The sequence below is a fragment of the Buteo buteo genome, chromosome 14, assembly GCF_964188355.1.
Source record: "Buteo buteo chromosome 14, bButBut1.hap1.1, whole genome shotgun sequence".
Classification (NCBI taxonomy): domain Eukaryota; kingdom Metazoa; phylum Chordata; class Aves; order Accipitriformes; family Accipitridae; genus Buteo; species Buteo buteo.
The window spans coordinates 10,318,557-10,462,735 of record NC_134184.1 but is presented as its reverse complement, the minus strand read 5'-3'; the positions used below and the strand labels follow the sequence as shown (position 1 = coordinate 10,462,735).

General features: G+C 37.3%; 1 protein-coding gene across 1 annotated transcript; it reads left to right on the top strand.

The window, feature by feature from the left end:
• Positions 1-69,820: 69,820 nt before the first annotated feature.
• On the top strand, positions 69,821-73,128 carry SLITRK5 (SLIT and NTRK like family member 5). The gene has a single exon (XM_075045823.1). It carries the CDS (start codon positions 70,168-70,170, stop codon positions 73,126-73,128), a length of 2,961 nt encoding a protein of 986 aa, XP_074901924.1. The 5' UTR covers positions 69,821-70,167.
• Positions 73,129-144,179: the final 71,051 nt, after the last annotated feature.

Genomic DNA, 144,179 nt, shown 5'->3' with positions numbered 1-144,179 from the left:
TCAATTATTGATTTTAATGGTGCACCTGCTCCAAGTTATTGCAATGCCATTAATGACTCATTAATGTGCTTAGATTTCCTGCTGATACCAGCTGAATGAATGAAGAATATTTCCTGTAACATTACAAAATAATCAGGAAGACAGAAAAAAATGCATGTACTTTTCTCTCCATTTTAACGAATGTAGTGCTTGTTAAATGCATTGTATTAGCAGAACTAGAAAGTACTCTATCAAATGTGCAGCTGTAGGTGCATCATCTTTTATTATTTTATTAATTTTAATAGTAGTAAGAATCTGCTTAAAAGGAATGATGTTGGATAGCACTCTCAAAGAAGGGCCGTTTAGTCAGAATTGCTTGATTAGGGACATTTGGAAGAGCAGAGAGGCTTAATGAGAAAAAAAAAAAAAAAAAAGACTTTCCTGAGTTGTATATCTTGAAGGATTTGAAAGACAAAAATTTCTTAGCAGTTAAAGACAATAACACTGCAGGAAATGCTAGAAAAAAACTAACCTAAGGGAACACTAAGAACTGGATTACCTTTTGCAGTGTGCCATGCCAAATCCTGGTATCCTAGTTCCCCAGTCGTCCAGATTGAAGCGACTTCCTCTAATGAATTATGTTTACCATGTCCCCTGCATCTTTTGTAGATACATAAATATGCACTTTCAACTGAGAAGAGGAAAGCACATCCAGGTCTAGCTGTACAAGGTAACTCTCAGGTAAAGAGTGCAATAACTACTATGAGGTACTAGGAAAAAAATACTTCCCCTCCACCTGCCCTTGCTTCCAAAAAAGTAGGTGAAGTTAAAATTACACTAGGACATGGAGGTAAAAACAAGATCATGAATCTGTTGCATGCTTGGAAGCCAGTGAGAACCTGAAGATTTGAAAGCCGAGAGAGGGGAACAGAAGAATTTGGGTATTGACTTGACAGAATCATTTTATTTGGGAAGACTTGAACCCAACATTTTTTAAGTATGGGAGGAATAGCTGTCTTCCATCATAGATAGTTCAGCATTAAATCAAACTACTCGCAAATCCCTAATGACACTTGTCATTTTTCTAGTGTGGCCAGTTAGTTATTATGACAAAGAATGTCAATCTACCCAGGAAAAGCAATTTCTTTATTGCAGGAATCAATGATCAAAACTTTTTGGCCTATTGTATATAGGAACTTAGGTTAGATTAACAAAATGGTTTGACATGTAAGGCTATCAAACCATCTTCCAGAAAATTATTTCAGGAGTTGCTTTTCTTTGTTGAACCAAATAGTATGTACTAACTGGCTGCTTTTCTGTACGCCACTACAAATGTGATTGTTCATTTCCTGAAGTAGATTTAAAATACAATTTATTTGGATTTTCAGAATACAGTGGCAAGTTTTAAATCTGGAATGCATTCTTTACAATGAATTCTACAGGCTAGGTTTTTTGTAGAATTTTTTATCATATACACCATATGGAACACAACCGTCAGCAATCTTTCCCCTAATACTTTAGCACACTTACTAAAAAGTCATGCCGAAAATAGTGAGGCCATTTTTAGGATACAAGAGATTCATTTAGATATTTTATCTAAAATCTAACAGTGCGAGAATCACATTGTAATATATTACCAATGGAGATCTTATTGATTTGCTGATTTTTTAAATATATTTTTCTATGATTTAAATTTTGACAGTTCTTTTTCTCTTATCTTTCTCATGAAGTACTGAGTTTGCCAGGAGGACTCTGCAATGATGAATTATCTTACAAAGATACTTTTCAACTAAGTTGGTCATTCACACAAGTAAAAATTCTTATGCAGCAATTTCACAGAATTCCTTTTCCTGCTATAGTTTGTTCTTCAAAACAATGTAACTTCTAGTAATTTTTATTGCAATGCAGTACAGGTAGCCATATCTGAGGGCATTTAAGTTATGAACATCATGAAGACATTTTACTCAAAGAAAGGAGAATGTCAGGAAGCTGCCTTTGACCATCCTTAGACTAAATTAAGTTTCCATTTAGTGTCCAGAAAGAAAATGTCCTTAATCCACTAATTCAGCATGAACATCTCTATTAACTAATCCTCTCAAACTGTAGCAAATGCCATTGCTGTACGACTTCATAACATAATGCATTCCAAGCTCAGGAAAATACTTGATTTGGAAAAAGCTTTAGCCTCTGTATCTACCATTCACTGAAGTGTCTTGCAATGCTTTTAGGGATACTAAAATGTGCTTGTTTTTTTGGGTTGGTTTCTCTGGTTCGTTGGGGTTTTTGGGGGGAGTTGGTGGTGGGTTTTTTGAGGTGCCACTCTCCCTCCCTGTGACTTGATACCATTTTGCTTGGTTTATCTGAATCCTATGTCATTGTTTTTCATGAGACTTGAATCCTGGCAAATTCTAAATCTTAAACAATCAGAACTTGTTTATATATACTCAAAACATTTGGAAGTCAGTGCCCTTTCAATTATTTGCACAACTCTGTAAATGGCAGTATTTAATATATTACTTTTCACAATACAAATGTTGTATTGATTCACAATTTTTTTTCTTACGGTCAGTAAAGGTAATATTCTCAAAAAAAGTTTAGGTAATATGTGATATGAGTGACAGTATTTATATAAACTGATTAATTTTTAGATATATATCTAGAACTGAATGTTTTCATAATCTACATTTCACTTGGGAAGATTGACTGAAATCCTGTAGAAGTAACTTCTCTTTTTCAGGAGATGAATGTAATTCAGAAATGAACAAGATATTTAATGAAAAATAATGTGCTATTTTTGGGCCTTCCAGTGTTTGTTTATATCATGAATGCATTACATAGAAAAACTTATCCTAAAATGATTACTGGGATGGGATTCATCAGTTGGAATATAGCTGACTATAGGAAAATATAAAGTAGACCTCTAGATCTGAATTTTCAGCATAAACTTGCTTATAGTCAATAGAGAGCAATGGAGAGCAGCAAACATTTCCCCTCTCATAAAATAGATGTCTAAAATAGATAGCGTAAATTATTCCCTAAAAATTATTATTTCTCTCCCTTGAGGATAAAAAGAACCCTGGAGTGGTTACCTGATAAATATCTAAAGCTAAATGAGTTGAATCCTACTGTAGAACTTTAAAGACAGATACTTCAATATACCCATATGAATAAATTTTATATTTATAAATGTGGATCTTTATTTATAAGAATATCATTATTGAAAGCAATAACATTAATCATATAACCAATTCTGCAATGAAAGAGGCCTTTAAGACTGGACTTAATTATCTTAGTAAAACTACCTGATAATCAATAATATTTGATACACTTGCTCACATTGAGTGGAATCTTGACATCTCACTGAAGTAAATGGGATTACTAAATAGAGTAGCACTGGTCTTAACTAAGAAATTCTGGACTCTTTAGAAATTCTTAAACTTGAATGAGATTTATGTGTGCTTTAGGATTTGCATCCTCTAGAATCTGTAAATTTCTATCCATATACCTACAGTTGAGTTACTTGATGCTCAGTTCTTTACTTTGCTGAACCTAAAATGTTAGCATCCATATTTTATTGATCTTTGACGTTATTACATATTTCAATGTCTTGTTTTGTATTTTTTTATGTACTATGTAGTGATCTATTTTCCTTTCACAGAAACATATCTTTCTGATCCAGGAAGCTGCTCTTTTACAACAGACTGATTATAGATGAGGTAACTTGTAAGAAAAAAAAAAAAAGTTCAAAGTAGAATTGATGGCAGCCTGTAAATCTGTTCTTTTCTTCATTAGAGTGTGAAACACTGAAATGAGATATTTGGAACCATTTTTTTTTTAATGCTTTCACAAGACACATGACGAGTTTGTCTTTGTGGAGGGTTAACCTCAGCTAGGGAGCAAACTTCCACCCAGACGCTCTTTTAGTCTCCTTGCTCAGCAGTACAGGGGGAGAAAGTAAGATGAAAAAGCTTGTGGGTTGAGATAAAGACACAGAGAATGCTTACCATCATGGGCAAAAGAGAATTAACTCAGGGAAAATTTATGTAATTTATTTCCAGTTAAAATAGATTTGGGTTGTGAGAAAGAAAGACAAAAAAATTAAAACACTTTCCCCCTCACCCCGCCCACCCTTTCCAGGCTCAAATTCCATCCTTCATTCCCAGCAATTCAACCTCCCTCCCACCCTGCTGAGCGGTGCAGGGGGACAGGGAGTAGTGGCTTGTGGTCAGCCCATAACAGTTCCTCGCTGCTACTCCTTCCACCTTACACTTTTCTCATACTGCAGTGTAGGTCCTCTCCATGCACTGCAGTCCTTCAGGAAATAGCCATCTGCTCCAGCGTCGGGTCCTACATGGGCTGTATTCTGGATATCTGCTCTGGTGTGGTCATCTCCAGGGGAAATACCTGCTCCACTGGGGGAGCTGCCATGTGGATAGCTGCTCTGGGACCTGGAACACCTCCTCCCTTTCCTTCTTCTCTGACCTTGGTGTCTGCATAGTTCTTTCTCTCACATTTTTCTCACTACTCTCTCACACAGCTGCTGCACAGCATTTTTTTACCCTTTCTTAAATATGTTGTCACAGAGGCAAGCCATCTGCTGTTTCTCCCTTTCCCTGCACTCTCCAGCCCCTCCTTCTCTGGCCTTTCTTAAATACGTTCTCCCCGAGGTGCCACCATCTTGGCTGAGGGGCTCAGCTATGCCCTGGGTCCGTTGGAACCATCTGGAAACAGCTGTGTCCAGCACAGGGCAGACCTGGCCTCTCCTCACAGAGGCCACCCCTGCAGCTCCCTCCACTGCCAACACCTCAACACCTACACCCAATACATAAACATGGACATAAACATGCAGGAATATGACTAATTAATTGTGATCTAATATAACATGTTTCATAATGGAAGGTGGTTACTTGGAATATAAATTAGTTGACCAACTGGAGTTGTAAAAGTAGATTTTACTTTCGTTATTTTGTTGTATTAGCAGTTTTATTAAAAATATATGTTTGACAATTTAATTCTGGTTAGCGAAGTATGATTTTTAGTTTAATCTTTTTCAGAAGTTTCCTGAATAATAAAAAGGATAAAGACCATCCCAATTCCTTCCCAATAAAAAACATTAATCAGAGAATTAAATCTAAATGATTTTCCACTGTCAAGAACTGACAGTTTTAATGGTGCTGTCAAGGCAGTATCTCCATCTACAAAAGGCATAAATCTGGGGGAAAAGGTAGCTACAAGTATATACCAAGAAGTATTTGTGTTTGTTGTTTCTTTTTCATGAGGGATGTTGGACAATAAGAAACAGGTATCATCTATATTAACAAACTAAATTCCACCAGGGAGCACTTCCAGTAGAAGATTCCATTATATAGATAATACTGCTAACCTGTTCAAATGGTCCAGTGATGGTTTTGACCAAGGGCAGCTAGAATTTTCCCCCAAATTTCTTGGTCATGGATTCAAAGTTGGGGCAATCCTGGTTATACATACAAATTGGGGGATGAGAGGCTGGAGAGCAGCCCCACGGAAAGAGAACTGGGGGATTGGGTTGATGGCAATTTGACTATGAGTCAACAGTGTGCCCTGGCAGCCAAAAGGGCCAGCTGTGTCCTGGGATGCACCAAGCACAGCCTAGCTAGCCGGTCGAGGGAGGTGATTGTCCCACTCCACACTGCACTGGTGCGGCCCCACCTTGAGTACTGTGTGCAGTTTTGGGTGCCCCAATATAAGAAGGACGTCAAACTATTAGTGTGTCCAGAGGAGGATGACCAAGGTGGTGAAAGTTCTTGAGGGAAAGACTTAGGAGGAGAGGCTGAGGTCACTTGGTTTGTTCATCTTGGAGAAGAAAAGGCTGAGGGGTCACCTCACTGCAGTCTACAACTTCTTCAAGTGGAGAGGGGTGCTGATCTCCTCCCTCTGATCAGCAGCGATAGAACATGAGGAAATGGAATGAAGCTGTGCCAGAAGTTTAGACTGGATATTAGTAAACTGTTCTTCACTAAAAGGGTTGTCGGTCACTGGAACAGGCTCCCCAGGGAAGTGGTCATGACACCAAGCTCATCAGAGTTCAAGGAGGTTCTGGATGATGCTCTTAAGTCATATGGTATAGTTTTAGGTAGTCCTGCAAGGAGCAGGGAGTTAGACTCAATGATCCTTATGGGTCTCTTCCAACTTGAGGTATTCTGTGATTCTATGAAACTTATAAGCTATGAAACTTATAAGCTAAGGACTGTTCTAAACAGACAGTCTTCATACTCACACCTTGTTCTGGAGACAGTTTAGTAGTTTGTGTGCAGACCAGTCCATGGTCTCAGAGCCAAATATCTGTCCTGAACAAATTTAATTTATTATCAGAGTCTCAGCCTTTCACTCAGTTTGTGTATTCTTGGTCATTCTGTATGTATCGTCTTGGTCATTCGGGCCAAGACAATTCTATCCATACACTGAACACATAACTGTAATAATTAAAATCTTCTCAGCTAACTTTAGTCAGCCAAAAGCCAGTTGTATAGGATGGGATTCATGTGCCTAAAGATAAATGTCTAGTGGAATTTGAGATGCCCTACCATATCCTGTATGGCCTCCTGCTGCCACTCCAGAATGATGTACGTCTCCTAACTGTCCTGTGTCTCATCCATCCCATGAGGATGTCTCAGATACTGTAGAACCTCTAAGAAGGGAGTAGATTTAGGCAAATAAATTACAGATCTACAGTATCTGAATAGCTTTGTAGACTCCAAAGACCCAACTAGACTCAATTCATTGTCCACAGGCAGGAAGCTTGTTCCATGTGAAATGTCCCGGCTAATCAAAGCTTTTGCAAAGTATTGAAATAAATGCCACAGTACATCCAAGAGACCTCTTTACACAGTAGGTGTGTAAAGTTGGACAACCGAATGATGCCCTGTTGACTGGAAATCCAGTGACTAAATAAGTACTGAAATGCCAAATATGCATACAGACACCTAAAATTAGGAGTGAGTTGAATTATACACATATTCTAAGCCAACTGTTTGGGTTACCTCTATAATCAATGGAGAGATTCTGGCACCTAAGAGAGCAATTCATTGCACTTCTCTTAGGGATGCACCTCTCTCAGTGATTGTCTGGAAGAGCTTCTGTCTCCTAAACAGAATGTGGAAGAAGTCTATTTTAGACTAGTGAGCTAACATAAACTGAGAGATTAAATCCCATTCCAAGTGCCTAAGGAAGTGTGGATTTTTCAAAATTTGGGGTTTATTTGTCTAAACACAGGTGCCCATTTTTATTTGCCATGCCCTAGGTTATATGACAGATATTGCACATGTCCTATGGTAGATCTGAACTTCTCTGAACTGGCAGGTGGTAATCAAGATAGCCTAAGTTATCCTAGATTGTATTAGATGTCAATATTTAGGCAACTGAATTGATTCCCTACGGTTCATTTAAATTTGTTTAAATACTCAAGGTTATTTTTTAAAGCTGACACTAGTTCATTTTTATGATTAGGGTCCAATGTCTGTTCTAATGTTTTCATCTACTTGAGCACGAGTAATGATTATTAGGAACTGCCAATGCAGGGAATAAGCAAATCTCAATAGGAGAAAAAATATGTGAATACTTACCCCAAATTGCATTGCTGTAATTCTTTCAAAATCACATCACCTTATAAAGGTATAAAAACCATAGTCTCTAAACTTGAGAATGTTAGGTATGATACTTGTCCTTCAGAAAACTAGATAAGATTATTTTTAAAAGTCACAACAGTATGTCAAGTATCTTTTTTTTTTTTTGTATTTTTATAGTAATTTGGGATTTTGTCTTGAGTTAATAGTCCAATATTTTATTCACATCAGTACTAATTACTGTAGTGTGACTTGCAAGAAAGATTTCAGAAGATTCATCATTAGTAAATCACCAAAATTACTGTGAGTTGTTTAGGTACAACTAGATGCTGAATATTTGAACTGATATAGGGTACCATAGGTAAGTCACACAGATCTTCATTTTATTTTTGAATAAAGGTTAAGGACTTGAGAAAGAAAGGAAGTTGCATAACTGTGTTGCTGTCTTCCAGCTAAGTTCATTGAGGGTTTTTTTTGTGAAATCCCAATAAAGGAACTTACACAAGAACATGATGATTAAGTTGTGGAGGTGGCATTCATATTTCCAAGGAATACTCTATACTGAGATTCTCTAGTACCTGTGGACCAGATTTTGCCACTTTTGCAGTCAATAGCAAATAGCTATCCAGATAGTCCTCATGAAACTAGTAAGATGTGGTGTAGATATAGCTGTATAGTCCTGACCTCTTTTAACAAGTTTTAGTTCATGACAGTTAACACAAAAACCATTTTTCCTTTAGCATTTAACTAGTTGTTCTGATTGGTATTCTTAGAGCCTATTTGATCATCTTTGAACTTTCAGTTTATCAGTATGTATTTTTATAATGTATTGGAACATTTATTGTCCCTTAAAAAAGTCATTTTTGTTAGCATAGTAAGGAGGGAATTATGTACAAAAAGCTGATTAGTAGTCTTGGTAATTACCTTTTATCTTCCTTCCATAAAACAAAATTATTTTCATTTAAATTTTATTTAATCCAATTTATTAATTAGTAATGGAAAATTCTGTTGTGATTAGTTACAACATTTCTTACTCCCCTTTTCCTTGTTCCATCCCTCCCTCCCCCTTTCCTCCTTCCTTTCTTTCTTTCCTTCCTTCCTACCTTCCTTAAGGAGCTGTCCTTAAAAGTTCTAGTGATATGAAGAACAGAGCTACAGCGCCTTTACCAGTTTTCCTTTTTACTGGAAATAAAAGAAAGTGGGACCTTCTCTTTTTTTGTTTCCCCTTTTTTTTTTTTTTTTTTTTAGTTAAAGAAAATAATCATCCCAGAATGCCCCTTCATCTATCATGGGGGCATATATAATACCACAAACAGCTGATAGAGGATGTCAAGGCAACAGGAATAAAAGCAACAGAAAATTCAATTGAAATTGCTTCTGCTTCTTGACACAGAACCCACAGGACAGAACATTCTTTCTACAAATAGCTTGGTGAAGTTAGCTTTCAGTTTTACTTAAAAAGCCTTAACAACTTTTTTTATAAAAGCTTTAATACTATTCTTTTTATAGCAGTAAAATAGGTACTGTGTTATATTATCTGCACTATGCATACATTTCACTATACAAATTCAAAATATGTGTGTTTTTTTCCACATATATACACACACAAATAAACACTGAACATGTAAATGCCTCCATTATGACTGTTTTGTATACTGTCCTCTGTAAACAGTTCAGAAGTAGTTTATTTTCAACTCTCCTTCCATTCATTATAGTCATAATGCTCCTTTCTACATACAATTTTAGAATGTTTTGAAGTGTGTAGTACCTCTATCTATCTGTCTATCTATCTATCTATCTAGAAATATATGCAAGATAAGTGAGAGTATAAAGAACTGATTAATGTGGTCAGAGAAGCATTATCAAAAGATATATTAATATGAAGTAGTACAGATGGCAAAACAATTTAATATATTTGATGGTTACTTACTGCATATATTTGTGTTACTAATCTTGCCCTTGTAGGGGCTACTTACCCAAGTGTCCTTGAATATTCAACCCTGAAAACTATATCCAAACTTTCATAATTAGAACACTTCTGTTTTTATAGCTTTCTGCCTGCCAACCCTAATGGTCAAGTTCAGATTCTGTTTTATTTATGTAAATATACATAAGTATTTAAACTTCTGAAAATGTAGAGCTGGTATGCAGACAAAGCACTGTATTGCATATTATTTGAGCATCAGAACAGAAAAAAAATAAATTGGTTTTGGTTGCCTGTGCTGACACTGTAGAGTCCAGAGACTTGTAATAAGTCCATCATCATTTAAACTGTACTACTGCTTCGGCTATCTTTGAATAGGGCACTCTTATTTACCAGCATATACTTCCTTATAAGTCTATCTTATTCATGAATTGCTGATGTCAGTGGAAGTGTCACGAGAACAGTTGACACAAAGATTGAACATGGAATTTACATTGTTTTACTGCTGTAATCTGTTTTGATTCCCAGATCATCTACACACAGACATTGTATTACAATGTCTGAGTAGAAAATCTACTCAATCTCTTTGATTTGTTCATGGTCATGTGCTTTTGAACTGGGAAGTTCTTATCCTCTGTGAGGTCTATCATAAGCTTTTTTTATTTCCAAGGTGCATTTTCATTTATCTCAGACTGCATAGGTAAGAAGGATATATGATTTCACCCACAAAATATTTTCTAGAATTGATGTGAAAATGTGGCTATTAATGAGAAGTTCCTGAAAAAAAGTGGAAACCATTTGAAACTATTAATGTGGACAAACAACATTACGTATGGCTTTACTATATTTATCATTGGCTCAATGATACTTACACTATGGAGAGTGACACAAACTGACACAGACTACAACGTAGTCTTTTACAAAGAAAGAACTTAATAAATCTTTACTCATATTTATTGTCTGCTTGTGTGATCGTCACGAAAACATCCTAATTAATGAAAATGAATTTTGTCTTTTTGATAATACTGTTCATAGTGAAATCTATAGGCCAGTAAATAAGATTTTGCCATTATTAGTAGATGATTTTGTGTTTACCTGGCAGTGCAAGTGTATTGGGTTTATGTGGCTAGGTTTTGGTAGCGGGGGGGCTGCAGGGGTGGTTTCTGTGAGAAGAGATCAGGAGCTGCCCCCACATCAGACAGAGACAGTTCCAGCCAGCTCCAAGGCAGACCCACTTCTGGCCAAATCTGAGCTAATCAGTGATGCTGGTGGTGCCTCTGAGATAACATATTAAAGAAAGGGTAAAAAACCACTGTGCAGCAGCTATGAGACAGGAGTGAGAACATGTGAGAGAAACAGCCTGCAGCGACTAAGGTCAGTGAGAAAGGAGGAGGAGGAGATGCCCCAGGCACCGGAGCAGAGATTCCCCTGCAGCCCGTGGGGAAGACCATGGTGAGGCAGGCTGTCCCCCTGCAGCCCAGGGAGGTCCACGGGAGAGCAGATCTCCGCCTGCAGCCCGGGTATAACACAACTGGAGATGAGAGGATCCAAGGGGCAGCTACTTGGTAGACAAAGTGTTTAAGGGCAGTTACTGGATGGATCCATGGTGTATGTGTCTGTGTATACATTGGTGTGTGCAGGGGGTCTGGATATCAGAAACTGGAGTGTAGCTGTGGGCTTTGGGGGTTCACACACCCAGATGCCAGTATCTGGGAAGAGTGAAGATCAAGGGCCAGTTACTGAGGCATCCTTAGACAGTGTCTAAGGCCAGTTACTAGAGGGATCCATATTGTATGTATGTATATATTACCCACTAACAGACTTACATCTTGATCAGCCAGAGAAGGGGATAGGATCAAGCCATTTACATCATCTGTATTTGCCTGAGTGTTTCTGGCTGTATGTCCAGCTGTGTGGACAGCTATGTGTACATGTATGTATGTATTGTGTATGTGTGTTTGTGTATGTGCCTACTGGCAACACATGCTAAACCTTGCTAATGGCTGGACCTAGGAACAGAGAGCTGCAACAGCCTCTATTCTATTGGGCTACCAAATTTGGAAGCTCCTAATGTGAACCTAGATGGCAAAACAGCCTTCCCAGTCTTTCCATCATATTCGAAAAACCTTCGGTAGGTATGAAGTTACAAAGAACAAATATCTGAATCTCATGAATGGAAGAATGAATGTGATTGGAGCAGATAACTCCTGAGAGGGGCATCTGTGAAAATTTTTTAGCATTATGACACTGACCAAGTCTTCAACAGTGATTTAGGATCCCACTCTTTTGTTAAACTTTCAGATGTTGGCACAGATGTGTACATCTCTGACAGGCTTTGCAACACACTAGTGGTTGCACAGCCATTGGTTAATCAACCAAGTTCTTAGGATGTTGTGGACCAGATCTTGGACCTGATTTTTGACAACCGTATAGAAGAAATTAATTTTGACAAAATCCTATGGTGAAAGAGAGAGTGTATAGTTCACATGCTTGGCCATATAGTATTCTTGTCATTTTCCCAGGCTGTTTAGAAATCTTAGGAATTCTAATTTTGGATTTACCCTGGAGCCTGAAATTTGACTTCAGTCAACTTGTGTACGCAGGCATAATTCTCTGTCTGCCATACAATTCAATATCATTCAAGGTCTTTGATTCACATTCTTTTCCCCTTGTAGATGCTATTTTGTAATTCAGCAAGTTTTTCTGACACTTCTGAAATCCTGACAGTTTGCTAGGACTTCTGAGGTATAAATAGTTTGCTGTAGGTGCTGCAGAGCTCAAGATGACCGAACATTTGCAAAATCCTGACTGTCGTATCAAAATCCTTGCCAGCCTTGTAGCAAATTGTGTATAACATTACAGCCCAACATATCAACTCAGAATGTAAGAATATTATTTGGAAAAGTTTTCTTGCTCTTGTCATCAGCCCTTGGCTTACATATGCTGTATTCCTCTGAGTTCAGCAGGACATATGAGAAGAGGTTGAGATAACTGAGCTTCATCAATCTTAGGAAGAGAATAATAAGTAGAGATCTTTCAGCTGTCTTCAGGTACCTGAATGGGAGGAGGAAAGAGAGGGGAGGGGAAAGGAGGGCAGGACAGAGCAAGGCAGGGCAGGGAAGGGAACGGAAGGGACAAACTTTTCTCAGAGATGCACAATGATGGATGAGAGATGAGTTGGAACACTGAAAATTGTCATTAGGTATAGGGAGATGTTTTTTCACTATAAGAGTGATCAAAGTGTCGTGGTTTGTCCAGAGAGTTTGTGGAATCTCAATCCTTAACTATTCAAAACTCACCTGGCATAGTCCAGAGCAACCTGCTCTAAATTGGCTCTGCTTTGACTGAGGATTTAGACCAGATGATGTCCAAGGATGACTTCCAACCTACATTGTTTTATGATTCAGGATGTGTTACTGCATGCATAGCAGCCCACAAGTGGTCTTTCTTAAGACACCTGCATTATTTGGCCTTTTTAATTAGTCACTCATTTCAGGTACATGCAGTGATAGTAAGTTTTTTTCAGCTTACCATTGGCATTGTGATCACTCTTAAAGAATTTGGAAATAAAAACCCAACTTTTTAATTTTGGCATGGGGTTATATTATAGTTAGTGATGCCTCTAAGATTACTATGATTGTGTACCAACTCTTAAAATTTCTTAAGGCTTCAGGTTTGTCCAGCTGTGTTCTTTAGTTTTATTTTTGCTCTCCCCCTCAATGCATCAAAACAAGATAGTCTGTAGTTGCTCTGCTACACTGTAGTCATTTGCTAGAACTGATACTAGCTCATACAATTTTGTAGCTAATTTTTCTGGTGAAAATACCATAGCAGAAGGACTATGGCAAAAATTTCCACAGATTTTCTCTCCTCCTAGAACAGGAAAATAATTTTTCTTATACATGACATTTCAGAAGGGATAAGATATTTGTAAAACTTACTAATAATAACATATAAAAGTTAGCTTTTTCAGTCATCAGGTGAAAGACCAGAACTGTGTAGAACCATCAGATATAGAACAGTGTGAATAAGCTCTTTTTGGCTGTTTTTCAAACTGGCAATTGCTTAAAATCTGGAAGCATGTTCTACATTTTAGTCATAAGTGTGAACTGTTGTAAAATTGTACCTAATGGACAAGAATACCCCAGCTCACAGTCAGTTTGTTTCTACAAGCCTTCAGAATTCACTCTGTTTCAGTTTCAGAGATTTCGGTATAAGCACATATTGAGACTGTAATATTTTTATAATTCATATCAAAACTACTTCAAAGCTCTTCTTTCTGCAATTCATCCTCTACATTAGGTTACATAAAGATGCACCCTTCCTGGAAAAGCCCAGATGAAAAGTCCCAATCCCATGGTGACCACATGGCTCTTTGGAGAACCCCCCATTTATATCCATCTTCTGCAGAAATTCAGTCCAAGCAGATTAATGTATTGCTATTGTTGAAATAATACATACATTTTAACTACCCAATGATCACATAAAAAAATGGTTCATTCTTCATTTTTTATCATTAATTTTCTTTATCAGTATATCATTACATTTATTTATGCATTCTGAAGTCAATGAATTCATCCAGTAGTTTATATTCCCTCCTATTTCATTTTTATTTAAAGGCTCCTATTCCTCCTTTGTCTCTCTGATATTAAAGATACTCACACAAGGACAGAGAAGTTGCTGAAATCAATAAGAGTAAATAGAGTACACTACTATTGTGATATCATTGATGCTAACTGCATGGAAGGAAGTACTTTGTGTCAAATAGTTGGTCCAATTCACAGGTTTACCTGTTCTCCAGGAATCTTCACCTGGCTGGATCCTGCTAACCTGTAAGAGTTCACTTTACCAACCTACAAACTCAGAGTTCTTTCTGAATTACACAGAAAATAACATGCAGGTACTATGTACATAACAGAATCCAAAAAAGCAGATTAAATGCATATTATTTTAATAGATTATATCCATTCTATGCACTCTTTGTTGTTCTTGAAATCTGTAACATAGTACACAGTAATTATCATTATTATCAACGGAAAATATTTTTTCCTTATTAATCCCTCTGCATAATGAGCTATAAAAATTATAGAGATACATATTTTCAAGTGTAATGTAGCTGTAACTGTGCAACTTGTGAAGCGTGTTATTTTTTTTCTCTCTTTGGAGTTCCAGGTGCTTATTTTTAAGTTGAATTTGGCCCAGGGTAGCCTTTCTTGGGGGGCTTTTGGGGGATACACATTCTAGCTCCTTGTCTGCAGTCACACCAAACATGACTGTGCCAACTACATACGTCTTTCCTGACTTAAGCTATACAGCAACAGATACAATGAACAGACTTACTCATTCCTAGATGCAAACACTGAGCTGTGAGCTCTGAGCTGTTATGCATTTCTAGAACAGACCCATATATTGAGACAGAGCAGTGAAGGGGAATTATGTCATAGGAAGCTATGCAGGCTTGTGAGCGTTTTCTGGGAGGCTCAGGATATAAGTGACCTCGAACAGAGATGAAGTCAAATTGATTTCTTGCCTGCAGGGGACACATAGTTTCTTAAATTCTGAATGGTTTTTATTGACCAAAAGGAGTGAAAGGCTCTGTAAGTATATAATTTCTTTGTATGATATTTGCACACAGTGGGCACACCCACCACACTTTTTCTCAAAAAGGCCATTTTAGTAATCCCAATTTTTTTGAGGAACTAGCTTATTCTTTGAAAACACCAAATTCTGCATATAAACTGCATCTAAATTTTTTTAAAGCCATACACATATTCTCAGTGAATGTACTTATAAATATTTTTAAATGCCAGGTGTTTTGTCAGTTAAAGGATGAAATAAATCAAATTTTCCTAAATGCCATACACAATAGTATCAAATAATAATGGTCCGTTAAAGAAACAGGATTATAAATTTTCCATGTCTGCACATAATTCTTTATATAATTTGTTTTCTGGCTTTAGTAAAAACAGAATAAAAACAAATAAAATAAAATTTACAATTTGATGAAAATTATTAAAAGTACAGGGCTTTTAATTTAAAAATTCTTAGAATGTTCACATTTTTTCTCCTTATCATGAAACCCTGTCGTGGTTTAACCCCAGCCAGCAACCAAGCACCACGCAGCCGCTCACTCACTCCCCCCCCCCACCCAGTGGGATGGGGGAGAAAATCAGGAAAAGAAGTAAAACTCCTGGGTTGAGATAAGAACGGTTTAATAGAACAGAAAAGAAGAAACTAATAATGATAATGATAACACTAACAAAATGACAGTAGTAGTAATAAAAGGATTGAAATGTACAAATGATGCGCAGGGCAATTGCTCACCACCCGCCGACCGACACCCAGCCCGTCCCCGAGCGGCCAAAATCCCTGCCCCCCCCTTCCTAGTTCCTAAACTAGATGGGACGTCACATGGTATGGAATACACTGTTGGCCAGTTTGGGTCAGGTGCCCTGGCTGGGCATGAGAAGCTGAAAAATCCTTGACTATAGTCTAAACACTACTGAGCAACAACTGAAAACATCAGTGTTATCAGCATTCTTCACATACTGAACTCAAAACATAGCACTGTACCAGCTACTAGGAAGACAGTTAATTCTATCCCAGCTGAAACCAGGACAAACCCCTACTTCCAACTACTGGAAAATTAACAGAAGAATATATTTTTCCTCCAAATTTTGTCACATGTTTTTGTATACTAATCTACTTTCCAAATACAAACACAATTCGTCCACCACTTATTTATTTCGTTGTCTGGAAGTGTGATTCTCCACTGACTTTGAATAGGTCAGGATCAAGAGCTGAACCTGTTTTAGGACATCTCATAGCTCATTTACATTCATTCTTCAGATTCTTATGATTTCTATTAATTTTTTTTAAACTTTCAGATTTTCTTTAATGTTTTCCTAATCCGTATAGTTTCCAGATGCTTTCTTTTGTTGGGGAGAGGCAGTAGAGTTACAAGTTAATAACACATTTTTAGTCATTTCTCAAAATCTGTACAGTTCCTATTTGAAAAGCCTGTTATTGAATGACTCAGGTCAGGTTTTAACACAGTTTAGGAGAGTTTGTCATGGGAAGACTGTGCAAGGTAGCTGCTAGAGCTGGTAGACCACACCATTCAGAGACATGTAATCTAGTTTCTTTGCTTGGTAGGATAGGTATAGCAGGTATATAGCAGTCACTGCTGTGTTTGCAGGACAGTGATTGCTATCCACACGTTATACTGTATTAGGCTTGCATGGCAAGGTTTCAGTAGTGGGGTGACTACAAGAAGCTGCTAGAAGCTCCCCCCATGTCTGACAAAGCCAATGACAGCCGGCTGCAAGACAGACCTGCTGCTGGCCACGGCTGAGCCCATCAGTGACAGTGGTAGTGCCTCTGGGAGAACAGATTTAGGGGGGGGGGGGGGGAACACAAATGGCAACAGCAGCCAGAGAGAGGAGTGAGAACATGTGAGAGAAACAGCCCTGCAGACCCCCAGGTCAGTGAAGAAGGAGGGGCAGGAGGTGCTCCAGGTGCCAGAGCAGAGATTCCCCTGCAGCCTGTGGGGAAGACCATGGTGAGGCAGGCTGTGCCCCTGCAGCCCAGGGAGGTCCATGGGGGAGCAGATCTCCACCTGCAGCCTGAGGAGGACCCCACGCCGGAGCAGGGGGATGCCCGAAGGAGGCTGTGACCCCATGGGAAGCCTGCGCTGGAGCAGGCTCCTGGCAGGAGCTGCAGATCTGTGAAGAGCCCACGCTGGAGAAGGTTTTCTGGCAGGACTTGTAACCCCGCAGGGGACCCACACTGGAGCAGCATGATCCTGAAGGACTGCACGCCATAGAAGGGACCCACACTGGAGCAGTTTGTGAAGAACTGCAGCCCATGGGAAGGATTGATGTTGGAGAAGATTGTGAAGAACTGTCTCCCGTGGGTGGGATCCCATGCTGGAGCAGGGGAAGAGTGTGAAGAGGAAAAAGCATCAGAGACAATGTGTGATGAACTGACCATAACCCCCATTCCCTGTCCCCCTGTGCTGCTGCAGGAGGTAGAGAACTTGGAAGTAAAATTGAGCCCATGAAGAAGGGAGGGGTGGGGGGAAGGTGTTTTAAGATTTGGGTTTTTTCCTCATTACCCAAATCTGATTTGATTGGTAATAAATTAAATTAATTTACCCCAAGTAGAGTCTGTTTTGCCTGTGATGGTAATTGATGAGTGATCTCTCCCTGTCCTTATCTCAACCCACGAGCCTTTCATTATATTTTCTCTCCCCTGTTCAGCTGAGGAGGGAGAGTGATAATGGGCACCTGACATCTAGCCAAGGTCAACCCACCACATATACCCATCCTACAAATTGGATTTCCAGTCCCATCTGTCCAGGTGAAACCAGTTCAAAGCCAATGACCCAGTGGAACAAGACATTCCAACAAGTCCAACCAATCCATGGCCAAAGCTCAGCCCCTACATGGTAGAAGTCCCTCTCCTTGGGTTTCAACTTCTGCACTGAATACTGTGTCTTGTGTCACCCTCTCCCCCATGGGAGTTATTGTTTTAACTATTTATTGCTTACTATCAGCATAAACCACCAATGGCTTTGCTATTCTCATAGTCCTGGGCCAATCTCTTTGACTTTCTCCATCCCGGGGTGAACTAGTGGTTACATCTTACATCTCCAATTTCTGTCACTATCTAGGTTGCTGCCCAAGTGTGTTATGAAAAAAATGTTGTCTTTGTTATCCAGGTCATACTGAATTAGTCTAGTCAGTTTAAGCTGGGCAGATGTATTCAGGACTCATTTGTCTGGATGGTGTTGCTGGGTGGGATACATTCAGTTACAACAACTGAAACGTCATAAGAAAGTAATACAAATGTTCCAAAAAACATTCAAAAAGTTCAGAATGCTATATGGCAATATGCATGTCTTACGGAAAACATTCAGCACTTGACAGGTTTTTTTAATAGAAACACAACAAAAATTTGGGAAACACTCTCTGGTGAAATGAGAGAGAGGTTTTCTATTGATCTGGAAAAGTTCACAATTTCATCTTAGTCATTTGCACTGAACATCTACATTATGTTTAAGATTTTGGAATTTCATCATTCCCTTTTGACTTTTTTCTGTGTTTGTACAGAGAATAATTTATCCATGATATTCAGATCTTGATTCACTAGAGACTTTGTCTGTGCTAGTTTCTGATTTTGTAGACAGCAATAGAATAAGAAAGTGCATGTTTCAATATAAAAGCAATGAGCCTGAGTTTTTGCCATTGTTTTATATGTGGATAAGAAGTTATGAAATATAAATTAACAAATTCAGAGGATCACAGCCAAACAACTCTCTGCCTCTGAGGTTCAGTGCACAGAAGGTACTCATGCAAACAAATCCTCACTTTGTGAAGAAAGCAAGTTTTGTAAGGTACTTACTGTCAAGATAGGTCAATCAAGCCACATTTAGCTCTAATTAGCAATCCCACAGGCTATTAAAATTGTTTACCTTCTGTTGAGATATGCACAAAAAGGCACATAATTTTTTTTCCCACTTGTGAAAACTTCAAAGAAAAGTATTTCCTATCTGAACGTTAAAACCAATTATAAATGAGGACAAGCACAGCAGTGATATCAACAGAATTTAGGAAAATATTTGTATTGCTAATTGCAGCATTATAGCTAGCTGAGGGACTATATAACACTATTCCTGTTAGGCTCTAAATAAAGGGTCACAAATATATGTTGGGGGTTTTTTTAATAGTAAATTTCACAAGGACAAAGGAATGGACTGACAAATCTCTGCATCTCTTACGAGTTCTACAGCTATATCAATTCTTATCTCGATATCTGAGTAAAGAGGTAGAATGGTAATAAGTTTTTGTTCTTATTTAAGTACATAAATTAGTGGCCTTGTTTTCAAAAGGAAGAGAGTCTAGCACAGATCAAGCACTTGATCTTGTTCATTTTCTAAAAAGCTAACATATAATAGAAAATTCAAATAAGAAATGAAGGGCCCAGAGAAATCCATAGTTTTCTCATCTCAGTTTTCAAAATTGCTTATAATTACATTGTCTATAGAGGGGAAAGCAAGCTCTATGAAAAGCAATGAGCATGGGTTTTAGAACTTACAAGCCTACAAGCCACTTTGCATTAGAATTGAATTTAGGGAAAAAAAAAAAAAGAGCATTAAATTCTTCACTGGGTCAGGAAGAAATTATTGTACTAACACTTGATTTCAATGAATATAATTTCTTGTTCTGATTGAACTTGTCTAGCTAAGGACAAAAAGGATCCAACAAGGATGTTGTCCAAAACAAGATTTTGCCCTAAAATGGGGCAGCATGCCACAAATATTTGTTTTGGTTTATCTGACTTGCTAAATGTTCTTAGATGCTAGTGGCAAGAAAGAAGTTTTTAGGTAACAATTTTAAACATATCCATCAAACTACTTAAATAGTATTCAAATAGTAGAACACTTAAATAGTACTCCTCTGGATGCATTTAAGATACTTGAATGTGTCCAGAGGACAACAAAGCTGGTGACAGGGCTGGAAGGAATGTGCTGTGGGGAGCGGCTGAGGACACTGGATTTGTCTAGTTTGGAGAACAGGAGGCTGAGGGCGACCTCATTGCTCTCCACAGCTTCCTGAGGAGGGGATCTGGAGAGGGAGGTGCTGAGCTTTTCTCCCTGGTATCTAGTGATAGGATGCATGGGAAAAATGGCTCTGTCGTGGTTTAACCCCAGTCAGTAACTAAGCACCACGCAGCCGCTTGCTCACTCCCCGCCCACCCTAGGGGGATGGGGGAGAGAATCAAAAAAAAGCAAATGTCATGGGTTGGGATAAAGACAGTTTAACAGGACAGAAAGGAGGAAAATGATAATAATAATTATAATAATAATAATGTCAATAATAATAATAATAATAAAAGAATAAGAATATATAAAACAAGTGATGCACAATGCAATTGCTCACCACTCACTGACCGATGCCCAGTTATTCCCCAAGCAGTGATCTGTACCCCCCAGCCAACTCCCCCCAGTTTATACACTGGGTGTGACATCACATGGTATGGAATACCCCGTTGGCCAGTTTGGGTCAGCTGCCCTGGCTGTGTTCCCTCCCAACTTCCTGTGCCCCTCCAGCCTTCTTGCTGGCTGCGCATCAGAAGCTGAAAAATCCTTGACTTAGTCTGAACACTACTTAGCAACAACTGAAAATATCAGTGTTATCAACATTATTCTCATGCTAAATCCAAAACATAACACTATACCAGCTACTAGGAAGACAATTAACTCTATCCCAGCTGAAACCAGGACAGGTTCATCATCAGGGGAGACAGGTGCATTAGGGGAGGTTCAGACTGGACATTAGGAAACATTTCTTTACAGAGAGGGTGGTCAAACACTGGAACAGGCTTCCTAGAGGGGTGGTTGATGCCCCAAGCATGCCAGTGTTTAAGAGGCATTTGGACAATGCCCTCAACAACATGCTTGACTTTAACTTTTGGTCAGCCCTGAAGTGGTCAGGCAGTTGGACTAAGTGATCACTATAGGGCCCTTCCAACTTAAATATTCTATTCTATTCTATTCTATTCTATTCTATTCTAATTTAACATTTTCTTCAGGTAAGTTTACAGTCACTTATTCCATATTAATGATATCAGATTAGATTCACCAGAAGCTTTATTATTTTTTATAATTATTTTAATCCAAATAAATGAAATGAAAACTGCTAGCAATCCATTATAGCTGAGATGAAAAATTGTAATTTTAATGAAGCTTGTTATTTGTCTTTCAATATTCAAATAATGTAAAGGCATATGGGTGGTTTTTCATTACATATTGCTCTTGAAGAATCAAAAATATTAATTGCACCTCTAGTTACCATACAAGTTATTTATTTAAAGTTTTTTAATTATTATTATTTGAAAAATAAATATGCATAAACAAATTCACCAGTATTTAGATCACCCCAATATGCATGTAGAATACAATATTGAAGTCACTGTATTTCTTTTCATCCTTTCCATAACAATATATTTGCTGGTTTGGCATTTCCTAACAGATTTTTTAAACTTCATCTAACATGATGTATGACTGATTATTTCTTTTTAATTAAAATAATACAGTCCAAAGGAGTCTAATCCCTTATACCCCTGACATAAATGAGATTACTCATATTCATTTGCCACATAGTGGATTAACCTGCCTCTCTGAATGCATGCTCACCAGAAAACAGCAATCATGTTAATGCATTTCATCCAGCCTCTCTAAAGCTGCACAGGAGAAAAGATGGGTTTTATAATGAGACCATGAGATTAACAGATACGAGCCGTAGCAGACCAAGGAGGGAGGAAAAAAAAAAAATCTGAATCAAGTAGTTCTAAATCAAATGGCCTGACAGCTGATTACATGGAGGAAGCTCTAGGTCAGGACTTTCTGGTTATCACAGCTCTGGCAATATGGTACAAGAAACAAAACAGCCTAGCCAGAACAGTTTAGGCTTTTGAAGGTGAATCCTTAATACATTAATTCTACACAGAAGCTCACAGGAAGTTAATGAAACTCAAAGGTGTCCACTGCTGGCATGAAAGTGCAAATCATGCTGTTCAGACTGCTGACTGAAGTGGAATGCAATGTTATTATTTTGGTCTATATGTATTTCACTGTAGGTTTTGTGTTGGTGAAAACTAAAGAGTTCAAAGTAAATCTGACTTGAAAGCAATATCTTTTCAAAGTTACCATCAAAACCACTGTGTTTTGCTCACTGTCCTCTCAAGACAGATTTTTGGAGTATGGACAGTAAGAACATTAAAGAAATTTCTCCTTCTCTCAAGAAATAATATCTCTAGAAAGGCTTTGCACTGTGTTTTATTTAATAAATGCTCTGGAATTCTTTGTGTTAAATGTTGTGTGTTTCATGAAACTAAATTGAATTACACAGAATGTCTTCCTCCCTTGTATCAAAGCCCTATTTTCAAAAATGCTGTAAAATGCTTGCTGGACACTGGTCAAAGCCTTTGTAATACAAGTAGGGAAGTTATCATCACTCTCATTTTGTGATTCAGAGGGAAATAAAGAAAATGTGACTATTGTCATAGCCAAATTATGTTCAAACTTCACAAATGTTGAATTCTTCCTTAATTCTGAGATCTGCAAGTTAAAATGGGTCTAAATAAAATTCCATATCATTAACACAAGTAGGGGGGAGGGAACGGAAGATTTTTTTTTTTGAGCAGAATGAAAGACTCAGGCCTGTTTGCAGAAATAAGGACAAGAAAAGATAAAGGAAAAGCCCCAGAGTTCTCACCCTACTTTTTTGCAAAACTAGTTTTCTCCCATTTACCCACCTTCTCCTTATTTCAATAGAGACTGTCATGCTGAGATTAATTCTGGTACTAATATATATACTTTGCAATATACTCTCTTAGTAAGGTAAATTATGAATTTAAATCTTGTAATTGAATTAGAAAATGTTAATATATACAATATAATTAGAACTACTGCCTATGCTCTGTAGTCTACTTCTGAATTTTAAACATATGACTTATTTGCTTACTATAGAACAAGCTGTTAAGGTAACTTTATATCTTTCAGAAAGAACTCTCAAAATATAATTTTAAAATATAATAAAAGGCAATTCCAGCTGAATTTAACAGGATCTGAAGCTTCAGGTGAACTATTTTACAACTAAGTTGAGAAGCTGCTTAATCTAACAAGAATTCCTTGCTGATTGAGAGAGTAAGGAAATGAGGGCTGCTGGGTCGAAAAGACAAATGCTGGGGCAATTGCAAGATTTCCATGAAAACTCAGTCTTACGAGTAAAGGGTAGGGAGGAGTTATGGGTGTCATCATAATAATGAAAAAACAAACAGTGTCTTAGAAGTAGTCTTTATTTTGTCACATTGGTCTTTAATTTTATTTTTTTTTAAAAGAAGAGTTTCATATAATTTTAAGCATTACCTGTTTCACTAAATGGAGCACAATTAAATAGATTTGATTACCAGTTCAAGATATAGTTTCATATATATCGTATATATATATATCTCATAATTCAGCCCTGTGAATAAATTATTACTGCTCAATGTTTCCAGTTATTTAATACATTTTATGAATATTTGGATTTTTTTCTTTTTTTATTTATTACCATGATACAGCTTTTTCCTACTACAGTGAAAAATATTATGTATGAATTCTTCTAAAGAGAAGATACTGTTCTTATGGAATATGACCATGATTTACTTTCCCTGAGTAAAAAAAGTAGGCTTCCTTCCACTCACAAGATTCCTTCATTCTTCAGCTGAAGAATGCTGATGCATTTATAATCCTTAATTACAGTGTTATGATAGGTACACCCATGGATTGTATCCACAGATAAGAAAATCTGTTTCTCCTGGTAAAACAGCTTGATCTGGTCACTTAATATAATGGAGTTTTGAAACCCTGGAGGAGAAAAATTCTGGTGGGGCTACTAAGCAAAAGTAAAAATTATGAATTTGTTTAAACAGCTCAACTGAATCAGCTAATGTTACTTCAAGGAGAAGGCAGACCAAGGAATGCCATATTTGCCCTTGATGCTACAAACACTTTTGTAATCTATGTTCTCTGGCCAGATTTCACAAAATATTGTCATGGAAATTAGGAAGAAGAGGATTATATTCAAAGAACAGTTATTCAGCATCTGTTTTATTTGCCTAAAATTAGACTGAAGCCAAGGACCATAAGTTGTAGATCTGTACTGCTGTCCATGCTCTATCAATGATGGATTCACTTCCTGTGTTGTAGAAGGAAACAAGATCATCACTTCGACATGTTCCCATTTATTGTTTGAACATTTGGATTTTTTCAACATGAAGTGACTGATCAGCCTTGGTGATTAATAACTGAGCAGCTCCAAAGCTTGTTATCCAAATCTAGCATACATGTATATTTGGGGGGGTGGAGGGGGAGGGAGTGTTCAAGCTTTTAATACTACTACACTTTCTAGTTTTGTTGTCACAGGGGATATTTAATTTTTTCTGCCCACAGGAGTTTGTCTTCATAGTATTTTTCATATATTAATGCAGGAAGGGTAAGAACTTTTATAACAGAACATCCTTTTAGATTACCCTCCATATAGACACAAAAGATCCCATCAAGTTTTCTACTATTAATCTGCTTATCCAAAATGAATAAAATTTCTTGAACTGTCTTCCTAATGCTATGCATAATAAATATTGCTACAGCATATGTTGAATGTTTGAGGAAATAAATAATTTATTTGAACATCATTTATGTACTTAAAAATAGTTCCAGTAATCTCCTTAGTCAAATGTTTGTCAAAAGTAGGAAATTGTACTGTTTGACAAGATAGATGGAAAGTTTAACTATAAAAGCTATTCTGTCTGTCTACTGTAATAAATCATTATTCCTGCATTTAAACTAATCTTTAATTACTGAGTAGTCTTTGGAAACAAAGAGCTCTTAATCATTTTAAAGACAATCACATAAAAATGAATTTGCAGAAGAATTTTTTTAATTGTTCCATTTAAGTCTGAATGATCTTGCCTTAAGAAGATGTTCAGCTTAAGAATGCAGGGGTTATACTGTCACTGGCTGCAATATGCAATAAACAGAAGTTAGCTTTAAAATCTGACTATCTTTCTTCCAGTGGTACATTAATATTCAATATATATTGAAACATATCTTAATTAGCTTTTTTACATCTTTGCAGTTCTCACACCTCAAGACTTGTGGTTTGTAACTAATATTTCCTTAGTTGCTACCATCAAGGGTTTTTTTCCTACCATAGGAGATTATTCTTAAGCATCAGTTTCTTTATGGGCAATGGTTTTTAAGGTTCTTTCCCCTACCTTCCCCAAAATGTCAGGTTTTGCAAGTGAATGAACTTCTGAGTTTTGACTTTTGCACAGAATTACAAATCTTCAGTGTCCTCTGAATGTAATTACTGGATGGGTTGCTAGCATAAGATAATACTCCCCTTTTACTAACATGAATTGTAGATAATAAGAAAATTCCTCCTCAGAGACTCCCTTTCAAAATTACTTTCAGTTCATTCATTACACAGGATCTTTCTTCAGGAGATGTGTATGACAGCTGATCCAAAAAATCTCCCAATTCCTTCTTATTTCATTTCAATAGTATTAGATTCAGAAAGGGACAATAATTATTTCAGCTGACTCTGATTAGATTTCAAATCTTAATTATAGCCTATGGTACACGTCACTATCTCTCAGACAAACAAGGCATATGTATACTGCTATTGTGAAAACCCATTACCAATATATTTTTTCCTATTTACTGATATATTACTGTGACCACCTTTCTGAATTTTTAAGTTATAATTTATCTGATGTTTATAATGTAAAGCATGCATGCCATCTGGATGTTTTCATGTCATTCTTGAAGCTGAATCAATGTCATTTGCTTAGAACAGTTGCTTCAGCATACTGACAATACTTCACAGATCACTTGAAATGTGAATGGTAGGAGTGTAGGAAATGACAGCTTTGCATCATGTTGCTCAGCTGCTCTAGACTTTCAAGTACATCCTGTCTGATTTGTCGTTCAGATTTTTTTTTTTTTTTAAGTAGAAATAAAATGTTTTCTGAATTTACTGGGAATATATGTTGCACAAGTACTGTTTGGAAAGAAAAGATAAATAAGGTGACATGCTGTTACAATTTTGGGGCAGGAGGTTAGGCAAAACTCCTGCTGATCGTAATGAAAGTTTGCCTAAGTGAGAACTTCTGAATTTAGCTCTAATAATTTACTTGTTTTCCCATTGCAGTTCTTTGCAAAATTACTTATATGCTGAGCATAACATGTAAAAATATATATTAGAAATGAATAGCTGCCACTTGTCAAAATATCTTTAACAGTACTTACAGACACTGAAAACATAGTGATATGCAAAATCAAATTATTGATTAATATTTACATATGTGTAGAAGAGAAAGAGAAGAAATAATTTGCCTCTTTTTGTCTCTTTCCTCTTCAATTCTCAGGTAGAATCCACAAATCAGTACAGTATTCAAGAACTCAAGGTATTTTACTAGAGCCACCACTTAGTAGCAAGTGCAATACTTTGTAAATAGTCACTTAGTCTCACTTCTAACTAAAAGTCCAATAAGCTAATCAGCTCGTCTGCATCTGTGAATGTCATATTACTGGTTTGACTTAGTGAAGAGTAGAGGGTATTTGAAAAATTAATCATCTGGAGTATTGTATTTGTCCATTAATAACACTATCACATTTTGATGAGGTTACAGACTTTTTGTACTAACAGAAATTGCTGATACATGAGGCCATTCAAAAGAGATAATTCTTGAGTTTCATTTAGGGAAGTGGTACTCAACCATTAACAGCTGAAGAGCATGGGGCTGCTTAGGCCGGTTTCTCTGGGCGTTCTTTCACACTTTTAAGATCCCATGCCCAGTCTATTCCTTTGTGCTTTTCTCTTCTCTTCACCTATTAATTCATAATATTTTTCTCAGCAAATACCACTCTTTCAGATGGTTAACACCAGAGACACTGCACATACTACAAGGGATTTTTCCAGAGGTCTTATATGCCACTAGCAGAGCTGTATCAATCCACGTCTTCTTTTCATGTTCCCCTTTTTTTTTGTTCTTCTTGACACTTATCCAGCCCCTAAAACTCTGTTATAAACACAAAACTTTCCTGAGTGAAGTTACCTTGAGCCTATTAAGCAGCTACCTATTGGTGAGGACACACCTGGAGTACTGTGTTCAGGTCTGGGCTCCTCAGTACAAAAGAGACATCGACCTGCTGGAGATAGTTCAACAAAGGGCCACAAAGATGATGAAGGGAATGGAGCATGTCTCCTGTGAAGAAGGTCTGAGGGACCTGAGACTGTTCAGCCTAGAGAAGAGAAGGCTCAGGGAAATCTCATCAACGTATATAAATACCTGAAGGGTGAGTGCAAAGAAGATCAGAGAATGGCTTGGGTTGGAAGGGACATTTAATAATCACCTAGTCCAACCCCCCTGCAATGAGCAGGGACTTCTGCAACTAGATCAGGTTGCTCAGAGCCCCGTCCAACCTGACCTTGAATGTTTCTAGGGATGGGGCATCGACAACCTCTGTGGGCAACTTTTTCCAGCGTTTCACCACCCTCATCGTAAAAAAATTCTTCTTTATATCTAGTCTGAATCTACCCTCTTTTAGTTTAAAACCATTGTCCTTTGTCTTATTGCTACAGGCCCCATTAAAAAGTCTGTCCCCATCTTTCTTATAAACCCCCTTTAAATATTGAAAAGCCACAATAAGGTGTCCCTAGAGCCTTCTCTTCTGCAGGTTAAACAACTCTCAGCCTGTCTTCATAGGAGAGGTGTTCTATCCCTCTGATCATTTTTGTGGCCCTGCTCTGGACCTGCTCTAACAGGTCCATGTCTTTCTTGTACTGAAGATGCCAGAGCAGGATGCATAATCTACTCATGAGAATGGAGTAGAGGGGCAGGATCACCTCCCTTGACCTGCTGGCCATGCTTCTTTTGATGCAGCCCAGGATGTGATTGGCTTTCTGGGCTGCAAGCACGCATTGCCGGCTCATGTACAATTTTTCATCCACCAGTACCCTCAAGTCCTTCTCCTCAGGGCTGCTCTCAATCCCTTCATCCCCCAGTCTGTATTGACACTGGGGGTTGTCCCAGCCAAGGTGAAGGACCTTGAACTCCTCTTTTTGAAGCTCATGAGTTTCGCATGGGCCCACTTCTTCAGCGTATCCAGGTCCCTCTGGATGGCATCCCATCCCATCAGGTGTGTCAACCACACCACTCAGCTTGGTGTCACCTGCAAATTTACTGAGGGTGCACTTGATCCCACTGCCTACATCACTGATGAAGATATTAAACAGTAGCAGTCCCAAAGATGGAGCCAGGCTCTTTTCAGTGCTGCCCAGTGACAGAACCAGAGGCAATGGGCACAAACTGAAACACAGGAGGTTCCCTCTGAACAGCAGGAAACACTTTTTCACTGTGAGGGTGACTGAGCATTGGTGTGGGTTGTGCAGAGGTGTTGTGGTCTCCCTCCTTGGAGATATCCCAAAGCCATATAGACATGGCCGAGGGCAACTGGCTGTAGGTGGCCTTGCCTGGGCGGTTGGACCAGATGACCTCCAGAGGTCCCTTCCAACCTCAACTGTTCTGTAATTGTGTGATTCTTTGATTCATGGTAGTCCACTCTCCCCTCTGAAATATTGTTAATTTTAATTGTTCATGTACACATTCCTACTAGCCTCTGGTCCTTTCTCAAACTCTCCAGTTAATTTTCAGACCTAGCAGAAATTCAGTCTTCCAACATAATTATTATCTGTCACAGCTATAGGCGTACTCAAATCTTCAGAGCACAAGTTTTGCCTTTAGGTGATGCCCAGCTCTGATTCAATCTGTTTTGAGCGTAGTGATGCTTCTGCATTTCTTCCATTCCCTACTTTTTTAACAAGGAAAAGGAGCTGTATTATATCACATCTGAACTGGTTGTTGAATTCTCCTAAAGGAATGTTTTCTTTAGGCTGCATCCCCATGCAGACCACATGAAGACCTGCACAAAAATGGGATATGTTAGATCAGAAGACTTCTCAACAGAAGTCAAGATGCAGCTGGGCAGGCAAGCCTGTTTTGTAAGTGCAAGTTTGCACACAGGAGCAATTATATAAGATGAGCTCCTTTTGGAATAATGGTCTAGAGACGCAGTTTTGTGTGACAGCTGGATCACAAAACTTCACATCCGAAGGCTGACCAAGGAGAAGAACTTAAATAAGGTCTTGGTATATCTATTCTCTTACCAAATTTCTTCCGTTCTTTTCCACAGCTCATCAGGTACTCAGGAGGATCCTACAGAAACTAACATATGACTCTGTCTCATAAATTCCCTCCAAGGCAAGCATTTAAATGCACTCTGTTCAAAAAAGTTTCTAACAAGTCCTCAGCACAGTTACAATAGTTGCTAGAGCTGGCATGGAGAAATGACTTTTCCTCCAGACTGTGTCTGCCTTTTTTTTTTTCTTTTCATTTCCTGTTACACAACAGGAATGAGCAGGACATCGAGAAGATGGATGCAGCCAGAACTAACTAGCTATTAGCAGCCAGCTCTGTCTTGAAATTGCAAGGAAATGTAATTGCAATGTACTGTCAGAGCTATTCCCAGCCCTGGTTTTAGGTGTGAATCTGAGGATGTAGGAGGGAACTGTTGCCAAATGTATTAAGGTTTCTACCTCGCTATTGCCAATTATATTCTGTCTGTCTAGAAAGAGCATACATAAACAGTGTTCACACACACACACTGTACTATATAAATATACTACATATTTTCACATTATATACACAGGAGCTAAATTCTAAAAGCTAAGGCTTGTAGGCCTTGTATAAGATTAAAAGAGGTTTAAATGCTGTGCAGGTTAAAAAGGGAAGGTCCCTGTATCTCTAACATTTTGGAATCCAGTGAGTACTACTATAAGCTTACCTTTATTACTACTTTAATTGCTTGAAGAGTTTAAAACAATGGTGTATTCTGCTCCCCTTTCTGCTTTATTATCAAAAGAGTAACTACAGGTTTTTGAGACACCAAAGAAAAGTCAGCTGTTTACAAGTTTCATCACTTGATAGAGAGTGTGAAAATTGAAAACAATTATTTTAATTTCCTTTTGAATCACAGCCAAGCAATTTCTTGGTTCTTGATCTCCTTTGGGGCCCTTCTGGTGACCCCCAGACCTCAAGTATAATTGCTTCTTTCTCTCTTTTTATATAGTTTAAAGTGTCTGGAATAGCGTGCAGTGTAACAGCTCAGCAGAATGAGTCTTAGAGGACAAAACTGAGTATCTACATTGTAAGCCCTGAGTTGTAGCATAAGAGCATGTGGGAATGTTTGAGGGTACAAAGCCTGCCAGAGCAGTGGAGAGAACTGCAGAGGGTAGAGGAAACTAAAGATGGTGTAATCATATTAATAACTACCCTTTCAGTGCAGCCCTTGAACTAAACTATTCTTGTAACCATATTAAAACAAACTTGGGCTTTCAAAGAGATGCTTGGAAAAGTCTCAAACAGAGGCAGGGAGTGAGAAAAGAAACATTACAGATGATTAAGGTTCTAGCATTTAAGCTTTCTTTGATTCTCTAGAAGATAGTGTAAATATACCACAAATTCTTTTCTTTATGTTTTTTAAAGTTTTTAAGATGAGTATAAGATTCCTTTGAAACTGAAATGCTATTCCAAACAAAAATAACCACAGATGGTAGATTCATTTACTCTTACTTTAATTATACATTCTGAAAGCACAGCAGTGACACATATGTGTTTCCTTTATGATCAGTGGAAAGGAAAATTCATGTCACAACTTCCTGAGTAAGCTTAGAAACCTCTCAGTGGAAATGCATATCTTTTTCTGCTGAGTAAAAATGAAGCATGGACTTTGGAGTTCTTTCTAAAACCCAAAGTAAGATGTGAACAATCTCATTCTTGCAGGGTAGTACGACTGACCAAGAACGTATGATATCTTAGTGTCTTTGCAGTAGTAAAGGCATACCTACCTGACCTCCCATCAGGTGCTTTGTGTAGGTGGGTGTCAGCCATAACAGCCACATCCTTTATTTAAAGCTATTACTAACATGGCATGTATTAATTGATACCAAATGAATTCAAGAAATTCAAATAATAACACAGAAGAGAAGTTTCTGGCTGCCAATGCATTTGTGGCTAATATTCCCCTAATAAAGAAAATTATTAAATTCAAAGAAAATTATGCATGTTCTTTCCAAAAATATCATGCTATTCAATTCATATTACAAGCTTCATCAAAAACAAGTCTTGATTATAAAGCTTAATTTAAATCTCATTAGATACACAGAGAGGCTATCTATGACTTTAAAACTACACAATATATCATAACAATTGCTTATACTGCTATCTATTGTACTTGAAACATCATGTATAAATATTGCCATAACTTGCATGGCTTTAACATTTAAATGTCTGAATATGGTATTTTTAAATGTTATATTTTGAAAATTAAAAAAAATCTAACAATTCTGTTAATTAACAATCAAATTACTGCAAAATACAGTTATTTTACCTTTTAAAAATATTTATTAGAACATCTGGGCTTCCTCATGTAATTTTTTTTAGGATTTTAAGGTGTATGAATAAAAGGGAAAACAAATTTGATAAGACAGAACCCAATATTCCTCATAATTAAACATCTTTTTGAGTTCAAGCCTACCCTAATTTTCAGAGGTAATATTCCTACATAATTGTATTTTACGCACTCTTTCATAGATAAATGCACAGAAAAGAGGGGGTATTTGAAAAATAAGCAGATGCTAATCTCTCAGTGACATTAAGAGAGAGTAGGTTAGTTACCTTTAAAAATCTGGTTCATAGTGCTGTACATTCAGGTTGCCTTTTTACAAACATCAGACTTTGTTAAAAGGTATGTGTCTAAGCTTTTTTAAACTAACTGACATGAGAAATTTCAACTTATGATGACTTTAAGTTAGAAAAAGTATCGCTGGCAAACTGGTTAAGTTACTATTAAGGCATTAATAAACCTCTGTTGAAAATCACCAGCGTATAGACAGCATTTACAGTGAGTAGTGCAGATGCAAAGTGGAGCTATGCCAGTTTAGGCCTGTTAAGATATTGGCTCATGTTGCCATCTGTATGTCTGTGGCTCTCCTGTTTGAAAAGAGTATGATGGGCCCTCACTGCTTCTTTAAGCACTGAGCTATGGTGTGTCGAACAGTTTTGAGAGACTTCTGTTTCAAGACATAGTACCACCTTAAACTGACATTACTGAAAGCTTAGCTGTTATGAAAGGGAAATTGTAAATTGTGGCTATTCAGGCTGTTGTTTCCTACCCAGCAAGGTTTTCAATAAAATGTAGTGCATGGTCTTAACCACTCTACAACCCTGAGGAATCAGTGACATTTGTACAGGCACGGGAGTCATGGACAGAAACTATAAATACCATCCAATAGCAAAGGTGAGTTTGACTGAACTTTGTAAATTAGATATTATTGCCTTTCTTAAGTTCAGTAGGTGAAGGGAAGAAAGAACAATAATATTTTTATTTAATTTTATCTACCCTGTCCCTTGCACTGAGTAATGTCATTGAATTAATCTTTCTTAAAGGAAGCCTGATGACAGGAAATTGCATCCTTTTTAGGAAACATGAATCCCTTCCAAACTTTAGATCTTTGCTCTTCCTTAGAACCATTCTCTTTCCTTGTTTGTTTGTTTGCTTGCACTGCCCAGAACATCAGTGGGTTTAAAATCCATTTTTTTCTTATAACTTTGCTAAATTTTCATATGGCTAGGTATTTTGTGGGTCTGGATTATATCATAACAAAATATACAAAAACACCATGAGAGAAGCATTTTAAACACAACTGTATAGTCATACACAGCTATGTTAAAATGCCTTTTTTGTGGGGTTTTTTTTTGCAAGTTCTGAAGGTCAAAGAGGTCCAAGAGATGTGCTGTTTTTCCAATCTCCACTTTTGCACAGTTCAATAGATAGGATTCATTAATCAACAGCAGGTTCTTCTTTCCGGTTTCTTTTAATTCCCAACATTATAATCCAGTATCATTGCACATTTTATGCTGCATAAATTACTGAATATATCTAAATTACTAAATTATATTTACAATAAACTAAATCATATTACAAAATTATATTTACAATCATGAAATTATGTTTACAAACTCACTACATCACTAAATTATAATTACAATATGTACCAAAATGAATATCCATAGCCAGATTCATAATAAATAATATTATTCCAGGATTTACACTAATATTCTCTTATTCTCTTTCTTTTAATCTTTTCTTCTAGCAATTGCTTGAAGCAGAAGCTTTATATTGCTGATTTTAAATTTTGTAACAAGTTACAATATTTTACAATGTAAGTCCTATAATATATCTACTGATTTGTTCCCTGTGCTACAGTATGTTCTGGTCTTTCTTTTCTGGTCTTTCTGCTTCAGTCTTTGTGCTAGTTCTTGCACTACTATCTATAGGCACCGTGCTGATATAACATTTATTTAGGATTTTTTTATGGACTTCTCTCATTGGAATTCTACAGAAAATATAATATAAAATTCTCTGGTAAGGTCTGGTTAGGCAGCTGCTGATAGCACAGCTGCAATGTAGCCAAAAGATTGAGGAAAAACTGTTCAAAGCCAGCTTGGAAACTAAGTCTTCATGCAGACTAATTTCTGTAAAAATCGTCTGAGATTTGCATAATGGAAGAAGAGGGCCTCTGAGCTCTTCCATGAGGGCAGCCCAATAGCCTGGCTAGTGAGGGATTTGTAAAGGGATCTTACATGGAAATTTTCTTTCCTCAAACCACTATTACAGCATTCTTCAGTGGTAAGAAGAGGTATAAGGTGTAGATCAATGAACAATGTCTTGAGACTCTGGTAGATAGTCTTACTACTCAGCGCTGCAAATCTGATTTTACGTGACTAATTCCACCGAAACTGCAAGATGCTTTCATGGCGACAAAAGCATGTTCATGTACATTCAGTAGCAGGTACAACAAAACAGAACAGCAATTTGTTTGGAGACATATATTTCATTCTCTGTTTCATTACTAAAACAAGGTTTTTTATATTGCAACTAACAAGTTAAGGAAATGGCATTTCTGATGTGACTAGGGAGGGGGAGGACAGCCGAGACTCCCTTACTTCATATGACTTCATCTGTCAGGCTGTCTCCCCCTTTCTGGGAAAACTTTGAAATAGCAGCAGGCCAACAAACCAGGATTTTTTTTTTTACTTGGGAGAGGAATTCCCTCTCCATTTCTTTCTTGTCCCCAGCTTTCAGACACAGGAACCATCTCTTACATGAACTGTGTTTCATTTGCCTTACAACAGACATCTGCGCTTGTGGGATAGTCCTTCCTGTCCAGAAAGGCAAGGGTCTCCTACAAATCAGGTCTCATATGTGCAGTTTCCATGTAGTTGTCTCAGATACCCTAGAGTCTTTCAAATATTTAAGTAACTGAACTGCACTCATAAAATCAAGGCATGAGTTAGCAGCTGAGTTGCTGCTCTGAGAGCATGAGTAGCATCAGTGCTGCAGCAGGAATGCTGGATGTAAGAGTTAATATGAAGGCTATAGTTTTCTTCCTTCACCTCTTTTCCCCCCATCAATCTCACACGTATTTCTTCATTCTAGAATTTCTAAATATACACAATGTTAATAACAGATATATTTAATTTTAATGCTAAACATGTCAAAATACTACAAAATACTGCAAAACCAGTAAGCTTAAAAATGTGGATATGTCTTGGTTTCACAGACGGCATTGAAATATGGAATCTTTTCTAAAATCTGACAGGAAGTAAAAGGTAGACACAGGTGACTATGAAGCAATCAGTATTTGGCATGTGCTAATTCTGAAAAGAGAGCGTAAAGAGCTCAGATTAGGCACTAGGCCAAAATGTAGGATGTAATTAAAAAATAGAGAAATTAGTTGGCATCCTATCTGGCATGTGAAAATGTCTGATAGGCTCCATTAAAACAAAAGGATTTGTGAGAATACTTATTTATAATTACACTAAGATTTTATTTTATTTCAGATGAGGCCTACTATGTTGCCTAAAGACAGCTGAATGGTTTTGGATTTATTATATGTGACCATATAAAATAAAATACATCCAGTACGAAGAACTACAATCAGAACTGGTCAAACTGTGCATTTCCAAAATAAATTAATTAAATCTAACCATATTTGCAACATTTTTGTTTCACTTGCTTTGAATATTCCAGCAAAGGAACTTCCCTAGCAATACAGCCTGAAAAAAAATGGACTGTAAATGTTGATCTTAGGTAAATAAGACTGATTGGAAGAGTTTGTAGAACTGCATACAAACCCAGTAAATAGGATTTTTAGACCACAATTCAGCTGCTGCCTATTGGTTAGCTGACTTAGGAAATCAAGGAACATAAGCTGCACTACTCAGTTTATGCAATGTGTTGCAGTTTTTAATTATCCTCAATTAACTGTTCAGGAGTAATTTCAGGCTATTCTATGAATTTGATCTGTTTCCTCAGATTAAATGTCTACACGTAAAGCTCTTTGACTGTTGTGAAAGACTTGATTAACAGAGTATTAGGAATTATTCTCCCAGTTCAGACTTCCGTGTCCTTTGATGTACCTTTTCTAGGTTATATAACTGTTGATGGTATTGAACAACTGCATGTTAACTCGGACTGGAATTCTTTATGTACTATAAAGCTCAACGAAAATTAAGGGGAGATATGGGTGGTCAAGGAGTGGAAAATCTAGGATGTCCTCTAGTCTTTTACTGCATCATTTCATTGATTCATTTCAGCAGGACCTATAAATCCTGTGGGTTACTTTCTTAAACTGGGAAAAAAGAGGGAAAAATAAAATCACAAGTTCCTGTAATAAATAATAATTTATTTTATCCTACATCTTAACAGTTTCACTACAGGATGGACTATCCAAGAAGACAAATGGAGAAGGTAACAGTAGCCTCTTTCCCAGCACCCTTCAATGGAAATACAGTCTTTACATGTTTTTTATCCCAAAGACTTTACAAGGCTCTTCACTGCAGAAGGGTAGGTTTGTCTAAGTAAAATTGCATACTGGAGTTTTTCTGAGAAAAAATGCATCCTGCTGCTTTCAGGATCATGTCATTCAATTCACATAACCCTCAGCATCTCTATGCAAATAAAGAATTGAGCCAGCAGTGTTCCCAGGTGGCCAAGAAGGCCAACAGCATCCTGGCCTGTATCAGAAATGGTGTGGCCAGCAGGAGCAGGGACGTGATTGTTCCCCTGTACTGGGCACTGGTGAGGCGGCACCTCGAGTCCTGTGTTCAGTTTTGGGCCCCTCACTCCAGGAAAGACATGGAGGTGCTGGAGCGTGTTCAGAGAAGGGCAACCAAATTGGTGAGGGGCCTGGAGCACAAGTCTTGTGAGGAGCGGCTGAGGGAACTGGGGTTGTTTAGCCTGCAGAAAAGGAGGCTGAGGGGAGACCTGATCGCTCTACAACTACCTGAAAGGAGGTTGTAGTGAGGTGGGTGTTCGTCTCTTCTGTCAGGTAGCTGGAGATAGGACGAGAGGAAGTGGCCTCAAGTTGAGGCAAGGGAGATTTAGGTTAGATATTAGGAAAAATTTTTTTACTGAGAGGGTTGTCAGACATTGGAATGGGCTGCCCAAGGAAGTGGTTGAGTCACCATCCCTGGAGGTATTCAAAAAGCGAGTGGACGGGGTACTTCAGGTCATGGTTTAGTGGGCATGGTTGATGGTTGGACTCGATGATCTTGAAGGTCTTTTCCAACCTAAATGATTCTATGATTCTATGACTCTAATTAGATTTTATAACTTATTTTAGACTGCTGTATTGTATAGCAGTAAAAAATTACTGATTCTGCAAATTTATATAACATAAAACATCTCACATCTTTACATTGAAGAGTCCCACATGTCAATAAAATTAATGTGAATCATGCAAACTGCTATACACAAGTATTTTATACATTTTAATGTCTTCCAGGTATTAAATGTGTAATTTAAAACCTTTACTATTTCAGTGAGTTACAGCATAGAAAATGAATGTCTGTATAAAGAAAAGCTGCCTATACTGTATTCATTACTTTTTCCAGTTTGGGTCTTAGTCATGACCAACAAATTAATGGTATAATTTTCATATTGATTTATTTTTCAAATACTATTTCTAAAGAAGATAATTGAGAAGAAAAAGGATATAATCATGTATAACCTTGATCTTATGTGCTTTATGTTTTAACTATTGAAATTAAAAATAAATTATTTTAAGGTACTGTGTGCATCATTTTAGTCTTACCATTCAGAAAAAACAAATGGCAACAGTGAGGGGCTGTTATCTTACTTAGCAAAGATTATTTTTAATATGATCCTAAAATTTCTTGACTCTACCATTAATCAAGAATCTTGACCCTACTGATCTACATAGATTAATTAGAATTCTAAAATATTTCAATTTCTATCTCAAGGATTTGATTTTCCTTATTCTCAGGAATTATCTCTTTTTACAACAGCAATCTTTTTAATAGTTTTCTCATATGCACTGGTATTTTTTTACAGTTATTCTTCAGAATAAGGTTATATGAAAACATGTTATCTTTGGCACTACACCAATTTGTTGATGTATTCTTTTTTATTACAAAATGCTATCAAGAAAAGTATTTTTATTCATGGAGATGTTTAGTTTTGGGCCACAATTGCTGGATCAACTTTGCTGGTTTGCGGGTATTTTTGCAAAAATCAGCTGGGTTTCACTTATGCTACATGATCTATTTTTCCCATACGTAGTCATTATTATTATTATTATATAAAACACATTACATCCTTAATTACTTTATTCTCCATGTCAAAGACATCCAATTGTGAATGAATTTTGCTCACACTATACACTTCAGGCTCAGTCCCTCCTGTTAAATTCCAGGAAAAAATAGTCCTTGTTATGTTATTAATGTAGCTGAAAAATCAGTGTGTCAGAATTTTTCATCTCACAATGTCTAAGGAAAGAATGAATATCACTGGACTACTCTCACCCTTTCAGTTCTCTCCCCAGCCCACTGTGGGGCAATGAGTGAGCAGCCTTATCTGTCTGTTGGGGTTAACCCACAACACCCTTCCCATGCTTAAGATATTTTGGCAACTGTCTCTAGGGGTGTTCTTCCATCTGTAAAGATTTGGCCTCAGATAATTCACATACTTTTAGTGGAATAACTGTGTGGTTAAGCTAAATTGTTTGGATGACTTACTTCATGATGGACATAGCAATTTCTGTTCAAAGTACTTCCACTAGTATCACTTATGCCAATTCTCTGATTGAAATTATATATGAATACAAATGAGAGTAAATATTCCTACAATACGTTCCACACAGATATGCCTTTTAAGAGTGTCAAGTTTTTGTTTAGTTTTTATTTAAACAGTCCTTCGAAAGTGGAAAAGCTTTGGCATTGTGTCCTGGTTTCAGCTGGGGTAGAGTTAATTCTCTTCCTAGTAGCTGGTACAGTGCTATGTTTTGAGTTCAGTATGAGAATGCTGATAACACACTGATGTCTTCAGTTGTTGCTAAGTAGTGTTTAGTCTAAAGTCAAGGATTTTTCAGCTTCTGATGCCCAGCCAGCGAGAAGGCTGGAGGGGCACAAGAAGTTGGGATGGGACACAGCCAGGACAGCTGACCCAAACTGGCCAAAGGGGTATTCCATACCATGGGACGTCACATCTAGTATATAAACTGGGGGGAGTGGGGCTGGGGGATCACCGCTTGGGGATTAACTGGGCGTCAATCAGCGGGTGGTGAGCAATTGCACTGTGCATCATTTGTATATTCCAATCCTTTTATCATTACTGCTGTCACTTTATTACTGTTATCATTATCATTATTAGTTTCTTCTTTTATGTTCTATTAAACTGTTCTTATCTCAACCCAGGAGTTTTATTTCTTTTCCCGATTTTCTCCCCCATCCCACTGGGTGGGGGAAGAGTGAGTGAGTGGCTTTGTGGTGCTTAACTGCTGGCTGGGGTTAAACCACGACACATTGGCACTAGCACAAGTTCCATTCAGTAGATGTTAAAAGTGCTGAATTTGTTGTAGGAGGCTCTTTAGTAAAACAGCTTAAGAATGATAAAACCACTACCTCCACACCAAATGTTTAGGGAATTAGATCAGAATGGCATTATACAAGGATTTCAGAAATCAGTGAAAGGACAGCCCAGATAGATACTTCATGGTGTTCCTGAAATAAACAAACTGCAATATCATGTCAAGGTAAGATGCAGCAGTGCAGATCATATTAGCAAACCATACACAAAACATTCTCTCTATATACATTAAAATAAATCTGAGGACATATTTTAAATATAGGTCCAAACACTGATAAATAGAGCAGGCATTTTACCTTCCTACACAAAACACTTTCAAAACAATAGAACCAAGTAAAGTACTACTAAAGCAGAAGAACAGAATAAACACTGTTCTATATTTGACTTTTGTTATTTAATTATTTATAAAATGCTTTCTATTAATTTCTATTATGTTATTTTATACACGTTGCTAACCACAGTGGTAGTTTATATTGTCTTAGTCTGAATAGGTTATTCAGTGTACTGGTTCATTTTACAAACTGTAATCCCTGAAAGAATGGAATTCCATTCATTAAGGCTGAGATCATGTTTTTCTCTCACAAACCAAACTAATTTTATAAATCAGTAGGCCAAAAGACATAATCATAAGATGCTATTTTAGCAGGGTCTTGTATTAGGTTGAAAGTTGTTCTTTTTCAAATAATAGTCACTTGGAAAGATAGACCTGTGGAGACCTAGGGACATAGAAGTTTTGTGGGTGTTTTTTTTCTTCTTTTAAAGACATCATTTCTGTTTCAAAATAAAAAGATATCATCAAACCAGATAGATACTCTTTACAAAAGAATAAATGAATAAAGTAGTTAAACAAAGATTACAACCATAAATATAAGAGATTTCCTTAAGGTTTTCATGTTGACAAACAATGGAGAATATTTATTTATACTGTTATGATAGAGAAAAAGGTTTTACATTTTAAAGTGACATCACGTTGAACCTCATTGTAAATATTACATAGAACAAGAAGAAATAGCATATGCAAATTTTTCTCCCTTTTTGGGAACTCACTGAAGAACAGAGAATCTAGAGTAACTTTATATCATCCTTCAACTGGATTTTATAAGGAGTGAAAGTATATGGCTAAGCAAGATGAACTAAAACTATTGCCAACAAAAAGACAAAAAGACTAAGAAATAAGGGTCAATTCCAATTCTACAATATGAAGAATCCAAAGAACATGGAATTATTATGAAGCAGTGTCCTCGATCACAACCCTGACAATCTTCAGCAAAAAATAAAGAAATCGGGAATTTATTATTTGGATAGGAATTATCTCACTAAAATTTAGGTCTGTTCAGTGTATATGTAGGCTTTTTGATATGGTCCACCTCAGTTCCCCTTGTGCTTAATATAAAGAAGAACAGTTTCTCTCCATTGGGAAACAGGATATGATCACCTTATCTGATGTATTATAGCATGAGATGAACTACAATTAAGAACTGTCTGTTCTTCTCTATCAGCAATAATTGAATTAACACACCTAGCTCAGTTGGGAAGTTTGGAGAAATATTGCAGGAACTGAGACAGGAAAGGCAATTTCCTCCTGCCTAAACAACCCCTAAAATAAAGGACATTTTTGTCAAAGTGCAGAAAGGGGACTGCTGGAAATAAAGACTGATTTCATTAGAGTTTATTAGAGTTCTTCCACAGGTATTTCCAGAGCAGGTACAACTGGGTCTTGAAGAAGTGGTGTGTTACAGGCTAAAAAACATACTTGACCCATGTCTCCTTTGCATTTCATACATAGCTTTTTTAATGTCTAGCATTGGGTTTGCACGGCAAGGTTTTGGTAGCAGGGGGGCTGCAGGTGTGGCTTCTGTGAGAAGACACTAGAAGATTCCCCCATGTCCAACAGAGCCAGTGCCAGCCGGCTTCAAGATGGACTAGCTGTTGGCCAAGGCCAAGCCAACCAGGGATGGTGGTAGTGCCTCTATGATAACATATTTAACAAGGGGAAAACAACTACTGTGCCACAGCAGCTGGAAGAGAGGAGTGAGAATATGTGAGAGAAACAGCCCTGCAGACCCCCAGGTCAGTGCAGAAGGAGGGGGAGGAGGTGCTCCAGGCGCCGGAGCAGAGATTCCCCTGCAGCCTGTGGGGAAGACCATGGTGAGGCAGGCTGTCCCCCTGCAGCCCAGGGAGGTCCACGGGGGAGCAGATCTCCACCTGCAGCCCGGGGAGGACCCCACGCTGGAGCAGGGGAATGCCCGAAGGAGGCTCCTGGCAGGAGCTGTGGCCCCGTCAGAGAGGAGCCCACACTGGAGCAGGTTTTCTGGCAGGACATGTGACCCCACAGGGGACCCACACTGGAGCAGTCTGTGCCTGAAGGACTGCAGCCTGTGGAAGGGACCCACACTGGAGCAGTTCTTCATGCAGCCCATGGGAAGGACTCGCACTGGAGAAGTTCATGGAGGACTGTCTCCCATGGGAGGGACCCCACGCTGGAGCAGGGGAAGAGCGTGAGGAGGAAGGAGCGACAGAGAGAACATGTGATGAAATGACTGCAATCCCCATTCCCCGTCCTCCTGTGCTGCTCAGGGGGAAGAAGTAGAGAAGGCCAGGAGTGAAGGTATGCCTGGGAAGAAGGGAGAGGTGGGGGGAATGTGTTTTAAGATTTGTTTTTACTTCTCATTACCCGACTCTGATGGGATTGGTAATAAATTCAATTTTCCCCAAGTCGAGTTTGTTTTGCCTGTGATGGTAATTGGTGAATGATCGCTCCCTGTCCTTATCTTGACCCACAAGATTTTCATTATATTTTATCTCCCGCTGAGGAGGCGGTAAAGCATCTTTGGTGGGCACCTGGCATCCAGCCAAGGTCAACCTACTACACTTATATACAATACTCAGTCACTCAAAACTAGTACCAGCTGATTTTCAAAGGAACTCCAAAAACATTTCTTATCAATGACTTCAGGCTGATTGAAAAGTCAAGTTAAGTCAACAGAAGTTCCTTTATAGATATAAATAAACTTTCAGTTACTCCCTTGATGATTGTGTCAAGAGCAGCATTTACAAAAAGGCTGATAAGACCTGATATTTAGAAGTTGGCCTTGCTTTGAGTGGGGAGTCAGAAGAGATGACCTCCAAGGGTCCCTTCTGATTTAACCTACTTTATGAGCTTATGATTCTATGATTTGAACAATATCAGTAACTCAATCAAATCTTCCCAAATGCCATATGAAAACTAAAATTACAACCAGAGAAATAATCCCTAATAAAATATTTCTTAAGAGAAAAGAGCTTTGATCAAAACAAAATTAACCTCTTAAATCAGCATAAATGTCACAATGGAAAAATACCATTTATTGATTTTAGTGTTTAGTCACATCACAACGGGTGACCTGAAAATTAGATAGATAAGTGGATAAGTAAATGTCCTCATATACATTTTTCAAGATCATAACATGGTCCCATAGCACAATAACAAATAAGCTTATAAAAATTCTAAATTAAACAGCAAATTGTTGTCCTTGTGTTCTTACAAAGGAGAAGCTGTAAATCAGTCTTAATATTTATCTTCAGAAAGAGAAAGGGCTATAAAAGTGGCCTTGTGACTGGTTAAGAAAAAGATGAATCAAAATAGCACACAATATTTCATGCAGCTCTGAAAAGACAAGACTTTGTCAATATAGAAAGACGCTGAAATGCTAGGTGAGTATAAGTGGTCTCAATTTTATATTCTTTTTTTCTCTCAAAATTATTTAATAGCATTGGATGGAACATCCTACTACTGACAGAAAAAAGGGAAGACAAAATATACATATATTAACCATATCCAGTGGAGATGATCAAGCATTGTACCCTTTAAAAGCAAATGACAATCTTTTGTTTGGCTGTGTGCCAGGGTTCTTAGTTTTTACTTGATTCAACTTTGTAAAAAAAATTATAGACACATACTATAGACACACGTATGTTGCCCAGAGAGGTAGTGGAATCTCCATCCTTGGAGATATTCAAAAACCATCTGGACATGGCCCTGGGCTGTCTGCTTTAGGTGACCCTGCTTGAGCAGAGGAGGTAGACAAGATGACCTCCAGACGTTCCTTTCAACCTCCGCCATGCTGTGATTCTGTGATATTTGGTGGTCATATGTGTGGGGGTATATAGAGATATTAATATATGCATACATATTTATTCATCTGGTAAGGGGACACTTGCTAAAACATAGTGTATCAATTACTGGAAGTCACCAAGACAACATCTTCCAGTTTCTGAAGGAATATATTGCAACAAAGATGAAACTTTCTGAGTATATGTTTTCATGTATATTTTCTAATTTAGGTCCTTGTTGATCATGTTTCTCTGAACATATTTATTATGCCTGTACTTGGGTAAACTGTATGCAGATTTTGGTGACAACTCTTTATGACTCCCTGCTCTCAGAAGAAGATAATTTTAAAACTGTTTTACAACTAATTTTGAACAGTGTAGCTGATTTTTACTTTCTTTGGCTGACATTTAATTTTCTTAAGAGAGTTTAAGACATAAGCATCCAGTCTGCTTCCCCACATTTTTTTTCTATGGAATTGTGGGTTAAGAAGCTAACAATTGTCATACAGTATCAACACAGAAGAGTCCACCTAGTTTAGCTTCATGTCCTTGACAGGAGTTACAATCAGCTGTTACAAAAATAGTGCAAGAAGTAGTAAGCTTTGCTGTTAAAAAAATTGATATAATATACTAGGTCTGCCTGGGAAGGTGTTAATTTTCTGCACAGCGGCCCACATGGTGCTGTTTTAGACTAATGATCAAAACAGTGTTGATAACACACCTATGTTTTAGCTATTGCTGAACAGTGCTTGCACAGCATTAAGGACTTCTTTGTTTCTCACTCTCCCTGCACCCGCAGGAAGTTGGCTAGGAGTGGGCAAGAGGCTGGTATGGGACACAGCCGGGACAGCTGACCCAAATCAAGTAAAGGGGTGCTCAATACCTTATAACTTAATGCTTAGCAACAAAATGGGGGAAGGAGAGAAGGTCTGGATTGGGAGTAGCTTTTCTAAGGTAAGCATTGCTTAGAGACTGGCTGGGCATAGGTCTGCTAGTGGGAGGTAGTGAATGATTGCCTCTGCATCACTTATTTTGCTTTGTTTTGTTTCTCTTCACTTATAAAACTTTCTTTATTTTGACCCATGAGTCTTTCTTGTTTTGTCATTCCAGTTGTCTCCCTCATCCTACTGATCACCTCCATTCCAAAACTCTTGGCTATTTTAAGAGTTCAACTCTGAATTTCTGCATTATCCATATAACATTTAACTCTTGAATCTCGATAAATGTATTGCTCAAGGGCTACTATGTCATAACAAGTTCCCTGTACTAATCAGGCATTATTAAAAAGTGTTTTCTTCATTAACTTTTATGCTTTTCAGTGTAATTGAGTGAGAGTTTATTATTGTGCTAGTAAACAGGGTACAAGGATGGGTTTGGTTGGTTGGTTGGTTGACGAGAAGCTCAACATGACCCTGCAATGTACATTTGCAGCCCAGAAAGTCAACCATATCGTGGGCTGCAGCAAAAGAAGGGTGACCATTGGGTCAAGGAAGGTGATTTTCCCCCTCTACTCTGCTCTTATAAGACTCCACCTGGAGTACTGTATCCAGCTCTGCGGTCCCCAACAGAAGAAGGACATGGACCTGTTGGAGCAAGTCCAGAGGGCCATGAAGATGATCAGGGGGCTGGAGCACCTCTCCTATGAAGCCAGGCTGAGAGAGTTGGGGTTGTTCAGCCTGGAGAAAAGGAGGCTCTGGGCAGACCTTATAGCAGCCTTCCAGTACCTAAAGGGGGCCTGCAAGAAAGCCAGAGAGGGACTTTTTACAAGGGCATGTAGGGATAGGACAAGGGGTAATGGTTTTAAACTGAAAAAGGGTGGATTTAGATTAGAGGTAAGGAAGAAATTCTCCACTGTGAGGGTGAGGCACTGGCACAGGTTTCCCAGAGAGGTTGCAGCTGCCCCCTCCCTGGCAGTGTTCAAGGCCAGGTTGGATGGGCCTTTGAGCAACCTGGTCTAGTGGAAGGTGTCCCTGCCCATGGCAGGGGGATTGGAACTAGATGATCTTTAAGGTCCCTTCCAACCCAAACCATTCTACAAATCTGTGATTCACAAAGAAACAGCAACAACACTTCAAGATATATTTTTCTTTTCCTGAGCATTTCACCTTTTATTGCATAAACAGTGGCCAAAGGGGAATACGGAATCGAAAGAATGACAAATATCTGCCCTTTCATATTCCCCTTGGAAGACTAGTCTTTTGACAACTTGCAAGTCCTGAGATGTTGAAAGGTGACTTCATTTGAGTACTTTTCTACCCCAAATGGGTGTGTCAAATTTCATAAGATAAAGAACACCCCATGGTTTAGAAAGTGAATGTCTCAAGGCTGCTTAGAAACCTGTGGCAACATGATGGCAGTACAATAATGATGTGCTATTTGGTATAAAGATTTTCTTGGGCTCCACAGGGTAGAGTAATGAACACATCTGTTGACATGGCTTTTCTCTCCTTTCAGGAATGGGAAGAAATTATACTTACTATGATATCTTTTGAAATATAATACTAAATTTCTTTTTTGAGTGTCTTTGGCTACTGATTTTCACAGCCTTTTTCAACAGTGTTTTTTTTGATATTTCTTTAAACATCATGGAGGTCATCTCACTGATTTATACCTATGTTACAATGCTTAGACTGATTAGATAATAGTGAATGATTAAAATACTGTGATTTGGATCTGGCTTCAAAAAAGAAGGGAGAGGAAAAGCCACAGTAAAAGTGTAAAAAACAACCAAACAAAACAAAATTACTGTGTAAAACTAACAAGTAATGGCCACACAGAGGGAAATTAATTTTCTCTGAGTGGCATCCTGATGCACAGTTTAATATAGCAAGGCAGCACTACTCAGAAAATGGCAACATATTCAAATCCAAGAGATTGACTTCCTGAGGAAATCCTGTGTATAAGGTGCCACGACTCATTTGTACAAATACTTCTGTATCTGTGATAATGGTATCACAGATACATCCAAAATCACTGGCCTGTGGCATCAGCTTATTACTGCAGAAGAAGAAGAAACTTGAATAAATATTTTTTTAAGAGCATCAAAAGTACCAAGAACATGCATTTACAGGTCTTTTCCTTTTACATGAATACAGCCCATTAATTTTTTTCCTGGAAATTAGGGCAGAAATTGGAGAGATTTTAAAGGTAAAATCAGTGTACTCAGAGAAACTGGACATCTAGAAAGCCTCCCGCTGAGCAGCAGTCAGTTACTGTGCTACACCCAGGAGAGCAGCTTGACAGCCTGATACACCCAGCCCTGATTGCAGAGGGATTTTCACTGTAACTCCTCAGGGGTCTTCCACATTTCTATGCTACATGGTCAGCCTCAAGAAGGTAATAGAGTTAGAAGTGACAAGGAACACACAAGTAAGATAGATCAGGGTCAGGAATAACAAAAAAAAAGAGAAGTCATGATTCTTAAAATGTCATCCCCCTCTTTCCTCCTCTCCTTCTTCTTAACAATGATTCCTTGTATGAACTGGCAAAGACTTACAGCTATTTCCAAGTAACACAAAGGAAAAAAAAAAGCAAAGAAAGTTGGGCCAAGGTTCCTTGGCTAAGCTTGTAAGCCCCCTCTGCACTGACACCTAAAATTTTCATACATAAAATTAGTAGCCTGCAAACAACCAGATTTACTCATGGGGGGGGGGGGGGGGGGAACAAACAAACAAACCAACTTAGTTAAAAGAAAATTTTGAAGCTGCTTTGGATGTAAAATACAGGCCATAAAAACTAACCTGATTTTAATTCTTGACTGGTGTCAAATCTACGATTGGATCTCTCTAGCTTCATTGTAGGGTTTTTTCCCTGTCCTTTCATATTTGACCTATTCTTTAAGATGACATTCTGGGATATAGTTCAAAAAATGCTAGTGTTTACTATATACAGCTTTATATTATTCTAATATGTACTGTGCACTTCTCAGAAGAAATAAAAAAGTACGGTTTCTGTTCCCAATTGTTTTGCATCTCCTTGCTATAAATATGCAAAATTTTCAAGAAGACAATGAAAGAAGGGGATTAGAAAAAGAATTAAGAAAATGTGGCATAACACAAACATTTTAGCTCAGGTTATTGCTGTATTTCTGAGAAATGCAGTTGCAGAGGAATTCCACAAATGAAAATGAAATCTTTATACTACATTACATCACAATATGTTTGTTTCTCTGTACATTCAATATGAACAAAAAAATGAGGAACATTCCGAGTTTTTGCATGAGAAATTGAGTTGTAGATAGCATCCTTACTGAAGTAAAAAGAGGAGGATATGTCTATACTTCTGACTATAGGAAAAATGGGAGGATACAATCCCATCACTCCTATTTAGTTTAAATATTGCTGCTGTTTCTTCTTCATAAATGCTACAAACCCAATTTTATATGTCTCAGAGAAACTGAAGACCAGAGTTTACTGTTTTCTCTTCATTCTGGAAGCTTAAAAAAAAACCCCAACCCTGAAGATAATAAGCATTTTATTTCAAAACTTGTTATCGTATAATTTCCTAACTTAAAAAAAAAATGCAGCATGTCATTGGAATACAAACCAATAAAAGAGTAATAAAAACATAGAAATAGAAATTACAGGCATAGGGGACTGAGACTTTTTTTTTTTCTGATAAAGCTTCAGAAATCCCAGTACTAGCAAACAGACTATGGTTGCCACAGAAGTTGTCAGTATTCTGGAAAAACTGCAGCTGTACTTTCAGTCCCACAGACAGCTAACTTCTGACAGCTGTGAATGGTTCTTTGTAAATGTAGACTTCTCTCTTTGACTCAAAGCTGAGCTTCTGGAAAAGCTCCAAAACAGCCACTCTTGTGTGGCTGAAAAATGCTCTAAATGCACGGTAGGAGATAGCATGGCAGACTAGGCATATCTAAACGTGCGTAAAATCTGCCAGTGCTCTATCTTTCCTCCCCCATATAGGAATTCCAAGTTGTGTGTTTTGCATTTCCTGTATACTTAAAACTGTGGAATGTCAGTAGGTAAAAGGAATACCATAGAAATGCAGGGTCAAAACCACATTGAAACAGAGTGTTATTGAGTTAATGTAAATGGTAACTTAGGTTTCAAGTACCCAAGCACCCTGTCAGAAAAATAACTGCAAAATGTTTAAAGATGTTAGAAACAAAAGTTACTTTTAACAGCATGATCAATTCAGCTGAAATAGAATTTGATTCAACGGTATCTTTTCAATCATTATATACTCAATAACAATTAAAACTGGTGAGATTTCAACTTTTTCTTGGCAAGGAATATATGTAAAAAACTGTCCTTTATCCTGAATTTTCCTTTTTTAACCCCATGACCTTTCAGTTTAGGAAGCTGATTGATCATATGCTCTGATTTATTTTTTCCTATCTTGGGAATGACACACTTACAGCATTCTTAGCAATTACTATGATGATGCCACCTCAATCATCATTTAGGCAAGCTGCGCACCCAGATTCTCCAAGGTATTTAGACACTGAACATCCACTGATTTCAAATATGTTTTCAAAAAGCTGTTAAGACACATAACTGTGGTCCTCAGTGGTCCTTATCTCCTTTTCAAATGCCTCCACTTTATCTAGATTCATTGTCACAAAATGGCGTGTGATACTCCACTCGCAGTTACTACTGATATATTAAATTCTTTATTGTACACAACTTACAGAATTATCAAAATACCCAAACTCTCTACACATGCACCCTTGTGTGATGCATGTGTGAAAACCTCATCTAAAAGGGCAGATTCTGTTTTACTGTTATGGGGTCAGGAGAGTGTAGAAAAATTATGCCTATATTCACATACCCTGCATGTAGGAAAAGAGCAAATGCAGCCGCTGTGTCTTGGGGAACTGTTTGATCACTTTTCCTTTGTAGTTGTGTGGTATTTTAAAGAAGGCAGATGAGTAAGGAATGATACATTACTACTGAGTAGCAAGGCACACCCACAAAAAAAGACAGTTATACTCGTAGATATACTATAGGAGAGTTATACATAGGAGAGATATATTCATACGCTGTCCTATACATACACACAGACACACACATATATACGCATATAGGAGACTTACACCTTTAGGACTTTCATATGCACTCTGCCATCTGCAGAGCCACTCCATGTTTCTCTTGAACTGATGCTGCAAGCATTTTCCTCCTTTATCATCCACCTATATCAGTTTTCAGTGGAGAAGAACCTTATTCAGGGGTCAGATTGACCTTATAAATGTTTGAGAAAAGCAGATTCAATACTGCCTTTGAAATACGATGTGACCATAGGCTATATGAAACAAAGGCAAGTGTATGTATTTGCCTTTGGTTTGTTACTTTCTCATATCTGCAATATAGAAAATATTGAAATAGAATAGGAGAGTATACCCCAGAAAAAAATGCATTTAAGAGTTAAAATCATCCTGCTTTAAGTACAATTCGTTAAGACTCTTTCAGTATTTTTCAGCATGTATTAGGTATTCCAGAATGTATTCAGAATTTTTCAGTATGTATTAACTAGCTGATTTCAAAGAACTATATTATCCTCATCACAAAATTCACAGAGGAGCAGCAAATTCCATGCTGTGCAACTGAATTTTGAAGTCTTATTCAGTTAAAAGTTTTGGCAATTATAGTCTGGTGCATTTATGTATCCTGGCATTTTAATGGAGAGCATCTTGCAAAACAAGTGATCAGCTGGAAACATATAATACCACACAGTAGCTTCATCCCTATCTCAAAGTTCATCTCACATTAGTCTTTAGAGTCTCTGGAACTGGTTCCTATTTGCATGAGAATATTCCAGAGTCTGGTAATTATGATCATTTATTCTCCACAGAAAAAGTAAGATAGGCATGTGGGGTGGAAGAAAAGAAAATACTATCTGTGCATTCTATTCGGATGGAACTGAAGAGGATTTTTCCCTTGATTGCGAAGTTATCTTTTCCGGATATTTGTAAACTCTGTGCTGCTTACAAATACATTTTTAAACTTGAAAATGTAACAGCAAGCACTGACCTTCAGTTATTGAGTCATTTCACATCTTTGGTGAAAAAGTCACCTTTTAAAAAGTTAACTTTTTAAAACAGTGTTTTCAGTGTGTGGAGGATCTAGCCAACACTGATAACCACTATGCTAAGCATTGCAGCTTCATGCAGCTCTTTTTATATTGGTTAATTTAAATCACTGAAAAAGTACCCTGCTCTTGTTCGTTTAGAGTGTGAAAACCTCATGCTGAACTACCATATGAACAAATTGAATACTACAGTCAGTGACAAAAAGGCATCCTGGAGTGGAATGCCAGGCTAACTGCTCAGATCATTTGAAAGATTATTAACTGACTACCATAAATGAAAAAAATATCTGTAAACAAGCCAAATGAAATAGAGTAAAAATATTAAAGGCTTAGGTCCATAAATGGATTCATAAAATATAAAAGCCTAGCCTGCTGTGCTCAGAGCTTTCTCTGACTGGGAAGAAGTGATTTTGAAACCTGTCAATTTGAAGAGACCATTAAACTCATGTTATCAGGTTCCTTGGTCAAAATTTCTTATCACTGAACTTCTGTATGAAAGGAGTAGTCTCACCACATTTTACAATAAAATAGCATGCTGTGAGGGCTATACTCTTCCTGGAATGTTCCTTGAACGATGTATTTGGGACAGCTGAGCCAAATAGTCTGGTTTTAATGATCTGTAAAACCAATAATTTGCTATCAGATTACACTGGTGTTCAGACACACAGAGTTGGAAAGAAAAAAATAAATGAAAAAAACCCAACATATTAACTTAAGCATAGAAAATATGTTTTATACAATAAAATAAATATAGGATTTGTGGCAGAATCAAGTCATATTAGATGTTTTATAAAGAAACCAGAAAAATGCTGCAATCAACAGACTAGCATCAACAGAATAACAAGAAGAAACAAAGTAAAATCCCTGCTAGCAGTTTTAAGAATATTGTAAGGTACAAAAAAAAAAAGCCCCAGAATTCTCCAGGCAAAGCTCCTTGATACTAACTTATAGCATTTAGACTGAAAATGCTGTGGGCCAGTACAAAAGCCAGTCCCTTCATATGGCAGTTGTTTTTAACTGCTTTTCAAAAAACAGTTTTATACCTGATAAAAATGTAGAGCTAACCTAACATTAGGTATTTCCAACATCCTTAGTATCAGTAAAAGTGTCATTATCTGGTATCAGTATAAGTGTCGTTATCTGGTTAAGTTGTTGATGGTTGAGGTCAGGACAAGGTAGCTGTGATGAGTCATAATGTTAAGGCTGGAGAGAGGAGATATTCCTCACTTCCTAAATTGGTATAAGCATTATAATGGCTATTACTTTCTTGTTGGAGCATATATGTTGGAGGATATGACAAGGAAAGACCTCTTACAAGACCTTTCTGTGGTAGATATTAGGATGTAGATGCTACACGCAAGTATGGCAAGTCACTCATGCTAAAGAGTTTTATTAAGTATTTGACAAGAGATGGCTTCTGATTCTCCATGCTCCGAACCCAAGTGGACTGCAGAAAAGGTAGTAGGTCAGAAAACAGCACAGGAAAAAACTCAGCAGAGTAATAAAGTTGCTTTTAAGACCTACAACATCTCAGCAACCAATTGTGAATTTCTCGTTTGCACTGTTTTTCTTTTGGGAGCTGTGAAGGGGGAATGTAAGGCTAATTAACTCTTGAACAGGCTTGTACTGAATTATAACACATCACGGAACATTTTGATACAGGTTAATAATAAAGATTTCTGTTAGCAGTCTAACTCAGTCAAACAATTTTTGTCTGCTTCAGAATCTTTTGTCCCTCAGATTTCTTAATTCATCTGTTTTATGATTAAAGACTTGCCACAGACACAACCTCAGACTCAGATTTCTCATTACTAACCTTTAAAGAACATCACATAATAGTATAGATCTTTCATGTAAGCTGCTTTTCTTAATTTCCAAACCTGAAGTTAGCAGCATGAATGCTTACTCATTTTTAGTGAGTTCTGGCATAGCCAAAAATAGGTTCTTGAACTTGAGTTTCTCCCATCTAGCTTTCAGCACTTAAATGAGCCTTTAAATTATCTTAGATCCTTACTTTCCCTGAGGGACAAAGGGACATAGTCAACTGAAAGAAATAGCTATCTTGAGAGGGTGATTCAGTTCTTATGGAGGCTTTTAACACCTGTTTATCATTAAGTACAGAGGCAGCCAAGAGCAAATGAGCTTCCCTTAAAACAGGCTCCAGTACCTATTTGCTGTGCTTGAATTTTTCCAGTAAGAACAGCTAGTCTTCCACAGGAGCGGTTTCTTGCCTCTTCACGGTTAGGTGTCACAGAAATGCTCTTCTGAGCGGAACTGTTCTGAATTATATTTCCATGTACCTGAAGTCCATCTCAGCCCCCTTTTAGTATGCAAGTCCCTGAACTTATCCACAGGTTTAACTCAAGTTATTATTTAATGTATTTCTTAGTTCATTGAAGTTTTAACTTTGTAGTCTGTTGTTATCAACAAACTTTTACTGAAACTTTTGTAAAAACAAGAGAGTAAACAACATCGATAATAATAAACACCATGTCATCGTTTAACCCCAGCCAGCAGCTAAGCACCATGCAGCTGCTTGGTCACCCCTGCACCCCCTAAGGGGATGAGGAAAAGAATCAAAAAAAAGTAAAACTCATGGGTTGAGATAAACACAGTTTAATAGGACAGAAAGGAAGAAAATATTAATGATGATAATAATAATAATAAAATGGCAACAATAATAATAATAATAATGAAAGAATGGGAATATACAAAAGAAGTGATACACAATGCAATCACTCACCAACTGATGCCCTGTTAGTCCCTGAGCAGCGGGCCCTGGCCAGCTTTCCCTCCGGTTTATACACTGGGTGTGACATCACACGGTATGGAATACCCCATTGGCCAGTTGGGGTCAGCTGCCCTGGCTGTGTCCTGTGCCAACTTCTTGTGCCCCTCCAGCTTTCTCGCTGGCTGGGCTTGAGAAGCTGAAAAATCCTTGACTTTAGTCTAAACACTACTTAGCAACAACTGAAACCATCAGTGTGTTATCAACATTCTTCTCATACTGACCCCAAAACATAGCACTGTACCAGCTACTAGGAAGAAAATTAACTCTATCCCAGCTGAAACCAGGACACACCACATGATGCATTTTCTCAGGTGTTAATTTATCTAATGTACATGTCAGATGTCTAAGCAAACACTCTTTAAAGCTTTGGCAGTCTGTAAATTAACAGCTTTAATTAACAGTTTCATTCATGAAAACTACTGAAAGGATTCTATCTGTAGTGGAAAAGTATTCAAGGCACTAACTTTTGCAGGCATGTAAATGATGAAGCAAAACCGTATGGCATCTCCAGAGCTATCGCTTATACTTCAGGCATGCAAATTTTCTTCCTACTTGAAAAAAGGAAAAGAAAATTATACAATAAATAGTGATAAAATAATTTGAAGAAAAAAAGATTTTACTTATCTTTAAACAGTTTAAAAGTTCTGTATTACTGGTTTGACGGTACACTGAAATCATGTTCTGCAAAGCAGAACTCAGAAAGAGGAACAGACTGGTGAGTGAGGAACCCATAAGTAGTTTATGTTTAAATCTCAACCTGCACATATGCGGGGCATATTATCATGGACAGGATTTGGGAAATGGGGTGAATGTCACCTATTACAACTACTTTGAAAGAATAAAAATATGAACTTTCGATGAATAAGTATCAAAAAGAAAAGTGAAGTCTCTCTGCTCACAGATTCTGTTACCGGGGCTTCCATTTTTCTGGACTAATAATATCAGTGGAGTGAAGTGCTACCCATAATGCCAGAATTTGGTCCAGAATGAAACAAGATTTATCTAAGTTAGGAAATTCTGCAATAAAACATGAAGATAATTTGATTAGAAAAAGAAAAGCAAAATAAATTGTAGTAATATGGCTATGCCTCAAAATCTGAAAGTATTAATAAAATTTTTAAAATCATAATTGCAATTTAATAAATTTTAGAAAAAGAAACCAAAACCAGATGGAAGCACATAAAAATAGTATGTGCCAAATAAATAAGAGATTATTAATTTACTGTTCAGCAGCTATATGATAATGCAACATGAATCCATGAAACAAGGGGGTTTTTGGCAAGATGAAAATATTTATTACTTTTTTCTCTACATAAGTAATAGACACAATATTTAAAAATAAACTATTTGAAAGACTATGGTGTAAGCAACAGCATATGATGAATGACTAGGGATTACATACTTGTGATATCTACAAGGCTCAGAAGGTTTTTCGTGATAGTACTAGATTCCTCTACCTAAGAATCTGGAGTGAAGATACATAGGGGACATGCAAGTCAATTAAATCAGTTTTTGTCAAGCAGAAATAGAAAATAAACCATGTATGTTTTATAGTAGCATTTCGGGTGTCGGTGTAGCAAATTTAATTATGTGGTAGTCAGCAGTCATTACTGATAAATCATGTGGCAGTCATTGTTCTGGATATCCTGCCAAATCTGCAAATTTCATTGGCAAGACTGATGACAGCATTTTTATGTTTTTTTTATAATTTCCTTTCAGCATAACAAAGACACTTATTCCATTTTATCTTGGATGTGAAGGCTAACCATTGAGCTCTATTAACTGTATGCAAACAAAAAAATGCAGGTTTAAAATATTATTAAGAACAATGGAATATGTAATGAAAGAAAATAAAATATGAATTAGCAGAAAACTGTTTTCTTTAAACATAATTTGTTGACTAAATAGTATTTGCTATGATAAGAAAACAGAAGCACAAAGCAAGGAAATTGATTTTTTATTATGGCATCCACATGACATTTTAATCCATTGTCCTGGTTTTGTCTGGGATAGAATTAATTTTCTTCCTAGTAGCTGGTACAGTGCTGTGTTTTGGGGTCAGTATGAGAAGAAGTTGGGAGGGGACACAGCCAGGACAGCTGACCCAAACTGGCCAATGGGGTATTCCATACCGTGTGATGTCACACCCAGTGTATAAACTGGAGGGAAAGCTGGCCAGGGCCCGCTGCTCAGGGACTAACAGGGCATCAGTTGGTGAGTGGTGAGCAATTGCATTGTGTATCACTTCTTTTGTATATTCCAATTCTATCATTATTATTATTATTATTATTATTATTATTATTATTATTATCTTCTTTTTCTGTCCTATTAAGCTGTCTTTATCTCAACCCATGAGTTTTACTTTTTTTCCCAATTCTTTCCCCCATCCCGCTGGGCCGGGGAGGGGATGAGCGAGCAGCTGTGTAGTGCTTGGTTGTCAGCTGGGCTTAAACCACGACATCCATGTATAATAGCAAAAAAGGAAACAAACAAAAATCCCCATTTCTGGCTACACAGGTCTGCTATCACATCATTAATGCTAACAGCAATGTTTCACAATCCATATGTTCATCCACATCAATTTAACAGAATAACAAATGAAAAATATGTATTATTATAGATATAAGTACATAAAATACACTTAGTCATACAGAAATTTTCATGTGCACTTACTAATGACCATATGAACTATTTTGAAAGAAAACTTAAGATGTTTCCTGTAATATTAACTTTTTTAAAAGTACTTTTGCTGATGGAATTCTGAATTTTGATACAATATCTGCCTCATGATTAGTAGCACTATATTTCCCCAAAAGTCCCACCCAGGTCAGTAAGACTACAGATGACATAAAGTATAAATATATGTTAATCTCTTTACAGTTATATTTAGGTATCTCTGGTTTTAATACATTGACTTACCATTAACCAAGTATGTATTAAGCCTGCTTGATTTTAGATGTCAGCTCAGTCACTAAGCTAAATGCATTATGCCACCATGATCAGTACAGAGGGACATGTATTTAGACCAGACTTCAGGTCACATAAGGAGAATCATCCTTTGGAGATGCCCATCTGACATCATTATCTATAGGACAGTATTTAAGATGAATTGGCCCTGATTTAAACATCATGCATGGTTGCCTAGTAAGACTATTTCAGAACACAGTACCTGTCTGCCTTTAAAAAGTATGTTTTATTTTAGAAAGCTATGTAAAATATTTCTTGCCTTCCCTACAATAGTTGGGAAATTGTTCAAGTGGAAGGAATTAATTTCATTTAGCACTGCATAGATGCATTTCAGAAGTAGGTAGCATTTTGTAAAGGAAGACAGCTTCCTAACAAAGCTTGAAGCTTGCAGAACCTACATAGGCTTCAGAATGCTAAAGTTTATCTTAGGCAAGACAGACTTCATGATTTCGGTACTGATACTGTTATTTATTAAACTTCTCTGTTGCCATCCATTTCAGCAACACATTTGCATTAAAAAAAATGGATTGAAGCAAGACATAAAAGGATATTAAACATTTCCAACCTTTTACTATATTAAGAGTTAGATTCATTTTCCGGATGAGATATTGGAGAGGGAGCTCTGAGAAATGAATTGAATTCATTCAATAAAGTATTCCATATTCTATATGCCACATTTCAGTTAACTGATCTCATTTTGCTTCAGTTCCTGAAATGAAGACTGAGGATAATATTTCCTTTCACCTCTCCTTCATCTGCTTTTTCTACTTTGGCTGCAAGTTTCCAGGTACCCAAGTACAATTAAGTAACTTCACACTCTTCAGTTACCACTGGATTTCAATAGGACTGATAGACACTCTCACTCCAACTGATTTTTCTCCAAGTCATAGGTTGTAATATGGCAATATGTATTGATACTATCTGATTAGATATCTCTAATGGAGAATCCAGCTGCCATTTGCAACTACTAGGTATCACCACAATAGCAATAAACGTAGTAAAATGCCATGTGGCTTTCTACTTAAGCTTTGTAGGATGTTCATATTCCACAGGGACTTGTATAAAAATCTAGAGCTGAAACTACATTAAATCATAAATTTGATACCACTTCTAGGCAGAAATAAACTGCTCATCAGCATTTTTTTCCTCTGAAGACCCTAACACTATATTTCTCTTTAACAGAGGGTGTGAAAGGTGCTTGTATTATAACTAGCGATAGAATAAGACTTAAACAATGCTTGCAGGGCATTTTGATATCTTAACTAAGGTGTATCATATAGTTATTATGACTTTTTTCTTTTTATTCAATGTATTATATTTTTAGTGTCTTGCAAGATATATGTATACTTTATACAGATAATATATGCAATATAGAAGCTTTTGTTACATATATCACTACCATTTTTCACTTAAACTAATAACTTCACTGGTTAACTAATAAAACACTGGTATTATTCAGTTATTTTACTGTTAATAAAACACAAGCAGATTCTTACTTGTGTTTTCCACTGGTCTATAGTAATGGTTAAAATCCCTTGCTTACAAATAATGTTCTACTTCTTCATTTTGAATAGTAAAGCACGAGTCCTGCTCCTTCCATTGCCTATTGTATAGAAATTTTAAATTGATTATCAGTCACAGCAATTAGTAAGTTAACAGAATAGAGAAAGAAAAGGCCAGTTGTTACATACCACTTCTCTTTTTATGCATTACCATAAAAATTGTAATCAATAAAGATGCTCAAGCTAGCCTGATCCCAGCCTGTGGTTCAAAGAATATGGGACCACACCACAATGTCTTTAAAGATGGATTTTCAGTTTTGTCATAAATTTGTCTCATAGCTTTCTTGATCTGCTAACACTCAGTCTTAACTGACCAGACATATTTAATTTAATTTAAAATAGAGAAGTGAAAATCCAATCCCAATAACAGATACAAGTTGCTTTAACATTGACTTTCAGTCAGTTTACTTCCAAAGACCCAGTAACATGAAGTAGACAAGGTTGACTAAGAATAACAAGCTATGGTTCATGAATTCATTCACCAGTTCATGAGTTTTCAGTGCAGTGGACTTGTAACTCTGTCACCTCTGGGTTAAAAGACTGTGGACTCAAATTTTAAACCAAGACCATGACTCTCTTAAAACCAGTAGAGACATTCTAACAAAATTATGTTGCTAGTAAATACCTTTAAAATGAAACCTCTTTCCCTAGTCTCAAATTCTTAGACTATGTGTGATACAATTATCCAGCAGTAAAATGTTTAACAGTGCTGACATCTCCAAAATAGAATTCTTGTTCTCTACAAGTTCAAAACAAGTAAGCTCAGAATTACAGTTTCAGGATTAGTGACTGCACGTTCAGAAAAGCAGCTTTTCTGTAGTCATGGTTTGAACATTATTGAGAAGGATGAAAGCTTGTTTGTTTGTTTGTTTTTTTAAGTAAAGGTCTGTATTTTGAAAAAGAGAAGGCATTGCTCAAGAACTCCCAGTTTTCAGACAATATCAGTATAATCCAGCTCTCAGTGTTGTACATGCTACCTTTTAATGTTACAGGAAATAATTATTTAATCCTCTGAGGTGTCTGTTCAATTATCTTGCTTATTTTAACTGAAAGAATATATCATCACACCTCTTTGTATTTTTCCTTAATAATAATAATAATCATCATCATCATCATCATCATCATCATTATAGAATATTATGTTATAATATAATATTATTTTATATCACTCTATAATATTATTTAATTACATATTATTTTATTATATATATTATAAGAATTGATATTATTTTATAATTATATAATTACAGACTATAACATAGATAGTATAATTTATCATTATTATTATTATTGTTGTTGTTGTTGTTGTTTAAAAAGCTTTCATGTCATAATGGCTGCTGACTTTGATTAAACAACTGGCCCACTAGAATAATGTTTGCATAACATTTAATAACAACTTCATTATGAAAAGAATTATGGTATAAACCAAACTATTTTATATTACTAATGATCTATTTAAACATTACTTGTAAGGGTTAGATGGCTGTACAATCTGTCAAAGGCCTTTAATTCTTGAAACATCTCATTTATCAGGATGTTCTAGAGAAGCTAATCACAATGCACATTTCTTCATCACTCAGACATATATAATTAATAAAAAGTTTACTAGCTGAAAATCCATTTTTATACCAAACTGTATGAATAATTTTAAAATTATAATAAATTTACCAAATAGAAAACTTAAACTGACATGTCTTTAGAAGATTTTTTCACATTTTGTATATAAAACTACATAATATCCAAAAGATTACTCTAAGACCACGTTAATATCTGGGTTTTTTTAAAGTTTGTTTTGACATCTAACCGCACAATCATGAATCTATTAATATGTCCTCTTCAGTTATGTGCAAGATGGTTGTCAAACAGAACTCTCAAAATCACAAAGAAAGTTTACTACCACGTTTTCTACTCCTCCCCCTCAATTTCTCTCCTTCTGCTCCTGCAGTGAATGTTTTCAGGAGGCATTTTCCTGCACAGAGGTGCAGATAGGGACACCTTGTGGCAGCAACTGAGGAAAACTTCCCCAGCCAGAAGACCTGGAGGAGTCACCAGCGCTCTGAAATCCAGATCACGCTGAAGAGCCAGAACATGCTACTTCAGTTCATTGTGAGTCCACTTATTGAAAGAAAACAAAACAAAACAAAACAAAACAAAACAAAACAAAACAAAACAAAACGTTCCTCACTTCCTTTTAAGACAACATTACATAGTTATAGTGCCTATTAGGTAGAATGGTTAAATAATAGATTGATTTTTAATCATCACTGTGTAACTAAAGCTTCATATTTATCCTAAAGACCAAACTGTCTCATGAAGAACCAACCTATTCTATATTATTAAGTGAATGCATGCATATAAATATGTGAAACTAACTTGTATTATGTTTATATTTTGTAAATATACGTTTAAACATAAGATGTAGAAAGCCATGAGACTGGATTTGGGTTTTAGAAATCAGATTGAGGATTTACATTTTATTTTTTTTAATTTTTATAAATTATTGTGTGTGCAGATAGGTTGTTTTAAATAACACTTCAAAAAAAGTAAAACAACTGATTATTCTCAGGCAAAATTATTCAAATGATAAAACATAAAGCTAAGTACCTGTACCCATTTATAGTCACACAGGGCTAATTTTACAAATATATATATATATATATATGCTCCTACCTATCATTTACAGTATCTAGATGCAGTATTCAGAAACCATTGAGACTGCCAAAGTTCTTGCCGGGCACCTTCACGTGCCTCAAGGATCTACATTCCTTGTTGTATATTTTATTGCCAATAACATTTAACTAGACAGCAATATTTTCATAGACATTAGGAATCACATTAGTGCTGTTATTGCTGAGTTACTTGGAAATCTGATTTATATATAATCACTGATTTTCAATTTCTGACTTCCCCTGCTTGTTCTGCTTGTGAGGAATGGTTCAATAGAAATTCTCATGGGGTGCTTAACTCCCCCAAAGTGAAGAGGAACAAAAGAGGTCAGTGTCTAAGTTTGAGGGCTAGTATACTCACCATACTCAAATTTCTATTAACTAATCTGGAGTAAAAATTTTAACCCAGCTCCTTCTATTGAATGTTTTAACCATTAAGACAGAAAACATTTGGTAATTCTCTGAGTTTCTCCTGTTAAATCTGTTTTACTTACTGTAAGAAAATGAAAGCAGAAAGAATAACCTAAGAATTTGTACCTTAGGGTTACACCTGTGTGTAAGAACATGAATAAACCTCTGTATAATTCCTATCCTACAATTTCCACCAGAAAAACTAAGAAGCTACCCCAGAGGAAGTGTTCAGATCCACATGAAATCAGAATCCTTTTATTTCAGTTATTATAGATAGATTTAGATACCTAATATTAGACATATTTGGTGTAATATAATTTTAATTATTTGATAATCCTAAGTATAGCAAGGAGATAAGAGAGATGAAAAGTCAAATCTAATGTATAATGACAGAATAATTTAGGAAATTTTAGAGATTTTTTTTTCCCTGTATGTCACCTAATCCACGCCATGTCCTATTGAAAATGCTGAAAGTTTAGGTTGTATTTTTGGGAGAACAGAACTGAGTTGAATAGGATTTTCATAAGAAGTAGTAATAGAAAGCATAGGAACATAGAGCTGGAAGGGACTATCGAAATTTCTACATCTGCACAGTTGTGGGTTACCATATACTAGATAAGTAGGAAAAAAAAAAAGTCTACAGAACTTTTACTCTAGATGGTACTACACGCTTTCCAATACTGACTCAAAACCTTTAATTTTGCAATAAAGACCAAAAGCCAGACCTCTAATGGTCCTTGGGGAAAAAGAAAAAAAAGGGGGAAGAAAGGGAACAAGGGCACTGCCAATGGTCTACTGAGGCCCCTGCAATAGGAGGAAATATGTTAGAAATTGTTTGCAGAATGTTCTCAGAATTAAAACATGTCCCACTTTACAAAGGAGAACAAAAGAAAGAAAGAAATTATCAGAACTCAGAATCTAAATTATACAATAAGGGGAGAAAACATCCTTCCTGACCTGAGAGTCTGCAGTAAGCCCTGAGGCAGAGAACAGATACAATATAAATGTAGAACAACTATACTCCATCTTCTTCAAAAAGCCCTTTCCTTCCCAACTCCGCACAAATGTCACTTTCCCAACAGAACTGTCCCATTCAATTACACATTTTTTTTCTGTAAGCCTTTCAAGTTCTATCTTAAACAACTTTGGTTTATTGGCCTGATTACCTATTTGGAAGACCTTTCCAGTATCTCACTTCTCAGACGATCAGTAGATTTCTTCATATTTCTAGGCTACATAATCAATATATAAGTATGTGATGGCATGCCAACATCACTCTTTAGTTCAAATGCTTTCTGTCTTTTTTAGTATTTAACTAAAAATGCATTTGTAAGGAAACGCATTCCCTTTCAATATCTATTTGGCTATGTATGCCTTTTTAAAAAAAAAAAATCTCTCTTCTGTAGACACATTTTCTATACCCTAATTACACTAGTTTCTTTCTGATCTGTAAATTTCATTTTAAGATCTTCTTTGAATGTATGACTAGAAGCATGCATAATACAACAGAAACTCATGAGAAAGCACATCCTTTATAATAGTATTAACGCCTTCCCACCTACTAGGACAATCCTGCCTAATACATCATAGAATCACATTTCTCCTTCCCCTTTATATCGGTACTTCTTTTATAATGGCAATGTATAGTCACTTGCTGATTGACCACTACCTTCAGATTTTTAGAAGTTTGTATCAGATCTTCTCAGTTCATAGCAAGTTTTCGTTCTTGACTTTGTAGATTGCATTATTCAATTTCACACCATTCCTATAATTCCAGGCCAAAAAGAAAATAATACATAGATACACATGAATTAAGTTTATAAATATTGACTTGTTAAAATATTGACAGTAACATTAAATTTGTAAATTTTTATATAGTATATATACATTTGCATATATATGTATCTTGACAAAAACACAGACACTTATATAAATATATATATGTAGGTATGTGTGTATATGTGTATATATACATACATGTGCATATACACAAGTCTTCTTGTCTGATTATCTGGTTCTCAGCAAGACCTCTAGTTTTGTATGGTCTACAAACTCTGTCCAGACCCACTTACCTTATACCCTAAAACCAGTGCTAAGTGTATTATAAAGGGCTGGGCTCGAAACTGGTCAACAAGAAACTCCACTAATGACTTCCATCCCTTCAGATAACTCCCCTCTCAACATTATGTACTGTTCCCTTGTCTAAGCTTCCTGGAAATTTTGGACTTGCTCACTTCTGGACTTGCATTTCATGTGTTGATCCTTTCAGCGCTCTAGGACACAAATTTTCTGGACCAAATGCTTGTGCCACACAGTACCAGACATGCTGATGATGTGATTTCACTTGCCCTATTCCTACTTCTATTATATATCAAAATTTGCATATACAGTCTTACCAGAAACAGAGGCAAATTTTCCAGTAACTATTTAATCCAGGTCTACTTTATTCTTAATGTCCACCATCCTTTAATACCGATCCCACTTCTTAAGTTCTCATTTTACTTACAGAGCTTAAGAAGTTTTTACTATGTTTCAGTTTTCCATGCAAGTTTTGGTTTAACAAGGTTTCTGACTGTTCTCATTTTGGTTTTATACCTTCTAATTATTGATGAAGATTCCTCCTTGCTAATAAGTATCCCTTTTCCATTCTTTATAGGTTTTGTGCTTACCCCTAATAACTTGCTTAAGGTTTTCACCTGGGAATTTTTTTTCATCCCTGCTGTTTGGGGTTTTTTTTTGTTTCTTCCCCTCTCCCCCAATGTAAACATTGAATAGTGTTTGCATTTTTTTACATAAAGTAGTATCATGCTGTATCTGAACTCTAATTCTGCTGCTCCTCACTCAAGAGTCTCACTAAACTTTTTTGTTTCTCATTTTGCCTTTCTGAAACACTGGACTGCAGTTAGAGATCCTCCACATTTTTCTGTCTTGCAACTTCACATGAAGTGGAAAAGCTCAAAACCACCAGATTTAAGATTATTTTCTATCAGTTTTTCCTGCAGATACTATCATTCACTAAACTTAAGTCTAAGTAACCCTTGCTTCTTTCTTGCTCAGTGTCTGTTCCATAGAGGAAGCCATCCTCTATCATGTCAAAATCCATATAATCCCCAACATCATTGGTTGAATTTTTTTCTGATATTTGCCCATGAGGAAACACACAAATTTGCATAATCACACAGTATCAATTTTTACTTTTCTTCCTATATTTGTAGGCATTATTATCCAGATCGAATCTGTACCAGCAGATTCATAATATACTGCATCCCCATGGAGATATTTTCCCACCCTTTGCTCAATAATTTTCATTCAGGCAGACACTGTCTCATCTTCACCCTCAAATTTCACTTCTTAATTGCACTACTGCTTTCCTCCTTAACAGTTTTTAGTGCATTAACATGAAATTATTTCACCTTCTTTTTTGTCTTTCTTAAACAGGGTGTATCCTTCAGTTCCAATATATTTCACTTACAACTTTGATACCTCCATGTTCTTGTTTTCCCATAATGTCTGGTTCCAAGTGCTATATCAAGTGTTCCTGCTACTCTTATTGATCGAAGTACTATAGAAAGGGGGTAGACCTGTACAGTTACAAGTTGTTGTAGATGTCATCCTTGTATTCATCATATCCTTTTGTTTATCTATCTTTTCTGTTGTTCCATCCTCATTCACATCCCTCTATTTGTATTCCATATGAGGATAATACGAGTTACTTCCAACTTTCCTCCTGAGTTTTTCAGTTTGAAGGTTTTCAGGATCTCCTGGTTTAATGAAAGGCAGATGAAAGATAAATCAGCAAAAGGCAACACACTATAGCAAAAAAGACCTCTTTATTTCTCATAAATTTAGCAGCATTTATTGTTTGATGTTTGTGTGCTCAGGTTTATAATGACAGTTTTAGTTCAAATATTCAGATACAACTTTCCACTGTAAGGAATACTTTCAGATGATGTAGGCTCCATTCAAATGGAGTCTAATTCCTTACTGATTTCAGTAAGGAACACAGAGCTGTGCCTTCTCATGCTAGTCATGCATAGTGAAATAAATATTCTGCAAAACTCTACAGAACTTTAAGGTATTTTTCAAAAAATACAATGTTAATCAGAATAAGAATGAATGGAACAGCAGCATGATAGTTCTACACTAATAACTATTTAAACCTCGTGTGTGCTACTAAAATAATCTAGCAGTCTAACAACTTGGAAGTAAGATTTTATTAAATCGGATTTTCTATTCATTATACTTTTTAATATCTCATTAGCACAGGGCCAGAATAATTAAACTGAAACATATGTACAATACTGACTTTTACATAATGGTTTTTAACATGATTTCAGGTTTATGAAATGTCAACTTTTCCAAAATGGTTTCGTTGAAAGAGTTAAGCTCAGCCTAGCTGCCAAGGTTATTTAAAATATCTTTCTCTCTTATGAATAAAAAGGTATTTACATGTGTCTAATTTTGTGTGCCAGAGAGAAAAATAGCATAGAAACACAGATAGATGCTATAAATACGACAGGCCTTAAAAATGCAAGCATATATGCATAAAACCCCATATATTCAAAATACAGAATTATTAATTCAAAACAAAAATGTTTTTCAAAAATAGTGAGCTCATAAGAAACTCCTGTAAAACGTCCCTATTCACTATCTGTGAATTCTTTTTATTCCACTGTCATCATATATTTCATGTGGAATATTAGAAAAGCTTTAAAGGGGGGGGGGGGGGGGCTGCCTAGTATGCTTTGGTATTATTTTCCTGACTGAAAGTAGTCTCTTGGAACTCAATCTAAAGCCATGCAAAACCTTCCACTAAATCAATTGGTTTTGCATCAAAACAGGAATGTCAGAGATTCTTCAATAATAGAAGTAAGTACTTTGTCCTCCTGAGAAGCTTTCCAAAAGCTTCTACAAGGTCAGGAATATTACCTGGTTTATATAAGAAAGTTGTCTTCCATCCAAACACCAGATCTTGCTTATTTCAGGCCTAGGGAAAGAGGATTTGAGTCACACTCCTTTTACATTTGCAGAGAGAGGAACACACCTCTTGGGGAAGGCTGAGCATTAGGTAAAAGGTGATTCTCTACAATCATCCTCGGGTTTAGCATGTTGGGATGTTAAGATATGAGTTAACAGAGTCTGCTGAAGATATAGATGTGATGAATTCACATATCATATGCAGAGCACTCTTCCCTCTTCAGTGTTTAGACTCGCACAAGAAAAAACCCGTGAAAGCACAACTACGTCTAGCACTATCTTTGAGTTAAAGCTGGATGCCAACTTCTGTGCTGTGCACATCGCATGCACTTGCTGTGTTCCTGTATGCATAACAGCTCTTTGATTTACATACTAAAACGTATCCAGCACGTAACATTAACGAATAGACAAATGCGAACGTGTGCACATCCTTGCATGTATGCAATTAAATTAATTACCTTTTTTTTTTTTTGGTAGATCAGCCAAATACGTCATTTCGCAGAAAATAAAAACCTAAAGCAAAACATAAAAACCTAAAGCTACACGGTAAAAACCAGCACCACCGCTACAGCCGGCTTTGCGCAGAAAAAACCCCTCCGTGTTCCGCACGCGAAGGGAAGAACGGCGGTTCTCCCAGCCGGCAGCAAAGAGAGCGCAGTCAGCACGGCGTCGCCGGCTCCGTCCCTCCCGTGGCGGCCACCCACGCCCCCCGCCGGGCCAGTCCCCCCGCCGTGCCCGTGCCGGGGGCAGCGCGCCCGCGGGGCGGCCCATCCGCCGCACTGCGCTGCCACCTGGCGGCAGCGGGAGGCGCCGCACCCCACGCTACCGCACCGCGCCGCGCCGCCGCGGCGGCCCGCGGCCGGGCGGCCCCCGCCGAGGCGGCCGCCCGGGAGCGCCGCCGGCCCCGCGGCTTCCCCCGCCGCCGCGGGGAGCGGGCCGAGGGGGGACGGGGCGTCCGCAGAGCCGCTGAGTTGTTGCGGCCACATCCCCGCCCCGACTGCCTCCGCGCCCCGGGGCTGCGGGGAAAAGAGAAACTAAACGGCCCCGCCACACGCCCCGCGTCCCTGGCGTCGGGGGGTGCGTGTAGGGAGACCCGCCGTTTCCCTTCACCGCCACCACCCAATTCCCCACCGTCTCCGCCGATGCAGCGGAGGCTCCCGCACGCTGAGCGGCGGCGGCGGCGGCCGCCGGGCCACCGGCTCCCGCCGCCCGCCCCGCGCCGCCCGGCCACGGCCAGCGAGCGCTACAAGGAGGGGACGGGGGCGGCCGCTCCCCACGGCGGGCCGCCGGGCGACGGGACTCCGGCCGGAGGGGGTGGAGGGGAGCGGGGGCGGCGGCCGGGGCGGCGGCGGCGGAGCGCGGGGAAAGTTGGCCCGTGCCGGGGAAAGTGTGAGTACAGCCCCGGGGGCGCGTGGCGTGGGGGCGCGGCGCTCGCGTCGGCATGTGTGTGCCCGCGCGGGTGCGTGTGCGCTCTAGCGACCGTGCGCGCGGGGTGCGCGGCGCCGAGCGGGGCCGGCCGCCCGCCGCGCCCTCAGCCGGGGACACCCGCCCCGCCTCCCCCGCCGCCTCTCTCCTCCCCGCCCCACGCGGCCGCCACCGCCCCTCCCTCCCTCGCTCCCCCCCCCCCCCCGCGCTGCGCTCAGCGGCGGCGGGGAGAACGCGGCGCTCCCCCGGCCGCCCCCGCCCCCGCCGTGCGGGCGAGCGCGCGCCCGCCGGAGTGCGCGCGCGGGGGCGCGCCCGTGCGCGCCACCCCCCCCGCGGCTGCCCGGGCGCGCGCGCCCTCCCCCGCGCGTGTGCGCGAGTGAGTGTGAGAGAGTGTGCGCGCGCGTGGTGCGTGTGTGTGTGTGTGAGCGCGCGCGCGTGTGTGTGTGTGTGTGTGCGCCCCTGTGCGAGCGCCGGTGTCTCGGCGCCGCCTGCGTGCGGGGGGTGTTTGTGTGCGTTCCGCACCCAGCCTCCCCGGCTGCTGCGATACTCGCCTCCGCCGCCGCCGCCGCCGCCGCCGCCGCCGCCGCCTCCGCCGCCGCCCCGGCGGCTCCGCGCAGCGCCCGCGCAGCGGGCAGGCATCTTCATGGGTCGCCACCATGCTTGGGCCCTAGAGATTTCGGGCGAAGTAAGTACCGGGGTTGACTTTTCTCGCGCTCTCTTCCTCTCTTTTCTTCCTCCCTTCCTCCCCGCCCGCCCCTTCCCCGCCAGGTCTTTCCTCGCTGTTGCTTTCCACCCCCCGCACCCCCCCCAAAGCCATGTCTCCCAACTCTGGGTGCTGCTCAGTCGGGCGGCAGTGTCCGGCGGGGGCTGCCTGCTTGCTGCTGCTGTCGGCGGTACTGAAAGCTGCTTCGAGCCGGATATGCAGTGCGGTAATCTAAGGGTTGAACTCTTCGGGGAAAAAACCACACACGCAAGAAAAATCCCGATGCAACCCCCTTCCTCTTTTCCCCTCCCCCCCGTCGCCCCCCTCCTCCTCCCCCCCCCCCAATCCGAACCTCTGTAGGGAGCTGGCGAGCAGCAGCACGCAGTCATCACAGAGGGGTTTCCAGGGCGGGATTGCAACCTTGCATATAGCCAGCTACAACTTTATTTTCTTTAGCTCCCATCCCCCCCCCCCCTTTTTTTTTTTTTCCCAGGGAAAGGGAGAAAGGGGGAGGGAGGGAATATTGTATTTGCCTCCTTTGCTAACCATAATTGAATTAAAGTTGTGAAATGCCTGGGAGTTTAACTCTGACCGGGCAGGTTTTCAATGGCTTTTTTTTTTTTCCTCCGAAGAACTATTGGTTAATGGATGAATGGATCTGATCGAGCTGAGAAAGAATATGCTAGATACATGCCTTTGAGTAAGATTTCTGCTGCCTTTATGCTGTGAAGCCTTTTGCTTTGAGTAATTCCGATCCAGTTGACGTCTGGTCAGAATTAGAGAGATTCACCGAGACTTCCGATTTCTTGCTGCATGACTGCCTTTGCTGCAAGTGCTAGATTTGCAGCCCTGAACCTAATGCCACAGGAGATGTCTTGCAGTACTGAGACTTCCCGTTTTTCAGGATGCGTTCCTCCAAACCAGAGTTGTGTCATGAGAATTGGAGCTCTGAGGTGGACGACAGAAAATGCAAGCCTGCTCCAAGATCCCAGCATTTAAGCCTGGATGATTTATTAGTCTTCCCCTACCGACACACACAATGCATTTATTTTCCCTATTCATACTGCTTTTAGACTAGTAGAAGTAGAAGAAAGCCACAAGGAGTCAGAAAAACTGCAAGAAGGAATGGAAATGGAATTTGTTTCCAGCCAGGTGAAATTCGGGTATTAAATTACTGACGTAGGTCAATGGTAGGGTTTCCCTTCCACCCCCCTTGGCTTTTAATCAGCCCGGGTGTCTTCTCCCCTAAAGGATGAAGAGTACTGACGGCCATCGCTGCTTATAATCAGTAACTGATGCTTGGAGTGTTGGCGATGAGATATTTCCATGAGACCTATTTAGATCTCTCCACTTCTACCAGGCTAGTTTTGCAGAACGTTGGGAATAAGCGGTATGTCAGATATGGCTGAAACTCCGAAGATGATCCACATGTTTTACATTTTTCACAAATTTTGGGTGAGTGGTTAAAACATTTCCTTTAAGAATAAGAGAGAGAGAGTGTGTGTGTGTGTGTGTGTGTGTGTGTGTGTGTGTGTGTGTAAGAAATGAAGACCTCTGCTCCATAGTCACCTCTGTTACATTGTATATAACTCATGGGGGGGGGGAATCATAAAATCAATTAAAATTATTTACTTGTGTAAAGATACAAAATTTCTCTCACTGAAGAGAGCTGTTAAGTGCACTGAAGTAGGAGGTTAACGTATCTAATCTCATTACTGAAGAATTCCCCCACAAAAGTCATCTGGGGGTGCATGCGTGTATGTGTGTGTGTGTGCATGTCTGTGTGGGTGGGTGGGTGCTTTGTAAATGTATAGATAGAAAAAAAACCGTAAGAGAGTTTTAAGAAATGTGTGACGTGGAGAATGTGTCAGTATTCTCTCTGTTGAATTAAGCTGCCGTTTTCAGCACTGAGCATTTTTCTTTGGATTCCTACCATGGCATTTCCACCACCGGTTAAAAATCAAGGTAGAAGGAGGGGAAACCTTGGTGCGCTGTTCACTGGGAAGGTTCTGAAGGGAAGGGGGAGCTGGGTAATAGGGGAGGTGGGAAACCTCGTAAAATGGTGCTTCTTTTCTCTTAAATTAGAATCGTGAAACTGAACTGACAGCCATTTTATGTATATTTATGGGGCTGGTCGTGAAAAAGAAATCCAAGGAAGCATTGAAATGCACCCCACACGAACAGAACCAGAACAATTCCTGCTGTGACCTCACCTTTTTAAGCACCGCAGGCATTTGACTTGCTAGGAGTTGCCCATCAACCTTTTAATCAATGCATGTCATCCAGTTTTCAAAAGTGTGGGAATTAGAAGTGACAGGAGCTCTTTTTGTTTGATTAGCAATCCATTCTTTACCCCATTGAAGATATATATAAACTTTGTCTCCATTTTAAATTTTATGGGGCTATGCTATTATGCTGCTTTCTTTTTTTTTTTTTTTCTCCTTATCCTTACAGGAAATAAAATGTACGCTTGCTGCTCTACAGTAACTTTGGAACAGGACCTCAACAAAAAAATGCATATCTGGATGCTGCAGACGATCGCGTTTGCTTTAACATCGCTAGTCCTTTCGTGGGCAGAAAGCATCGAGTATTATGGGGAAATCTGTGATAATGCGTGTCCTTGTGAGGAGAAGGACAGCATCTTAACAGTGAGCTGTGAAAACAGAGGGATCATCAGCCTTTTTGAGATCAGTCCACCAAGGTTCCCCGTCTACCACCTCTTGTTGTCTGGGAACCTTCTGAACAGGCTGTACCCGAACCAGTTTATCAATTACACAGGGGCTTCGATTTTGCATCTGGGGAGCAATGACATACAAGACATAGAAACCGGGGCCTTTCACGGTCTGAGAGGTTTAAGGAGGCTGCACCTGAACAATAACAAGCTGGAACTTTTACGGGATGACACTTTCCTTGGGCTAGAGAGTTTGGAATACCTACAGGTCGATTATAATTACATTAGCGTCATTGAACCCAATGCCTTCAGCAAACTGCATTTGCTGCAGGTGCTGATTCTCAATGACAACCTCCTCTCCAGTTTGCCCAACAACCTTTTCCGTTTTGTGCCCTTAACTCACCTGGACCTGAGGGGTAACCGGCTGAAGCTGTTGCCCTACGTGGGCCTTTTGCAGCACATGGATAAAGTGGTGGAGCTGCAGCTGGAGGAAAACCCCTGGAATTGCTCTTGTGAATTGATTGCTCTAAAGGATTGGCTGGACAGTATCTCCTACTCCGCTCTGGTGGGAGATGTGGTTTGTGAGACCCCTTTCCGCTTACACGGCCGAGACTTGGATGAAGTCTCCAAGCAGGAGCTTTGCCCCAGGAGGCTCATCTCGGATTATGAAATGAGACCGCAGACACCACTGAGCACCACAGGGTATTTCCACACTACCCCGGCCTCGGTCAACTCCGTGGCCACTTCTTCTTCGGCTGTTTACAAATCCCCCTTGAAGCCCCCCAAAGGGACCCGCCAACCCAACAAGACAAGGGTGCGCCCCACCTCCCGCCTGCCCTCAAAAGACCTGGGATACAGCAACTATGGCCCCAGCATTGCCTACCAGACCAAATCCCCGGTGCCTTTGGAGTGTCCCACTGCCTGCACTTGCAACTTGCAGATTTCTGACCTGGGCCTCAATGTCAATTGTCAGGAGAGGAAGATTGAGAGCATTTCTGAACTGCAGCCCAAACCCTATAATCCTAAGAAGATGTATCTGACGGAAAACTACATTGCGCTGGTACGCAGGGCAGATTTTGTGGACGCCACCGGGCTGGATTTGCTGCATCTGGGCAATAATCGGATCTCGGTCATCCAGGACCGGGCTTTTGGGGATTTAACTAATTTGCGAAGGCTGTACCTGAATGGGAACCGGATCGAGCGGCTGAGCCCGGAGCTGTTCTATGGGCTGCAAAGCCTGCAGTACCTCTTCCTGCAGTACAACGTCATCCGGGAGATAGAGGCGGGCACCTTTGAATCCGTCCCCAACCTTCAGCTCTTGTTTTTGAACAACAACCTGCTGAGGTCTTTGCCGGGGAACATTTTTGCGGGTCTCTCTCTCTACAGGCTGAGCCTGCGGAGCAACCACTTCTCCTACCTGCCAGTGAGCGGGGTGCTGGACCAGCTGAAATCCCTGCTGCAGATCGACCTGCACGAGAACCCCTGGGACTGCACCTGCGACGTGGTGGGCATGAAGCTGTGGCTGGAGCAGCTCAACACCGGCGTCCTGGTGGATCAGGTCATCTGCGAGTCCCCCAAGAAGTTCGCCCAGAGCGACATGCGGGCCGTCCGGGCGGAGCTGCTGTGCCCTGACTACTCGGACATCGTGGTCTCCACGCCCACGCCGTCCCCGGGCCAGCTGCCGGCCAGGACCACCCCCTCCTCCTCCACCGTGCGCCTCAACGGCACGGCGGCGGCGGGCGGCTCGGCGCCCGCGGGCGGCGGCGGCGGCGGCGGCTCCTCGGTGCCGCTCTCGGTGCTGATCCTCAGCCTGCTGCTCGTCTTCATCATGTCCGTCTTCGTGGCGGCGGGGCTCTTCGTCCTCGTGATGAAGCGGCGCAAGAAGGGCCCGGGGGACCACGCCAGCGCCAACAACTCCGACGTGAGCTCCTTCAACATGCAGTACAGCGTCTACAGCGGCGGCCCCCCCCCGCACCACCACCACCACCACCCCCACCTCCAGCAGCACCCGCCCCACCGCGGCGGCGGCGGCGGCGGGGGCGGCGCGGCGCTGCCCAAAGTGAAGACCCCCGCCGGCCACGTCTACGAGTACATCCCGCACCCCCTGGGCCACATGTGCAAGAACCCCATCTACCGCTCGCGGGAGGGCAACGCGGGCGAGGATTACAAAGACCTCCACGAGCTCAAGGTCACCTACGGCAGCCACCCCCTGCCCCCCGGGGGGGGCGCGCCGCCGCCCCCGCCGCCCCCCCCGCCGCCGCCGGCGCCCGGCGGGGAGGAGGCGCCGGCGCGGAGCCCCGCGTACAGCGTCAGCACCATCGAGCCGCGGGAGGAGCTGCTCTCCCCGGTGCAAGACGCCGACCGCTTTTACAGGGGCATTTTGGAGCCCGACAAACACTCCTCCTCCTCCTCCGCGCTGGGCACCCCCGGCTCCACCCTCCCCGACTACCCCAAGCTCCCCGCCGCCTACACCTACTCCCCCAGCTACGACCTTCGGCGTGCCCACCAGTACTTGCACCCGGGGCCGGGGGACGGCAGGCTCCGGGAGACGGTGCTCTACAGCCCCCCCAGTACTGTCTATGTAGAGCCCAACAGGAACGAGTACCTGGAGCTAAAAGCAAAACTAAACGCAGAGCCGGACTACCTCGAAGTGCTGGAAAAACAGACCACGTTCAGCCAGTTCTGAGAAAGAGCCCCCCCCCCCCCCCCCGCCAGCCACAGCAGCTCCTTCTCTAGAGTATTTGTATTTAACAACCACACGCAAAACAAAGAAACGTAAATGCTGACCTCCCCCCCACCTCGCCCCCGCCTTTTTCCCCCCTTAATTCATTTTATTGTAGGGTGAAGTGCCTTGGCACGGGATTTTTCAGCTTCGGGGAATGATTCTGAAAGGGTGTGCTGTTTATTTTATCTTCGGGGGGGGGGGTTATCTTCTTTTTTTTTTCTTTCTTTTTTTTTTTTTTCCTCCTTTTACTGTGTTTGGAAGTAGGAAACCACCTATTGTATAAATCGGGCACAGCACTGGCATTGTGCGTGTGTCCACGTGTGCTTGGGGGAGGTGGCAGGAGGGTCTTGTCAGGCCATATTCAGGTTACAAGTACAAAAGTCACGGTCACTTTTTTTTTTTTTTTTTTGTGTGTCTGTGTACAGGCATTGTTTAATTTTGCTTTCTTTCTGGTTGACGAGTACAGCGCACATGTTCCCCTTTTAGCCATGGGTGAGTCTAAATGGCTTTTATGGAGAGATTAGCACACCCCGACTTTAATACAAGGTTTCCTTTTTTTAAGGATGTGTTTGTATGCTTTCTGGACTTTTGAATTAAAAAATATATTATGATCTTTAAAAGGATCACTGTAGATGTGGACAAATCATTAAAGAGTGCAGAGATATATGATCCATAACTGGTTAGTGAAAATAACTTATTGATGAAATATAAAAAAATATTTTATTGTAGCACCTATTTTTATATGCACATTAGCATTTCTCGTTCCTTCACTATTTTAGGGACTAATCCTGCAAATTCTTACTCACTTGAGTATCCCTACTTGTGAAAGAAGTCCCAGCTTAGGCCTTGATCCTGCAGGCAGTTAAGCACCTCGACTTTACCAATGCGTGTAGTCCCGTAGACTCACTCATTGAGCAAAGTTAGTCAAATGCCCATAAGATTAGGATAGAGGATGCAGAACTATTCTTACAAGTAAAACTCCTGGGATGTTTAAGTGTTTCTTCTGTTTTCAGGATGGGGTCCAAAGTCTGCAGATTGCTTTAAAGTGTTGCACTACATTGAGAGCTTTTTTTCCAAAGCTGATGTAGTATCAGAAGGACCTTTTAAATCATTACAGATAATGCCAGATATGACCAAATCTTAACAGACAATCTAAGACATGAAATCGAATCACAATAGTAAAAAAATCATGTTTCTCTATTTGAAAATGTACCTTTTAGCAACCTCCTGCTCAGGCACCTGGTTGGGCAAACGAGTGAGGGACATGTAGAAGGCATTCATTTTAGCAGGAAAAAAAAGTGTTTCATTTTTGATTTGTCAGTTTTCTTTTTTTTTTTTTGTTTCTTTTTTTTTTTTGTTTCTTTTTTATTAGTTAACCAAAATATAATGATTTTACAACTGTTGTAGCCAGTTTCTGATTGTTTAGTCAAGTACAATTGCACTTGTACAGATCCACATGTTTACTGGCATCCTGAAAGACCAAATGATGGACTGTACACATCTATATACAATGTCTTTACCCCTTTGGGCAGCAGGCAATGGCAAGGATATTCATAAAAACAGCATCACTGTAAGATGGGACAACTGACGTCTCATATGTATCCCAGCACATGTGATTTTTTTAATAGTTTCTGAATAAACACTTGATAAATATTTCAAATGTAAGATCATGAAGTAATGAGTATCTGGAGTTTAAAATTTCTTGCCAAAATCATCTGTTTGTACGTTGGATTCTCTTTACTAGCAGTTACGGCTCATCAGAAAGATCTAACATTTTTAGGCAAAACATAACGTGTTCTCTATTTTCAAAACGTGACATATGGTACTTCCCAGCATACATAACATGGGTCAGAGGGCAACACAGGGATATGCATTTCACCAACATATTGACTAGGATAGTTTCATCTTTACATTTTGTTTCCTTACTGAAGTGTTCTTTAATATATGGAACAGGGTAAGTGATTTCATGTGTGGTTTTGTCTTTCTTCAGTAGGTTATCATGTTTAGTATTGTTTGCAGAGTTGCTCACCAGTACATCTTTTATTGCAAAAGGGCTCTGTTCTGTTCTGCTTTTCCTATCCAACTACAATCTGTCACTTTCTACAAAAACAAAGCTATATAACTGGTCTGTTGGAATTCAAGATGAATGTTTTGTTGGCATGTGTTCTTCCCTCTCTGCCACCCACACTGAGTGAAAGCAAAAGCAAAAAAACCAAAAAGTATGACTGTATTTAGCTTGGACAGTTTAGTAAGTGGAATGTTATTTCAGTTTGAAATGCAGATATGAGGAGTGTTCTTTTGTCACAAGAGACAACATGTGGCTATTCTGTGCACTGCTGTTGATCTCCTGCAGACTTCCCATTGACACTAGTGAGTGATATGTGTGTTGCTGCCTGAGGTGCAGTTTTGGAGCCCTAATTTTGAATTACTGCCTTGATAACTATTGCTGAAACCAGTGGCCTGTTTCTCCTTCCATTTAAACTCAGCGGAGGCACGCTGTTGTTAAGTGGGTATAGGGTAAGAAAATTTTCAGCCTCACTGGCTTTGTCGTTCACTAAGAGAAAGGCTAGCTCAGTAAAGATTGAATGAGAAGGTCCTGCAAACTATGTGTCTGTTCCTGTGTAGATATGTTTTTTTTCTGTGTGATTCTAAACTCATAAACAGGAGTTTGCATAGGTGTCAATACAAATGTAGGATTAGGTCCTTAATGTGAAAGGTACATTTTACATGGCATTCTGCCACAAAGAGGCAGCATCCACAAATGAGTAAATGAGCAGGAATTGCTTGGATTTGTAAGAAAGAGCTGATAGAAATGCCTCGGCAGTCTGTTTATGCTTACATTCTGATGCTGCCATTTCTGAGGCCAGTAGTATTGCTGCTTCCATGTTTTCTACACACACTTAATAACTGGTAATGAAGAATTTTTCTAACAGTCTACACTAATATCAGAACAATTAATTTAAATCTCTTCAACTTCTCATCTACAGTAGAAAAATATATTATCAATTCCGTTATTGGAGAAAAAAAATTAAATGGTATCAATTACCTTCAGAAAGTGCATTCTTGAGCATAAATCCTTAAAAAAGGATACAGAGTGCAAAATAATATTATTTAGTCCATAATTATCCTGAAACGCACCTGAAAGGGCTATTTGTGAATGACGACTTTAATGGAAGTAGGATTTCCTACTCAGTGGCTACAATGATAAATCATCTGTGGAATATTATAGTAAGCCCAAAGTAGATGGGAATATGACTTGGAAAAGGGACATATGCCTCTGATTTGAAAACAGGATAATTTGTTTAAAGAAAAAGCACTTGTATAAGAATATGACCTTTGTTTTGTTAGCAAGATCAGTGAAACCTTCTGCATGATGATCTGCTGAGTTAGTGCTGACCAAAGGGGTAAAAGTGTAAGACAAAAAAATAATCCCTATTTTGAGAATTCTGAATATTATTTTAGCTTTTTATTATTTTATTTCAAAAGTGCATGAAATTCTGTGATAAAAGAGGAAAAAAGGTGGAAGAGAATCCTAATTCTCAGTGTAACTACTAGAATCAAAACATGGATTGTGATAATATAGAACATTTATTCTTATGAAGTAAAAGAAATATTCACTGTACTTTCTTTTGTTTTTTTTCATATCGTGCCAATTTAATGTCCTAAATACTAATGCTGAGTTTAGGGATGAGATATCTTTTTCTCTCTTTTGCTATCCTCTTTTCTTTTCTTTTCTTTTCTTTTCTTTTCTTTTCTTTTCTTTTCTTTTCTCACCTTCTCTTCTCTTCTCTTCTCTTCTCTTCTCTTCTCTTCTCTTCTCTTCTCTTCTCTTCTCTTCTCTTCTCTTCTCTTCTCTTTTCTCCTCGCCTCTCATCTTTTCTATATTACATAGTTTACTCCCATCTTTGATAAAATGAGCTGAATTTCAACGGGTTAATCCCAGAAGATATACCCTGTAATTTCTAGACATTCTTACACACTACTTGAAACACCAGATGCTATGTCAGTCCCATCACCAATTAAAAGTCTGACATAAATGCAGCTTCCACTTTTAAACTTCTAGAGCTCAAATTCTCACACTTTTTTTTTTAGATTTACCTGCCATTATTTTAATGGTCACTTAAGGTTGTAAAAATACGTTCAGTTGATTCCGTATACTGCAGTATTTAATTTCTGAATGTTTTCCTAAGTTTCCACTTTTTATCAAGCTTATAGCTAATTGCTAGGAGTATTCCTGTTAGGAAAACACACTAGATGTGGCGGTACCTCTTCTGATATCATATAATAATTTAACTCTTAAAGTAATATAACAAAATTAATGGTAAAATATCATTAAAAAAATGAGCCTTTGACCCATGGAAAACACAATTTAGCAAATACCTCTGGAAAGGCAGGAATAGCTAATCATGGTTGTTGGTAAAATATGAAGGTAACATCCTGGTTCTGTAGGTTGTTTAGACTTTTGTTTAGCTGGAGCTAAAATGTCTGACCAGCGTGTTGTGTGTTTCTTACAGAAACTTAAGAGTCTGCTTAATGCATATGGTTCCCTCTCAGGGGGCAGAGTCCATTAAGGCACTACGTCCTGAAGGACAGGGTAAACAAGAGCTCCTTCATTTTTAGAGGGCAGGTTCTTTATATTGCTCAGTGTCTCCAGGGAACCTGAATAGCCTTTCATTAGGTTAAAGACTGGCATACTGAAACACAGTGTCTCCAGCCTTTAGAGAAGGGGGCCAAAATCTTTGGTTGCCTTATGCAGAACTGAACGCTATTGGCACTGCTGGCATTAAACAGGAAAAATGGGGAGAGAATAGAGAGTGAATGGCAGACACAATTCCATAGCTGTCACCCTTCAAATTGTCTTCACATTTCTGTTGATTTTGATAGTACAAGTAGGGAACTTGTACCTCCTTTCTGCAGCATCCATTTACTCTGGAAAATGTAGAACCTCAAGCTAAGGAGCGATAAGAAGATGGAGTAGATGAGTGAGGCAGTTCTGTGAAAGGAGCGGGCAGGATAGCAGCACTCTGAATGGGGCAGCCGTACTACTCGGTCACTTACATCACTTCCCAACCTTTCTTTGGGATGTGCTCTGATGAAATGAGAGCACGTAGATCTTGCAGTCCAGCAATACTGTCTTACAGATTTGTGTTTATCCATCTGTGTATAAATACTATCCTAATATAGATATCACGAGTCTTTACAATTTATATTGCTTTTTTCTGTTCATTATTCAGCTACATTTCAGAGTACCTCGCAGTACGATAATACCCCAGAAATACTAAGCACAGTTATGCTTTAGAATAATTGTTTATTCTTAAAACACTGAACAGAACAGGATTAGGAAACAAAAAGAGGCACATTTAGGTCCTAGTAACCAGAGGCATTTAGTTAATTGAATATACAAAGAAATAAAGTGTAATGAAGTTTGTAATTAAATGGTTACCATATTAACTATTTAAGTTACAGCTAATGGGCCACATTTTGCTTCTAGTTGTGTAAGTACAAAACTGGATTCCATTGACTTAAGGAAGTTACAAAACATTTACCTTGCTCTTATGAGTTTGGCTTTTTGTCATTGAAATAAGCCATTCTCTTAGCATTTCTCTTTTGTAAAGTGAAAAATTTGAATACAGTAATGATAAACATTTGTAGTTCTGCTATGTACCTCCAAAATTAATTACTTCTATTTCCAATCTGCTGACAAATTAACTGAACATTAATGTAGTATAGCACTCTAAAATTTATCTTGGAACCATATTGTCCTGATTGTATGGAAAGTTCAGTTTACATCCACATATACAGTTATGGTTCTTGAGAATGATTGACCATATGAACTGATAACATACCTTTTTTTAAATCTGTGGGCATGGTCCTGAAACCTTGAATTAGATGAAATAACTATTGATAAAAATTGTTCCCTTTGTGGTGTTTTTGCCATGGAAGATGCAACCACTTCTACTGCAATTTTGCAGCCTCGCAATTACAGTATTTTTAAATTTTGCAGAAAACTATAGACCAGGTCAAACATAATTATTTTTTTTTCTTTTTGGAGACATGATTGCTATTGTATATCATGACATGGTTCTGGGCAACCTTCCAAAAACATGTCTAGAGTGGGGTAAGATAAAAAGTTGAAATAATAATTGTCTAGTTCAATATTTCATGTAATAAAACATTTGCTTCTCATGATTTCAACAGTATATCTGATTTTTTGAACATTAGTTTATCAACACCTTCTGGTAATTTTGTACCAATACTGTGGCAAAAAGTTTATATTCCTATTTGGGAAAGGGGACAAAGTGTGTGATTGTTGTTGTCAGAGACATCATATCAACTTTATTAAAAAATACTTTAAAATAGAAGTACTAAGTTAGATTCTTAAAATAAAACTTGAAAGGTGACAATCTAGTACAGTTTTCTAATTTCTGAAAACAAATTTAATTACCAAGTAGTTTATTATTTTAACCATCTATTTTTTTTACCATCTGTATTTTAAAAAAGAAATATATATGTGTGTGTGTATATATGGAAGTGTATGTATACATATATATGTAAAAGTATGCATATAGGTGTATATATGTATGCATACACTTATATTTATCTACATTTCTTTAATTAACATTGTCTTTATTGTGATGTAAGAATATTTCCATTTGTGTTTTGAAAGCTTTTAGGCCGGGAATGAAGCAAAAGTGCTTCATATAGCATATGGAGCATATAAATGTTATATCCACAGAGTCACCAAAAAGTCACTCTAGTCCTACAAGACTTCAACCTATCTAATATACTAATATAAAACTTGTTTTGAGGTTGCTAGGAACAGAAGTTCAGGCCCAAATCCAGTTTGCAACAGGCTGAATATAGATTGAGGGGCATTAATACTCCTGCAACTTAAAACTCTACCTATTACTTTTGAAGTAGTATCACCTAACAGGAGTAGCCTGAATTTAACTCTGCTGTAACTTCATTACAAAAGCAATTAGTTTGTCCAGTCAAATGGATAAATAAAACATACCAAATGTGTTTATGGAAATGAAACCAGTTCTTACAAAGCTCTCACTATATCTGAATTTAGGTTTAAAATAATAAATTCATAAATGTATTTAATTATACAGTAATTATTACATGACAAAGATTTGTTCTCTTTTGAAATGCTGAACTTAGGTCAACTATTCAGTTTTTTAGTCACAACTATAATAAAGCTGATAGTCCCAATGGCAGTTGCTTTCTGCTAAAATTAGAGCAGGGTTGTTCACAGTATTGATACTCTTCAGCTATGATAGTTTTATCTTTGTAAATTCTATTTTAAAATTTATAAAATTAAACATTTTAAATGCATTTTCAGGTTGTCAGTTTATTAAGTTGAATCAAATATGTCATATTTATCTAAAATTTACTAGTCATCAAATTTTAAATAGTTTTCATACAGTTGGTTTTCTAAAGTCATTCATAGAACTATTTATAAGTGATATAAAGATGTGGTTACATGAGTTTATGTGTAGTTACATACAGTACTGCACATTCAGTTAGGCTTTATCTGATAACTTATAGCAAACCCCAATATATAGGTTACAGTATGTTTCACATTAAGCTCAAAATTCAAGAATATGTACATTTTTCTTTTTTCAAATTTATAAGAAATGCCTACATTAAGATCAAAGAACTTGAACCATATATTTTCAAAGAATTAATATTCTGCTGAATCATTTCTTCTCAAGCATATATATCTTCCTTTAGTGATGATGAAAAGTGAATCAAAGGAAAAATTGGCTAATCAGTATATTTGATGTTTTTGAAGTGAGTGAAAATTCTCCCGTTGATTTTATTTTTTGAAAGTATGGAATGTCTTTACAGTTTGTCTTATGTTTTTGTCTCTTCCTGTTAGAGACTGTTTATTGGTTTACCGTGCACAGGGAAAATACTTGCTGGAAAGTTGTTTCAAATCTCAATCAGTTGTAACATCCCTATCAGTTATAAGTTTGGTGTTTCTAAAGATTGTTTTCTTTCTTCAGTAATTTAATTATGCTTGGTCTTTTAAGGGTGGATATTTTCAGTTTATTTCCATCCAAAGATAGCATGCAATGTAGTCAATACTGGTCATGGAAATGTTTTTAAAATATTATATATTGATGGGTTCATAAAGTTTATAACATTAATGTTTAAAAACATTCTAACTCTTTAAAATGGAGTTAACAGTTATACATTTTCTATTTTAATTTTCAGTTTGCTTGTCTTATTCTTTTTTCCTACGCATTACTGCATCAAACTGCTTGCCTTTGTTTTGAAGCCTGCTTTTTATTTTATTTTAAGTATGGAGCACAATTGTGGGCAGAGGGATCTAAGTTATTGTTCTTAAGACTGTATATTTTCTGTTAAAGAAAAATATTGTACTCTTTTAGATAGCTATTGATTTTCTAAGCAGAATCAAATGGTCTACATTTCTCCCTTCCTTCTCTCTCCATTCTTACACTGTGAGGCAGTGAAGAGGCATAAGTGTTTGCTTTTGTATCTCTGATAGCTGGAGTAAGACCTTAAGCAAAATTGTCATCAATGTCAAAGAAAATTATGTTTTAGGTAGGAAATTCTTAAAAAAAAAAATAAATCTATCTATAGCATCATTAGTGTAAATCTGTAACATGAATACATACATGCATAAACACATATTTATATGTATGTATGTCTGGGGCACCAGACAGTGCAGAATGAAGCTTTTTTTTTAAATGCACCTTGTCTCAAATAGAGGAATTTTCTTATCAGTAGGCAATGCTTATATAATGAAGCTTTTCAGCAGAATAATTTAAATGGTAAAATGAACTCCTTATTGACAATTTCTGATTGGGTCTGAAATGTTTCTTTTTACCTTTTTGGCATGGCAGGTAATAGCTACCAACAAGTAAGTAGCAATGTACCATAGTATCACATTGAACAGTATGAACTATTAGGTTTCTTGTGCAATATATTACTTACTAAGTTTTAAATGGTAGAAGTCTACTAATACATATTGTACTAACTTGTACATCAACTCTTCCTTAACAATTTTTTCCTAAAGAATAAGAAGTTGCTACTCTTTTGAGAAAAGTTGTTTCTATAAATATGAAAAGTAGTTAAAATAATGATTCTAAATTCACCAATTTTTAGAAATAGCATTGAATGTATTTATAATGATTAATATTTTTTCATCCATACGTGATTTTATACAATGAATGTGTTCTATAATTTTCAGTATATTTTATATACTGAATGTTATCTGTAATTAAATATTTCTTACGAATTCTTGGATTACTAAGAAGTTTTTGTTAGATTTGGTTAGGATCAGAGGTTTAATTATGGAGGAAAAAAGCATCCTCTGATCATTTTGTCTTCATAGTATTTATCTGAGGAACAATTGTCAAAATGAAACATTTATTTTACAAAATCTTAAAATATGTATTAATTTTACCTCATTTGCTATTTGAATGTTTGAGAATTATTTACTGCTCTATGTAATCATCTATGGTGAAATATCAAAAATTTCTAACTTTGGCCTGATCAATACTATGTAATTTCAACTTACATAGTGAAACTATTTTTCTTTTGTGTTTGTCGTATAGTTAGTTACCCTTACCTCCTGCTCTCTGTTTTGCTGTAAGGCCTCACAAATGTTCATTTAAAATATTAAAGCTCGATATTACTTCACAACCCTAATGGAAAGATAATTTAACACAGCAATGAAGACAAAAGTTCAAAGGTAGATTTTTATTCTCTGACTACTTCCACGTGTGAATAATTTGATTGATGTGAGTAGTCTTGTCAGGTTCAGTCAGAATTTTTTGTGTAACATACTTTTATGTTTGGAGAAAAGGAATTCAAATACATGTCTGACACATGCAGGCTTAAATCAGTCCTTAGTCTGAGTTCTGGTCTTCTCGATGAAGAAGTGTTTCTAAGCATATTAGGATAATGATTACTGTTACCAAAATCTTTTCTTCCTCTAAAAAAGGAACTTTCTGGTTTGACTCATGTAGACAATATGCAATTAGGTGTGTGTATCAGAGAACATTTTGATATGCTTAGAAAGGCCTGAGGACCTTGAAATCTAATACTAGTTCAATTTCTGAAATGCTTACTTTTTGTTTTCCTGTATTTTGTTTTTAATTGAATGTTACTGGCTTGAAGAGGTTACTCATAATAATGTTTAAGCCTAATGGCAGAAAGGTACTGGGAGGGTTAATGAATATTTTCATTTATTCAGAGATTTGAACTGTAAAGCCATATATAGAAGATAAATAGTTATAGGTGCTGAATTTCTTCATTTTGTCTTGTCTTCTAAAATGTTAGATTTTTTTATTTCAACAGGGGTTACAGGATTTGAGTGAAATATAAAGATGTTAAATAGCTGTCATCCAAAGGCTTCAATAGGAATTGTTGTAATTATTGTTGGTGGTGGTGTCATTGAACTTTGAAAAATCAGGTCATGTTTATTTTTGGGACTCACTGGGTTTTTAGGAGGTGAGTGAACAGTGGCTAAGAGGCCTTGCACCTCTCCATGTTACAACTAGCTAAATGACTGCAATGATGAAAGAGGAGCCCTTTTTAGTGAATTCATGTTTTTGGGAATATGGTCAATTTATATTTATCTCTGCATTTTAAATATCTAAAAGATAAATGTAGGCAAAACTATTTCTTAATACTGAGAAGAAAGTTGTCATTTGCAGGGCAGCGACTCTGAAAGCAAGGATTGTTGTTACCAAAAGTGCACACAATAATTTAATTTCTGTTGTCCAAATGTAGAGATGCAAAAGTTAAAATGTACAGAATGTAGAGTATTGAATACTTAGAATATTTCAAAATCTTAAACTTGTAAGCGACCTTTTTAGATATTTGCAACCTTTTAACCCTTAATATGAGGTTCTTGCATATAAAGGGAGTTTTAGCAGGGCAGCACAGTCGGAGAGAGGCAGGTATTTTGGTCTATCTTATTTTATATGACCTTAGAAAAATCCTTTTGGTCAGCTTAATTTTTTTTTTTTTTTTCCCCATTACACAGGAATCAAAATTCTTCATGTCAAAGTTGGAAATTATGGTGTCACAAAATGTCTCAGAGCCTGGACAAATAATCATTCAGCAGCAGCATTAAAATTGCTACAGCAAACTGAAATTTGAAATTAAGATATGTTGTTCTGTGATCATGGGAGATATTTGTGAGAGTGCTTTGTTGACAACTAATTGACAATTATGGCTTGTATTCTTCTAACACCTTTCTTCCCAAAGGATCCTAAAGTGCCTTACAAAATTAGGGCCTGTTCCTGCCCTGATTGAAGTCAATGGGAGCACTGCCAATGGGAACAGCACTGGGCACTTAAGAAGCTAATAAAAGCTGCATTCAAACATCACTTCTGCCACTGAAATGTGTAACTGTTCAACTTACACAGCAATACTCCCCAGTGGTTTAAGACAGGAAGTGAATATTATCATACACAGATTGCAATTTTTAAAAAGAAAATATAATTTTAAAGGGATACGTAGTCCAAATATTGGTGTTAATAGCCCAGCTTTTGGCTAAGATTTCTGTTTAAGACTTCATCCAAACACATTTTTGTATTTTTTTTCCAAAGACTGGAACATTAGTTCCAGTAGTTCTAATGACTGATATCACTTTCATTATTCATATGTTGTGTACACATATTTTGGAGCTCAGATTTGCATTTTTTGTGCAATCATATAAAATAATTTCAGAAAAATATAATATGGAAATACAAGAAATCTTCTATATTTATTGTACCATTTTGCTGATTATTTTTTAATTGCTACCTGAGGAAAGCTTGATATTACAATCAGTATTTGGCATGTATTTCCATAGTCTTTCATTTTACATATTACGCTGATTGCTATGATATTTCAAGGACAGGATTTGATGTTTGTATACCTGAGATGCCAGTGGAAAGCAAGCCTTATGCCATGTATTCTGATATTTTTGTTTATTTTTAATATATGTCCATTTCATATAAAATTTGTCAGCTATAAAAACATTAAGTGGCATGCACTGATAAAAAAAAAAGTGGGAACTAATGCAGATATTTGTAATGCTATGAGAAGGCCTGAATTGTTTTTCATTCAGCATTTTTTTTCTAACCATTCATATTGGTGAATGAGGAAGTAATTAAATTATTTAACATTTTAAAAATTATTACAATTTAACAAATGAAAGAGGAAAGGTTTCAAGACACCATAAAAAATTCCTTAGCTGTTGGACTGTTTTGTTTGACTCTAGTTAGATGTTTTAAGATGGGACTGAAAAATAAGCAGCTCCAAGAGTAACTAACCATCACAACAACTTACCTAGTAGAATATGTAGCAACTGAAGTCTTTGAATCAGATGGTGTACACATGCTGTATATTCAAAAAGAAGTTCAAGATTACAGGGCTAGTTAAATTCAACACCAATCTCATTGAATCCTTCTAGTCCTATTGAATAAATATTTATTAAATCCTTTGGCAAAATCACAGAAGATGCAGCTTTGCATTTTTGACTTGTACAAGATAAAGATACTTTGTATAGTTCATTGAAATACTATATTTACCTTATTAAAAAATGAAAAACAAATATAATCCCAATATTTAAAGAATGTTCTCTTTTTCATGCTGTACCTGGATAATATATTTATGGTGTAATTGAATTTCTTTCACCATCCCAGAACAGAAGGTTTAGAAGGTAGTTCATAAAAGGGTTTTTCAGAGAAATCTCAGCATATTGTATGCATCTGTTATATAGATGTGGCTTTCAAGTAGTTTTGAATGTGTTAGAGGAAGGCACTCTGTTAGAACTTGATTCATCAGTAGATCTAAATGTCTCCCTCTACTAGAAACACAATATTTTACAGCCTTTTATAACAATAAGAACCTGGAAATATATGAATTACTAAGCCTATGCTGGATGAACAAATGCCATGTTTTCTTACCTACATTTCTGGCTAGAAAATTCACATCCTCCCCATTAAGACTTTGGCATAAGTAAAAATAATTTGACATAACTGTTTCAGAAATCTACAGACAGATATGTAAAACAGCCACTGAAGTTAACAGCCAATTCTTTTTATTTTCTTTCATACGTGTTTTCAATAAAAGTATTATATTCTTAATATTTTTAATTAAGACATTATTATGTCAAAAACACATTTTATAGGTTATAATATAATAAAAGACATATTAAGGTTGATATTGCACTGTCTCTTTTACACACACACAAAAAAAGCAAGGAAGAAGTAACTATGCCTGTGCTGATGACAGGCCAGGAGGAATTTAGCACTTCAGTCAAAAATAGGAATAGATTTTATCCTTAGGGTAGGATTAGTATGTGATCTCATGGTCACTTAATAGGTTTCCTATTAGATCTTCCCTAGGGCCTGTTCTTGCAGTCCTTAATCAGGCAAAACACCCAAAGAAACCAGTGCACTTTTGCTTAGCAGAGAAGTTTTCAACCTCTTCTTTAGACTTCAGATTATTTAATTCATACACAATTATACAATAGATAAAGGGCTAAATGACAGTTACTCAAAAAAAAAATTAAGATGAAGTCTTATGCCTTTAAGGATCTGGGCCTAAATGACTAATGCAATATTAAGATCATATATCCATCTTGTGTTAGAAATAAATTAGCTATTGTCAAATTCTGCATTCTTTGCCAATTTCCATCTTGCTCAGCAAAGCATTGTAGGATCCGACCTTTAAAATCTTTTGTATTGTATTTCTTCACTAATAAATATTTTGTAAGACTTTACTGGGTACTACAATACTTTTTTTTCCTTTTCATTAATTTCCATTAAACATGTTTTTATTGGCATATCTGTAACAATTATAGGAAAAATGAACTTTGTGTTAGAAAGTGAGGTGAAAATAGCACTTTTTTTTTTTTGAACATGCTCAATATAAAAAAAAAACCACACTCTTTTCCTGAGAAAGTACTATTTTTCAGATGTATTTTAGAATTTGTTAAATAAAAATCTTCCTGACAAACAAAACATGACTTTACCTAAAATAAAAACAAAAACATACATTCAACTTATCTAGTTTTATATTGAACTAAAATCTTTGTCAAAAGTGAATATTGCTTAATATCTGGATGTGTATCACCAATCTTGCCCCAACAAAACCTGTCAGTAAACAAGTGGTTGATCTAAACTGCTAGAAACAGTTGCATTCAGCTATCTTACAGAATGTATCACTTTATACTCTTAAGTTTAATTAATATACCATAGTAATTAAGAGTATTAAATGCACGTTTTCATACACAGTCATCTCATAATTGCAGACTATAATAACAGATTTTTACTAGTGCATTATATTGGTAAGGTTTCAAAATACTTTAATTAATTAATAATTAAATAATCCTTTAAGATTTGTTTTAATAGATCTTGAAAAAGCCATACTAAAAAAAAATAAATGAGGTCAAGCAATGTTATTTCACAGAATGGTTTTAAATGTGTTATTGTCAAATAGAATGTATATTTAAAGTGCAGTTCTATAGCAAAAATAACACTTTTAATAGTTAATATATTGCTGATATTTAGACTTGCATGCCCGGAACAATATGAGTAATTTTACTTTCAGAAATTTAATAATATCACCAAGAGCTACTTGTGGAAGTAAAATTGTTCATATGTCTAAGCATTTGCAGGACTGAACCTTCAATTTTTGATTGTTTGATCAATTGGAAAAAATCTACTGAGTATTCACTGGAGCTTTTGACCTCATAAAATTGGTTCATGTATTTTTGTCTGATGCTTTGTACATTATCCTTCAATGAGCAGTAAAGGAAGCAAATATCAAATAATATTAATACCTCAGAAATGCAGTGAGATACTTAACAGAATAATCCAAAAAACTTCTTTAGATTGATAATATTTATATTTGCAGTATTAAACATTAAGCATTAGAAACATTAGAGAACATCATATATTATATACATAACTTTATAACTATAGACACATATATTTCTATGTATACTTTTCATTTATACAGCATCATAGGTGTATATGATATCTATGTATGCTCATTTATGTATATAAAAGTCTCATGTACTTTAAAACACGTTAGACCTAAATTATGCAGCAAAGTGCCACCGTAATGTATCTGACAATTTAACTGAATTCTGTTACAATGTTAGCTTATTAAATGGTGTCAGATAATTTTCATTGTTACTGGTATATTTCTGGGGAAGAAAAAAAAAAAAAGCTGGAATACATAATGAAGACTCTTTTCACTCTGTCAGAGAAGCACTATTCCTGTGGTGCTTAGGCACTTCACAAGAGAAGAGTTTTTTGCAATAGGATGCTCCTGTGGTGCATTGAGGCATGAAGCAATACGAGAGGTAGATGGAACTGAAGAATGTCATACGAGGAAATGCTACATCATAGGAAACATTCACAAGGGGAAGACAGCTGTTGTTATGAACTATTAAAGCCAGCAGCAGGGTGTTCTTTTCTTTCAAGGCTTTAGAAGCCTGAGATGGCATTTCCTTCTATCTTCTTCCCTCTGCTGTCTGTCCTCCTCCCTCTCAAAGGAGGTCTGCTATGGCAGGTAGCTTTCATCGTGGCATGCGCTGAATCATGAGGGTTCTGCCTTTCGTTGCCCTCTCTTTTGCCCTTCAGTCCCTATCCAGGACTGGGCATCACAGCGTCAAAGAAAAACTCTCATGCTTAAAAAACCACTGAGGGTAGGACTAAAGGGAAATGACAAGCAGACGAGCTGAAAACCTACTGAAATGGCTGAAAATGGATACTGTTTGTAGGGGATGCATTTATGATTGTATGCCTATGTTTATGGAAGTGACGTTAGAGATATCCTCACCTTAGTACAATTGTTAATTACATGATTATTAAGTTTAGACACAGTGGTTTCTGATTTTCAAAGATGGAGTAGGGCATGGAGATGACAAAGAGGAAAACTGAAGTAGCAATAACATTGACTATCTTTATTAGACCAAATGTGAGTCCATAGTTATGTACACATAACTCCCTTAACTTTAGTAGGCTTATTTTGCTTAAATCAAACTATATGTGTGATTACCTGGGAGTATGCTTTAATTTCTGTATATATATACACACCTATACAAAAAATGCATATATAATTTCCACACTGTGGTTTTTTACAGGATTGTAACAAAAAAGTGGCCTAAAATTTTCATGCTAAAAAACCTTGATAGCTGTAACGTCCAGGTTGTATAATCTACAAATGATTTGTATAATGATTTCCTGTGACAATTAGTATACAAATTGTGGCCTTGATTTTTCCACGTCTTGTACTGATGAACTCCGTTGACATTTCTGTCTGGCAGTTACTCCTGTTTTAGATCAGACTAAGTGAAAGGATGTGCAAAGGTTGTGTCCAGAGTGCATTAGTCTGCTTCTTGAGGTGAAGAACTTCATAATAATGAAGAATACCTTTAAATTAGATTTATATTCTAGTTCTGGGAAAACTAATTTGGGCTATTGTCACTTATTTAGCATACAACATTGTTCAAAAGCGACTGACACAAAGGTCACATAAAGCAGACATAAAAATTCATACCATAATGGAGTTCAGGTTCTGATGGGCTCTTTTTCAGTGCAGCTACATATAATTGAGAATGACAAACAAAACCCAAAAATCTGAAACTGGCAGCCTTATGATAATAATACCATCAGGACTAATATTTTCTCATGGATTTACCTCATTGAAACAGTTGTCAATATTTAAACACCAGAGATACTTCTTCATCATAATGTTTTCATTTCTGCAATGTTTTTAGAAAACAATATCTGCATTAATCTAGACTTTATGTAGAGGGAATACAAGTATTCTTAGTTGTATTCAAATTTTTCAAATATTGTTTCTATCCCAAATTTGAAGGTGCAGAGCTATATCATACTGAAAAATGAATGTTAAGGGGTCTTTGAGTTTCTCATTATATTAGGGTCAGGACTGTCTTTTATGTAGAGCTTTTTTTTTTTTTTTTTTTAATTTAAATGCATTCTATTAAGATATTGTAATACTGAATGTCAAAAAAATTCTGTGATTACCTGGATTTAAAGACATAATATATGATCTTCTGCAAAGCAATATCCTGATAGTTGCTAATTAAGCATCTTTTATACTCTAGAAAAATCTTCTAGATAACTGTTTCAATAGCTTTATTCTCTTGTCATTATTACACAGTGTTTCTACTGCTTTCACACATTTGTTTGTATCTGCCAAGCAGAACCAAATTTAGGCTGAAGCCTGGAGGAAGATAGAAGGAAAGTATATCAGGTATATGGATAATAATTCAGAGAAAATAAAAGTGTTGAAAATTTTATGCTCATATATATTTGGTTGCATGACGTATGTGCCAAATTTTACATATACCCATTATGCACAAATGCAGATGTCAAAGTTTACATCAACAAACAAAAGCTGTATATGCAAAATTACACCCAGATTTTTGTATCCATCTTTTGATATTACCCATACAGCAGGTTATGTAGAAAAATTGACCCAACTAACAGAAAAAGTTCAGAACATTTGGAAAATCTGGTATTACAATTCTGATGATTATTAGAAAGTGTTAACAGTATGCTGAAAAATACTTTTCTACGTATTTTCTGACTTTAATAGAACATCAAGTCTTCACTGCATATTACATCTTGCTGTGACACTTTTGATAATTATAAAGTTTTCCATCTGTACCAAGAATTGTATATACATTACAAATTATTTCTAACTGTATTACCCCTCCAAACTTTTAATAATCACTAAATTGGAAATGTTTTATTTTTTAGTTATCATTTTATTTCCTTTATAAAACTGCTATTTTTTTATAGACTTTACTACTTAATTAGTTCTAATGAAGAAGTAATTTTATTCTCACCTCTATACTTTACAGTTGATAGTCATGGTATCATATGTACTTGTTGAATTTTCTTTTTTTCTATGTTAGTCAGGCCTGCTGCATTGGACAAACGTATGAATGCTTTATTGTTTTGGTCCTAAAAGTGTACCAGCAAAGATGTACTTTCTCTCTTAGCTGTATATAGCAGTTTGCTTTTTGTCTAGCTGTCCTAAAACATTCTTACAGTCCCTTTAAAAGTCAACCATTGCAAATTGAAAAGAAAATCCCATATCTCATTAAAATTATCAGACCTATGTTGAGTCAGGCTTTCCCAAGCTGTTCTAAGTAGTGGTACTGTAGGCAATATATGGCTAGAAATGACACTGGTCTGAAGAAAAAGTGGTGCGTGAATTCTCAGTATATTCTAAAACATTTATGGTTATGTACCGTAAGCCGTATGTATTTCTGTGATTACAAATTATCATTTGTTATAATATTTCATTGTAAGTTAGATGTACACTTTATATTAATTTCAAGGTAAATTATTTGTTCTGATCAGTGTGACCTGCTCAGAGTCATAAATCCAAACTGACTTCATTTGAAGCCTTTATGATGTTATTCACTAGTCATTGTGGAGATGGTCTAACCTTAATGCATGAGTTCACTTCCTTCTTATTTTAAAACTACATTACTTCAGTACATAAAGTCATATTAAGTAGAATAAACTGTGCTCAGTAGATCCATTCTGCAAATAAAATTATTTTCTTAATGAAACCTGAATCTTTAGCTTTAAAGTAAAGGCATGAAGAGCTCTTAAATTTCTTTCAGGAGAAGAATGTTTAGGTTCCTTTTTTAATTGTTATTGCTTTTGTTCAAATCACAGAACAACACATAGAAGATGAATATTAATAAGGACAACATTCTTGGAGACTTTAGAAGTGTAACAACTTTGAATCACTCCAAATAATACACACAGAAAGTTTAAGGTGTTTTTTATTCAGTAACAAAGCAGCTTCAGTCAATAAATGGGAGACGATTTTCCTTTTCAAGTTTTCAATTTTAAGTCAAGAAAACACTTGTGGAAGTCACAATCTGTCTTTCATGTAGTAGTGAGTATATTGGAGATTATTTTTACTGTCTAAGAATTGAGTATATTAAAAACTGGGCAACAGACCTATTCTTGTCCTGCATTCCGTACATTAAAAGTGTTCTGTTCTCAATAAAATAGTATCTTAAGGAATCATCAACACTGCCATATAGACAGTAAAATGCCTTCCCTGGTGTGTGAGATGTATTAAACTTGTGAAGGCTGGTGCTCCCTTGCATCTGTTGAAATAACTAGTTGTCAGTCACTATGGATTTTGGAGAAGAAAAAGCCCCTTGGTGATATAACTCCTCCCATCTTTCTCCCACACATGCACACACATGCATTCACAAACATATAACCATATTCCCACAAACAAAAAATAAATGGTGTGCTATTTCTGCTGTTTCATACAAACTAGTACTGCTTAAAAAGAAAAAAAAAATCAAAACCACAAAAAAAACCCCACACCAAACCCCAAGAAATCCCACAAACCAACCCAAGAAATCCCACAAACCAACTTTTTTTTTAATTATTTCTACAACTCTGGACACTGCCATGTAGAAAGATTGCTAAAACTCTGAAATTATTAGAGGAAAAAAATATTCTGAATATTTTAAACTATATTAGAATTATATTTTTCATGAAAGGTGGCATAAGTATGGATATCCAAAATATATGGAACTATTTTAAAATGTGTATAATGATCAGAAAACTTTTAAATGAAAATTTTTTTTTTTTTTGATCATTCTGTCGATATACTGTCTATGCCAATGTGCCTTGGTGCTGCTATCACAATGCCATCACCTGACAGACATTTAAGCTACCTCATCCAAAATGATGTCTTGAAATATTTATGGTCTTGCTTGAGACACTTCTGAGGGCAATAAGGGAACATAGTGAAACATTTTAACTTTGGTATGGCATTAACTATTTTATGATAAGTTCGTAGATCAAATTTCAGGATGCTGACATTTAGCATGTTCCCCTATTTAACCTGCTGAGCCATTTGCATTACTATTGATGGTTTTATCTAAAAAAACCCCTTTAATCAGTGGCATCAATTTACTTTCGAGAGCACTTAATTGTCTAATGTTCAAAGCACACATGAATAGTAATTTAAGAATTTCATTATCCTAAAAGTATTGATAAACTGAATAACAAAAATGACTGGCTGGCCTTGTAGACTTGATTTACAATTTAAAAAAAAGGTAAATATAACAGATTCAGAGAAGTAGAAGTAGCAAGACAATATGTCAGGAAGTCCTGAAAAGTTAAACTTACTATGGCAGTAGAAATAGCTCTTAGGTTATAGTATTGATTTTTACTGGAAAATTTGTAATGAAAAGAGGAAAGAGGACCTTATCATTAAGAAAAGTATTCCTGTTAAAACCATTCTGAAATACTAAAATAATCTGTAGTAGTAGGTAGGGTGCATTTGCATTAGTCTGTGTGTGGCCCATTGAGTGAGGGATTTTGATCTAAAAATCTGATGTGAATATTGCATATATTCTAGTAATTTTGTGCTTAACAGCAGAAGTGTGGTGAACAGAGAAACCTTATTATTTTCTAAACAAACTAGGTAATACATTGGAAAGATTATTCTAGAGAAGAATACAGAATTATTTTGCAATGACTGAGACAGATGAATTCAGTTACATCTTATTGACCTCTAATTGTTACAATTTTGTGATCAGTTCTTATGCAGTCCTTTTCAGTGCAATGGAAACTTGTCTACTGAAGACTGTAGGGTTCAGTATTTTAGACTCAATTGGAAAATTTATATATAATATTTCCTGGTATTACAGCATTGCAATTTAGGCCAAATTCTGTTTCCTCCAGTTATCTCAGAATCCTCCCATCCATTTAATTCTTAGACATTATTTCCATCCAAAAACTAGTTAAATGTTGGGTTTTTTTCTTCTTTTTAAATTTTTTTTTAATTTGCTTTTTATTTTTTTTATTACTCACACATAGTTTAGTCACACACACTACTTCAAGCAATTAGCATAAATTCCTAAATTGTAAGGCTCATTGTTTGTATCATCTGGAAGCTAGAATCTAGAAGCTAGAAAGTAGAGACTTGCTAGATTCTGTAATCTTCCAGGGAATTAATCTCAGTCATTCTCCAATCTATCTTTCTGAGGATGAATGCACAGAAGAGATGCAGGGTGAATCAGGTAATGTTTGCCTCAGTAATGCGTGAAATTTTTTAAATACAGAATTATGTAACTAAAAGTGGGAGCTGAATGTAATTTCTGTCAGGCTGTCTGCTGGTACTACTGTTTCACTGAATTTTTTAGCCTTCTCTTTTCCTACAAGTGTAGTTACCAGGAAACAGGCCTTTTTATGCAAGAAGTACTTATGTCAAGAAAGCAACTTTTTCCTTGAGAAGTATGGCTATTGCAAAAAGGCTTATTTTGAAAGTACAATTTTCAAGAAAAGGGCTTTCTCACACAAGAAGTACAGATACTAGAAAAGTACATAAATGTTCTTCTGATTTTATTAAAATATTTGAAGTTTCACTTATGTTAAACGCAGGTTGATATCAAATCTCATCAGCTTCCATTATGACTTTGATGGCCTTCCTTGATATAAAACTAGAAAATGCTTGACAGATACTTCCCATGGAAATTAGAAGCTAAGGCATTGTGAAAGGTATCACCTCTGCACCTAAATATTATTTCCAAAGAAAAATAATTGAACACTTAAAAAAAGGAAAAGTTTCTTAACATTGTATATCAGCTGACAGCACTTGGGATCTTTCACAGATTTTTAAATCAGGTCAAGGAGGAGAATGACACAGGTGTTACAGGGTTTTTTCCTGCAGTGCCTAGCATCATGACCATAAACAAGAGAATACATCCATAGCTATCATGCTACTTGAATCTGGTGTGTGTGTGATACCATTCACCAGAAACAATAGCCCTGCTACCATAAGGCTGCTAAAGCAGAAAAAAAAAAGGTTTTGAATGGATAAGATCTTTCTTTTCTGACCCAACATTCATATTTACTATATGTATTTAGTTTTGTATGGAGCACGGTCTTTTTTGTAAGAATAGGGGGGTGTTTTTGGAAGTGTTTAGTTTCTTTTTCAAATGATCTTTTTCCAAGTATTTCATGCATGACTTTGTGTCATGACTTGGTTCATCATTTATTGATATCTGTATAAATCAGGAATAGCTACTGTGAAGTATTACAGTGGCACAAAGCCACAGTTCTCTAGGAGAGAAGAATTAGACTGTATCTCTTGGTTCATCATGTCATAGTGTAATGATGAACCAAATAAATAGTAACTTCTATTACTAGAATAACTTCTATTATTCTAATAGATTTCTAATAGTTACTTCTAGTAACTTCTGTTGTAACAGTAACTTCTAAACCCCATGTTTTTCACATTGTTCCCTAAACTTCCTGTTATTTTCTAATACAATTAAGTGTTTCAATAATCTAGAAAAAAACCCTCAGTTCAGTTCATCTTTAAACATTTTCCTGATAAAGTAGCACAATGTCTCTACCCAGGAACGAGTATGTTTACGGGTGAGATACATCTCCAGAAAGATGCTGATTTACACTGAAATGATTTAAAAATAGATAATTTAGGTGTTCTGAATGGAAGTCTTGTGGGTTTAAGGACTTTTTTCCCAGATTCAGAACAGACTAGACTAGAACATTTCAGTTGGAAGGAACCTACAGTGATCATCTAGTCCAACTGCCTGACCAATTCAGGGCTGACCATAAGTTAAAGCATATTGTTACGGGCCTTGTCCAAATGCCTCTTAAACTCTGTCAGGCTTGGGGCATTGACCACCTCTCTAGGAAGCCTGTCCCAATGTTTGAGCACCCTCTTCGTAAAGAAATGCTCCCTCACGTCAAGTCTAATGCCAAGAAACAGCTCTAAGGCCACATAGCTATTAACATAATATATCATGTGAATTTCATTTTTTTTCTTAATTTCCTAAATTTCATTAAATGACAACTTAAATGCAAAAAAAATCTTTCTTCTTTCATGAAGTACTGTCATTGTTATGTGTTTCAAGCACACACTACAGATCTTAATGTTTAATGTTATAATATGCTTAACTGATCTTCATTTCCTAACATCCTGATGGAGTTTACTCTCCCAAATCTTAAATCACCATGCTGACAAACAAGTTCTTTATTTTCCTTCTTCGACTATTTTTAAGTCTTTATTGTTTTTAAATTAACTTAGTGTAATATTCTTGTAATCATGGTTTTATTTTCCCATAGGAAAATAAGGAAATGGATTAAGATCTGATGGAGCTCAAGATAAAGGTAGAGAGGTTTGGGTTTTTTTGTTGATATTATTTCTGTTTTGCTTTTGTTATATTCTGTTAATCTCATTTGGCTAAAAATAAGAACCTAAGTCATAATTCTGGTATTTACTAGTAGCAATAGTACTGAATTAGATAAAAATTAAGAATGTTCTAGAATAAGAAAGAAAATATTGGGCACAGTACCAAGAACTATTCTTATATCTCACAGAAAATATTTTATGTGTCAAATAAAAACAAAACCAGGGAACACTACTTAGAGGTCTACTGACCTACCTACCTTTGTATCATTAACATGAACATCCTAAAAGAACTAGCTATCTAAATTAGGCTTATGCAAAATCTACATTAGGCTTATGTGCTATTGTTAATGACGAGATGTAACAATAAGGCTGGAAACAAATAAAATTGTAGTTAATTAGCAAGAAAAGAACAAGCAAAGGAATGTTCACTTAACATATATTGTAAGTAGAGGTTAAAACTACCTCAAAAAATAACTGCGTCTTGAAATACAATGCAATTTTTGTTTTGTATTCTTCTTCAGAAGTCTACATTTCACATTAAATGGTCTTCCTCAGGCTTAAATAACAGTAAAAATGCAAAAATTTCAGCTGATCCTAAACAATTAAATTATCTTTACCACAGAAGTACCCAATGGACAATATGGTGGAAGAAAACCCCAACTGTTAACCTGTCCCCTACTTTTCTTTCAATCAATTTTTATGAGATTACTAAACCAGCTAAAAGCAGTGAATCTAGCCAAACTGGGGAAAACCAAGCCAAGCTTACAAAGAAAATGATAGTCTTATGGAAGAAAAAACAGAAATACCAGAAAATATATGACATATCCATTCTGAGGAATAAAATAAGATATTTGAAGGCATTTGAAGGTCTTCAGTATATTATGTATGTAGCCAAATGCTATTCAGTTAGTATTGTAAAATAGGTATTATTTTTATGAGTTTCTTTTTTTTATTAAATCCAGGAGATTTTCTTTATAAGATAGGATTAATAACAATCTTTTCATCATAAACTAGAGTAGAGATGCTTAAAACTACAAGAAATTTGAGTCTGTGATATGGAAAACTCAAAGACACTGAAAGAAAAAATGTGGTTTTCTGTTTTAGCAACAATTTGTTTTGTATTTACAACTGGATTTTCCATAGGCTATATGTGGAAAAGTAACACTTGCAAACTCAAAATTAAACATACTTTTAAATCATGTGTGCATATACAAATATTTCATCCAGAAATCTCCTATAGAATATACTAATAAAGTAAAAATAATATCATGCAAATATGTCTAGCATGTATATTTCAGGTAAGCAGGACAAATTCAATAGAAATACGAGTGAATAGGTTGTAGAAAAAATTAATTTACAGCTCCAGAGTATAATATCTAAGATGTCTGGGAAGGCATTTAAATAATTCCACTGGTGAGAAAAAAATATAATCTGTATCAACCTTCCTTGGGGAAAAATATAAAAGAGAGGGATACATATGAGGAAATTGATTTAAAGATCCATTTCATCCTCTGCTTCTGGGAGAAAGGGTCCTGTGAGCATATCACCATATCTGGCAAACTGATATAAGGATCTACAAGATATGATGCCTTCTATATTCATAAGATATGTAGAGTGGCAATGTGCATCTGTATAGTTCAGCCATACCTAGAGATAGATTATTCTTACATCATAAATTCAGAATCATGAACAAAAGCCTAGGAAATGTTTTCCTCACTATCTGCCAACTGATTATCAGCACAACAGAACAGCATCTTCATCTCACTTGCATTCTAGGCATAGACAACACCACCATCGTGTTAGGAGCTGTATAAAGCAAATCCTGTCCCAGATAGGTTGAAGGATAAATCAAAAGATGGAGGACAAATAAGACAATAAAAAAACACAAGATGAACAGTCATTTTTATTTTATAATTTTTAAATATTTTTACTTATATGGGGCTTTAAAAGAGAACACAATATTAGCATTGCAAATGAACACAGGCTTCAGAACCTGTGAAACCTAAATGTAATGGTGTAATTCCAATCCTAATGCTATTGTGTGGGCTTCTCTGTGGAGAACAAACAAACAAACAAAATCCCTATATCCATTATTTACCTTTTTACACTGACAAATGAAAGCACAAAGGGGAAAGAAAGCATAGCTTAAAGTCAACAATGAGAAAACTCAGTAATCTTTAGTTAATCCGATCCAATCCTAATTTACATAGTTGTCCAATTTAGGGTCTTGTTTGAGGAATTAAGTAAAACTTCGGGAATATGTGTAGAATTAATTTTGTCCAATGAAAAGTGGCCCTTGGGAAGTACTTCTTTTCCTAATCATTGCAGACTTGCTTATTTCTATAAGTTTTAGAAAAAGAATATATTAAAGCACTGTTGGATATGTTAGAAAAAGCTACCTGACATTTTCTTTCACCTGTATTTCTGTGATAAATACACATTAACCCTTTGGTTCACAGCCATGAAAGGAAAAGTTTAGGAGAGAACAACTGTAATTTAGCATAGAGAGTAAAGTAAATAAATAAACAAATAAATAGATTATTATCTTGTGAAATATTTCTTTCTGAGTCAGCTTAGCAAATTTAGTCTCAGTGTATTTATTTCCATCTGCAGTTTTTGTCAGGATAACCCTTATCAATAGACCATCCTCCAAAGAAGATGCAGACATTTTCTCTGCGGATGTTAAGGGTCATTGAAATTGTCACTTACATAAATATCCATTCTGCAATTGGTAGAACTACAGTAATTACCCTTATGCATATTTTTGTACTGGTTTTAACAGGTTAGCGTATAAACACAACAATCTGCAAGTTGATACAGGATGCAATATCCACTTGAAAGGTCAGGTAAAAAATTGTGCAGCTAGCCTGCACTGAGCTCCATGCTAAGCCAACAGGCAGAGTTATATCCAAATGGACTTAGAGTCAAATAAGTGACTATATTCTAAAAAAATCATGAATAAAAATAGTCCATTTCATATTAATTCATTTTGGAAACAGGAAGATGTTTTCAGCAAAGGTTAACCAGTATTATGAAAGTCTAGAATTTTGCTTTTAATTTACATGCAAAAATAAATTTCATGAAACTTTGTACCTGTGAAGTATGTCAGGTTTACTTTCTGTTTAACATTAGTGATGCTTTTTATCTCAAAAAATGTGTATATAACTGATATAGTATATATGGCAATGTAATGCTATGCAGGGTGGGAAAATATGAAAAGTATTGGAAATAATCTTGACATTTAAGAAAAATATATCCATCTTACCATTTGCAAGCTAGATCTGAAACAGAAGCAGCAGCATTTTTAAGGTATTAGGTAATACACTATTTAGTTTTAGGTAATGGGTTCTAAACTCTGCTCTTGGGTCAAAGGGTATTTTCATGGATGTGAAATAGGAGCTTTAGCTGTAAGTGTCTCGAACTTTTTCTTCTCTAGGCCTTTTGTTTTTTTTTTAAGGAGGTAATTTTTCTATGGTGTTGGAAACTAGAAACACTTATGCAACAATAGCTTAAAATGGTGTCTTGAATAAATTAATAATTTATATTCCATTGCACAGTCTAAATCTGGTGAAGATGATGGACATTAATGTATCTTTAGTAATATCTTATTTTAGAGTAATATATTATGAAGAAAAAGTCTTTTGAAAATAACATTTTCTTGTATTTAGGTCATTTTATTAGCACCTTGTTACCTCAGCTACACCAACACAAGGTCATGATCTAACTGCACAAAATCAATTAGTAACTTTACTCATTTTTATTAAAGATTTATAAGCTTTTATTGAAGTTTATAAAAAAATAAAAGTTTGCATATATAAAAAGAAAATATTTTGTCTAGAAAAATATTAATGTATATATTTTTTACTTTTTTGAAGATGATGTATCTGAGTTCTTTAGGTGCATTTATGAATTTATCTTCTTAATATATATCTTAGACATTGAAGTACTAACCCAAATTGAATGTTATGGATTGTAAGTTTATCATTTGGATTGTCAGTCTTCAACACTTACATTTTGAATTCTATATGATGCTGTTAATACAGACAAGTTGCATAATATCACAGGAAAGAAAACTGTCACACATCCAGGTATGGAATTAAGACTTTTATGACTTGCAATCCAAGGCTTAATTGCAAGAGTACAATCTGCCAAAGATTGCACTTGTTATTTGCTGAATCAGCCAATATTTGTTCATCACATAATTTATCATAACATCAGGGTAACCACTGAAATTTCCAGATTATTCTTTCCAGTTCAGGCTTTTTTAAAGGTACATGGATTCTATTGTACTGAATAGTTACTGAAAACAGGCTGTATGCATGAATGATTAAACTTGAAAAAAATTCAAACTATCTGCTAAATTGTTATACTTACAGTAATTACAAAAATGGTCATTTAGAAAAAAAAATCAGCAAAGTTTTGTTAAAATTCACATGTGAAAGACTGCAAAATACCATTTGTTATTAACTTGTATTTTTAACCATTAAGATATTGGAAACAAAGGGAAATCAAAATATTTGCAGTAAATTCTTTTTTTTTTATACTGACAGGTAGGCACAAACCAGTATTATGTAGTTTTAAGAGCTTTGTTGGAGAAAGAGAGGATCAGGAGAAGTTTTGCTACAATTTGTAATGGCTCATATTTTTTTCCTTTTGATTTGGATGTGAAGGATCCCCCAAATTCAGTCTATAGCACAATGTTTTACTTACTTTAGAACGCAATATTGCTGTACAGCTTTGTGGTTTTGTTTTTGTTTTTAATTGTAATTATTTTATTTCTTATTGTATCCAAACAGTAGTATGCAATAGACCTTTACTTTTACAGTAGGCAGGAGAAAGGATGTTTTATTAGCTGACCTCTCTCCCAGTTTTTAGTACAGTATTGTCTTCACATGTGCCAGAAATATGCAACCACGTAAATCTCACAGGGATTACATCTTATAGGTTATGATATTTTGTGTCAGTGTCTAAAGTGTATCATTCCTTTACATTTTTAACGTTCTCATTCCTATGTCATCATAATGAGTTCCTGGTGCAGTATCAGTAGGTTCAGCACCAGGAAAACCTCCATCTGTTTGTGCAGAAGAACATGATGTGTGCTTTGCAACACTTTAAGCTCAGCATAGGTTTTAGTAGAACCACTAAAGCCATTGCTGTAGAAAATTCCTTTTCTGGACTAAAAAATTGGAAAGAAGGCTTGTTCCCCTTCCCACATGCAGATGCAGAATTTATCTATAAACCCTGGATATTGCTGATCTACATTCTCCAATCAGTGTCTACAGAATACAAGCTCTTTCTCATATGGGCAATCCCTCAGGAACACAAGAACAGCCGTATTTGTTCAGCCTGAGGGTCCATAATCCTAGTATTCTGTACACAACAATGGCTATAAATGAATGATTGAGAAAAGCAGGAACAGAGCAAGTATATTTGATGCACTCACCTAACACTTTTGCAGAACCCTCCCTACCAAAATTATTTACAACCTCAAAAGACTTTTGAAGTTTGTTTTATTTATTTTTAAAGTACTTAATTAGTCTCACTGGATTTCCCTTCCAACTCCAAATCCTAAAAAACCATTGTTCTCCCTATGTGTTGAAATACAATACACAGTTGTGCTACATGAATGTCAAATTCTGCTTTTCACATGTCTTGAAGAGGGTGGCAAAACTCACCATAGCTTCACCTGCAAAATTACGAGGTTGCTAACTCTCTGCTCACATATCATTATTTCTATTACTCCCCTCTCAAATATATCTAACACTTCCTCTCTTGCAGTGATGAAAGTTTAATCCTATGCAGCTCTGATCCTTGGAATCATCTTTAGTTTCTCTGTGTCATTTCACTTTATCTGGCTTTGAGGCATCACTTTCAGTGCTTTAATATGATTGTTTCATTTTTTTTTCCCATTTTGCTAAAACAAACAGATAATAAAAGAAGTGAATGAATAAAACTAAACAAGTGTATAACAGAACTAATTTTATACAAGATTCTGCCAAGAAGAAAACCAGACAAGTTAAAAAAAAAAAAAAAGAAAATAAAAGGAATACGCAAAAAATATTTTAGCTAATTTGTAAAAATATGGGCTATTAGTTTTATTACCCATATTAATAGACAAAACAGTGTCAGCTTAAAGTGATAGTACTAATTTGCATCATAGGATCTCTGTTTTTCTAACTACAGAATCTGAGTGCTGCCACTTAAATATCATATGTCTAGTTAGGTCAGTGATGAATTTGCTAGATCAGATTTTCAACTGGTATAATTGCTGTAAAATCAGTAGTACCATAGTAGGAATATTGAATTATTTCTGCTGGAAACAAAATCCCATGAGTTTTCCTATGTTAGAAGAGACTTTATTTGGGATGAGCATGCATTGCTTTTCTGTTGGGACCACTGATAATTTTCTTTTATTTACATCCGACAATCCCTTTTCTGTAACTTTCTCACTTCAATAATACAGGAGTGGTAGAAATATATTTAATTCAATGGAATGCAATGTACAATATGATAATTCTGTGTTTATAATATCTTTCACCCTGGAGGATTCTGAAGTGACTTGCAGAACACAAAAAAGACTCTGCAGCATGGAAATATTTTTAAATCTTTATTGTGGTATGGCAGAATAAATTGGGCACTAAAGTGAAGGGCTTCTTTTTATTTTATTTTTTTTTCTTATGACACCGAAAACTTTTTAAAAAAAAAAAGACGACACCAAAACTCCAGAGTGAATGAGTGTAGGTGGAATTATCTTGGCTGGAACCTGTAAAAGACATCAGCATTAACAATTGTGCTCTTTCCATGGGACCTTAAAATGGCCATAACTTTTTCAGTTTATGGTTTCATTTGTCAAGCATTACATTCAACGTGGTTTAGCACACTGAGGTAATACTGATATTCTAAGATCACAGAGGAAAATGCCACTAATAAATCACCAGAATTAAAGTTGGTAGCACCTATGGATTCAGACAGGCTTTTTTAGCTTGGCACCAGCCATCTAAAAGCAAAGGTTCTTACCTTAGGCCAGTCTCCTTTCACAGACAGTGAAGAAGGAAAATACCTCCACCAAATGTCCTTCATCTACCCGCCACAGAGGGGGCTAAGAGAATGATAATGACAGAATGGGTAGCTTCAGATGTTTGAAGTTAAACACAATGAATTTCAAACTCAATAAATGCTGAAAAAACCCACAAATTTTATCTTGTATATTACAGGAACACAACAAAAAGTCAGAAATAGAAAAGAATTCAGTAAAATCTGCTGTTGATACATAGTGGAAGAGTTAAAAATTAATGTTTTCCACTGTCCCATGCATTCCCAAGGGCTACAGGAACTGATTTTAAATTCTTGCTCAGCCTGTCTGATGATTTATTTAGTGCTTTCTTCCATGCTGCTGTAAGGGAGGTATGTACATGGATGCAAAAGATCAGACTTGAGTTCAGGTAAAGACAGACACTAATGATACCCTACAGAAAAAGCAGTTTGAGGAACTGGACAGAATATTCATCTCATTTTCTGTTAATCATCTTCTAATGATTAATAATTTAAAAAAAAATAATTCAGAGACATTTTAGACTAGTATTCATTACTAGTGGAGCCATTTTTTTGAATGGTCCAGTGACACTAGAGAGCATTCCTGCAAGCTTAGCTTAACAACAGAATATGCTCAGCTTTCCTGGAGGAGAAGCCACCTTCACAGATATGTACCTTAGTCACCTTCATATTCAATGAAGAGTAAAAGCTCCTTCCTGCCAGAATAGAGCTTAATAGAGATCCAATAGTGGCTGGAGCCTTTTGGTTTTGCCAAAACATGTACTATAATGATATATAATTATAATAATACTAAAATGTTACTGTTTCTTGATCTTGCTGTGTCAAACTACCAGTCTGCTTTAAGCAAGAAAGACTATTAGTTCAGTGCATCTCAACCAAACATACATCCAGCTGAAGGTCTTAGCCCTTACGTATATGACCTTGACTTGGTTCAACAATCAAAAACATGCTTACAAATATGCCTATGATGTGCCTTGCTGAATCAGAGACTGACCTTTTAATATGTTGAGAAGACATTGCTGTACAACTTGAGGCCCCCTCAGTCATTTTTGTAACAAATGGCAGAGTTCTTGCTGCCTCAGCTGTTCTCTACTTACTTCCCACTTACTTGCTCCAAGGCAGCCCATTAGGAATCACAGGATGCAATATATAACACAGAACTAAAGAAGAAATATTTTTTCTCATTTTATGACCACTGTAAAATAAAAATAGCTAATTTTTCATCGTGTGTTATTCTCACACAAAACAAAAAAATACATCAACATATTGTTGTGGCTTTGTCATTATTATATAGAGTAAGACCCCAAAAGTGAAGTCATTAAAAAGCATCTCATACTTCCAGAAGTAACTATTACATTGTATGATAGTTTTGGAGTGGTATATATGCCTTTCCTCACTTTTGATTGCAGAAGTGATGCTTAAAATTTTATTAAAGAAAGAAGCTGAAGAATCTGTTAAATTGTCAGTTCAAAAAAATTAAAAACTAACAAAAGAAACAGTTTTGAAGTCAAGAATATAACAAAACCCCACAACAAAGTACTGAGTTATTTTCCATTCCACAAAAAGTGAGAGCTACAGAAAAACTAGAGTTATGGCATTTCCTAGACATCTCAGGTAAAGTCACATTAAGCAGTCCTGACTTTGAAATAGACTACACTTGGTTTAATTTCATTTTAGGCACATGAAGTGTAACAAATCCAAATAGTAAAGAACAGAGTGACATATTTATTACATGTACAAGCTTTTATTTTGCAAACTGATCTGAAAGCATCCCTTTGAACTCTAAAGTCAATGGAATTATGATCTAATACTGTATCTAATTTTGATCAGTCTTTTCCCTTTAAATAACTTATTTTTTTACAAATCTTTACTTCTGATACTGATTTCTTCTGAACAATATAGAGTATTTATTAATCTAGAGAACATAATGATTAAAATTCTAAGCAAAAGCTTAGAGTACAAAGAAATTAAAATTCTAAGCAAAAGCTTACATAAAGCTTTAGGATTTCCCATAATGCACAACTAACTACTTTAGTCCCTTGCAAAAAATTCTCAAACAATGTTGGTAAGTGTCCTTCAACACCAGTTTGTCCCTACTACTGTGGAACATTTTTAACATTTCTACCATCTTCTTTAAGTGTGCCTGTGACACCAGCAGTTTGTGCTTTGTCTATAGTGGCTTCTCCAAAATGTTATCAGCCTTTTTTCCTCTATGAACACCATCTTTTGTGTAGATTTTTTTTTTTTTTTAATTTTTAGATTATTAGACAGAAGTATTTCTATGTCAGATAGCACCATTGTAATGCTAATGTAAAATTCGGGGAATCCATTACAGCTATTCTTTAACTCACTTAATTTCAATCATCAGAAAGTCATCTAATTAAAGTTAGTAATTTTTGATTTATTGGTAGTCAATAGCAAGAGACAGATATTAAATGGGCCCTTTATAAAGAACAAGGAGAGGGACAAGTGACATAGTGAGGGTCTGCTACAGGCCACCTGACCAGGAAAACTGAGCGGATGAGGCCCTCTACAGACAGAGAGGAGCAGCCTCACGTTCACAAGACCTGGTCCTCAGGGGGGGCTTCAACCACCCCAATATCTCATGGACAGACAACACAGCAGGGCATAAGCAATCCAGGAGGTTCCTGGAATGTGCTGATGACAACTTCCTTCTCCAAGTGATAGAGGAATCAATGAGGAGAGGTTCTATGCTGGACCTTGATCTCACCAGCATAGAGGGGCTGGTGAGGAATGTGAAGCTCAAGGGCAGCCTTGGCTGCAGTGACCATGAAAAGGTGGAGTTCAAGATCCTCAGAGTAGCAAGGAAGGAGCACAGCAAGCTCCCTACACTGGACTTCAGGAGAGCAGAATTTGGCCTCTTCAGGGATCTGCTTGATAGAGTACTATGGGATAGAGCCCTGGAGGGAAGAGGGGCCCAAGAAAGGTGGTTGATATTCAAGGATCACCTCCTCCAAGCTCAGGAGGGATGCATCCCAACAAAGAGGAAGCCAGGCAAAAACACCAGGAGGCCTGCATGGATGAACAAGGAGCTCCTGGACAAACTCAAACACAAAAAGGAAGCCTACAGAGGGTGGAAGCAAGGACAGGTAGCCTGGGAGGAATACAGAGAAATTGTCCGAGCAGCCAGGGATCAGGTTAGGAAAGCCAAAGCCCTCACAGAATTCAATCTGGCCAGGAATGTCAAGGGCAACAACAAAAGCTTCTATAGGTACATTGGTGATAAAAGGAAGACTAGGGAAAATGTGGGCCCTCTCTGGTAGGAAACAGGAGACATGGCTACCTGGGATATCGAGAAGGCTGAGGTCCTCAATGACTTTTTGGCCTCAGTCTTCACTGTCAAGTGCTCCAGCCATACCACCCATGTAGCAGACAGCAAAGGCAGGGACTGGGAGAGTGAAGAACTGCCCACTGGGAGAAGATCAGGTTTAACACCAGCCAGCAACTAAGCACCACGCAGCTGCTCACTCTCTCCCCCTCCACCCGGTGGGATGGAGGAGAGAATCAGAAAAAAAAGTCAAACTTGTGGGTTGAGACAAGAACAGTTTAATAGAACAGAAAGGAAGAAACTAGTAATGATAATGATAACGATAACACTAATAAAATGAAAACAGTAATAATAAAAGGATTGGAATATACAAGTGATGCACAGTGCAATTGTTTACCACCTGCCCACAGATGCCCAGTTAGTTCCTGAGCAGCCATCCCTCCCAGGCCAACTACCCCCCAGTTTATATACTGGGCATGACATCACATGGTATGGAATACCCCTTTGGCCAGTTTGGGTCAGCTGCCCTGGCTGTGTCCCCTCCCAATTTCTTGTGCCCCTCCAGCTTTCTTGCTGGCTGGGCAGGAGAAGCTGAAAAATCCTTGACTTAGTATAAACAGTACTTAACAACAACTGAAAACATCAGTGTGTTATCAACATTCTTCTCATACTGAACCCAAAACATAGCACTGTACCAGCTGCTAGGAAGACAGTTAACTCTATCCCAGCAGAAACCAGGACACCATCTAGGGAACCTGAAGGTCCACAAGTCCATGGGACCTGATGAGATGCATCCGCAGCTCCTGGGAGAACTGGCAGATGAAGTGACTAAGCCACTATCCATCATATCTGAGTAGTTATGGCATTCTGGGGAAGTTCCCACTGACTGGAAAAGGGGACACATAAACCCCATTTTTAAAAAGGAAAAAAAGGAAGACCTGGAGAACTGCAGGCCAGTCAGTCTCACATCTGTGCCCAGCAAGATCATGGAGCAGATCCTCCTGGAAACTATGTTAAGGCATATGGAAAACAGAGAGGTGATTGGTGACAGCCAACATGGCTTCACTAAGGGCAAATCATGCCTGAGAAATTTGATGCCTTTCTATGATGGGCTTACAGTACTGGTGGATAAGGGAAGAGTGACTGATGTCATGTACCTGGATTTGTGCAAAGCATTTGACACTGTCCTGTACAACATCTTTGTCTCTAAATTGGAGACACATGGATTTGATGGATGGACCACTTGGTGGATAAGGAATTGGCTGGATGATTGCTCTCAAAGAGCTGGAGTCAGCAGCTCAATGTCCAAGTGGAGAGCAGTGATGAGTGGCATTCCTCAGAGACTGGCACTATTTAACATCTTTGTTGGTGACATAGACAATGGGATTGAGTGCATCCTCAGCAAGTTTGCTGACGACACCAAGCTGTGTGGTGCGGTCGACGTGCTGGAGGGAAGGGATGCCATCCAGAGGGACCTTGACAGGCTTGAGAGGTGGGCCTGTGTGAACCTCATGAAGGTCAACAAGGCCAAGTGTAAAGTCCTGCACCTGATTCACAGCAATCCCAAGCACAAATACAGGCTGAGTGATGAGGATTGAGAGCAGCCCTGGGGAGAAGGACTTGGGGCTGTTGGTTGACAAGTAGCTCAACATGACCTGGCCATGTGCATTTGCAGCTCAGAAAGCTAACCGTATCCTGGACTGCATCAAAAGAAGCGTGACCAGCAGGTCGAGGGAGGTGATTCTCCCCCTCTACTCCACTCTCATGAGACCCCACTGAGAGTACTGCATTCAGCTCTGGGGCCCCCAACAGAAGAAGGACATGGACCTGTTGGATCAAGTCCAGAGGAGGGCCATAAAGATGATCAGAGGGGGCTGGAACACCTCTGCTATGAAGAAAGACTGAAAGAGTTGGGGTTGTTCAGCCTGTAGAAGAGAACACTCCAGGGAGATATTACAGCAGCCTTCCAGTACCTAAAGGGGACCTACAAGTAAACCAGAGAGGGTCTTTTTACAAGGGCATGTAGTGATAGGACAAGGGGACAAAGAGTAATGGCTGTAAACTGAAAAAGGGTAGATTTAGAGATAAGGAAGAAGTTCTCCACTGTGAGGGTGGTGAGGCACTGGAACAGGTCCCCCAGAGAGGTTGTGGCTGCCCCATCCCTGGCAGTGTTCAAGGCCAGGTTGGATGGGGCTTTGAGCAACTTGGTCTGGTGGAAAGTCTCCCTGCCCATGGCAGAGGGTTGGAACTAGATGATCTTTAAGGTGCCTTCCAACCCAAACCATTCTATGATTCTATGATTCTATGAACTTTGTGGTGTGTTGACCCTGGCTGGATGCCAGATGCTTGCCAAGCTGCTCTATCACTCCCTCTTCTCAGCATAATGGGGAGAAAATACAATGGGAATCTTGTGGGTCAAGGTAAGGACAAGGACATTATTCACCAATTTCCATTACAGAGAAAACAGACTTGACTTAGGGAAATGGATTTAATGTATTGCCAATTAATAATATTGGTCTCCTGCGTGGGCTTTCCATGGGCTGCAGCTTCTTTCAGGGCAGATCCACCTGCTCTGGCATGGGGTCCCCATGGGCTGCAGTGTGGATATCTGCATCACCATGGTCTTTTCCATGGGCTGCAGGGGAATCTCTTCTCTGCCCCCTGGAGCACCTCCTCCTGTTCCTTCTTATCTGGCCTCCATGTCTGCAGGGATTTTTCTCTCATATTTTCTCACTCCTCTCTTCTGGCTGCTGTTACACAGCAGTTTTTACCCTTTCTTAAATATCTTATCAGAGAGGTGCCACCAACATCACTGATGGGCTCAGCTTTGTCCAGTGGTGGGTCCATCTTGGAGTCATCTGAAACTAGCTCGGTCTGACATGGGGACGGCTTCTGGTGTCTTCTCACAGAAGCCACCCCTGCAGCTCCCCCACTACCAAAACCTTGCCACGTGACCCCAATACAATCTTGGAGGAGGACACAGGGAGCTGCCCCTCTCTGGCCATACCTCTGGCCTAGCTTCAGCCCAGCACCACGGGGAAAGGGGATAAACAGCAAAAAGGAAGTAAAAGAGCCATTTAAGAGCAGGCTTGCTTAAGAAGAAATCAATATAGGTATTAAATATATATATATACACACACACTTGAGAGAACTGCAATTGCTCTCTTTTTATTAGGAATAAAAATAAGTCCAATCTATTTTTATGAAAGAACTTGATTGATTTACGGAAGAGCAATATAATGAGGTGGTTTTCAATAGCTATTACTCATAAGCTTTCAGAATTTCTTTTGCTTAGCATTGGGATAATTGCCATGCTCTTTAATTCATTAAAAAACAACAACAACAACAATAAGCTGCTCTATGTTCCTGCTAGATTTGTATTTTGATGCAGATGCAACCTTTTTCCTTTCACTTTTATTAAAACAAATTCCACTTTCAAACACCAAAACATGAACCTGACCGAAATGTTACTAAGTTACATTTTAAAAATTTAAAAGGCTATCATCAGCTTTTAACCTTATTTTAAAGTTTCAGTCCAACTCACTGTTCTCTATTACTTCATAACAGCACTACAAAGCTCAGAGAAATCTGGCTAGCAGTTTAATATCTTATCAACTACAGCTACATTTCATCAGCAAAGCAGCTCACAGTGGTCTGGACACACTGTGCATTTAGACCATTTTTTTGTTTTCAGCTGACTTACTAGATGAGTTATCCAAATACTGGGGAAAGAGTTTTCTTTTAATGTCTTAAATTAATATTATTCAAATATTGAAGGAAAGTGATTTGTTCATTTAACATACAAAAGCACTTAATCTCTCTGAATAATTACTCCTCTGTTTTCCTGTACATTAAATATCACAGCAAGTGATTTTGTCAGAGCAGTTAAATGTGAATCATTCAATCCAGTAGCTAACTATTTGATTTGAAGCTCTATGACCTCAACTACCACTCTAAAACACTTTCCACCACTTACATAAAGAAGAGGTAATTGTTTATTCCCTCCAAGTGTTCAGTCCAGGCTGGAGAAGTGAATAATGGAGTTAGTAATTTCTGTGTTTTGAAAAGAGATGCCTTGAAAGAGATTTTTGTAAAGGCCTAAACTGCTGTTTCCTGTATGTAGATTAAAAAAGGGAGAAGTATTTTTTCACAGGAGAAAATTAACCAACTAAGTTCTCTGCTATAATGCTATGTAAAGACCTGTTATGAACAAAAGACTCCTTTAAGGACTGTAATGACCGCATAATCAGTACAGCATAATTTGTGCATTATTTTCATAATAGAGGCTTTCAGCAAAGAAATTAGGTTGATCAAAGTCAGATAGCATTTCTGGGTACATTCTCAAAATGAAAGTAAAGAAACCTAGTACAATTTAACTTAACTCATTAATTGACTCACTTGAAAAGTGATGGAAGAAATACTTAAAACATCATCTTTGGGTACACTGTGGATTTATCATCAAAAATACAGAAACTATTTATCAACTTGACACAAAAATGCAAATAGGAATGTCAAGTAATTTTTATTTAATGAGAAAAATGCACTTAATTTTATCTGTACTGCAAGTAAAGAATATGAAAATTGTAAAGGTGAAAAATCTTAGTATTTATAAGAACTATAATCAATATTACAAAATCACGTAAGGTTTCAGCAGAGTTAATTACAGCAGAAAAACAAGAAGACTTTCTTTTACAAATAGTTAAGCATATATACGAAAGAATCAAAATAAATTACCATGTTGAAAAGGCTAAATCTAATCCAATATTTCTGAGCCATGAGAGAGTTTTGGCAGCATACTACAGGGATTCATGTTGGGACCACTGCTGTTCCTTCATACAAACCATTAAATAAGTGATATTTGAAGATAAAGTATTCTCAAAGTAAAATAATTTGGAATTTTAAACTAAAGAAAGAAAGATAATTCTAAGCTTGAGATCTCTGGGCATGCATGAAGCCGTAGCAAAACACCACAAGCAGTAACTACTTTCATTTCTTATTCATTGTCTTAAACATTCTGCAACTTTGTTGTTAATGGAATATAGTGAAAGCATGTTCTAAACACATTGTTGATATATAGGAAAAGCAAAGTATGTGTCTGAAATGAGGTTTACATATTTGTAGTTTTGGTGGTGTGTCTGATGTATACAGTTTACCATATCTATGAGAGCTCAATAACTGGTTTCTCAGATGGGATAAAAGTGAAGACTGGGGCAAAAGGCAAAGAAAAACCCAGGCTATTTTGTCCTAATAAAGTGTATGTTTTATTTTCAGGGTTTTATTTCCTTTTAAATATAGAGTTAGGTTATTTTCTTAATAGAATTTTGAAACAAATTGTTGGTGGTTTCTTGCCACCTAATTTTAGTGACCTTTTTGAAGAGTCTACATTAGAAACACTACATAGAATCCAAAATGTCTAATTCATGCATCTGACTTGGACTTGCCAGATGGTCTGATTTGTTGGTCAGTGTGTGTTGGGTTACCGTACCAGAGTGCTGACAGACCATGAAAAGTCATATATGTTCAGCTTCCAGAAGTTGCAGAATCTGCTTCTGCACAGGCAATCGGGGTGTGTGTGTGTGTGTGTGTGTGTGTGTGTGTGTGTGTAGTGCACAGATCAGCTATAGTGTTATTACTCTAAACATATATTTAACAATTTAACCTCAGATTTTCACCTAGGTTTTCAAATGGGGATACATATTGCTGTTTATGAATTAATATTGGAAGTACTTTTGGAAGATAATGCAAGTAAGCAAAAACCTAAAAGCCAGATTCAATAAAACATTTAGTGGAAGATTCTCCTTGCAAGTTGAAGAAATCCACAAGTCAATATGACACAGTTATTCAGGCTCTTTTATACCCAATGGAGGGAAACACACTTTTAAAGGGTACAATTCATTTAACTTTCGTTATCTACTATAGGATGAAATTAATCACACTCCAAAACAGCCTCTTCTTTCCACCAACTAAACTAAAAGAAGAAAGGGAACTCTAACTGATTCGTTCTGGTTAAGACTTCTACAAAAGAGACTTTAGTGACTGGATTAAATTTCATGAACGTATGTCTTTAGTGCTATTTGAGATGATCTTGTGTACCTGAGATTGGCTACTTAAGCTGGCAGATAAACCACAGGACTTCTGCCCTTATGAACTACCCACTGGAAACCAAACAATATATTCAAAGGCATCTTAATGGCACTAAACATCAGAGTTTAAGCAAATGAATTTAGCCTTCAAAAACAGTTTCAAAGACAAAAATTGAAAGGGTGAGGTAAATAAAAAGATGACATCATGGCAGAAGTGAAAAAGCCAGGAATTGCCACATTTCTTAAGTATTTTGCATGCTACATTTTTATGTGATAATGAGTCAGAAGGCAAATACCACATTCCTTAGATCATCAAGGAGATGAACACCTCCTGGAAGCATTCCATAAATTGAAGATAAAAACAAATCCCTGAAGCTGCCATTACAGAATGGTTGTGTGAGTGGACCTCAGAGCTATATAAGACATTAGGCTCAAGCGTACCTTTTTGTTGTTGTTGATGGGTTTTGTGTGGGTGTATGCGTGCAGGTTTTCTTTTCCTGTACTGGTGATTCTGGGAATTGAAATATGTACAATCTGAATAGTCATCTAAATTCTTTTGTGCTCAGTAGATAGCTATGGGTAAATAAAAGGTGCAATTCATTTGGCAATTTAGCTTGCTTTACAGCTCTTTCCAACCCTTCATTGGCACTGGTCATTACAATCCCTCTGGCAGGCACGTGAAATAGCTTCAACACAGGAGCTGTGTTTGGCTTCCTTATGAGCTGTCGGGCTACTCTACACCAGGCATAAGCAAAGATTAAATTAGTTTCATGAGAACTTAGACTGAAAATCTGGGGGAGGGCAACAAAAAAAAATCCATTGTGATACAGTGATTAGTCTCTCAAAGATCCTTAAAAATTTCTAGCTTTAAAAAAAATAATAATTGAATCTACCACAATGCTAAGTAGGAAAAAAATTTCTTAAGAATATATGCTAGGCAACATTCTTGATTTATCAGAAAGACAGACCTAAAATTGTACCTTTTTTAATGCTTTAAGTTCTATAACAGTAGAGCTGAAGTTAAACATAGTAAAATATATGAGAGGCTGATTATAGTGCATTGATTGCTGTGATATCTACATAGATAAATGATTATTCTCACTAGTGTTACATAAGAAGACTACAGAAACTTGTCAGTAAAATCAAAACTGCAAAAAGAAAAATGGTTCTGCCATCTTAAAATCATATTCCTTGTTCTGCAAAGCTGCTCTTTATAGCATTTTTGTTTTCATATGATCTCTTAAAAGAATTCAATATTACATATATCTATGTTTTAGTTTACTTTTGGCATTTGAAATGTGCATGTCATCATGTCTTGGTATTATCAAGTATTACTATGTTAGAATTGTCTAAAGAAAAAAGTATGTAAGTATATATATTTTAACAGTGAGTTTTTAAATAGAATATGTCTCTAACTTAAATTAAACATCAGAATTAACTTGAATTAAAGTTTAGTAGAATTATGTTCTTGATTTTATTTGGGTCTTTGGCAGTCTCTTCTAAAATATTTTCATCGTTTCACCCATACTGATTGAATCAGTTATGTCACCAGGATTGCTCACATATGTTTACTCAGTAAAATGAGTGCTGGATAAGCATGAGGAACACCACATAAGTCCTTTAATCAAACTTCTTTTGACTCTGGTTATTCTGAATTTTATATCAGCACATAAGAACATGTATTTTCCATGAAAATAAACATAAAAGATTAGTCAGCATGTAATTGGAGACAGAAATCTGGGTGGATGCAACCATCTCAAATTTGGAAAACAAAACAAACCAGTAACAAAGAATCTCATGTTGGATAAGAGATTGAACTGACTCGTGAACTTCCTGTACTGTACCACTATATAATAGAATTTTATATGTGACTTCTAGAAGATGAAAAGTTGGCTTCTGACCTGGATTCATTTTATTTAACCTAGTATCCCTCATTATATTCCTACATTTTGGGAAGATGAATCCAGGCCCAGCAGGCTTCCCTAAATAAATAGAATATTTACAGACCTTTAAAAATGTTCCAAGTATATAGAACTTCATAGAGGATCATCTTCATTTGTAGTATTTTATCCTTTCATTTAAATATGTCTGCTTTACTTTGAAACTTTGATGACACATATCATTTATCCCATGGTGCCAAGAACATAAGAGATCCTATCTAAAAAAATCCCCCAAATAAAGCGACCACTATTTCCACTTCACACTAAAAGACAACTTTCTTTCTCAGTGAAAGCAATAGTTATAATTTTACACTGTTTTTAAACTTTAACACTAAGGCTTAAATGTTTGTCATTCATTAAATAGTTATATAAAATATTTAGACTAAGAATTGATCTTTGATTAGTATAATTAGAAATAAATCCTTGACAATTACTACCCATTTCATTAAATTTATAATCCATTTAGTGCAAACAATTTTAATTTTGTTTCAAGTTTTCTTTTTAAGGAAAATACCTAAAATACCAAAGCAAATATCCTTCTGAGATTTATCTTGTATTGGTATTTTTAACTTCATCAACTAACTTGTAGTCTCATCAAAAGTATAAGATGTGGGTGTAAAAAATTCTATTTTTTTAAGGTTGATATTGATTGGTATTATGTTATGTTTTCATTAATTATCATCATACCACATACTACCTAATACAATATTTATAACAGTGAAATAACAGCATTATAATTCACTGGGTAAACTCAATTATCTTTTAGAAATATTATTATAATGCAAGCTTTATTCTTATTTTCTGAAACTCAATTTTTAACCAGCCTCCAGTAACCTCTATCCTTTGAACCTGATGATACAGCCAGTATTTTACCCATCTCTTAGTCCATCCATCTGAAACATACAAACTGGATGCAAGGATGGTATGGGAGACCATGCCGAAAGCCTTGCTAAAGTTAAGGTAGAAAAAAATTCTGCTGCTCTTCCCTCGTGCACAGATCTAGTCATTCATCACAGAAGGCAATCAATCAGGCTTGTTGTGCATGATGGTAAATCCATGCTGGCTACTCCCAGTCACCTTCTTCCCATTCACGTGCTGCAAAATAGCTTCCGCAAAGGCTTGCTGCCTGATCTTCCAGAGACAAAAGTGCAAAACTATGTTTTGCAAAGCTGCAGAATTTTGAACTAAGTCTAATACATTTACCTGATTCTGAGTGACATCTGAAAGACAAAATTGCAATTCATTAGTTCCATAGAGGACATAGGAAAGAACCTCTGCATTATGCTGAGAAAACCCATTTGTGAAATTCTAAAAAAAGAGATAAAAACATATTCTGCTAGATTGACTAAGCATAGTTAACAAAATGAAAACACAATCAGATTCTAAAGCAGTCATAGTAAGATCAGTTTTACCAAGTCTGAGCCTGTTTTAGTGTCAGGAGCAGTGTCAGTAAGCTATATATGTGCAACTTTAACATTTGTATGGGAATACAGATCACTAGATTATAGTATTATTTAAATACATTATAACCTTCTTAAAAGAACCAGAGGCTGTCTTTTTTTGAATGCTTTTTATAATGCATTTCCATTTTATATGGAAAGAACTAGTAATGAAAGATTTAACTTTGTATTATCACACCTGTAAACATCAGTGATCTGAAAAAGATAAAAAATTTCATGGTCCTAGCAGCATTTGGAAACTATGCTTCCACAGTAACATTGGGCATAAATTTAATTAGGAAAAGACATATGCTGATTTCAAACAGCAATACCATAGTCAGAAGTTGAAATTCAAAAGAGCTTTAGACATATAAAAATTTAATATAGAGTGGATGAAGACAGGGTTTCTTTCTGTAGATAGCTAAGATTGCTGACTATAATACATTGTGCTGGATTTATGTTTTAGGCAATAGAAATTCTAATACAAATTTTAAAAGAAAAATGTCTGAAAAAGCCTCTTTCTCCAATTTAAAAGAAATCAGACACCTTTTAGTGTATAAAGACTGTCCTCAAAAAAGTGGTGACTCCAGCTAGCATAGAAAGCTGATCACCCAGGCAAAGAGTCTGACAAATCTTTTTTCATGTAGCACTGGAGTACTAACTTAACATGAGCTGACGCATAACATGACAAATTGCTTTCAACTTGCTTCTGTATAGGACCAGATATGGGAAAAAAAAAAATCATTTTCATGTACTCACACCCAGGTTGGCTCACCAAAATCCCACAGAACTTCAGGAAGAAGCAGCTGAGGAAGATGTAGCTTGATGTAGCAGAGAGCAAAATGTTAGTTCTGGGTGCATGTAGCCTGATGTCCTAGCTACCTGAGTTCTTCTACCTATTTGTTCCCTTGTGTTAAATGTTCTCCAAAGTTACCTTTCTTCTCCAAAGTAAATTACATTCTTGTTTACTTATCTTTAACAGTTTTGGTTCCTTAAATCTTTTCTCCCTTTGTGATCAAAATATTGTCTACCTAGACTACAGCAGCATCAATGACATAATAGTATGAACCAGACTGTATGTTGTACACAATGCAACAGGGGGAAACAATGTCTCCCCAAAAGAATTTTTGAACATGTGAAGAAATGTATAGTCTGCTTTACTGCTCTGGCAAGTCTCAAGATTCTTATAAACTGCAGAAATATACTTGACAGGTCACCTTCCCAAAATTATTCCTGTTGTTTTCTGTTCATCTGGACTTCACTGGAGTCTTCCAGGGCTTCTGTTCCTTTTTAACTAATAACCAGAGTGAAGCTACTTTGGAGATACTTCTCTCTGATTCCCATACCAACACAGCTTTAGAGGAACTTTTAATGCATGTTTGCAAGTCTTCTGTAGTGCTGTTAATATTTTGCTATCCCTGTTTTCAATTTTCTTAAGAGCTTCTTCTTATTTTCCTGAAAGCCATGCTTTATTTTTTCTAAACATATTTATTCCATTGCCTCTCCAGATTTATTTTCAAAATTGCTAACTCAGTAGTGGATACTTTCAATATTTTTCCCTCTGATAGAGATGCAAATTTCCAGTTATTTGCTAGTACAATCATACAATTTTGCTTTCTTGGCAGATAACAGGTAAACTCCAAAATTCCTGTGTTTTATGGATTTTTCCTACTTTCCTACAAACTTCTAAGTTTTTATTCAATTTTTAATATCACTAATTTTGGCATTGCACTGACTTGTAAAGCTGATTGTAAATTCAACAGAAATTTATATAATATTTTGTTTGTTTCTTTGTTTGTTTGGAGCTACTGTTCCATTAATTTTCTGCTGCAGTGTTATCAGTTATTGCTATTAAGAAATCCTTTAAGTAAGCATTCCTGCTATCTTCCTCTTTGCCATGCTGCTCACACTCTGCTGGTGCCTGGAAAATATTGCTTCTCTTTCTGTCTGGACAGTTTTTCATCTGGTACTGCAGTCTGGGCAATGCTATTTGGTATTCTCTACAGACTCAGACTTTAATGATGGAATATAGTTTTCTAAACATAATATCCTGGTTTTCTTGTTTGAGTCCATCCAGGATTTCTGAGACATCAGCATGAAGTTGATAAAATGACCTGAAGTTTGCAGAAGATTGGGGCTCTTCTGGAGTGGCAGATGGAAGTGAGTTGGGATACCTTGAAGTATCTAAAACTGTGTTATATTCCTAAGTTTAGGCTGCTGAATCATACTCTAAGCTCTCCATATTTTTCTTCCTCTTGTGGGTTATTTTGGATTTCAAACTGATAATGACAAAGCTGTGTCTGATCTCCATAAACTTCATTATGCAGTGGATGATTTCCTTGCTTGAAAAATACTGATCAGGATCACATTCCTATTTTTTATTTCAACAGTTATATACCCTATTAGTCTGCCAGATTTATAGGGTTATTTCTTCTGGATAATTTAAAAACTTCTTTCAGATTTCTTTGACTGTCTTTAAAGTGCAATGTGCTCTAATGGGTGTTAAGGGATGTTACGAGCAGCAGCCACCTCCAGCAGTTCCAGGGCCTGTGGATTCCTTCTGCCTGGTTGCTGGAGCCCAGCCCTGAGACCCAGGTTGCTCCAAAAACTGTTGCTTTCCTCTTTCCAGATTCAACCAGTAGCAAAACTGAATGTGTATCCCAGAAACACACACACAGAGGACACTGACAGGGCCAGTCACACAGCCGGCCACAGATAGGGCGCTGCCTTCGGCAGCCCCCATGTACAGGCCTGACGCCAGACACGGGCCCGGCTGGCCACGTCCCCTTCTCCTCTTGGGCCGGTGGAGGCAGAAGGTCACTGCTGCAGCGCACACACCGCGCTCGACGGGTTCACGAGCACACGCACATTTGTGGGTCCCCTGAGCACTGGCAGAAGCCCTCTGCCCACCTGATAACCTTGCCCGATCCCAGGCTTCCTACTTGCCAGCTCATCCAGCTTGAAGTTTGCCAGCGAACACCCCCCACACACACTCTCACTCGCTTTGGGGAAGACACAAACCTCCACTCCCAGCAGCCGGCACCAGGCATACGGGCTGTGACCCACAGTCCTGCTCCAGCCCTTGGCGCTGAGCCCCTCACTCGCCTCAATCATCCCCGGTCCCCCCAGTAGCTGGTTTTCAGTGTACACACCATTCCCACCCCAGTGGCTGGGGCTGAGACCCCACTCGCTCTGGTAGCTGGCAGTGGGGCACCCACTCACTCCAGCAGCTGGCACCACAGGCTGGGGACACCTACATCCCTCCGTGACTCCAGCAGCTGGCACTGAACCCACTAACTGTGGTCACACCAGCAGCTGGCATTGAGTCCTTGCAGCACTCACATGCATGGGATAGAAAGGGAGATTTAATAAGATAGGACAGACTATGTTTTGGTTATTGCCATCCCCCTTTCCTTATCATCCCAATTTGACAAGATACTGGATCAGATGACCTGAAATAAACGTTCTTACACTTTGCACACCCTTATCAATTAGTGTAACTGTCCAGGTTTGGTTCTTGTCATTGCGAGAGCATGCACCGGAGAACCCTACAATACATCTCTCCTTCTTGGTCTCCACGTAGCACATGGAGACGAAGCCCTGAAGGGAACTCCACCCAACAGAAGTGGCAGAAGAGGGCATTTATTCTCCTAGAGCTCTTTGGCAGCATAACAGGATTGTGTGGATGCAGCATGGTCAATGGAGGGAAACAGATGCCTTTTAAAAAAAATCCAGTAGGACTACAGCTATTTGCTTAGACTTAGCTAAAATGAATCTTCCCCTGAAAATTTTTAAAGACAGCTAATGTATGCCCTTTGATCATATCCAAAACTTCTTCAGTTGGGGAAAAAGGGAACCTAAAATTTAAAAATAAGTTCAGTGCCTAAGTTCAATACATGGGGTCCCATGCTCTGCCCCTATATGTTATCATGCAAGTAGGATTAGTTCTATTAAAGATAAAAAATAAGTTTCTTCGATTTTTCCTACGGATTTCTTACAGACTTCGATAATTTTTGAATATTTTTTCGAAAGGGGAGAATTTGTTTCAATGTAGCAAGCAGCAGTTTTCAAAAAAAAAGATCTGCAGTTATGAAGAGTACAAATACTTTGCAGTTTAACGTAGCTGAAATACAGTTAGCCTGGACATGCTATGACTGAATCCAGATATTCATGGAAGAAGACAAGTTAAAGCCATCCTAAAAACCTATTCCTTCATGAATGGTATGGCATCAGGCTTATGTTTGTTTAGCTTAATTGTGGGGTAGAAATTATTTAAGGAAACAATTCTGAGACTGTTAAGCTGTAATAAGATAAAGAAAATGTTTTCTCATTTTTACAGAATAATAAAAAGATGTGACTTACAGTGTAGTACCAACTACCAATCATGATTAGTTTTCTAAATAAGATCCATGCTAACAATTTGTAACAAGACTTCTCATTCATACAGCTTCATCCTTATATTAATTCTCCCCAAAATCCTAGAATTCTCTGTAAAGTAACAACTAACCCTCTTTATGGATGTTGCACTGATACCTAGAGAAGTTAATTGGTTTGCCTCATGATATACAGTCAGTAGCAGAAGTAACATTGATTCAGTTTCTAGTCTACAGCGATACTACATTGCCATCTTCCTCTCCTGATCAAAAGTCTCTCTTTGAACAAACTTCCACCTTATCTGTATTTTGAATTTTCAGGATAGTTCAAACACTGAAAAACAGGTACTCTAGCTACATCCATGCTACTAAATGAAAGAATACCAAAAAACTGGAGCCTGACTGCCCACTCTGCTTAATCGGGCCTTTCCAGCTTGGCCATTCCAACATAAAACTTAAGCAGTATGGCTGCCAGCCAGGCTTCACCACTTGACCTTGGGCCCTTTTTTTCTATTCAGCAATGTAGTCACAGCTTCTGAATTCAAACCTGATTCTAGTAAATTCAGTACTAAAAATTATGTTGATAATATACGAGTACAGCCAAGAGTCTGCATGATACTGCTGTTAAAAGCTGTATCCAAATGGAGCAAAAGTGTTTGCAATGTGTTCCTGGTTTACATTACAGCAGTCCTTTTTGTGCTGCCAGGATTTCCCTTCCATGGGTACCATGTTGTGTGTTTGTGTAACTGGAAGTTGGTGTGCATCGGCTTTTGCTCTTGCATGGGCTTGGGAAGTAAGCAGGATACATCCCATCATGAGGGAGCCTGTAAGTGGTTCTTGGTCCACCACTTCAGGCACATTTTAATTGCATTATTTTAGAAAAGTAATGCAATGCCCATAATGGTCATTGATCTAAAATGTGTCTGATAGTTTCAACAAATGCAGATAAATGTTTCTGGGAGTGCCTATACTGCAATTATCTCTCAGAGCAAGATTAAGTTATAAGAACTGTAATGTTATATGTGGGACTATTGTTGCCAGCCTGGGAAACAAGAACCTGGAATCTATTATAATCTCACATTTTCAGTAAATCCATTTCTTGCTTTGTTGATGTCAGTAAAAAGCTTGAAAATGTGAGACATAAAAAACTCAGTTATATTTTCAGAGATGTAGTCTTTGAAATACTAACTCCTTCATATCTTTTAACAGGATATTATTTCTATGACTTCCTAACCATGAGAAAGAACATAAAAAGTAAACTTAGTGCATGACATAGAGACAACATTACCTCCTAATTGTGGGTAAAAAACCTAGGTTTGGGGCTTATACTGTCGCTGCTGAGCATAAGACTCACAATTGCTTTCCCATGTAGTTGTTTTTCCTGTTTCTTCAACCTGAAGCAGGTCTGGGCCTGAAGCAGGTTCTTAGGTAAAGATCTATGCTGTAGTGTGCAAACAGTGTGGAGAGGAAGAATTTAAATTTAACTTCTGAAGTACAAAATGACATTTTTTTTTCAGAAGGAAAAAAAAATCAGTGAAACAAACCAGTAAGAATTCTCCAGACTACACACAGTTGCTTGGAATCTTATTAAAGGAAAACTAGTGAGAACCAGATAGTAAAGAACTAGTAGACTGGATCTGAAGTTATTTCTAATAATTGGATCCTGCAAAACATGTTTTTGATTCTTTCCATAGAATGGGTTTTGCACAAATTCTTTTTGATTGCATTATGAAATGTAAAAGGAAGACTTGTACTGGAGGCAAGATAAGGGAGTCATAAACAGCCTGAAATCAGTGACAAGACTTTGTGATTTCAATGGATATTAGATTAAGCTCATTCAAGAGGGGGGGAAATGGAAGATTTTAAAAGCAACAGGGAGGGAATGGTATGGTTATACTAATTTGATACTTTTCTATACCTAGCTAGTAATTTGTTATTGAAACATATCAGAAAGACATGCAATATTATTTTAAAGATTATAAGTCATGGAAAAATTCCCATACCTTTAGGATATCTATTCCAGCTTTAATTGCTTTCACTATGAAAGGTTTACATTTTGTTCCTAGTACAAGCTCTGCTTACTTCAGCTAGAGGCCATTACATTTTATAATGCTTTCCCTGCTAATTGAAAAAGATCCTTCCACCTTCAACAGAAACCTCCTTGTACAAAGGTCTATCCTACCTACTATAAATAGATCCTCTAACTACTCTATATATAGTGCACATAATATATCAATTTTTTCAAGCTTCTTTTTGATAAGTAGAAAATGCTCCTGGTTTTAGGCCCTCTCAACTGTGTTTAATTTTTTTACAGCTTTCTTAAAATACAGATGTATGGTACTCAAATAATGACTTAATCAATGCTGTGTACCATTTCACTGCTTAGTATTTCTCTTTTTATTAGGAAAATTACATATCCTATATTTTTGCTACAGGAAACTCGCTGTAGCCTTGTATTAATCTGGTGATGAACAATGATACAACATCGTAGTCAGACTGAATCTGACCAGATTACTTACTTTACAAGATGCCTATCCACTCTTCATAAACACAGATAGATTTTTGCCAGACAATGTGAGACACTGATATTTATTAATTTGGTTTTAATTTTAATGTAAATTAACCTTTTCAACAATTCACATCCCCAAATCAGTAAAAAAAGCCTTATGCAATAGAAATCACAGATATATTTCACATATATAACTGAAATGGGTAGATATAAAAAAAATACTTGAAAGCATAAATCAGTTTCTAACTGGTGGGATGATAAAGAAATTTTCCCTATGAGTAAATTACTCAGTAATTGTCTAACTGGGGATTTGTATACAGCTGGTACCAGCTAGAGGCAGGAGACAAAATGAGAAAACAATGTATCAGCTAATTAGTATTCTAGTTTTATGAAATGATATGCCAAAATTTAACTGGAAGAGGGAAGTTAATCAAAGTCCTCCTGAGACTTTATAAGCAGACAGGCATTTTGCTGTTTGAGCCTGCTCTGCAGGCCAGAAGCAGAGCTGGTGTCCTAAAAGAACATTTCCTCTTCGTGACAGACCAGGGCTTCAGCATGTTACAGCACAGTTATCCCTACATTGCTTTTCATTAAAAAAAACAAAAACAAAAACAAAACCAACCCCAAAAAAACAAACAAAAAAAAACAAACAAAAAAACCAAACAAGTTTTAATACTGGCAGTGCTTTCTCTTCTGGGTAAACGGAATGCGAACAAGAACTTACCCTTTTCTTCTTGCTCTGCTTAAAATGTCTGTTTTCTCTGATCACTGTAATCATGGTATGCACATTTGCATTTTATCCTTTGATCTGACTGGAATTCTTTAGCAGCATTTTATACAGCGAGAGTCATTTGCAGAGTCTAATCACTTCATGATATGTTACAACACAAGTATTTCTTTTCTAAAGATTTTATTTGACGTCTTCAAAGTGTAATATCCATTCTCTTGGCTAGCTTTCATTAGCTAAATTTTGAGAGCTTGAAAAAAGTTCAAGAAGAAAGCGTGTCTGTTCTGACTACAGAATCATATTGGAATTGGAGTTGTTCCTAATTCCATTGATGCTAGTTTAACAAAATCAAATTTAATCTTCAAAACAAATGTTTTTATTTATTAAAATATATATCGATGCACATTGATCTATCTATCTTTTTGCCATACCATTACAGAAGCTACATCTGCAGAGCAGCTGAAAGGCACTAGTCCTAGCATTGTTCAAGTGTGGTGAATTTCTAAACTCTCATTATGCTCATCCATATTGCCCTTGTATACTGACTGAATCTGATTTCAAGGTGAATCACAGGCAACTATATCTCTCCATTGTCAGCTGCAATACATTAATTTGCATACTGTCAATGCCTAAATTTCGGTGTCTAAATGTACATTTCTAGAGGTGAACTGCACATCCAAGTGCCTAATACAATCAAAGGAGATTGAGGGCCTTATTTGTTGCAGTTGTAATCTGACATACTCTAATATCCAAGATAGTTGGATAAAAAAAATTCCAGATTGCTGTGGGTAGTGGGTTGACCTTGGCCAGCTGCCAGACCCCCACCCAGCTGCGCTCTTACACCCCCTCCTCAACAGGACAAGGGGAGAAAATAAGATGAAAAACCTCATTGTTTGAGATAAAGACAGGGACATCACTTAGAAATTATTGTCATGGGCAAAACAGACTTACCTTGGGGAAAATTAATTTAATTCATTGCCAATTAAAATGGATTTGGAAGTTGAGAAACAAAGACAAAAACTAAAACACCTCAGCCCCAAGCCACCCATTTTTCCCAGGCTCAGCTTCGCTCTTTACTCCCTACTTCCCTACACCCTTGCCCAGAGTGGGACTGCTAAGGTGGGGAATAGGTGGTTACAGTCAGCACGTAACTGTTCCTCTCTGCCGCTCTCTCCTCCTCCCACTTTTCCCTGTCTCCATTGTGGTTCCTCTACATGGTCTGGAGTCCTTCAGGATAAACTTGCCCCAGCATGGGTCCTCCACGGGCCATAGTGCGGATATCTACACAGTGTGATAGTCTCCACAGGCAGCAATGAAATATCTGCCCGTCTCCACGGGCTGCAGTACCTGTCAGGAGAACCTGCTCCAGCATGGACTCTCAACAGCTGGTAGCTCCTTCATGAAATAACGACCTGCTCTGGTGTGGAGTCCTCCACAGCTGCAGTGTGGATATCTGCTCCGGTGAGGCCCTGTCCATGGGCTGAAGGGGAATATCTGCTCTGCAGTCTGGAGCACCTTCTTCTCCTCCTTCTTCTCTGACCTTGGTGTTCGCAAGGTTGCTTCTCACACGTGTGGTGGGATTTTTCCCCTCATTCCTCACTGCCTGTGCAGTGTTTGGCCTTTTCTCTAATACACTTTCCCCAAGGCACCACCAGCTTGGCTGATGGGCTCAGCTGTGTCCTGCAGTGGGGCCACTGAAGCCAGCTGGAACTGGCTGTGTTTGGGCAACCCCTGGCCTCTTCTTACAGAGACCATCCCTGCAGCCTGCTCCCACCTAAACCTTGCCATCTAGTCCCAATACATTATGTACAGACAACTGCATCAAGCTTCTACTCAACACAGTCAATGGAGTCTACAGAGCTTTCGGATGATAAAATGTAGGTGTCTCATTTAGCTGAATAGCTCTCTACACTTGATGATTGATTCATTCACCTAAGCAAAGGCACTTAATACCTTCCTGGAGTCCTTAGGGTATTTCTGGCTGATATGCAGATGCTGCTCTGAAAAGATGTGGGTCTCCTCTAAGTCCTGTGTGAGATTTGCCAGCCTCTTGCAGGTTATGGAGATATGATGTCTCAGATGACAGTGAGGGACCAACCACTGATTGTACTAAACAGAGATTCAATTTGTTTGCCTACATGCAGACATTTAGTGCCATCTGCTATGTCTCAGGAAATCGAAACATCTGGACAGGCTGGCAGACATGGTTCAGAATGACAGCAACCTTGCATTATTTTGGAGAGACAGTTGGAAGCCAGGTGGGATAGCCCAGAAAAACTCTAGGCATTGCTATTCAGGCAAATGAATCCCATCATGATCTTAAGAGTAGGCAGAATCAGTTGTGTAAACGTAATAATTTAATTTTGCCTAAATCTCCTCCTCATCATCAGCTGACTGAATCACCTAGAGCCATTTCTGACCCTTATGATATCCAAAGCATTTTTATGGGACTTGCAGATATTTTACAGGACCCACAGGAAACTCATCACATTCCAGGAGGCAGGAGGAAGACTGACAGGACATGCTGAGCCATGTAGACACTTGTAGGCAATGGAGTACTTCCTTATATTAAATTTAACCTATCTTTTTGTAGGACAACCATATGTTGTCCTCAATGCCTCATTGATATTGCAGTCAAATATAAAACAGAAGGTGGACTAGCCACCCTGCTCTCATTCTCTTTTTCATTGTTTTACCTCAATCCTGCAAAACTCCCCTGTGATCCAAGATTGTTGTGCAGCCGTGAAGGTCAGCAGTTTCAGATGTTCCTCTGGTGTAATGAATAAACACAGCTGAATTAATAGAGCTAAATCAATTACACTGGATTTAGATAACTGACTCCATTTCTGATTTCTAAACACTGCTATGTATACATTGCCAACACTCAGTGTATTTATACTTCATATTTCATATTTTACTGATGTGCAGCTTCATGAATATAGTGATCATCTCATGTAAGGCAATAAAAACATAAAAGCTATGTTCATCTGTATCTGTAGTAGTTCTATTTCTGCTTGTCCATTTATCTACAGAGATAACAACAATCAGCACTTCCATAGAAAAATATTCTTGAACTAAAACCATAATTGTAATCAGTGTGAAAGAACCTGATGAATAAACCCTCAAATAGTACAAACACAGCCTCTCTTTTTATTCTTTTTATATAAAGTTATTTTTATCCTCATATTTGTGGTCACTGGCATGATATCATATGAATTGTACTGATATTATTATCAATGTGCGCATGCAAGACTTTTGCAGTGCAGTTGGGTGCAGGCACAACTTCTTTCCCAGTGGTTAACTTCTAGATGTCCTAGAGAAGAGAAATTCTGAAAATCTTAAGATAGTAAAGAGCACTTTAGAAAACTGTTGTTTTTTTTTTTTAATTAGACATCTCACATTCCTGTATGTCTCTAAAGCATGCTCTCTAATTATGTGTACAACATTTTGGGTGCATTTATGGTGGGTTTGGTTTTGAAATTAGTAATTATTAATAATTTGTAAGGATAAGGTCAAAGGCAATTTTGTCTCTCTAGTTTTGGTTCCAAGAAAGAATTCTGAAGAAAAAATACTATTAAGAAATAAATTTTTTTTAGCCTTTTCATCTCCTTAAGTCCTTGATTACATGAAACACAACACTGATTTTTTTTGCTGAAACAATTTTTTATTTAGACTTCCTTCACAGCAGCTTTTTGTGTGTGTGTTTGACAGCAAAAAGGGAAAATTTGCTGAAACCAAACTGATAAAAGGTCTCACCTTGTTTGTATCCTCTGTGCAAAATAGCTTTATTAATGCTTCAGTTGACTTCAGTCAAATCAGATGCACTGGTGAAAGTCTTGAATCCATTTACATTCCTACAGCTTCATGGAAATACGTGATTCAGTAGAAGTCAGTTGATTTAGGTGCCACAGCTACAAGATGCTGCAATGCAAGACTATCCTTAATAACCACCAAAAATCCATAAAGGAGAGGACATATTGTAAAGTATCCTAACCATTGGGTAATTTTCTGTCTGATGTTGCAGGTTTCTAGTTCTGTTTAGGGAAGAAACCTTGGATGGAGAGAAGCATCATTTAAGACTGATTGTCTAAAGACAAAAGACATTTATCAGTTCTGTCATGGGTCTTTCTTACAAACATTGGTCAAACAGACTGGTAGTATGGATATTTGGATATTTCACTGTGCCTTATAATATGTAGTCCTTTGGTCCCCCATAATTTTGTATCATCTATTTAAATCTTTCTTTTTTCGTCTCTGGTTTGGTTTTCCTCCTGTTTTGTTATTTGTTGGCTTTTAACATTCATTACTTCCAGTGACAATGAAATGAATTTTTTTTTTACTTTTAAGGTTTACCACATTTGCATACAAATGTTACACAAGATTTTCTCTATTGTCAGCTGACATGCAGTATATATGAAAAGAAAAAAGCTCACATTTTCATTTAAAAATCTAATTCAACGCTAGTATAATCTTAGGCAATCTACATATATATGTAGCATAATCTTTGTTGCTGTACATAGGGAATGGGATTCAACTAATCAATATAGGTGTATGCTTTAATGTGAGCAGATCACTCTCCAAATTCCACTGAGTCTATTGATCATGGTGAGATAGTTTCCTTAGGCAGGGTAGAGTTTTCCATAGGCATCTTATGCCATTTAAGACCCTTGTGACACCTCACCTGAATTTAAATGCCACTTCAGAAAGACACAGGTAGTCCTGTGTTATATCTGGCAAGTGCATGTAGATGTCTCAGATGCCTTTGAGCATTTTGTTTAGGAAACTGACTTATTCTCCTTAACTGCTTTACTGATAATGGGACCTTAGACATGCAGCCTGCACACAGGCATCAAAATTTACCTACCTAGACCTGAGCCCACCTCCTTTATGGTGGGCACTGGAATCCCATCCATAACAGGAGCAAGTGTTACACTCAAAATCCTGTTGTGGGCTAAAAGGGTCACACTATGTATATAGAGTTGAGAATTTTCTGCAAGTCAGAATTGTCTATTTAGGACAGAAAAGCCTCACTAATAATAAAATTGACTTCTTATAAAAGAAAACTTCCTATTATCTATTTCCTCTCCTTGGTTTTGCACTTATCCCATTGTCACCCTGACCCTAAGGCTGCTGGGAGTTGTGGGGCGCCCATGGTGGGTGGACCCCTCTTGGACTGGGGCCCCAACAAAGGGCAGTTGAGTCCCTCCACCCCTTGGCTCTTTCAGGCCATTGCCCCCAAGGGAGCAGCAGCTCCCACCAAGAGGAGAACAGTCATTTGAGAGTGGGGTGGAGAGCAGGGGGAAACAGCTCCAACCCCCAAAGGCTGCCCCTGTCCCTGAAAAAGACCTGCTCTGCCCCTGCTCCTGCTCCTGCCCCTGTCCCCATCCCTGCCAGGCCATGTCCACTGCTGGGGGCTTCAGTGGGTTGGGGTGGGTGAAGAGCAGGAGGGCACAAGAAATGCAAGAAACACCAGATATGAAGTGTTTCTAGTTACTTCATTTTCAGTAAATAGCCACTACCGTGTACAGAACTATTTTGTTCAACAAAGGTCCTCTTGTTCTTGTAGAAATACAAGAAAAAAACCATGGTCTTGAGGCAGATGAAAAAAACCTCAAGTGACAATAGAGCCCAGTGACTAGGGAACTAGAGAGAGTCAGCCTGAAAACCTTGATCTATTCCTGTCTGTGCCATTTATCTCCTTTATATAGCAAAAAAGGATTCTGCATTTAAGTACTGAAGTTAGAGCATGTATAATCATAAGAAACAGCCTACATAAAGACTCCTCCAGAAAGTGTTTTCAAGCAACTGAACAGAGTTTAGGTTGCTGACACAGGCATGTAAAATTAGATTGCTAAAACATATGGTGTGAATATATTTATCAACTTTCAGGTTTGCTGCTTTCCTTTAATTTTTAGTGGAATCATTAATGGCCTCTATTCCTTGGAGCATATGTAGCTAAACCTATGTATGTTTTATTTGTCTAATATGGGACTGAAATTGAATCTAGGCATCCAAATTCCACTCTGCAAGCCTGGGAACACCTCAGCAGCTGCTAATCTGATGGGCATCTCAGCCCAATGAGCACCACATTATTTTTTAGGATGGAACATTTATCACTGCCCATTTGCCACTGTTTTGACAATGCCAAGCACATCAGTGTTAGATACACCTAAGCAAATTATGAGTATTCTGTGTAAATCATCAAAGAGCTTCGTATTTTCAGAGGATATCCAATGGTGCTGAAAGGCTCAGGCTTTTTGTAATATTATTAGTAGAAATTTCTAATGCACTTGGAATAATAGGTTATTTAATTCATCTGCATCTTTTTACAGAATTCTCTTTTTTTTTAAAAAAAAAAAAAACAACTGAAAACATTTTCAGGAAATACTCAGCTCCCACATGAACCTGGGAGAATTCAAACTCAAATATCCTGGGACAGTGTTCTAATTACCAGATTAGTAATTGAGCAAGTTGAAATCAGTCTTAATAGTAAAGCTTTTTCATTGTGATTAATATACTTCAAGATAACTTTGTTAAAATGAATGTAAAGAAAAGAGGTATGACTAGTACTGTGTAACTAGATTATTTAGCATGGAGGAAAAATGTAGTCTTTAGTCTCTGCTTCCTGTATTATTTCTTAATTTCATCCAATATCTGCTTCATGATCATAGGATCAAAAGCTACAGCATACATATTCCTATTGGCAGGAAACCATCTCCTCCGTGACTTAAGAAAAGATCCATAGAATCATAGAACCATTTAGGTTGGAAAAGGCCTTCAAGATCATCAAGTTCAACCATTAACCTAACACTGCCAAGTCCCACTAAACCATGTCCCTAAGCACCACATTTACACATCTTTTAAATACCTCCAGGGATGGTGACTCAACCTCTTCCCTGGGCAGCCTGTTCCAATGCTTGACAACCCTTTCAGGGAAGAAATTTTCCTAATATCCAGTCTAAACCTCCCTTGGTGCAACTTGAGGTCATTTCCTCTCATCCTATCACTTGTTACTTGGGAAAAGAGACCGACCCCCACCTCACTACAACCTCCTTTCAGGTAGCTGTAGAGAGCGATAAGGTCTCCCCTTAGCCTCCTTTTCTCCAGGATAAACAACCCCAGTTCCCTCAGCTGCTCCTCATAAGACAACACACATTATTTTCCTGTAGTCTCAGGTCTTGAAAATCTTGAAAATATGCAAGGATGAAGATCCCACAACCAATTTGGGTAACATGTTCTAGTGCCTTGGCAACTTCTTAGTGAGAAAATATTTCCTAACAATTTGAACTTGATCAGACTCATGGCCAGTGTCCCTTGTGTATCTTCTAACACCATAAGAAGAGGTGAACTGCAGTGGGTGGGATATCTTATTTTTGTCTACAACTACCTAAAGTGAAGGTATAACACAAGGGAGGTAGAGTCTTCTTGGGGGTGCACAGTGATACGATGAAAAGCGACAGCGACAAGCTGCATCAAGGTAACTTCAGATTACATAGTAAGAAGAATGAAGGCAGTCAAACACTGGAACAGATCGTCCAGAGAGGTTGTGGAGTGTCCACCCTTGGAGATATTCAGAACTCAACTGGACACAGCCCTGTGCAACCTGCAATAAGTTGTCCATGAACTGTCTAATCCAGATGACCTGTCCTTCCAACCAAAATTATGCTGTGATTTTATTTGCCTGTTTTGTAGCTATAGCAAATTAAATAAATTTGATGACAAATGTACCTTGGTTTACTTAGGCATGATTCATTTAAATTAAGTTTGGATGTCTACAGCTAGATGTTTACATTAGATCTAATCAGCCTAAGTTCTCTTTACATTTAACAGAACAAAGCTGTTCTGCCTTAAAATCCTACTTGCCTTAATGTGGTTATTGAAAGGAAATTCTGATAACTAGAAGATTTTTAGCTTAGAAGCTCAATTCAGTTGTCTAGTGCCATTTGAAAAACCTTTAGAAACTGGAACACCCTCATAGATTACAGGAGGCTAAACATCTTTTGGAGAACTAGGTGAAAACCTACCAGAGTACTCTAGTGTAAGGTTGAATAATACTATTTGCCACCAAATTTTGAGATATATCTAAAATAATGACCTGTGAAATTATTTATTGAACATGCATCCTCTCAAATACATTTTAAAATTATTATTTGAACTTCACTTTTGAGGCACTAGCATGATTTTTCACTGCAAGATTTTCAGTGCTGTTCAAAAATAAAGCAACTTCCAATACACTGTCTGCTTTAACAGATCTATATTTTACTTTTATGGGCATTTATCATTACTGATTGATATAGAGAGAGCAAACTTCAACAGGAATATTTCCTATATTTAAAGCTACTCAGTAGTAGGAAAAAAATGTTTAAATAGTTCAGCATATTTCTCAGCAAAAGAGCTTTTAAAATATCTTTTGAAAAATGTTTGTACTTATGGCCCTTTAGTGACTAGGAATCAACTACAGGCAACTTTTCAGCTTCTAGAAAAAATTGCCTTAAAACTTCATTAAATATTTATATTTGTCTGCCTGCCTTTTTAGCATTTTATGAATAGGCAAAAGCAATCCTGAAGATGTTCTTTCCGCTGAACAATTTTATACAAGAACTTGTCATATATTTTTATAGCAAAAAAAAAAAAATTAAAAGGCTGAAAAGCTGGAGCATACTAGGCAACTATTGCTCACAGTGTCTGTATACTTGTAAATGATCTCAAACCCTCTTCTTTAATCTGGATATAAATTCATCAGAATTACAAAAAGAAAAGAATAAGTCTTGCTCACAGTTTTGAATGATACACCAATGAATATTTGGGAAATCATATCAAACTAATTCTTTTACAATGTAAAAGATGAAAGACCAATATATTAATTCTATAATGAAATTATGTGAACCTCAATGGAAAGAATTTAATAGAATTTTATCACATATGATTCTGAAAAACAAATTTCTAGACAATATAATTGTTGGTCTCACCTACTTGTGTTTTCTTTTTCAAATGGTTACATTACTCAGTGTTCAGTATACATCTATTTTCAAAAGGATATTTACTGAAGTATTGTAGCTGTGCCACTAAAACTGTTCAAAATACCGCAGATTCAGTTTTAAATGGCTGAGTTTTTCTTTCGCTTTAAGAGAAGAAGTAAAAAACCCCACCAAAATACACACACGACTGACCAAAACTGAATTTTAAACTCGCAGAAAATGCTAAACATAAATTACTCGGCTGTAGCTGCAAAAACACCTAGCCAGACACAATGCTGTTAACACCATAACTCATTGCAACTAAAGCAGTAAAATGTTGATTAACTGTAACCTTAGAAACCCACCCACATCTCCCTACATTTCGCCAGCTCAGCTACCTACAGAAACAAGCAGGTCACAAGTAGACCCTCCCATAATCATCAACACATTTCCCTTTTCATTCCATCACTCCCCCATAATCTGAAGTTTCATTTGTTTGTGTAACAGCAATTCCTTAAAAATTATTCATAGGCAAAGATATGCCTATGCCATAAGAACTACAGCTAGTTAAATGCCAGATTTATCATGTGTAGTCCAATAGAATTATATAACGTGAATAAGCCCAGTATTTGATACTGTTACTACCTAATTATTCCTAATTCTTTCATCTTCTCTATATGCCTAATTCTTTTTCTTTCTAATTTTTATCTCAATTGTTTTAACTGACCTGTGACAAGATACAAAAGTCATAGCAACAATTACATGTCAGACTTAATTAACCCCCTTTTGAGTATGTATTTCTGGTTTAATTTTCATTGTTTTGCCCACTTTTTTAGGAATATTTTTATTATGAATATTTTTATTATGAATTATATTTATTAGCTTGTATTTATAGTTTTCTATGAAGACAAAACTTGGGGAACACAGTCCAAAGAAAAGATGATCTTCATAAATCACAACATGACTTTCGGAGAACAAAACTATTTGACCATTTAAGTCATCCAATGCTATTATTAAAACTGAGCAAAATCTACAGATACTTAGCTGACACAGATCTCTGACAAATATTATTACGGTTTTCTCTGACTACTTAGCTCACTTTTCACTCCACTGTGTCAGACACTGCATGGAAAGATTGAAGCCAACTCTCTCAGCCTTCTTTCCACAGCTCTTCATTTGGACTGTTGTTACACATACTTGATTTTCTCTTTTTTCATTGCTTAAAACTATTTACAGAAGAAATGCTGAAAAAGATACCAAGAGTGATTCATTGTTCAAACACAAATTCCAGAAGATTTTAAATTTGTCTGTTCAGTTACTCTTCTATGATCTTCAGGCTACAAGTCCAAGATCAAAGACTCTCAGTGAAAAGGAAAATTCACCCTTTCAAGGACCACATACACTCAAATGTTTAATTATTGATTAAATATTGATTAGAAATTAATCAAATTAGTTTTTAAAAGGTTCCTAGGCTTAGTCAACACAAGCTTTGTATTACTGAATTATATTAGTATATGTAATGCTTGTAGTGAATATTAGTCAATGGTACCAAACCAACCTTCATATTAGTCTCTGTTCTGTCAGTATAACGTTCTACATATAGAACTTGTGCTAACAATAACAGTCACCATGCAGTGTAAAGAATCAAAACCAAATGTAACATGAATACTGTTGTTTAATTTTAATATAGCAATTTCATCTAGAATATGATTTCATCTGTCATAGTGTATAAATAAAGACTATTGTATATTGTAAAGTACTGAACAACTACCAGAAGCCTCTAACAGAGGCATGGAAAATCAAAATTGTTTGTTTTCTTTGTTTAAAAGATGTTTAATTGTGTTAGGCAGGGAGAAGGAAAATTTAAGGGATATTACTCAGTTAATAAGTTCCCACCAAAGTTTTAGTTTAGCAACATTTACTTATAAAAAACTAAACATACTAGATACTGACTTTAGGGGAGAAATAACCATAGTTACTTGACTGTTGAGGGATTTTTTTTTTTGTTTCAGAAGGAAAATAGAGCAATAATAGAGTAAGAAAACATCTGTTTTCTTATTGATTTAATGAAGAACATTAAAACATTGATGTTTAATGTCATTGGGCATTTAAATTTAGGGGTTTTGATTCGCTTCCCATTTCTTTTAGTATTTTATTTCACAGGGGAATAAATACAGATATTTGTGAATTGGTAACTGACCAATAAACAACTGATTACTGCAATCATTTCTCTTCCTACGTGGCAATTAAGTCTACTGGTTATACTGATAAAACTGAATACCTACTGAGGGACAAAGGGAGAAGAGATTACTTTGTTATTCTAACTACACCAGTAAATAAAAAAATATAACTTTTGCGAAGTGATTATGAGTGCAGAAATGCCTCTGATTTTTGAATGCCATTCTTAGCAAACTGATGGAGCTTAATTCTCATTTTGGAGAGTAACGGAATAAGGCCTTGTTTGGTGGAAGGGGCTTATAAAAATACTGCATATTGATAAATCATAATGAATAATTAAAAATATGTTTAGACCTAAAAGAAAAACAAACTACCTCTTATACTATAGGCTAAAACTAACTATGCAGGAAGATACAGCAGAATAACTTATATCCTGTAAATCTATATTTTAGTTTACCTTATGTTCCTGCACATGATGAGAAGCAAAAGAAAAATTAGTATTTTTCCAAATTATAATGGTGAAAGTCAGCATGTAGAGAAAGTAAATGAGTGTTATATAAAGTAAAATCTTCTAATACTGTGGCAAAAGAGGTAGTAGTATGAATAAAATATGAATTAAATAGATGTCTTCTCCCAGTGGTGGAGATTAACCACCACTGCACCTCTTTCCAGCACACTAAACTTTAATTGGTGAGGGCAAGAGTGCCTTTGAACTTTTAACAGCAGGCACTTGAACACATTAATAAGGTAATTGACACTTGAATTCAAAAGCTTTGCCTCATGTTGTAAAACAGGCTTTGATCTTTAATAATTTTGCATCCAAACCTCTTTCCTATTTTCTTCACAATGTTGAAGAAAAGGCATGAACTGTGAAACTACTGGTTATATGAAGAAAAAACAAGCTCCAAAACAATAATCTGTTTTGAACTGCTAAGTTCTCTTCCCTATCCAGAACCTGATGATGATGTAAAAAAATCCAACACCAACCCCAAACAACCCAAACACTTTTTCATTGGTGTTTATTGTATTTCTTTCTGGTTCATTTGTCCACATTAAAAGACTAAAAGTAATTGAACTGATACTTCCGCTGAGCAGTCAGTGTGAAGCTCTGTTGCAGTGGCAGGGCAGTCGTCATTGACCCCCCCTCCAGACTCTGTCATGAATGTTTATGTTTCTCTGCTTACTTTCTTTTGAAGTCAGTCCTGCAGTTTCTGATGTGCTTAAATTTTAGTTATAAATAAATAAATAAATAAATGTACATTTACTCAGTTTTACTCTTGAATTCTGGGCCCTTCGTGAAGGTAAGGTCATTTGGATCTTTTTTGATCAAGTGTTTCTTTCCCTGCCTTTCTCCATTACAAAATCAAGAGACACTACAAATGTATCTTCTTCTCATGAACCCAAGGTTTACCCTGGAAGTATGTACTCTTGTTTCCACCTTTAGTCCACCTCAGGATATATAGGTATAACCAGAAGATACTTCACATGAACACTCAAGTATAAGATACTTTTAGGCTGGTATGTTTGCAGCGTTTTACTGTTCATACATTTTTTCTCCTGTTTTCTCCCTTCCTTCTTTTGTGAATTCTGCAGCTATGACAAACAGTTTTAATGATTGTCTGTATCTAGAATTATATATGCAAAAAGTCTAATAATGCCATTATCTTTGTAAATATTGAACTCTAATGTGGAGTTCTTCTGTCAAAGCTAACCTTAATGGTAGAGAGATCACTATGTCACACATACATACCTGAGGTATTTTTAATATAGCCATGGTAATTTATCCAGCTTTCAATTTAATACAAGAGAATCACAGAAGGGCTGAGATGAGGAAGGATCTTGAGATCACCTAGTCTAGCCTCCCTGCTCAAACCACAGTCAGATGGCTGTTCAGGGCCATGTCCAGTCAGGTTTTGTATATCTCCAAGAATGGAAACACTAATATGGACAACCTGTTCCAGTGTTTGGCCACTCTTACATAAAAAAAAAATTAAATAAAATAACCTTATATTTAAGTGAAATTTACTGTGTTTCAGTTTCTGCTCATTGCCTCTAGTCCTGTCACTGGGCGCCACTGGGAAGAGTCTGTCTCTCTTTTTCACTCATTCAAATCAGGTATTTCCTGAAAATAAAATCACATTTTTTTTTCAGTATAGCTTCCATAACAGTGAAACAGCAGATTTCAGTAATAAAATATTTGTTTATGGAACAGTTAATTAACTCCTTTTAAAATATTATTTTTATTATTATTGTTAATATTGTTATTATTGTTATTTTCTGCTGCTTATCTGTGCTTATCACTGAAGGAATTTTTGCAGATTTCTGTCAATGCTATTCATTATTTTCCTATTCAGTCTTCAACTAGGCTTTAAATCATCCAATTAACTGCAAAACTATACTTAATATATTACCTGAGCTTCAGTTAGTTTTCAGAGTGACACTGAGGTATGAAATTTCTGTTAATACACTCTGGGTATCATGATATCCTGTAGAAGAATAGAGAGCAGAGATCCTCAGGAAACTGCCTCTGAAACAGGAGGCATTATAACCGTGCTGAAGTGGTCTGTGGCTGACCTATTTTGCAGTGGGCTAAAGGGACTAGACTGCAATGAGAATCTGAACTAGTTGGTCTGTCTGGCACAGCATAGATGTTTCAGCTTGACTGGGGCTAGTTCTGGGATTTCTAATGCACCAGTATAATGTCTGGCACAGCTATAGAAAGATTTTGATAGCTGCACAGAGATAAGGGAGCACTAAAAAAAAAAACAAAACCAAAACACACCCTAAATTTATTCTATCATCTGGATGCAATGTTCAGAAGTGCTCACCTTTGACCAAACTCTGCCCGAATTGAATTCGATGGCAATAGTAAACACTTCTGAAAACATCACCTTCAAAAATGAAAGTAACCTCAAGTCAGGCTTTGCTGATTATGGCAACTACGTGAAATAATGAATGCTTGGTGCTTTTGATGAAGCTCTCTTTTAATACAGTGAGTGTAATCTTCATCTTGCTGAATTTAATAGCCATTTTGCTATTGATTATAATGGAACTGGGATTTCATCCTCCGTCACAATGGAGTAATCATTGCATATGTATCAACTCCAGAGTCTTTTATGGCTAAATGGCAAAAACTAATAGTACTATGCTGTTGTTTCCTTGAAAAATCTCATAAGTAGATAGAGTAGATAAAAGCAGATGCAATAAAGAAGTGGGAGTACTGGGAAAAAGAACAGGAAAAAAGAGAAAACAGAAAGGAAGAGTGCTGCATCAAGTTTCCAAGACTCCTGTTTTCCTTTTTTGTTACAGAGTTGTTAGAATCATTTAGGTTGGAAAGACCTTTAAGATCATCAAGTTCAACCATTAACCTAACACTGCCAAGTCCACCACTAAACCATGTCCTGAAGCGCCACATCTACGTGTCTTTTAAATACCTCCAGGGATGGTGACTCCACCACTTCCCTGGGCAGCCTGTTCCAATGCTTGACAACCCTTTCAGGGAAGAAATTTTTCCTAATATCCAGTCTAAACCTCCCCTGGTGCAACTTGAGGCTGTATCCTCTCATCCTGTCACTTGTTACTTGGGAGAAGAGACCGACCCCCACCTCACTACACCCTCCTTTCAGGCAGTTGTAGAGAGCGATAAGGTCTCCCCTCAGCCTCCTTTTCTCCAGGCTAAACAACCCCAGTTCCCTCAGCGGCTCCTCCTAAGACTTGTGCTCCAGACCCTTCACCAGCTTCGTTGCCCTTCTCTGGACACGCTTCAGCACCTCAATGTCTTTCCTGGAGTGAGGGGCCCAAAACTGAACACAGGACTCGAGGTGCAGCCTCACCGGTGCTGAGTACAGGGGGACAATCACGTCCCTGCTCCTGCTGGCCACACCGTTTCTGATAGAGGCCAGGATGCCGTTGGCCTTCTTGGCCACCTGGGCACACTGCTGGCTCATATGCAGCCGGCTGTCAGCCAACACCCCCAGGTCCTTTTCTGCTGGGCAGCTTTCCAGCCACGCTTCCCCAAGCCTGTAGCGCTGCATGGGGTTGCTGTGACCGAAGTGCAGGACCCGACACTTGACCTTGTTGAACCTCATACAGTTGGCCTTGGCCTATCCTTCCTACCCTCAAGCAGATCAACACACCTGCCCAACTTGGTGTCATCTGCAAACTCACTGAGGATGCACTTGATCCCCTTGTCCAGATACTTGATGAAGTTTTTAAACAGAACTGGCCCCAATACTGAGCCCTGGGGAACACCACTGATGTTACATTTGTTTATAGAATATGAAGCAGAAAATGTGGTGAAAGAAAGACAAGGTATTTCCTTTAATATTGTAACTGTTAACTGTGTGGGACTGTGAAAGCTAGGCAAATGCAATCATTTTTATTTGTTATGGGAATCTCAGTGGGTTTTGGTTTTTTGTTTGTTTTGAAGATGTCAGTGAAACCAGTGTGACAAAATCAACACTTATCTGAAAAAAAAAAATCACAGGTATTTTGAAAACTTTTTAATGAAATAAAATTATTTTAGATAATAATGAATGCCACTGTACCAGCAGCAATCAGGAGGCAATAAAAAGGAAATAGAGACCAACACTTAGGAGAAGCTGCACTGTGATACCAAGTAATGGAGTATCCAGTTCAGCTGTTGGTCTGTCTTCCAAGCAATGGAGCCACATACTGCATCACATTACTGTGGATAGGGAATATGTTTGTGTATAAACTGTATGACATGGCAGGAAGCGGTTGGGAAGATGCAGTTGCTCTCAAACCTGAAACAGACACTGACATGGTGATACCAGGATGTTTGGGCTGTCCATTCAGGTGTTCTGTTGGCCAGAGAAGGGACCAAGCACTATCCCATCTCTGGTCCTCCTGACTGCCAAAGCAGGCCATATGGTTGTGTGGTATGGTTGGAACAACAGGCTTTCCTGATTTAGGCTGTGGTGATCAAGTGTAGAGCTGACTAACGGGTACCCCAAAACAGCACCAATCATGCAATTTGCATCTTTTATTATCTGTTTTGGTTTTTTTTTCATTTTCTTCAGCCTCTTTTTCTTTGACCTCATACCTCCTTTTCTCACCAGCCTAAAGGCCGTGAGATGTTGACATCCACATTTGTTGTTTTGCTGGCTTGTACCACTAGAGTGAGCCCTTTTCTTGTCTGTAGGTTGAGATCTTTGAACTGCTGCTGGATCTTGTCCCACTTTTGCACATCTTTGTTATCTACCTCTGAGGTCATTGTGTCAAAGATGTGCTATTTTACGTTGTCCCACAGCCCTGAGCCATGCTACAAATACCAAGAATGATATCAACTGTAAAAGATATATCTGACATAGCATGTCTGTGATCTCAGGTGTCCACCAATGGCGTCAGTTGCTGTGGAACAAGCATTTAGCTCTTTTGTTTTCAACTAGAAGCTGTCCTCTGAAATTCAGAGTTATAAATTGGCTAACAGTACAGTCACAGTAAACATTTTGGATGGTCCTGCAGCTATCACCTGCACTTTGCGCTTTATAGGTATTTCTTCTGTACTGTCATATGATTATGGTCTTCTGTCATCTTTCAAGGAAAATAATGCGATTGCTAGAAAGTTTTGATTAAGGCACAGGGCCATTGGACATCCCAAAGAGCAAATCAGAGTTCATGCGCTGACTCTGAAATAGAAACAAAGAAAGAATAATGTTAGATGGGTACTTAGTTACAAGCACATACGCATTCACAAACATACATCAGTGATGTGTGTGTATAAATATATATATACAGTCCATACATAAGTGAACACATTGCTTACCTATATATGCGAAAGAAATCATGGTAGCATAGAGAAGCTACAGTCAGCCTCTCTATTAAAAGATGACTTCATGGCAGATAGAAAAAGGGCCTGCTGACCAAGTGAATGGAATGGAGACCCCAGGCAAACCTGTACAAAAACTCAGTGTTGCTACCTTGTTGTCATCCCAGAAAGCTGTTTTGGCATCTCAAGTTCTGCACTGTGTATGCCCAATGGCACCACCATCCCCCATGGGCTGAGAGACTAAGTATCACCTTCATACTGGAATTTGTTTGGGATGGACTAGGTGTTCTTTCTCATAACTCATAACTAGAGCGAGGGGGTGGACCAGATGATGTCCTAAGGACCCTTCCAACCTCAGCCATTCTGTGATTCTGAACTCTCTCAAAAGGCATATAACAGAATCACAAAATCACAGAACATTGATATGAGATCTCCTCCCAACAGTCTTTCCTCCTAACACAGCTGTTCCATCATTTGATCATTTTATTAGCCCTGGGGCTAAGTCTGGGGCTCTGATTTATAGAGGGAACTGTTGACACGGATGATAACTGAGGTCTATAAAATCATTAGGGTGGTAGATAAAGTGAACAAGAGTTATTATTCACCAAATACCATAACATTAAAACTAGGATAACCTCAATGAAACCAGTTTAAACCAGATAAAAGAAAGTATCTCTTTACACAGCAGATAGTGAACTTCAGCAACTTGCTGTCATGGGAAGTAGTGGAGGCAGCCAGTGTCAGCAGGTTCAAATCCATGGGTGACTGAATGAATAAAGACCAAATGGAAACTGAAAGAAATGGGCAGAGAGACACTTTAGAATCACTAGTACCATAATCATGAATTCAGAGAAGGAATGATGGGACTGGATCACAGAAAGGGACCAGGCTCGTGTGGTCTCCCTAAATATGTCTCTGATCACCCCTACTGGGGACAGATTGGCCTAGGCTGGTCTGTCCAGGAGAGCATGACTTATGTTATATTCTTATCATTGATCTCCTTTTGAGACTGGGCCAGTCCCCAAGTCTTTTAGGAGAGGATTAAACAAAAAATGGGATTAAAAAATGGTAAAGTCAAAGAGGGGAGGAAGAATGAGGATAACAATGCCACAGAGATTGATATGCAAAGTATGATTTTTTTCCCAAGCTCTAAAACATTACGATCTAGGCTATTAAATCCATGAAGAGATTTTAAAGTATTTTTTCCTATAAATGCCACATGTCATTCTTGATTTGTGCTAGCCTGAGGAGGCCTGATATACACCATCTCAGCAGGACTAGAAATAGGAACTTTTTCACAGAAGAAATAAACAATTCTGGCATGCTAGCTCAAAACATAAAGGAGGAAGCTCAAAAGATAACAGAGAAAATAAACTGCAGTGTCATACAAATTAAAATTACTTACTTTACTCAGAAGATTCTTTAAAATATTATATATGGGGTTTTCTGGTTTTTTTTTTCGGTTTTGTCTTTGGGTTGTTTTTTTTCTGTCATACTATTTTCTATACCACTAAAGGAATTAATATTATCTTGTTTCTACAATATAGCAAATACCTTTTTAAAGCTTTTCTAAAAAATAATTTTAAAATTACACACACAGATTTTTGTAGCACTGATTTAGGATGATAGGCAAAATTCACTAATGATTTCTTTCCTTGTGGCCATCGCAGGCTTATGCCTGAAAACCATTGCATCTCTACTGTCATGCTTTCTTTGGAAATATAATATGCAAACGAAAATTCTAATTGGCTAAGGATAGATGCAGGCCGGAAATTTTGATTACTACCCTTAAGAAAAAAATGAGGGAAAAATCAAGTATACATAGCAAAAGAAATTCAGTCAAGTGCAAAGCACATATCGGGGGGAAAATGAAAAGAAATAAGGTCAATACTATTTTAAGGCAGAAAAGTCTTTTGACGTGAAAATGGGAGCAAGTAGGACAATATTAAAAACATTGAGTCTCTATGTATAAATGATTGCAAGAAATGTCCATACTGAACCCCTATAGAATAGTTTCTTAATATAACAACTAGGTTGGTAGTAGTGAAATAGTAATTTAAAATAGAATAGGCAGGGTTTTGAATACATATACACCAAACTGAAAATAATCTTCATATTCAGTGAGCTGTGATGTCAGTTGTTTTGTGCTTTTCTGGCAACCAGGTATTATTGTTCCCTCAGTTTCCATCTATCATGATACACTTAAATCAAGAATTTACATCAAGTATTTGTATGTATACTTAGATTAAGATAAAAACTAATTGGGTGGAATTCTTGTGATTTAGGTTCACTTTTCAGCTAATTATTATATCAGTCAATCAATTTCACTGTATAACTCACTCAAAGAGGAAATACTGAGAAAATGTACAACATGATGATAAAGAAATGTATTCTAAAAGTCTTCTCTGGTTAACATGTGAAGCAACATTACCACTTCCACTATCAAACTAGGATTGGATTGAATGAAATATTAAGTATATAGGGTTGTAAGGTTTTTTTTAGACATGTTACTACATTTGTTTTTAACCTATATTCCCCCTCCTCTCTAATTTATACTTATTCCATCTTTTTGCACAGTAAACTGTCTAACATTATGAATCTGGGTGCAGTTTACTGAATGCTTTATTCACTTTTGACTTCTCTAGTGCTGAGAATTACCATAAATCTGATTTAGCTAGCTACCACAACTACATTTGCATTTGCTTTGTGCCATCAAAGTGGTTTAACACAGCTGAAACATCCCAGTGAGTCTAGCTATATGTCTTTATTCACAACATAGCAAACCTCAACCAGGCTGACATCTTTGTGCAAAGTATTCTGAAAATATACAGGAGGCAATAATCCCAGCTCAGAGAATTTTGTAATGCAAAAGTCAAACCATAATATCAATATAAAACCAGTGAGCAGGAAAAGCAGAAGAAAAAAAAAGACTTTTTTTTCACAACATTATTTTTTAGCTTAATAAAATTAGAGCAGATAAGTGTGATGTATGGTATAATGCTATATAACTGTAAAAAGGCACAATTAAATGAAGTATAGACCCCATTTCTTTGTTTTACTTTCCTATACCTCCCATTATTTTTTTTAGACATCAGCACCTAAGTACCATGCCAAGTAATGTAATAATTTAATTCCTTCAGCATTTCCATCTTATCTTGAAAAATCTGAGTTTCAATTTACCTAGCAATTAATCTTTGACATTGTTGATAGCTCCTTGGACAGTATATTTACCAAATCATTGGAAAGTATTTTTTATGGGGTTGGTGCTTGTCTTACAGCTTAATATCAGGAATAGAAATAACAAAGAAAGAGACAGAGTCCACAATGTGGAGCTTCGTTGGCAATTACACATTGTTTTTCTTTTTGAATTGTGAAATCTCATCTGAATGTATATCTAGTTCAAAATGCCACTATATGAATAGCTGAATAACTCCTAAGAGTTGAGTG

Bases quoted from the DNA above. Each gene is read 5' to 3' on its own strand.
- SLITRK5 (XM_075045823.1), top strand. From the start codon at position 70,168: ATGGGGCTATGCTATTATGCTGCTTTCTTTTTTTTTTTTTTTCTCCTT.